We start from the raw sequence: 144,179 nt of genomic DNA, 5'->3' as shown, positions 1-144,179 counted from the left end.
AGGCGTCTCAGTTGTGACACGGTTGGAATTTTTTCTCTAATCCAATATGCAAATGTAAGCAGCCAATATGCTAATTAGGTTCTATACTGTCAGGTGGGAAAGAGGGGTCTGGAGGTGGACAGAAGAGTCTGGAAGGGGATTGAAGAGTCTGGAGGAGGACAGAGGAGACTGGAGGGAGACAGAGTGATATGGAGGAGGACAGAGCAGCCTGGAGGGGGACAGAGGGGTCTGGAGGAGGACAGAGGGGTCTGGAGAGGGACAGAGGGGTCTGGAGGAGGACAGAGGGGCCTGGAGGAGGACAGAGGGGTCTGGAGGGGGACAGAGGGGTCTGGAGGGGGACAGAGGGGTCTGGAGAGGGACAGAGGGGTCTGGAGGGGGACAGAGGGGTCTGGAGGAGGACAGAGGGGTCTGGAGGGGGACAGAGTGGCCTGGAGGAGGACAGAGGAGTCTGGAGGGGGACAGAGGGGTCTGGAAGGGGACTAATGAGTCTGAACGGGGACAGAAGAGTCTGGAGGGGAACGGGGGAGTATGGAGGGGAACAGAGGGCTCTGCAAGAAGACAGAGGGGCCTGGAGGAAGACAAAGGAGTATGGAGGGGGACAAAGGGGTCTGGAGGACAGGCTCCGCTGTCCCCCTCCAGACTCCTCAATCCTCCTCTAGACCCCTCTGTCCTCCTCCATATTCCTCTGTCCTTCTCCAGACCCCTCTGTCCTCCTCCATATTCCTCTGTCTCCCTCCAGACTCCTCTGTCCCCCTCCAGACCCCTCTGTCCTCCTCCAGACCCCTCTGTCCTCCTCCAGACTCCTCTGTCCTCCTCCAGACCCCTCTGTCCTAGAGGGAGACAATGAATCTGGAGAGGGACAGAGGGGTCTGGAGGAGGACAGAGGAGTCTGGAGGAGGACAGAGGAGTCTGGAGGAGGACAGAGGGGTCTGGAGGAGGACAGAGGAGTCTGGAGGAGGACAGAGGAGTCTGGAGGAGGACAGAGGGGTCTGGAGGAGGACAGAGGGGTCTGGAGAAGGACAGAGGAGTCTGGAGGAGGACAGAGGGGTCTGGAGGAGGACAGAAGTGTCTTTTAATCTTATGTAGATAAAGCCTTATCACTGTATCACAGAACATTCTGCTGGAAGAACTTTCTAATAAACTTTTCTAGTTGTTGATCATTTTCCAGATCCTCTTATAGGACTCGATACAATTGTAGCAAACCCTCGGCTGTGAGACCTGGGTCATATCTGCATCCAGTGAAAGCACATGGACCCCATAGACTATAATAGGGTCTGTGTGTTTTCCGCGCTGTGTCCGCACGAGTCACGCAGAGAGGAAAGTCGTTCTTGAGAGTGTTTTGTGTATCCTGGGATTCTGGCTCTGTTTCTATTCACTGTCAGCCAGCAGAGATCCTGAAGATAGGCAAGTCCTGAAGCCCAATATATAATAGAAGCATTATGTGTGGCCCATGTTGGATATATTTCGGCGTTGCCGCCCCGTACAGGGCGATGACTTATCACATTGTAGAGGATTGGAGCGTCGATCGATGAGCTCATTATATGAGAAGGGAAAAAAAACGCTCCGTCCATTTATTACATAGCGTCATCATTGGGTGTGAACAGCGGTATAAGGGAATATTAATTAGCGCTGAGATTCCAAGTTATGTCATTAAGAGAAAGAGAAATCCGGAAAATTACAGGCGTCAGCAAGAGGAGACCTGCGCAGTGTGAACAATGGAGATGAGCTCATGTGTTATATCCCCATTACTGCAGGTAACCGCGGTGTGATGGTCGGGGCCCCTGAACTAGAGCCACACTATGCAGAGGGTCATGTCATACAGTGACAGTGTGGTGCTGATGTATACCATGGCGCTGTACACAGATACACCCGCATGGCTCCTTTATAGGGCTATTCTGCTACTGAAGACAGAGCTTTAACCCTATGATGATCGGGACTGAGATGGTTTCCAAGTATCAAAGAGAAATGTATTATCTTGAGTTGGCCATATCCCATAGGTAGCCGGGCTATAGGCTCCAGACCCCTCTGTCTTCGAGAGATTCCTGTTTTCTACAGGTTCCTCTGTCTCCAAAAGACACCTCTGTCCCTACGTTTTCTACCTTCTTTCCTCCTCCCAACTCCCCTGTTGTCTCCAGACGCCTTTTGTCCTCCATTCTTACTTCTCTTCCTTACAATCCCCTCCAGACCCCTCGCCCCTTGTTTTCCCACTACAGACTCCTCTTTTCCCTCCAGGTTCCTGTTTTCTCCAAACTTCTCTTTTGCTTAAAGACTCCTTTTTCTTTCTCCAGACCCGTCATGCTCTAGACCTCACTATCCTCCTGACCTCTTTGTGCCCCGTAGCCTCCTTTATCCCCTTCCAGACTACTCTTATATCTAGACCTCTCTCTGTCCCTTCCAGACTCTTCTGCCCCCTCTTCCAAAACCTTCTCTCCCTTCCAGACTCCTCTATTTCCATAGACTACTCTATTTGCCCTCCTTCAAACACCCTCAATTCTTCTCCAAAATTTTCTCTCCCCTCCAGAGCTCTCTTTCTCCTCCAGAATCCACAGTCTCCTCCAGATCTCTGTCTCCTCCAGTGTCATCTGTCCCTTCCAGAGTCCTCTATCTCCTCCAGAGTGCTCTGTCCCCTCCAAAATTCTCTGTTCCCTCCAGACTCATGTTCCTTCCAGACCCGTCTGCCCTTCCAGACATTTCTGGCCCCTACAGAACCCTCTTTCCCTTCCAGATCTCTCTCTCCACTTCAGACCCCTCTGTCCCCACCAGACTCCTTTCTCCTCCTCCAGACTTCTCTGTACCCCCCAGACAATTCTGTCTCCTGCAAACTCTACTGTCTTCCCTCCAGACCCCTCCAAATCTCCTTCCCTCCAGACTCCTCTGTTCACTCTGGACTCCCTTTCCCTTCCAGACCCCTCTGTCATGCTCCAGATCTCTCCTCTCAAGACTCTTCTGTCCATCTTCAGACCCCTCTTTCCCATATAGACCCTTAATATCTCCCATGATAACAAAATGTCTGTCATGCTTAGAACATACACATGAGTTGGCTATTCTTTCCAAATTCGGCAGGTCGGGGCGACATTAGGGTAACGTGCGGTGCTGGTACAGGAGATGTATTGGAGATTCAGGGCAGGTTTTATGTAGATTTAGCCTGAATGATCTTCCAGTTGAGTCGGTGATCAATAGCTCTTGGACTGTTAGTACTGGATGTACTTTTGCCCAATGCCCACGGGATCCTGAATGCATCGTCTTCTATTTCTGACCGGTCAGATGTTTGGAAAAAGTACAATTAGTGTGTACAATGTCTAATCATCATCCTGCAGAGCACCGCAAATACGCTTACTGGCAAAAGAACCTGTCTGAGCCTGCAACATCCTCAGGGTAGTCACCCAGCCTGTCCACAGAGCCCAGAGTAGTCACCCAGCCTGTCCAGAGACCCCAGAGTAGTCACCCAGCCTGTCCACAGAGCCCAGAGTAGTCACCCAGCCTGTCCAAAGACCCCTGAGTAGTCACCCAGCCTGTCCACAGACCCCAGAGTAGTCACCCAGCCTGTCCACAGAGCCCAGAGTAGTCATCCAGCCTATACATAGACCCCTGAGTAGTCACTCAGTCTGTCCAGAGACTCCTGAGTAGTCACCCAGCCTGTCCACAGAGCCCAGAGTAGTCACCCAGCCTGTCCACAGAGCCCAGAGTAGTCACCCAGCCTGTACATAGACCCCTGAGTAGTCACTCAGCCTGTACAGAGACCCCATAGTAGTCACTCAGCCTGTCCACAGACCCCAGAGTAGTCACTCAGCCTGTACAGAGACCCCCATAGTAGTCACCCAGCCTGTACATAGATCCCAGAGTAGTCACTCAGCCTGTCCACAGAGCCCAGAGTAGTCACCCAGCCTGTCCACAGACCCCAGAGTAGTCACCCAGCCTGTACATAGATCCCAGAGTAGTCACTCAGCCTGTCCACAGACCCCATAGTAGTCACCCAGCCTGTACATAGATCCCAGAGTAGTCACTCAGCCTGTACACAGACCCCTGAGTAGTCACTCAGCCTGTACACAGACCCCAGAGTAGTCACTCAGCCTGTACACAGACCCCAGAGTAGTCATCCAGCCTGTCCACAGACCCCAGAGTAGTCACCCAGCCTGTCCAGAGACCCCAGAGTAGTCACCCAGCCTGTCCACAGACCCCAGAGTAGTCACTCAGCCTGTACATAGATCCCAGAGTAGTCACTCAGCCTGTCCACAGACCCCACAGTAGTCACCCAGCCTGTCCAGAGACTCCTGAGTAGTCACCCAGTCTGTACATAGACCCCTGACTAATCACTCAGCCTGTCCAGAGACCCCAGAGTAGTCACTCAGCCTGTACATAGATCCCAGAGTAGTCACCCAGCCTGTACATAGACCCCTGACTAATCACTCAGCCTGTCCAGAGACCCCAGAGTAGTCACTCAGCCTGTCCAGAGAGCCCAGAGTAGTCACTCAGCCTGTACACAGACCCCAGAGTAGTCAGCCAGCCTGTCCATAGACCCCAGAGTAGTCACCCAGCCTGTCCAGAGACCCCTGAGTAGTCACCCAGCCTGTCCACAGACCCCAGAGTAGTCACCCAGCCTGTCCAGAGAGCCCAGAGTAGTCACTCAGCCTGTACACAGACCCCAGAGTAGTCAGCCAGCCTGTCCAGAGAGCCCAGAGTAGTCACTCAGCCTGTACACAGACCCCAGAGTAGTCACCCAGCCTGTCCATAGACCCCAGAGTAGTCACCCAGCCTGTCCATAGACCCCAGAGTAGTCACCCAGCCTGTCCAGAGACCCCTGAGTAGTCACCCAGCCTGTCCACAGACCCCAGAGTAGTCACCCAGCCTGTCCAGAGAGCCCAGAGTAGTCACCCAGCCTGTACATAGACCCCAGAGTAGTCACCCAGCCTGTCCACAGACCCCAGAGTAGTCACCCAGCCTGTCCAGAGAGCCCAGAGTAGTCACCCAGCCTGTACACAGACCCCACAGTAGTCACCCAGCCTGTACATAGACCCCAGAGTAGTCACCCAGCCTGTCCAGAGACTCCTGAGTAGCCTTGTGCAATGGAGGACATGGTGCAACCAAAAGAGAGCCTTGTGCAATGGAGGACATGGTGCAACCAAAAGAGAGTCTCGTGCAATGGAGGACATGGTGCAACCAAAAGAGAGCCTTCTGCAATGGAAGACATTGTGCAACCAAAAGAGAGCCTCCTGCAATGGAGGACATGGTGCAACCAAAAGAGAGTCTCGTGCAATGGAGGACATGGTGCAACCAAAAGAGAGCCTTGTGCAATGGAGGACATGGAGCAACCAAAAGAGAGATTCCTGCAATGGAGGACATGGTGCAACCAAAAGAGAATCTTGTGCAATGGAGGACATGGTGCAACCAAAAGAGAGCCTCCTACAAGGGAGGACATAGTGCAACCAAAAGAGAGCCTCCTGCAATGGAGGACATGGTGCAACCAAAAGAGAGCCTTCTGCAATGGAAGACATGGTGCAACCAAAAGAGAGCTTTGTGAAATGGAGGACATAGTGCAACCAAAAGAGAGCCTTCTGCAATGGAGGACATGGTGCAACCAAAAGAGAGCCTTCTGCAATGGAAGACATGGTGCAACCAAAAGAGAGCTTTGTGAAATGGAGGACATAGTGCAACCAAAAGAGAGCCTCCTGGAATGGAGGACATGGTACAATCAAAAGAGTCTTGTGCAGTGGTGGAAATGGTGCAACCAAAAGGAATCTCCTGTAATGGAGGACATGACGCTACTTCTGAGGTCTTAGTGATCGCATGTTTTTCACCTATTAACCCACATATGGGGATCTGGTCTTCACTGCAGGGGACCACTAGCCCACTACCTTAGGCGTAGACCCAGTTTAGCAATGTCTGACCCAGAAGGTCAAGAAACAATGGTGCATGGCACTGAAGAGGCATACAAGTGTGTGGTCAATTGACAAGGCAAGGCTGACAGTCAAGAGTTCTTTAGTAATGGTATAACTGGCAGAAGTCAGTGTAGGTTGACAGGCAGAGGTCAGGACAGGTGGAATAGGATGAAACATGGGTAACAGGCAGAGGTCATGGCAGGTGGAATAGGATGAAACATGGGTAACAGGCAGAGGTCATGGCAGGTGGAATAGGATGAAACATGGGTAACAGGCAGAGGTCATGGCAGGTGGAATAGGATGAAACATGGGTAACAGGCAGAGGTCAGGGCAGGTGGAATAGGATGAAACATGGGTAACAGGCAGAGGTCATGGCAGGTGGAATAGGATGAAACATGGGTAACAGGCAGAGGTCAGGGCAGGTGGAATAGGATGAAACATGGGTAACAGGCAGAGGTCATGGCAGGTAGAATAGGATGAAACATGGGTAACAGGCAGAGGTCAGGGCAGGTGGAATAGGATGAAACATGGGTAACAGGCAGAGGTCAGGGCAGGTGGAATAGGATGAAACATGGGTAACAGGCAGAGGTCAGGACAGGTGGAATAGGATGAAACATGGGTAACAGGCAGAGGTCAGGGCAGGTGGAATAGGGTCAGGGTCAGACCCCAGAGTAGTCACCCAGCCTGTCCAGAGAGCCCAGAGTAGTCACCCAGCCTGTACATAGACCCCAGAGTAGTCACCCAGCCTGTCCAGAGAGCCCAGAGTAGTCACCCAGCCTGTACACAGACCCCAGAGTAGTCACCCAGCCTGTCCAGAGAGCCCAGAGTAGTCACCCAGCCTGTACACAGACCCCAGAGTAGTCACCCAGCCTGTCCAGAGACTCCTGAGTAGTCACCCAGCCTGTACACACTAAAAATCCAGACTACCAGGCTCATAGAGTGTCTGAATTACTGGACGTGTAGAGTGCAATATACAAGAGAATGTGAGCAGTGAGTATAATGTACAGGAGAATGTGAGCAGTGAGTATAATGTACAGGACAATGTGAGCAGTGAGTATAATGTACAGGACAATGTGAGCAGTGAGTATAACATATAGGACTGGGATGATTGGGAGGTCTCAGGGGCCACTCACCACCATACTGGTTCTATGTACCTTCCAAAGTCTGAGGACATGACACGATAAGAGATGATGGGAGCGGCTTCTGTGTGACCCAGTGACCTTATAGCGAATCCTAATTACTATCTAATAGATAGAAATGTCTTATTTCTGAGATTTCCCTCCGGCCCTGAATAATTTCAAAGTACTTAATATCAGGAGGTTCTGAGAGTGTCGGCCTGTACTAAAATAGCCTCCAAAATCAAAGCCCTACCTGCAAATAGGTCAGTGTGTGGGAGATTGGATGACGCAAAAAGCAGAGGAAGAATATGTATAAGAACAGCCTTTATGGAAGTAACACCTGGGGCTGACATAGTTAATACCAAGCTGTGACGGCGCCAACATTACAATGTACTACAATGCAATAGCACAAAGGTAGAAAGACGTAGATCTTATGCACTGCATTATGGGAACTGGTGAGACTGCTGGAATCAAAGGGCAAATGGGCATCATAGAGTGAATGAGGAGCAATCCAAAAGAGAGCCTCGTGCAATGGAGGACATGGTGCAACCAAAAGAGAGCCTCCTGCAATGGAGGACATGGTGCAACTAAAAGAGAGTCCCCTGCAATGGAGGACATGGTGCAACCAAAAGAGAGTCTCGTGCAATGCAGGACATGGTGCAATCAAAAAAGAGCCTTCTGCAATGGAAGACATGGTGCAACCAAAAGAGAGCCTTCTGCAATGGAAGACATGGTGCAACCAAAAGAGAGCCTCCTGCAATGGAGGACATGGTGCAACCAAAAGAGAGCCTTGTGCAATGGAGGACATGGTGCAACCAAAAGAGAGCCTTGTGCAATGGAGGACATGGTGCAACCAAAAGAGAGTCTCGTGCAATGGAGGACATGGTGCAACCAAAAAAGAGCCTTGTGCAATGGAGGACATGGAGCAACCAAAAGAGAGCCTTGTGCAATGGAGGACATGGTGCAACCAAAAGAGAGCCTCCTGCAATGGAGGACATAGTGCAACCAAAAGAGAGCCTCCTGCAATGGAGGACATGGTGCAACCAAAAGAGAGCCTTGTGCAATGGAGGACATGGTGCAACCAAAAGAGAGCCTTCTGCAATGGAAGACATGGTGCAACCAAAAGAGAGCCTCCTGCAATGGAGGACATGGTGCAACCAAAAGAGAGCCTTGTGCAATGGAGGACATGGTGCAACCAAAACAGAGCCTCCTGCAATGGAGGACATAGTGCAACCAAAAGAGAGTCTCGTGCAATGGAGGACATGGTGCAACCAAAAGAGAGCCTTGTGCAATGGAGGACATGGAGCAACCAAAAGAAAGATTCCTGCAATGGAGGACATGGTGCAACCAAAAGAGAATCTTGTGCAATGGAGGACATAGTGCAACCAAAAGAGAGCCTCCTGCAATGGAGGACATGGTGCAACCAAAAGAGAGCCTTCTGCAATGGAAGACATGGTGCAACCAAAAGAGAGCCTCCTGCAATGGAGGACATGGTGCAACCAAAAGAGAGCCTTGTGCAATGGAGGACATGGTGCAACCAAAACAGAGCCTCCTGCAATGGAGGACATAGTGCAACCAAAAGAGAGTCTCGTGCAATGGAGGACATGGTGCAACCAAAAGAGAGCCTTGTGCAATGGAGGACATGGAGCAACCAAAAGAGAGATTCCTGCAATGGAGGACATGGTGCAACCAAAAGAGAATCTTGTGCAATGGAGGACATGGTGCAACCAAAAGAGAGCCTCCTACAAGGGAGGACATAGTGCAACCAAAAGAGAGCCTCCTGCAATGGAAGACATGGTGCAACCAAAAGAGAGCCTTCTGCAATGGAAGACATGGTGCAACCAAAAGAGAGCCTTGTGCAATGGAGGACATGGTGCAACCAAAAGAGAGCCTCCTGCAATGGAGGACATGGTGCAACCAAAAGAGAGCCTTCTGCAATGGAAGACATGGTGCAACCAAAAGAGAGCCTTGTGCAATGGAGGACATGGTGAAACCAAAAGAGAGCTTTGTGAAATGGAGGACATAGTGCAACCAAAAGAGAGCCTTCTGCAATGGAGGACATGGTGCAACCAAAAGAGAGCCTCCTGCAATGGAGGACATGGTGCAGCCAAAAGAGAGCCTTCTGCAATGGAAGACATGGTGCAAATAAAAGAGAGCCTTGTGCAATGGAGGACATGGTGCAACCAAAAGAGAGCTTTGTGAAATGGAGGACATAGTGCAACCAAAAGAGAGCCTTCTGCAATGGAGGACATGGTGCAACCAAAAGAGAGCCTTCTGCAATGGAAGACATGGTGCAACCAAAAGAGAGCTTTGTGAAATGGAGGACATGGTGCAACCAAAATAGAGCCTCCTGGAATGGAGGACATGGTACAATCAAAAGAGTCTTGTGCAGTGGTGGAAATGGTGCAACCAAAAGGAATCTCCTGTAATGGAGGACATGACGCTACTTCTGAGGTCTTAGTGATCGCATGTTTTTCACCTATTAACCCACATATGGGGATCTGGTCTTCACTGCAGGGGACCACTAGCCCACTACCTTAGGCGTAGACCCAGTTTAGCAATGTCTGACCCAGAAGGTCAAGAAACAATGGTGCATGGCACTGAAGAGGCATACAAGTGTGTGGTCAATTGACAAGGCAAGGCTGACAGTCAAGAGTTCTTTAGTAATGGTATAACTGGCAGAAGTCAGTGTAGGTTGACAGGCAGAGGTCAGGACAGGTGGAATAGGATGAAACATGGGTAACAGGCAGAGGTCATGGCAGGTGGAATAGGATGAAACATGGGTAACAGGCAGAGGTCATGGCAGGTGGAATAGGATGAAACATGGGTAACAGGCAGAGGTCAGGGCAGGTGGAATAGGATGAAACATGGGTAACAGGCAGAGGTCATGGCAGGTGGAATAGGATGAAACATGGGTAACAGGCAGAGGTCAGGGCAGGTGGAATAGGATGAAACATGGGTAACAGGCAGAGGTCATGGCAGGTGGAATAGGATGAAACATGGGTAACAGGCAGAGGTCAGGGCAGGTGGAATAGGATGAAACATGGGTAACAGGCAGAGGTCATGGCAGGTAGAATAGGATGAAACATGGGTAACAGGCAGAGGTCAGGACAGGTGGAATAGGATGAAACATGGGTAACAGGCAGAGGTCAGGGCAGGTGGAATAGGATGAAACATGGGTAACAGGCAGAGGTCAGGACAGGTGGAATAGGATGAAACATGGGTAACAGGCAGAGGTCAGGGCAGGTGGAATAGGATGAAACATGGGTAACAGGCAGAGGTCAGGGCAGGTGGAATAGGATGAAACATGGGTAACAGGCAGAGGTCATGGCAGGTGGAATAGGATGAAACATGGGTAACAGGCAGAGGTCAGGACAGGTGGAATAGGATGAAACATGGGTAACAGGCAGAGGTCAGGACAGGTGGAATAGGATGAAACATGGGTAACAGGCAGAGGTCAGGGCAGGTGGAATAGGATGAAACATGGGTAACAGGCAGAGGTCAGGGCAGGTGGAATAGGATGAAACATGGGTAACAGGCAGAGGTCATGGCAGGTGGAATAGGATGAAACATGGGTAACAGGCAGAGGTCAGGACAGGTGGAATAGGATGAAACATGGGTAACAGGCAGAGGTCAGGACAGGTGGAATAGGATGAAACATGGGTAACAGGCAGAGGTCAGGGCAGGTGGAATAGGATGAAACATGGGTAACAGGCAGAGGTCAGGGCAGGTGGAATAGGATGAAACATGGGTAACAGGCAGAGGTCAGGGCAGGTGGAATAGGATGAAACATGGGTAACAGGCAGAGGTCAGGGCAGGTGGAATAGGATGAAACATGCGTAACAGGCAGAGGTCATGGCAGGTGGAATAGGATGAAACATGGGTAACAGGCAGAGGTCAGGGCAGGTGGAATAGGATGAAACATGGGTAACAGGCAGAGGTCATGGCAGGTAGAATAGGATGAAACATGGGTAACAGGCAGAGGTCAGGACAGGTGGAATAGGATGAAACATGGGTAACAGGCAAAGGTCAGGGCAGGTGGAATAGGATGAAACATAGGTAACAGGCAGAGGTCAGGGCAGGTGGAATAGGATGAAACATGGGTAACAGGCAGAGGTCATGGCAGGTGGAATAGGATGAAACATGGGTAACAGGCAGAGGTCAGGACAGGTGGAATAGGATGAAACATGGGTAACAGGCAGAGGTTAGGACAGGTGGAATAGGATGAAACATGGGTAACAGGCAGAGGTCAGGACAGGTGGAATAGGATGAAACATGGGTAACAGGCAGAGGTCAGGGCAGGTGGAATAGGATGAAACATGGGTAACAGGCAGAGGTCAGGGCAGGTAGAATAGGATGAAACATGGGTAACAGGCAGAGGTCATGGCAGGTGGAATAGGATGAAACATGGGTAACAGGCAGAGGTCATGGCAGGTGGAATAGGATGAAACATGGGTAACAGGCAGAGGTCAGGACAGGTGGAATAGGATGAAACATGGGTAACAGGCAGAGGTCATGGCAGGTGGAATAGGATGAAACATGGGTAACAGGCAGAGGTCAGGGCAGGTGGAATAGGATGAAACATGGGTAACAGGCAGAGGTCATGGCAGGTGGAATAGGATGAAACATGGGTAACAGGCAGAGGTCAGGGCAGGTGGAATAGGATGAAACATGGGTAACAGGCAGAGGTCATGGCAGGTAGAATAGGATGAAACATGGGTAACAGGCAGAGGTCAGGACAGGTGGAATAGGATGAAACATGGGTAACAGGCAGAGGTCAGGGCAGGTGGAATAGGATGAAACATGGGTAACAGGCAGAGGTCATGGCAGGTGGAATAGGATGAAACATGGGTAACAGGCAGAGGTCATGGCAGGTGGAATAGGATGAAACATGGGTAACAGGCAGAGGTCATGGCAGGTGGAATAGGATGAAACATGGGTAACAGGCAGAGGTCAGGACAGGTAGAATAGGATGAAACATGGGTAACAGGCAGAGGTCAGGACAGGTGGAATAGGATGAAACATGGGTAACAGGCAGAGGTCAGGACAGGTGGAATAGGATGAAACATGGGTAACAGGCAGAGGTCAGGGCAGGTGGAATAGGATGAAACATGGGTAACAGGCAGAGGTCAGGGCAGGTGGAATAGGATGAAACATGGGTAACAGGCAGAGGTCATGGCAGGTGGAATAGGATGAAACATGGGTAACAGGCAGAGGTCAGGACAGGTGGAATAGGATGAAACATGGGTAACAGGCAGAGGTCAGGACAGGTGGAATAGGATGAAACATGGGTAACAGGCAGAGGTCAGGGCAGGTGGAATAGGATGAAACATGGGTAACAGGCAGAGGTCAGGGCAGGTGGAATAGGATGAAACATGGGTAACAGGCAGAGGTCATGGCAGGTGGAATAGGATGAAACATGGGTAACAGGCAGAGGTCATGGCAGGTGGAATAGGATGAAACATGGGTAACAGGCAGAGGTCAGGACAGGTAGAATAGGATGAAACATGGGTAACAGGCAGAGGTCAGGGCAGGTGAAACATGTTTAGATGACCCAGGGGTGCAGGGAATGTTAAGAGAACAGGTTCAGAAACCGGTAACAGGCAGAGGTCAGAAAACGAGCAGGCAAATTATCTAGTCCAAAATATCATTACGAGAACACCAGGCATCTCCACTCTATGGGGGATGGTTCCTAAACACCTAATACACTAGAGCGCCCCCCGGACCTACCCAAGGACCAGGTTAGTGATTTTCTACAAGGCTCTGTGTGCAGTTCATGACCTGTGCGTCTTCTCTTCTCTCTTCAGCCTTTTCTCTGTCCTGCTATCACTGTAACACTGTCGGGACTGACTGTAATACAAATGAGAAGGTGTGTGATAAATCCTTCGATATCTGCATATCCACCATCACCGACATCAGCACACGTAAGTCTGGGCCTTTCCTTCTCTACATAGTAATGACAATAGTGGGGCTCGGAGTGAGGGGCCACTAAAAAGCAGCATCAGGCCACTATATAAGTCACTCCTTTGACTACCCCTATATGTCACTCCTCTGACTACCCCTATATACGTCACTCCTCTGACTACCCCTATATACGTCACTCCTCTGACTACCCCTATATACATCACTCCTCTGACTACCCCTATATACGTCACTCCTCTGACTACCCCTATATACGTCATTCCTCTGACTACCCCTATATACGTCACTCCTCTGACTACCCCTATATACGTCACTCCTCTGACTACCCCTATATACGTCACTCCTCTGACTACCCCTATATACGTCACTCCTCTGACTACCCCTATATACGTCACTCCTCTGACTACCCCTATATACGTCATTCCTCTGACTACCCCTATATACATCACTCCTCTGACTACCCCTATATACGTCATTCCTCTGACTACCCCTATATACGTCACTCCTCTGACTACCCCTATATACGTCATTCCTCTGACTACCCCTATATACGTCACTCCTCTGACTACCCCTATATACGTCACTCCTCTGACTACCCCTATATACGTCACTCCTCTGACTACCCCTATATACGTCACTCCTCTGACTACCCCTATATACGTCACTCCTCTGACTACCCCTATATACGTCACTCCTCTGACTACCCCTATATAAGTCACTCCTCTGACTACCCCTATATACGTCACTCCTCTGACTACCCCTATATACATCACTCCTCTGACTACCCCTATATACGTCACTCCTCTGACTACCCCTATATACGTCACTCCTCTGACTACCCCTATATACGTCACTCCTCTGACTACCCCTATATACGTCACTCCTCTGACTACCCCTATATACGTCACTCCTCTGACTACCCCTATATACGTCACTCCTCTGACTATCCCTGTATACGTCACTCCTCTGACTACCCCTATATACATCACTCCTCTGACTACCCCTATATACGTCACTCCTCTGACTATCCCTGTATACGTCACTCCTCTGACTACCCCTATATACGTCACTCCTCTGACTATCCCTGTATACGTCACTCCTCTGACTACCCCTATATACGTCACTCCTCTGACTATCCCTGTATACGTCACTCCTCTGACTACCCCTATATACGTCACTCCTCTGACTATCCCTGTATACGTCACTCCTCTGACTACCCCTATATACGTCACTCCTCTGACTACCCCTATATACGTCACTCCTCTGACTACCCCTATATACGTCACTCCTCTGACTACCCCTATATACATCACTCCTCTGACTACCCCTATATACGTCACTCCTCTGACTATCCCTGTATACGTCACTCCTCTGACTACCCCTATATACGTCACTCCTCTGACTATCCCTGTATACGTCACTCACAGGTTTGCCCATCGTCTTCTCGCGGTAATTTTTGCTTTTCTTTGACAGCGGGTAAAACTTCTACAAAATCAGTAGTGCGATCCTGCGGGAACAAGGAGCAGTGCAACACGACATACAGCATCTCCATGAACTCCACCAACCTGCACGCCGTGGTGAAGTGCTGCGACAAGGACCGGTGCCAAATAAGTAACCTGGAGGGTAGGTGTCAGCCAGACCTGCACGCAAAATACAGGGGAAGGTCCAAGGAGACCCAAACGGGGAACTCCGAGTGCCTGGGGCAAAATATGGCCACGATGGAAAAAACCTGCAGAAAATTCCCCCGTTACCTGCAGATCAGAGGTCACTGAGCACTGCAGACAGATTTCTCCCCATTGCTGAAAAGGCACCGCAGAAATAGTTCCAGATTTTTTTCTGCAGGGTGTGGACAGAGTCTTACACATCCCTGCCCTAGGTCAGAGACTGGTGTGGTCTGAGGAGGCCACAGGATGGGGATAAGGGGTCACCTACATCCTAAGTGTATGCCCAAGTGGGCCTATAGATAGAGTGGAGGTGAATGGGGGCCTATGGACATAGAAGAGGTAAATGGAGACCTACAGATACAGTGCAGGAGGATAGGAGCCTATAGATACAGTGCAGGGAGCCTATAGATACAGTGCAGGGGAATAGGAGCCTATAGATACAGTGCAGGGGAATAGGAGCCTATAGATACAGTGCAGGGGGATAGGACCCTATAGATACAGTGCAGGGGAATAGGAGCCTATAGATACAGTGCAGGGGAATAGGAGCCTATAGATACAGTGCAGGGGGATAGGACCCTATAGACACAGTGCAGGGGGATAGGACCCTATAGATACAGTACAGGGGAATAGGAGCCTATAGATACAGTGCAGGGGAATAGCAGCCTATAGATACAGTGCAGGGGAATAGGAGCCTATAGATACAGTGCAGGGGGATAGGACCCTATAGATACAGTGCAGGGGAATAGGAGCCTATAGATAAAGTGCAGGGGGATAGGAGCCTATAGATACAGTGCAGGGGAATAGCACCCTATAGATACAGTGCAGGGGAATAGCACCCTATAGATACAGTGCAGGGGAATAGGAGCCTATAGATACAGTGCAGGGGAATAGGAGCCTATAGATACAGTGCAGGGGAATAGGACCCTATAGACACAGTGCAGGGGGATAGGACCCTATAGATACAGTACAGGGGAATAGCAGCCTATAGATACAGTGCAGGGGAATAGGACCCTATAGATACAGTGCAGGGGAATAGGAGCCTATAGATACAGTGCAGGGGAATAGGAGCCTATAGATACAGTGCAGGTGAATAGGAGCCTATAGATACAGTGCAGGGGAATAGGAGCCTATAGATACAGTGCAGGGGAATAGGAGCCTATAGATACAGTGCAGGGGGATAGGACCCTATAGACACAGTGCAGGGGGATAGGACCCTATAGATACAGTACAGGGGAATAGGAGCCTATAGATACAGTGCAGGGGAATAGCAGCCTATAGATACAGTGCAGGGGGAATAGGAGCCTATAGATACAGTGCAGGGGGATAGGACCCTATAGATACAGTGCAGGGGAATAGGAGCCTATAGATAAAGTGCAGGGGGATAGGAGCCTATAGATACAGTGCAGGGGAATAGCACCCTATAGATACAGTGCAGGGGAATAGCACCCTATAGATACAGTGCAGGGGAATAGGAGCCTATAGATACAGTGCAGGGAAATAGGAGCCTATAGATACAGTGCAGGGGAATAGGACCCTATAGACACAGTGCAGGGGGATAGGACCCTATAGATACAGTACAGGGGAATAGGAGCCTATAGATATAGTGCAGGGGAATAGCAGCCTATAGATACAGTGCAGGGGGATAGGACCCTATAGATACAGTGCAGGGGAATAGGAGCCTATAGATACAGTGCAGGGGAATAGGAGCCTATAGATACAGTGCAGGGGAATAGGAGCCTATAGATACAGTGCAGGGGAATAGGAGCCTATAGATACAGTGCAGGGGGATAGGACCCTATAGATACAGTGCAGGGGAATAGGAGCCTATAGATACAGTGCAGGGGAATAGGAGCCTATAGATACAGTGCAGGGGGGATAGGACCCTATAGATACAGTGCAGGGGAATAGGAGCCTATAGATACAGTGCAGGGGAATAGGAGCCTATAGATACAGTGCAGGGGAATAGGAGCCTATAGATACAGTGCAGGGGGATAGGAGCCTATAGATACAGTGCAGGGGAATAGGAGCCTATAGATAAAGTGCAGGGGGATAGGAGCCTATAGATACAGTGCAGGGGAATAGGAGCCTATAGATACAGTGCAGGGGAATAGGAGCCTATAGATACAGTGCAGGGGAATAGGAGCCTATAGATACAGTGCAGGGGAATAGGAGCCTATAGATACAGTGCAGGGGAATAGGAGCCTATAGATACAGTGCAGGGGAATAGGAGCCTATAGATACAGTGCAGGGGAATAGGAGCCTATAGATACAGTGCAGGGGAATAGCACCCTATAGATACAGTGCAGGGGAATAGGAGCCTATAGATACAGTGCAGGGGGATAGGAGCCTATAGATAAAGTGCAGGGGAATAGGAGCCTATAGATACAGTGCAGGGGAATAGGAGCCTATAGATACAGTAGAGGTAAATGGGACCTATGGACATAGAAGAGGTAAATGGAGACCTATAGATACAGTGCAGGGGAATAGGAGCCTATAGATACAGTAGAAGTCAATGGGAGCCTATGGATACCTAAGAAATATGTGGCAAGTTTTTCCAGCACACATGGTGAACAGAAACTGCAAATAGAGTGTGAATGTCGCCTAATTGGGTGTCGGTCATATCAGAGATTCAGTATTGTGAGAGGCTGCACAATGGTAGTGTTAGTGCTCGAGCACTGGCTCCAGGTGTATGATGGGTTACAGGGGTTTTCTGGGTCCTGTATCTTGGTGACTTTTCCTTAGTCTATCTATATGGGATTGGTCTGATACTCGGGACCCCCACTGATCAGCTGGCTGGAGAGGCCACAGTGTTTGGCTCCGTCCTCCTCACTTCACACCAAGCACAGCGCCATACATTCTGTAGTGGCTGTGTTTGGCATTGCAGCTCACTTGAATGGGACTTAGCTGCTCCACAGCCCCTTCAGACTGCTGATCTCTAGGGGTCCCAGGTGTTGGACACCAGCGATTAGATATGGATGACCTATGGGTGGTATTTAATGCCGTCATCTCTCCCCCTGCCAGTGCAAAAATCCACCACCGAAAACAACGTTGAGTGCCTGACATGTAACGAAGCCAGTGACAAATGCAAAAGCCCCATCAAAATCAAGTGCATCGGCGACCAGAAGAAGTGCGTGAGCTACGGCGCCAAAGACGGTAAGTCCGCCATAACCTTGGACATCGTCTACACTACACCGCCATCCTCGGCTCCACATTATTAGTAGTTATTCTAGTAGACAACCAATATGGCCGCCACCACTGCTCCCATCGGGGTTCTCCCTTGACATTCCTATACTTTCTAGGCACAGATATGGGGGCGGGGTAGCCATTCCGGGCGAGCCTCGGATATCGGGGTACATTGGCCGTATGGAAGTGTTCAAAAAATTGGGATGTCAGACTCGTTCTCGGCCTTCACCATCTTCCTCTTTCCTACAGCAAAGTCTCAGGTCAAGTTCACGTCTCAAGTCTGCGCCACCGAGAACGTGTGCACCATGAAGAACGTCACCACCCTGCCCTTCGACCAGATCCTGGCCACGAAATTTGAATGCGCCAACCACGCGCCGTCCCTTATCCCCGGCCTGCTCTTCCCCGTCGCCGTCGTCATTGCGATGCTCAAGCTGCTGTCATAATATCCGTCCCCCCCCCCCCCAAAAAAAAAAAAAAATAGGCCATTCCTATGGAGACTCCTCGTGGACCCGTCCTGGGCAAGACCGCATTGCAAAGACGTAGCCGCAGTATCCGAGCAGGGCAATGCATGTTTATCCGCTGAGCCAGGTATTATCTATATAACAGCTCCGATCCATTTATACACGTATGTTACACGTATGTGCAGAACTATGTCGACCTATACTCCGAAGCAGACAAATCTCTATATGGGAACTCATATTACTATATGGTGCAACTGCATGGCTACACAAGCGACCCGGACATTCCTATCACGCAGCCCTGCCGCCATATTAATCCAGCCCCATCCCCCGCTCTAGAGACTACAAGTCCCAGCAGGCTCCGGTCTGGCTGAGCATGATGGGACTTGTAGTTCTCCAAGTGATCACACCCCTGAGTGGCGGCATGGTATACGTTATACACCCCCTATACCGCCATCCCCTGTCATTTCTGATTCGCCGCCGTCTTCGTATTCCGCTCGTCGTTTTCTCTTCCTTATTGGAACAATAAATTAAATAAATGACTAATTAAATACGTTTTTAAATAAAGGCGTCCGAGTCGTTGCTGTGTCTTATCGTAGAGGTGCGGAGAAGAAGCGGCGGCTAAGGCGGCATTCACACGCTGCAATAATACAGTGTGTGCTGCCACCTACAGCCCAGGGTCGGTGCTGCAAACAGCAGGCGTGTAATCGCTGATGTCGCCCCCTGCAGGTCAGACGTGACGGGATCGCTGATATTCACATTACATCATATGAACCAATTCATTTTCTGTCCAAATGACTGGACATGGAATTAAGCAGACAGCCTGCCCCCTAGTGGTGGTCACAGGAAGACCTACACCAGTAAGACCAAGCTATCTCCAGTGCCCCCATAGTAGGTATGCTCGGCCTGACAGGCCAGCAGGAAAGACCGCTCCCCATTCTCGGAATTAGTGGGGGCCCCAGAGGTCATGACTCCTACCCCACTGATAGGACATAACGACATATTTTGGTACACCCCACCTTTAACATGTTTGACCTGTAAAAATGTCAGCAAAGACTCCAGGAAGAATTCGTTGTCTAAATACAAGCTAAATTTGGCTGTGAGCCTTTAACCCCTTGGTGGTGGCCCCCTGTGTAGTGTTGGGTGGGGGGCAGTAATGCAGTGTAATAGACATAGTGGACAGGCCAGAGGTCACAGCAGGAAATCACAAAGGAACCAGGGCCGAGGTCAGGAACCATCGAAGTGCAAGGACCAGACAAGGACCTGAAGGGCTGAGCGGGGTGGGGGTCAGGAAAGTGCTGGAGATCTAGTCTGATCCGCGGAGGCCACAGCAGCAGCAGTGGACAGGATGACAGGATCTATTGCAGACATGTCCAGAGACTTGCAGAGATCTAGTGGGGTCCAGAGGAAGGATGGGGGGGGAGCTGACAGCAGCTACAACAGGGACTCCTCTAACCAACCAGCTGATCACCAGGGGCCCGGCAGCAGGACCTCAGCTATCACCAGGGGCCCGGCAGCAGGACCTCAGCTATCACCAGGGGCCCGGCAGCAGGACCTCAGCTATCACCAGGGGCCCGGCAGCAGGACCTCAGCTATCACCTAGGGGCCCGGCAGCAGGACCTCAGCTATCACCAGGGGCCCGGCAGCAGAACCTCAGCTATCACCAGGGGCCCGGCAGCAGGACCTCAGCTATCACCTAGGGGCCCGGCAGCAGGACCTCAGCTATCACCAGGGGCCCGGCAGCAGAACCTCAGCTATCACCAGGGGCCCGGCAGCAGGACCTCAGCTATCACCAGGGGCCCGGCAGCAGGACCTCAGCTATCACCAGGGGCCCGGCAGCAGGACCTCAGCTATCACCAGGGGCCCGGCAGCAGGACCTCAGCTATCACCTAGGGGCCCGGCAGCAGGACCTCAGCTATCACCAGGGGCCCGGCAGCAGGACCTCAGCTATCACCTAGGGGCCCGGCAGCAGGACCTCAGCTATCACCAGGGGCCCGGCAGCAGGACCTCAGCTATCACCAGGGGCCCAAGCAGCAGGACCTCAGCTATCACCAGGGGCCTGGGAGCAGGACCTCAGCTATCACCTAGGGGCCCGGCAGCAGGACCTCAGCTATCACCTAGGGGCCCGGCAGCAGGACCTCAGCTATCACCAGGGGCCCGGCAGCAGGACCTCAGCTATCACCAGGGGCCCAAGCAGCAGGACCTCAGCTATCACCAGGGGCCCAAGCAGCAGGACCTCAGCTATCACCAGGGACCCGACACTGGCACTGTTCTGGGGACATTATGGAGTTAATGTTATTGGGGCGCTGTTGTCTTCAGGTATAGGAAGAAATGATGGGGCAGATTTATTTCTGTGATTGATTGCTATGGGCAACCCCTCCATATATCACTAGTGTCCGTCACTGTATGCGCTCCCCTGTATTCTCAATAGTGTCCGTCACTGTATGCGCTCCCCTGTATTATCACTAGTGTCCGTCACTGTATGCGCTCCCCTGTATTCTCACTAGTGTCCGTCACTGTATGCGCTCCCCTGTATTATCACTAGTGTCCGTCACTGTATGCGCTCCCCTGTATTCTCACTAGTGTCCGTCACTGTATGCGCTCCCCTGTATTATCACTAGTGTCCGTCACTGTATGCGCTCCCCTGTATTCTCACTAGTGTCCGTCACTGTATGCGCTCCCCTGTATTCTCACTAGTGTCCGTCACTGTATGCGCTCCCCTGTATTCTCAATAGTGTCCGTCACTGTATGCGCTCCCCTGTATTATCACTAGTGTCCGTCACTGTATGCGCTCCCCTGTATTATCACTAGTGTCCGTCACTGTATGCGCTCCCCTGTATTATCACTAGTGTCCGTCACTGTATGCGCTCCCCTGTATTATCACTAGTGTCCGTCACTGTATGCGCTCCCCTGTATTCTCAATAGTGTCCGTCACTGTATGCGCTCCCCTGTATTATCACTAGTGTCCGTCACTGTATGCGCTCCCCTGTATTCTCACTAGTGTCCGTCACTGTATGCGCTCCCCTGTATTATCACTAGTGTCCGTCACTGTATGCGCTCCCCTGTATTCTCACTAGTGTCCGTCACTGTATGCGCTCCCCTGTATTATCACTAGTGTCCGTCACTGTATGCGCTCCCCTGTATTCTCAATAGTGTCCGTCACTGTATGCGCTCCCCTGTATTCTCACTAGTGTCCGTCACTGTATGCGCTCCCCTGTATTCTCACTAGTGTCCGTCACTGTATGCGCTCCCCTGTATTCTCACTAGTGTCCGTCACTGTATGCGCTCCCCTGTATTCTCAATAGTGTCCGTCACTGTATGCGCTCCCCTGTATTATCACTAGTGTCCGTCACTGTATGCGCTCCCCTGTATTATCACTAGTGTCCGTCACTGTATGCGCTCCCCTGTATTATCACTAGTGTCCGTCACTGTATGCGCTCCCCTGTATTATCACTAGTGTCCGTCACTGTATGCGCTCCCCTGTATTCTCAATAGTGTCCGTCACTGTATGCGCTCCCCTGTATTATCACTAGTGTCCGTCACTGTATGCGCTCCCCTGTATTATCACTAGTGTCCGTCACTGTATGCGCTCCCCTGTATTATCACTAGTGTCCGTCACTGTATGCGCTCCCCTGTATTATCACTAGTGTCCGTCACTGTATGCGCTCCCCTGTATTATCACTAGTGTCCGTCACTGTATGCGCTCCCCTGTATTCTCAATAGTGTCCGTCACTGTATGCGCTCCCCTGTATTATCACTAGTGTCCGTCACTGTATGCGCTCCCCTGTATTCTCACTAGTGTCCGTCACTGTATGCGCTCCCCTGTATTATCACTAGTGTCCGTCACTGTATGCGCTCCCCTGTATTATCACTAGTGTCCGTCACTGTATGCGCTCCCCTGTATTATCACTAGTGTCCGTCACTGTATGCGCTCCCCTGTATTATCACTAGTGTCCGTCACTGTATGCGCTCCCCTGTATTATCACTAGTGTCCGTCACTGTATGCGCTCCCCTGTATTATCACTAGTGTCCGTCACTGTATGCGCTCCCCTGTATTATCACTAGTGTCCGTCACTGTATGCGCTCCCCTGTATTATCACTAGTGTCCGTCACTGTATGCGCTCCCCTGTATTATCACTAGTGTCCGTCACTGTATGCGCTCCCCTGTATTCTCAATAGTGTCCGTCACTTCCGGTTCTTCCCCCCCCCCCTCCTGACTCTTCATTTCTACGTGTTCCTGGACAGTTAGGGTGTACAAAGATGGCCGATATCCCTGCTCAGTCACAGGACGCTTCCGGAGGCACAAAGATGGCTGCCGCTACACTTCCGGTTATGTGAAAATGGCCGCGGCCTACTTCCGGTGCGCGTTGTACAGCTGGAGAGGCATCACTTCCGGGGCGGGAGGTTTGGTCGAGGTCTCACAATCGCATGTATGCTATCCGTGTGTGTATTGTGTGTATTTATGTATGTGTCTGCGGTTTTCAGCGTTAGCGCACAATGTGCACGGTGGGCTGTTATTGCAGAGCTCAGCCAGTATACAGGGGACTAACACTATATAGGACGGATTACTGGGAAGTGGCGGTGTCAGAGGTAACGCTATTACCGTCACGTCCAGCCATTGGCGTTCACCTTACCGTGTCACATGACTGCCGGTGTATGACGCCCTTATTTACAGGCCGGGGGTGTCAGTGATATCTGAGGAGGGGGCCGGCTCGGCTTCTTGTCCGATGCGTTTATATTTACGGACACAAACGCCGTTCAGAGACGATATTGCGTAAACGTTCACGGCTCGCTTCAATAAGCTTTATTTATAAAACACTGAACGTATTGTCTTGTGCTCTCTGCAGCGGGCATGTCCAGGAGATCGCGTCACTGAGTCACTCCCTGGTCGCTGCGCATCCTCGGACCGCAGGGAAGATGCCGGAGATCAAACTGAAACACGTGGTGTCATGTAGCAGCGCCGACACGGTGAGTACCGTCATGTGTGCCCAGATGTAAGTGATGGGACCCCCTGCACTACACTGAGGTGCGTTACCAGACATAGCGCCTCCCTTGTGTACAGGCAGTGTCTGGTATTACATCTCCTGGCTGAGGCTGCACAGTGTGAGGTAATCCTGCACTCAGCCAAGTGTGCGTGTGGCGTCTGTGGGCGAGGGTCTTACTGATGGCTGGCATCTCTATGTTCCTTCTTCTAGACTCACACGGCGGAGAATCTCCTGAGGCCGGACACTTACCGCAAATGGAAAGCAAAGCAAGCTGGAGAGAAGCAGATCTCCGTCATATTACAGGTGTGAATACAGACGTGTAAGATAAGATAAGATAATCCTTTACTAGTCCCACAGGGGGGAAATTCTGTGTGTAACAGCAGCCTGGATAATACAATATACGAATACGTGTACACGTGTCTGCTGTATGTTCTCTATATGTCCTATATACAGGGCTGTGATGTGTACACGTGTCTGCTGTATGTTCTCTATATGTCCTATATACAGGGCTGTGATGTGTACACGTGTCTGCTGTATGTTCTCTGTATGTCCTATATACAGGGCTGTGGTGTGTACACGTGTCTGCTGTATGTTCTCTGTATGTCCTATATACAGGGCTGTGATGTGTACACGTGTCTGCTGTATGTTCTCTGTATGTCCTATATACAGGGCTGTGACGTGTACACGTGTCTGCTGTATGTTCTCTGTATGTCCTATATACAGGGCTGTGGTGTGTACACGTGTCTGCTGTATGTTCTCTATATGTCCTATATACAGGTCTGTGATGTGTACACGTGTCTGCTGTATGTTCTCTGTATGTCCTATATACAGGGCTGTGGTGTGTACACGTGTCTGCTGTATGTTCTCTATATGTCCTATATACAGGTCTGTGATGTGTACACGTGTCTGCTGTATGTCCTATATACAGGGCTGTGATGTGTACACGTGTCTGCTGTATGTTCTCTGTATGTCCTATATACAGGGCTGTGACGTGTACACGTGTCTGCTGTATGTTCTCTGTATGTCCTATATACAGGGCTGTGACGTGTACACGTGTCTGCTGTATGTTCTCTGTATGTCCTATATACAGGGCTGTGACGTGTACACGTGTCTGCTGTATGTTCTCTGTATGTCCTATATACAGGACTGTGATGTGTACACCTGTCTGCTGTATGTTCTCTGTATGTCCTATATACAGGGCTATGGTGTGTACACGTGTCTGCTGTATGTTCTCTGTATGTCCTATATACAGGGCTGTGGTGTGTACACGTGTCTGCTGTATGTCCTATATACAGGGCTGTGATGTGTACACGTGTCTGCTGTATGTTCTCTGTATGTCCTATATACAGGACTGTGATGTGTACACGTGTCTGCTGTATGTCCTATATACAGGGCTGTGGTGTGTACACCTGTCTGCTGTATGTTCTCTGTATGTCCTATATACAGGGCTGTGACGTGTACACGTGTCTGCTGTATGTTCTCTGTATGTCCTATATACAGGGCTGTGACGTGTACACGTGTCTGCTGTATGTTCTCTGTATGTCCTATATACAGGACTGTGATGTGTACACCTGTCTGCTGTATGTTCTCTGTATGTCCTATATACAGGGCTGTGGTGTGTACACGTGTCTGCTGTATGTCCTATATACAGGGCTGTGGCGTGTACACGTGTCTGCTGTATGTTCTCTGTATGTCCTATATACAGGGCTGTGGTGTGTACACGTGTCTGCTGTATGTTCTCTGTATGTCCTATATACAGGGCTGTGACGTGTACACGTGTCTGCTGTATGTTCTCTGTATGTCCTATATACAGGGCTGTGACGTGTACACGTGTCTGCTGTATGTTCTCTGTATGTCCTATATACAGGGCTGTGACGTGTACACGTGTCTGCTGTATGTTCTCTGTATGTCCTATATACAGGGCTGTGGCGTGTACACGTGTCTGCTGTATGTTCTCTGTATGTCCTATATACAGGGCTGTGGTGTGTACACGTGTCTGCTGTATGTCCTATATACAGGGCTGTGATGTGTACACGTGTCTGCTGTATGTTCTCTGTATGTCCTATATACAGGGCTGTGATGTGTACACGTGTCTGCTGTATGTCCTATATACAGGGCTGTGATGTGTACATGTGTCTGCTGTATGTTCTCTGTATGTCCTATATACAGGGCTGTGGTGTGTACACGTGTCTGCTGTATGTCCTATATACAGGGCTGTGATGTGTACACGTGTCTGCTGTATGTTCTCTATATGTCCTATATACAGGGCTGTGACGTGTACACGTGTCTGCTGTATGTTCTCTGTATGTCCTATATACAGGGCTGTGACGTGTACACGTGTCTGCTGTATGTTCTCTGTATGTCCTATATACAGGGCTGTGATGTGTACACGTGTCTGCTGTATGTTCTCTGTATGTCCTATATACAGGGCTGTGATGTGTACACGTGTCTGCTGTATGTTCTATATACAGGGCTGTGGCGTGTACACGTGTCTGCTGTATGTTCTCTATATGTCCTATATACAGGGCTGTGATGTGTACACGTGTCTGCTGTATGTCCTATATACAGGGCTGTGGCGAGTACACGTGTCTGCTGTATGTTCTCTATATGTCCTATGTACAGGGCTGTGATGTGTGCACATGTCTGCTGTATGTTCTCTATATGTCCTATATACAGGGCTGTGACGTGTACACGTGTCTGCTGTATGTTCTCTATATGTCCTATATACAGGGCTGTGATGTGTACACGTGTCTGCTGTATGTTCTCTATATGTCCTATATACAGGGCTGTGATGTGTGCACATGTCTGCTGTATGTTCTCTGTATGTCCTATATACAGGGCTGTGATGTGTACACGTGTCTGCTGTATGTTCTCTGTATGTCCTATATACAGGGCTGTGACGTGTACACGTGTCTGCTGTATGTTCTCTGTATGTCCTATATACAGGGCTGTGATGTGTACACGTGTCTGCTGTATGTTCTCTGTATGTCCTATATACAGGGCTGTGATGTGTACACGTGTCTGCTGTATGTTCTCTGTATGTCCTATATACAGGGCTATGGTGTGTACACGTGTCTGCTGTATGTTCTCTGTATGTCCTATATACAGGGCTGTGATGTGTACACGTGTCTGCTGTGTGTTCTCTGTATGTCCTATATACAGGGCTGTGGCGTGTACACGTGTCTGCTGTATGTTCTCTGTATGTCCTATATACAGGGCTGTGACGTGTACACGTGTCTGCTGTATGTTCTCTGTATGTCCTATATACAGGGCTGTGACGTGTACACGTATCTGCTGTATGTTCTCTGTATGTCCTATATACAGGGCTGTGACGTGTACACGTGTCTGCTGTATGTCCTATATACAGGGCTGTGGTGTGTACACGTGTCTGCTGTATGTTCTCTGTATGTCCTATATACAGGGCTGTGGTGTGTACACGTGTCTGCTGTATGTTCTCTATATGTCCTATATACAGGGCTGTGGTGTGTACACGTGTCTGCTGTATGTTCTCTATATGTCCTATATACAGGGCTGTGGTGTGTACACGTGTCTGCTGTATGTTCTCTGTATGTCCTATATACAGGGCTGTGGCGTGTACACGTGTCTGCTGTATGTTCTCTGTATGTCCTATATACAGGGCTGTGACGTGTACACGTGTCTGCTGTATGTTCTCTGTATGTCCTATATACAGGGCTATGGTGTGTACATGTGTCTGCTGTATGTTCTCTGTATGTCCTATATACAGGGCTGTGGTGTGTACACGTGTCTGCTGTATGTTCTCTGTATGTCCTATATACAGGGCTGTGGTGTGTACACGTGTCTGCTGTATGTTCTCTGTATGTCCTATATACAGGGCTGTGGTGTGTACACGTGTCTGCTGTATGTCCTATATACAGGGCTGTGGCGTGTACACGTGTCTGCTGTATGTTCTCTGTATGTCCTATATACAGGGCTGTGACGTGTACACGTGTCTGCTGTATGTTCTCTGTATGTCCTATATACAGGGCTGTGACGTGTACACGTGTCTGCTGTATGTTCTCTGTATGTCCTATATACAGGACTGTGATGTGTACACCTGTCTGCTGTATGTTCTCTGTATGTCCTATATACAGGGCTGTGACGTGTACACGTGTCTGCTGTATGTCCTATATACAGGGCTGTGGCGTGTACACGTGTCTGCTGTATGTTCTCTGTATGTCCTATATACAGGGCTGTGACGTGTACACGTGTCTGCTGTATGTTCTCTGTATGTCCTATATACAGGGCTATGGTGTGTACATGTGTCTGCTGTATGTTCTCTGTATGTCCTATATACAGGGCTGTGGTGTGTACACGTGTCTGCTGTATGTTCTCTGTATGTCCTATATACAGGGCTGTGGTGTGTACACGTGTCTGCTGTATGTTCTCTGTATGTCCTATATACAGGGCTGTGGTGTGTACACGTGTCTGCTGTATGTCCTATATACAGGGCTGTGATGTGTACACGTGTCTGCTGTATGTTCTCTGTATGTCCTATATACAGGGCTGTGGTGTGTACACGTGTCTGCTGTATGTTCTCTGTATGTCCTATATACAGGGCTGTGGCGAGTACACGTGTCTGCTGTATGTTCTCTGTATGTCCTATATACAGGGCTGTGGTGTGTACACGTGTCTGCTGTATGTCCTATATACAGGGCTGTGATGTGTACACGTGTCTGCTGTATGTTCTCTGTATGTCCTATATACAGGGCTGTGGTGTGTACACGTGTCTGCTGTATGTCCTATATACAGGGCTGTGATGTGTACACGTGTCTGCTGTATGTTCTCTGTATGTCCTATATACAGGGCTGTGACGTGTACACGTGTCTGCTGTATGTTCTCTGTATGTCCTATATACAGGGCTGTGACGTGTACACGTGTCTGCTGTATGTTCTCTGTATGTCCTATATACAGGGCTGTGACGTGTACACGTGTCTGCTGTATGTTCTCTGTATGTCCTATATACAGGACTGTGATGTGTACACGTGTCTGCTGTATGTTCTCTGTATGTCCTATATACAGGGCTATGGTGTGTACATGTGTCTGCTGTATGTTCTCTGTATGTCCTATATACAGGGCTGTGGTGTGTACACGTGTCTGCTGTATGTTCTCTGTATGTCCTATATACAGGGCTGTGATGTGTACACGTGTCTGCTGTATGTCCTATATACAGGGCTGTGACGTGTACACGTGTCTGCTGTATGTTCTCTGTATGTCCTATATACAGGACTGTGATGTGTACACCTGTCTGCTGTATGTTCTCTGTATGTCCTATATACAGGGCTGTGGTGTGTACACGTGTCTGCTGTATGTCCTATATACAGGGCTATGGTGTGTACATGTGTCTGCTGTATGTTCTCTGTATGTCCTATATACAGGACTGTGATGTGTACACATGTCTGCTGTGTGTTCTCTGTATGTCCTATATACAGGGCTGTGATGTGTACACGTGTCTGCTGTATGTTCTCTGTATGTCCTATATACAGGGCTGTGACGTGTACACGTGTCTGCTGTATGTTCTCTGTATGTCCTATATACAGGACTGTGATGTGTACACCTGTCTGCTGTATGTTCTCTGTATGTCCTATATACAGGGCTGTGGTGTGTACACGTGTCTGCTGTATGTCCTATATACAGGGCTGTGGTGTGTACACGTGTCTGCTGTATGTCCTATATACAGGGCTGTGATGTGTACACGTGTCTGCTGTATGTTCTCTGTATGTCCTATATACAGGGCTGTGATGTGTACACGTGTCTGCTGTATGTTCTCTTTATGTCCTATATACAGGGCTGTGATGTGTACACGTGTCTGCTGTATGTTCTCTGTATGTCCTATATACAGGGCTGTGACGTGTACACGTGTCTGCTGTATGTTCTCTGTATGTCCTATATACAGGGCTGTGGTGTGTACACGTGTCTGCTGTATGTTCTCTATATGTCCTATATACAGGGCTGTGGTGTGTACACGTGTCTGCTGTATGTTCTCTGTATGTCCTATATACAGGGCTGTGATGTGTACACGTGTCTGCTGTATGTTCTCTGTATGTCCTATATACAGGGCTGTGGTGTGTACACGTGTCTGCTGTATGTTCTCTGTATGTCCTATATACAGGGCTGTGGCGAGTACACGTGTCTGCTGTATGTTCTCTGTATGTCCTATATACAGGGCTGTGGTGTGTACACGTGTCTGCTGTATGTCCTATATACAGGGCTGTGATGTGTACACGTGTCTGCTGTATGTTCTCTGTATGTCCTATATACAGGGCTGTGACGTGTACACGTGTCTGCTGTATGTTCTCTGTATGTCCTATATACAGGGCTGTGACGTGTACACGTGTCTGCTGTATGTTCTCTGTATGTCCTATATACAGGGCTGTGACGTGTACACGTGTCTGCTGTATGTTCTCTGTATGTCCTATATACAGGACTGTGATGTGTACACCTGTCTGCTGTATGTTCTCTGTATGTCCTATATACAGGGCTATGGTGTGTACACGTGTCTGCTGTATGTTCTCTGTATGTCCTATATACAGGGCTGTGGTGTGTACACGTGTCTGCTGTATGTTCTCTGTATGTCCTATATACAGGGCTGTGATGTGTACACGTGTCTGCTGTATGTCCTATATACAGGGCTGTGACGTGTACACGTGTCTGCTGTATGTTCTCTGTATGTCCTATATACAGGACTGTGATGTGTACACCTGTCTGCTGTATGTTCTCTGTATGTCCTATATACAGGGCTGTGGTGTGTACACGTGTCTGCTGTATGTCCTATATACAGGGCTGTGGTGTGTACACGTGTCTGCTGTATGTCCTATATACAGGGCTGTGATGTGTACACGTGTCTGCTGTATGTTCTCTGTATGTCCTATATACAGGGCTGTGATGTGTACACGTGTCTGCTGTATGTTCTCTTTATGTCCTATATACAGGGCTGTGATGTGTACACGTGTCTGCTGTATGTTCTCTATATGTCCTATATACAGGGCTGTGATGTGTACACGTGTCTGCTGTATGTTCTCTGTATGTCCTATATACAGGGCTGTGATGTGTACACGTGTCTGCTGTATGTTCTCTTTATGTCCTATATACAGGGCTGTGATGTGTACACGTGTCTGCTGTATGTTCTCTGTATGTCCTATATACAGGGCTGTGATGTGTACACGTGTCTGCTGTATGTTCTCTGTATGTCCTATATACAGGGCTGTGATGTGTACACGTGTCTGCTGTATGTTCTCTATATGTCCTATATACAGGGCTGTGATGTGTACACGTGTCTGCTGTATGTTCTCTGTATGTCCTATATACAGGGCTGTGGCGTGTACACGTGTCTGCTGTATGTTCTCTGTATGTCCTATATACAGGGCTGTGACGTGTACACATGTCTGCTGTATGTTCTCTGTATGTCCTATATACAGGGCTGTGATGTGTACACGTGTCTGCTGTATGTTCTCTGTATGTCCTATATACAGGGCTGTGGTGTGTACACGTGTCTGCTGTATGTTCTCTGTATGTCCTATATACAGGGCTGTGGTGTGTACACGTGTCTGCTGTATGTCCTATATACAGGGCTGTGGCGTGTACACGTGTCTGCTGTATGTTCTCTGTATGTCCTATATACAGGGCTGTGGTGTGTACACGTGTCTGCTGTATGTCCTATATACAGGGCTGTGATGTGTACATGTGTCTTCTGTATGTTCTCTGTATGTCCTATATACAGGGCTGTGGTGTGTACACGTGTCTGCTGTATGTCCTATATACAGTGCTGTGATGTGTACACGTGTCTGCTGTATGTTCTCTGTATGTCCTATATACAGGGCTGTGATGTGTACACGTGTCTGCTGTATGTTCTCTGTATGTCCTATATACAGGGCTGTGGTGTGTACACGTGTCTGCTGTATGTCCTATATACAGGGCTGTGATGTGTACACGTGTCTGCTGTATGTTCTCTGTATGTCCTATATACAGGGCTGTGGTGTGTACACGTGTCTGCTGTATGTCCTATATACAGGGCTGTGATGTGTACACGTGTCTGCTGTATGTTCTCTGTATGTCCTATATACAGGGCTGTGATGTGTACACGTGTCTGCTGTATGTTCTCTATATGTCCTATATACAGGGCTGTGATGTGTACACGTGTCTGCTGTATGTTCTCTGTATGTCCTATATACAGGGCTGTGATGTGTACACGTGTCTGCTGTATGTTCTCTATATGTCCTATATACAGGGCTGTGATGTGTACACGTGTCTGCTGTATGTTCTCTGTATGTCCTATATACAGGGCTGTGGTGTGTACACGTGTCTGCTGTATGTCCTATATACAGGGCTGTGATGTGTACACGTGTCTGCTGTATGTTCTCTGTATGTCCTATATACAGGGCTGTGGTGTGTACACGTGTCTGCTGTATGTCCTATATACAGGGCTGTGGTGTGTACACGTGTCTGCTGTATGTTCTCTGTATGTCCTATATACAGGGCTGTGATGTGTACACGTGTCTGCTGTATGTTCTCTATATGTCCTATATACAGGGCTGTGACGTGTACACGTGTCTGCTGTATGTTCTCTGTATGTCCTATATACAGGGCTGTGATGTGTACACGTGTCTGCTGTATGTTCTTTGTATGCTCTGCTGTTTAACCCCCTGCAGTCCAGTGAATCTTCTCCTTGTGGTCTCCTCAGTTTGAGAAGGAGGAGCAGCTCCACAGCATCGACATCGGCAATGAAGGTTCGGCCTTTGTGGAGGTTCTGGTCGGCCATTCCACATCTGTCAGCGAGCAGGAGTATGAGGTGAGGACGGGTGTGGGGTGGTCAGGGGGACAGCGGGGACTTTATACTGCGTACACCCTGAAAGCTGTATCTAATGGAAGGTGTGAGAGATGTGATATTCTCCGCCCCCTGTTCTGATGTTGTTACAATGTATCAGTGCACCTAAAATGTATCAGTCTGGAGTCTAAGTGGTAAAACTCCCAGAGATTGTCTAGACTGGATACGATTGTAACAAACCTTCAGAAATCCTAGTGACAATGGATTTACCACAGGTGTGAACATGTCCTTAGGTCTGTGGGTGTCAGTAATAACGTTTCGGTGAGGCTCACAGTGTGTGACCAGGTATTGCTGGAGGGGATCTGGGTGGTGTCACCAGGACCCCCTGTGGTGTTATACAGAGGCCTCACATCAATCCCCAAGTCATTCTGTACATTGAAGCTTTTACTGTCCTGTATCAGGTTATCCTGGGAATGTCGTCATTTATGTCACCCAGCGAGAGCAAGAACGGCAGCAACCTGAACCGCACCCGCATGTTTGGGCCAGACAAGCTGGTGAAGGCGGCAGCTGAGAAGAAGTGGGACAGGGTGAAGATTGTGTGTACACAGCCGTATACCAAGGTAAGAGGCGTATACATTGTAACCCTGCGGTACAGTATATATAATGTGGCACTGTATACATAATATACCACCGCCATGTACAGTGTGACACTGCTGTATACATAATATATCACCGCCATGTACAGTGTGACACTGCTGTATACATAATATACCACCGCCATGTACAGTGTGACACTGCTGTATACATAATATACCACCGCCATGTACAGTGTGACACTGCTGTATACATAATATATCACCGCCATGTACAGTGTGACACTGCTGTATACATAATATACCACCGCCATGTACAGTGTGACACTGCTGTATACATAATATACCACCGCCATGTACAGTGTGACACTGCTGTATACATAATATACCCTGCCATGTACAGTGTGACACTGCTGTATACATAATATACCACCGCCATGTACAGTGTGACACTGCTGTATACATAATATACCCTGCCATGTACAGTGTGACACTGCTGTATACATAATATACCCTGCCATGTACAGTGTGACACTGCTGTATACATAATATACCACCGCCATGTAGTGTGACACTGCTGTATACATAATATACCACCGCCATGTACAGTGTGACACTGCTGTATACATAATATACCACCGCCATGTACAGTGTGACACTGCTGTATACATAATATATCACCGCCATGTACAGTGTGACACTGCTGTATACATAATATACCACCGCCATGTACAGTGTGACACTGCTGTATACATAATATACCACCGCCATGTACAGTGTGACACTGCTGTATACATAATATACCCTGCCATGTACAGTGTGACACTGCTGTATACATAATATACCACCGCCATGTACAGTGTGACACTGCTGTATACATAATATACCACCGCCATGTAGTGTGACACTGCTGTATACATAATATACCACCGCCATGTACAGTGTGACACTGCTGTATACATAATATACCACCGCCATGTACAGTGTGACACTGCTGTATACATAATATACCACCGCCGTGTACAGTGTGACACTGCTGTATACATAATATACCACCGCCGTGTACAGTGTGACACTGCTGTATACATAATATACCACCGCCGTGTACAGTGTGACACTGCTGTATACATAATATACCACCGCCGTGTACAGTGTGACACTGCTGTATACATAATATACCACCGCCATGTACAGTGTGACACTGCTGTATACATAATATACCCTGCCATGTACAGTGTGACACTGCTGTATACATAATATACCACCGCCATGTACAGTGTGACACTGCTGTATACATAATATACCCTGCCATGTACAGTGTGACACTGCTGTATACATAATATACCACCGCCATGTACAGTGTGACACTGCTGTATACATAATATACCACCGCCATGTAGTGTGACACTGCTGTATACATAATATACCACCGCCATGTACAGTGTGACACTGCTGTATACATAATATACCACCGCCATGTACAGTGTGACACTGCTGTATACATAATATACCACCGCCATGTACAGTGTGACACTGCTGTATACATAATATATCACCGCCATGTACAGTGTGACACTGCTGTATACATAATATACCCTGCCATGTACAGTGTGACACTGCTGTATACATAATATACCCTGCCATGTACAGTGTGACACTGCTGTATACATAATATACCACCGCCATGTACAGTGTGACACTGCTGTATACATAATATACCACCGCCATGTACAGTGTGACACTGCTGTATACATAATATACCCTGCCATGTACAGTGTGACACTGCTGTATACATAATATACCACCGCCATGTACAGTGTGACACTGCTGTATACATAATATATCACCGCCATGTACAGTGTGACACTGCTGTATACATAATATACCACCGCCATGTACAGTGTGACACTGCTGTATACATAATATATCACCGCCATGTACAGTGTGACACTGCTGTATACATAATATATCACCGCCATGTACAGTGTGACACTGCTGTATACATAATATATCACCGCCATGTACAGTGTGACACTGCTGTATACATAATATACCTCCGCCATGTACAGTGTGACACTGCTGTATACATAATATACCACCGCCATGTACAGTGTGACACTGCTGTATACATAATATACCACCGCCATGTACAGTGTGACACTGCTGTATACATAATATACCACCGCCGTGTACAGTGTGACACTGCTGTATACATAATATACCACCGCCGTGTACAGTGTGACACTGCTGTATACATAATATACCACCGCCATGTACAGTGTGACACTGCTGTATACATAATATACCCTGCCATGTACAGTGTGACACTGCTGTATACATAATATACCACCGCCATGTACAGTGTGACACTGCTGTATACATAATATACCACCGCCATGTACAGTGTGACACTGCTGTATACATAATATACCACCGCCGTGTACAGTGTGACACTGCTGTATACATAATATACCACCGCCATGTACAGTGTGACACTGCTGTATACATAATATACCTCCGCCATGTACAGTGTGACTGCTGTATACATAATATACCACCGCCATGTACAGTGTGACACTGCTGTATACATAATATACCACCGCCATGTACAGTGTGACACTGCTGTATACATAATTATACCACCGCCATGTACAGTGTGACACTGCTGTATACATAATATACCACCGCCATGTACAGTGTGACACTGCTGTATACATAATATACCACCGCCATGTACACAGTGTGACACTGCTGTCTGTGTGAGGTGACACTGTATACACCTGAGCTGTGACTTCTCTTCCTTCAGAATCTGGCCTATGGACTTTCCTTCATCCGTTTCCACTCTCCTCCAGACAAGGACGATCCGCCGCCATCTTCACCGGTAAGTCCCCGTCACAATCTGTCCCCCGGTCTGTCCGGCTTCTCTTCAGGACCGCACCCGGTGTCACAGACCGCCAGGACCCTGCACTGTAACCGCTACAGAGCGGTCTGTGAGCCCCATGTAGTAAATAGAGCTCATGCCAAGTCCCCCCCGCCATAGGGTGGAGCTGCCATCAGCTCTGCCACTGACTAATGTCACCACCGGGGGCGCCGCTGCCTCTTTGTCCGCCCTAGAACCTTCTATTTATTCTTGGCTTTTACATTTTTTGGGTCCAGAAGGTCACCAAGCTGGGTCAGTTCAAGGTGAAGGATGAGGAGAGCGCGTCGCCCTCCATGCGGCCGGGGAGTCTGTTCTTCAATCGCACAAGCAAATCTGAAATGACTCCCCCAAAAGGTAAGTGTCCGGGGTTTATGTCTGTGTCCGGGGTGGACGATGGGACTAGTAGCCGGCGAACCTCGCGGCGGGGAGGGTGCTGGTCGTAAATGTCTCTTGTATTGCAGTCCCACAGACCAGCTACGCAGCGGCGGCATTACAAGGGACCAGCTCCACAGACGCCAACCCTGAAAAACCGGTCACTAAGACGCCACCGAGCAGCACAGCGCCAAAGGTAACCGCCATAGTCATCTCTATAGGACCCGTCCATACGACGTGACCCACGCGTACCGCAGTGGCGGCGGATAATGCAGCAGGCGTCTCTCTCTTACTTCTCTCACTTTTAGGATCCATCTTCTGGCAAACGAAAGTTCGAGTTCAAAAAAGAGTCCTCAAGTCACCCACCCAGCAAGGTGTCCCCCTCCAAGGAGAGCAACTCGCAACCCCCAGCCAAAAAAATGAAAGGTAACGTCCGGGCACTCCAATGAGTATTACACGACCAGCCACAACAATGTCATCTCTGAGCAGCGCCACCACCGTCTGCAGGTTCACTGTGGTATTGCAGCTCAGTCCTGTTCACTCCAGCTAAGCTGTAATACCAGACACAACCAGATAGACAGGTGTGGCGCTGTAGCTAGAAGGAGGCGGCCATATTTTTTCTTATCTCGTGTCTGTCGTTTTAGCAGAGCCTCAGCCCGCACCTTCTGTAAAGAAAACCACGCCAGCAGAGAAACCCCCTCAAAAGAAGCCGCCCCCCAGCTCCCAGCCCGTAGAGATGAATCGCATCTTACAAGGGACCGTCTTTGTGCTGAGCGGTTTCCAGAATCCATTCCGATCTGACCTCAGGGATAAAGCTCTGGAGATGGGGGCCAAATACCGACCGGACTGGACCCCGGACAGCACCCACCTCATGTATGTAACCTGTGCTCTTCCTCCCCCATCACAGTCAATGGTTCATCCTTGAAGGGGGCGGCCCTAACGAGTAACAGGAAGTTGTCCTGAAGGGTGTAGCTTACCAGCTGTGGGGACTTCCTGTCCTCATGAGCCATCCAAGGGGGTGGGGCTTAAAGGAATGTAACCCATGTGATTTATTTATTTATTTTAGCTGTGCCTTTGCCAATACCCCTAAATACAGTCAGGTGAAAGCCGCGGGGGGGATTATCGTTCGGAAGGAGTGGATCCTGGACTGTCACCGGAAGAAGCAGCGGCTGCCGTACAAGAAGTAAGTCATGTGATCGCCCCTTTATCATTACGTCGCGTTACATTCTGGGCTGGTTTCCCAATAGGGTTGTATAGGGGTCAGGGATCTGTTTTCCTGACACACTGTTCCAAATCTCCTGCATTGACATAGAGGTAGAAGTTACCATTCTTCTTCCTGCCGCCGCCTCTAGGGGGAGCTCACTGGATACTGGTGTATTATGTAGTGTATGATAGACTGATATCTGGTCTATGCAAAGTCTTACACTGTCCAATCAGAGCTGACCGTACCAGACACGCCCCTTTGACAACCTGTCAGGAGCGGAGCAGAGACCTCTGTAGTCGTATAGTCAGAAGCGCCATGGTCTTCACCCCGTGATCTCCCGATGGTCTCACCGCCATGTTTGGGGCTTTCTCTCTTCACAGATATTTGATGGATGGAGGTGACAGCAGCAGTGAAGAGGACGACGACGACAGTGAGGAGGACTCGCCGCCCCGACACAAAGCTCCGACACACAGAGCGGTAAGTACACGGGTGTCGCAGTACATGGCTGCTGCGGGGAAGTAGTAGCAGATAAGAGGAGGAGGAGTTCTTCTTTCCTGCTGCTTAGGAGCACGTCACGTCTCTATTCCAGAATCCTGACTCCGGGCGGACGAACCACAAGAATCAGTCATCAAGTCCGGCGAAGGCCAAACCTGCGAGAACTGCTGTCAAAGAAGAGAGCGAGGAAGAGGAGGAGAAACCCAGAGTCATAAAGAAGGAGAATCCCTCAAAAGATGAGGACGAGTATGGAGGGTCTACGGATGAGGAGGAAGTGGGTGAGTGTCTGCGGAGGAGGAGGAAGTCTGTGAGTGTCTACGGATGAGGAGGAAGAGGGTGAGTGTCTGCGGAGGAGGAGGAAGAGGGTGAGTGTCTGCGGATGAGGAGGAAGAGGGTGAGTGTCTGCAGAAGAGGAGGAAGAGGGTGAGTGTCTGCGGAGGAGGAGGAAGAGGGTGAGTGTCTGCGGATGAGGAGGAAGAGGGTGAGTGTCTGCGGATGAGGAGGAAGAGGGTGAGTGTCTGCAGAAGAGGAGGAAGAGGGTGAGTGTCTGCGGAGGAGGAGGAAGAGGGTGAGTGTCTGCGGATGAGGAGGAAGAGGGTGAGTGTCTGCGGATGAGGAGGAAGAGGGTGAGTGTCTGCAGAAGAGGAGGAAGAGGGTGAGTGTCTGCGGAGGAGGAGGAAGAGGGTGAGTGTCTGCGGAGGAGGAGGAAGAGGGTGAGTGTCTGCGGATGAGGAGGAAGAGGGTGAGTGTCTGCGGATGAGGAGGAAGAGGGTGAGTGTCTGCGGATGAGCAGGAAGAGGGTGAGTGTCTGCGGATGAGGAGGAAGAGGGTGAGTGTCTGCGGAGGAGGAGGAAGAGGGTGAGTGTCTGCGGAGGAGGAGGAAGAGGGTGAGTGTCTGCAGATGAGGAAGAAGTCGGTGAGTGTCTGCGGATGAGGAGGAAGAGGGTGAGTGTCTGCGGATGAGGAGGAAGAGGGTGAGTGTCTGCAGATGAGGAGGAGGTGGGTGACTGTCTGCAGATGAGGAGGAAGAGGGTGAGTGTCTGCAGATGAGGAGGAAGAGGGTGAGTGTCTGCAGATGAGGAGGAAGAGGGTGAGTGTCTGCAGATGAGGAGGAGGTGGGTGAGTGTCTGCGGATGAGGAAGAAGTCGGTGAGTGTCTGCGGATGAGGAGGAAGAGGGTGAGTGTCTGCAGAAGAGGAGGAAGAGGGTGAGTGTCTGCGGATGAGGAAGAGGGTGAGTGCAGATGAGGAGGAAGAGGGTGAGTGTCTGAGGAGGAAGAGGGTGAGTGTCTGCGGATGAGGAAGAGGGTGAGTGTCTGCAGAGGAGGAGGAAGAGGGTGAGTGCGCATGAGGAGGAATTGTTGGGTGAGTGTCTGCGGATGTGGAAGAAGTCAGTGAGTGTCTGCAGAAAAGGAGGAAGTGGGTGAGTGCGGTGAAGGAGAAAGTGAGTGTGAGTGTCTGCAGATGAGGAAGAAGTCGGTGAGTGTCTGCAGATGAGGAGGAAGAAGGTGAATGTCTGCGGATGAGGAAGAAGAGGGTGAGTGTCTGCGGATGAGGAAGAAGAGGGTGAGTGTCTGCGGAGGAGGAGGAAGAGGGTGAGTGTCTGCGGAGGAGGAGGAAGAGGGTGAGTGTCTGCGGAGGAGGAGGAAGAGGGTGAGTGTCTGCGGAGGAGGAGGAAGAGGGTGAGTGTCTGCGGAGGAGGAGGAAGAGGGTGAGTGTCTGCGGAGGAGGAGGAAGAGGGTGAGTGTCTGCGGAGGAGGAGGAAGAGGGTGAGTGTCTGCGGAGGAGGAGGAAGAGGGTGAGTGTCTGCGGATGAGGAAGAAGAGGGTGAGTGTCTGCAGATGAATCGCTCTGTAATTCTGCATCGCTGTTCACAGGTGGAGGCCGGGGCCACGATGAGGACTCTGGAGGTGACACCGAGGACGAGCTGAGAAAGTGAGTATCAGTAGCTTCCAGATTAGTGCACTCACTCATTGCCAGTGGTGGGGGGTTGGGGGCTGCAGGGATCCCGAATATGCTGCGTTACCTGCTTTCCCCGGGTGCTTGTGTGTACGGTGCAGGTTGCATGGATCTTTCCATCTGAATTTGCGTTCCATGTACCTTGCCCCCTCCCCCTCTGACTGCACCTGACTGTATGGCTGTTTGTAGTCAGACGCTATCCTGTGCCCTGTCCTGTGTGTGGCGCTGTTACCTCCACTGTGCCCTTAGTTTCTGCTTTATCGTCTCATTACCCAGGATGGAGGAACAGAAGCAGGCGGCAAAGAAGGAGCAGCGCTCTCCGCCCGGGGATGATCCCTACGCCGGCTCTACAGATGAGAACACCGATGTGGAGGAGGAGCCCGAGGTCAGCCTGCCGATCCCTGAACTTCCAGGTGGGCGAGACGTGTGGATAAACCAGGGGGTGTATGAGAACCAAGGGCGAGCAGAGACTGAGTCATGTGAGCAGTGGCGGGGTGTAGCATCGCTGTATATAACACCCGTATACATTGTCTCCATACAGATTTATTTATCGGCAAACACTTCTTCCTGTACGGGGAGTTTCCTTCCACGGAGCGCCGCCTGCTGCAGAGATACATCACCGCCTTTAACGGGTAGGTGCTCATGGATGCGTCAGCCATTACTTATCTGCCTGTCTCTGTGACCTTCATTGACTCAATGCAAAAAAAGTTTGTAAGTTTGTCACCAGTACAATTCAGTGCTATGTGTCTCCATGGTTACAGACTACAAACAAGCCCTGCGTAGTCAGATCCTGCAGTCATACCGCCTTCTATCTGTCTGCACCACCCTATGGGAGTATGCACCATCCGACTACACAGGGTCGGTTTGTAGTCTGTTACCATGAAGACACAAGGTGGCGTCTTTGTCCGTGAAGGTGTTCGGAGCCTCGTTTTGTGTCCTGTGCTGTATACGTCTTGTGTATACATCTTTGTCCGTGAAGGTGTTCGGAGCCTCGTTGCACGTCCTGTGCTGTATACGCCTTGTGTATATGTCTTTGTCCGTGAAGGTGTTCGGAGCCTCGTTGCGTGTCCTGTGCTGTATACGCCTTGTGTATACATCTTTGTCCGTGAAGGTGTTCGGAGCCTCGTTTCGTGTCCTGTGCTGTATACGCCTTGTGTATATGTCTTTGTCCGTGAAGGTGTTCGGAGCCTCGTTGCGTGTCCTGTGCTGTATACGCCTTGTGTATACATCTTTGTCCGTGAAGGTGTTCGGAGCCTCGTTGCGTGTCCTGTGCTGTATACGCCTTGTGTATACATCTTTGTCCGTGAAGGTGTTCGGAGCCTCGTTGTGTGTCCTGTGCTGTATATGCCTTGTGTATATGTCTTTGTCCGTGAAGGTGTTCGGAGCCTCGTTGCGTGTCCTGTGCTGTATACGCCTTGTGTATACATCTTTGTCCGTGAAGGTGTTCGGAGCCTCGTTTCGTGTCCTGTGCTGTATACGCCTTGTGTATACGTCTTTGTCCGTGAATGTGTTCGGAGCCTCGTTGCGCGTCCTGTGCTGTATACGCCTTGTGTATACGTCTTTGTCCGTGAATGTGTTCGGAGCCTCGTTGCGCGTCCTGTGCTGTATACGCCTTGTGTATACGTCTTTGTCCATGAAGGTGTTCGGAGCTTCGTTGCGTGTCCTGTGCTGTATACGCCTTGTGTATACGTCTTTGTCCATGAAGGTGTTCGGAGCCTCGTTGCGTGTCCTGTGCTGTATACGCCTTGTGTATACGTCTTTGCCCGTGAAGTTGTTCGGAGCCTTGTTGCGCGTCCTATGCTGTATACACCTTGTGATACGTCTTTGTCCATGAAGGTGTTCGGAGCCTCGTTGCGTGTCCTGTGCTGTATTCGTCTTTGTCCATGAAGGTGTTCGGAGCCTTGTTGCGTGTCCTGTGCTGTATACGCCTTGTGTTCATGTCTCTGCAGGGAGCTGGAGGAGTATATGAACGAGAAGGTCCAGTACGTGATCACGGCCCAGGAGTGGGACGACAGCTTTGAGGAGGTGAGTCCTGGGATGGGGGGCACTGTGAGGAGTCCAGTGTAGGAGTCCAACCTCTGACGCCATCTTTCCCTCTCCTTCCCAGGCTCTCAATGATAACGCCCATCTGTCCTTTGTCCGTCCGCGTTGGATCTACAACTGCAACGAGAGACAGAAGTGTATCCCCCACCAGCCGTACGTCGTGGTGCCGCTAGCGTAGCCGAAAACGACCATGGTGTATAGGATTCCCACCACCATACAAATCTGTTTCTAGGAAAGCTGGGTGACAGCCCAATTGACCAATATCAACTCAAGGGAAGCGACTTCCCCAGCTTTTCCAGACACAGATGACAGAAGGGCAGCTTATTCCTCTTTCAGACCTGTTACGTCGGTGTCTTGTAGGTCAATTATACAGATTACACTATAGAGGGGGGCGCTATTGTGTGTATATATTTGGTTACTGTAGAGTGTGTGGCCTGACAGCATTATGAAGGGTCCTTGTGGGTTTGGGTGACCGTCACGTGTCAGCCCTGTGTGAATGGAGGCCTCTCCGGCCTGGTCAGCTGCGTGTCCACCCCGTGGCTGCCTGCTGTACACATTGTAGACGTGCGGTGGCCGTTTTGGGAGAACAGAACTATTCGGGGCTTTGTCCACCACATTTTTTATTGTTTGTTTGCATCTACGACATAAGATGAAGCAGTTCTGTGAATGAGCTTGCAAAAAAAAAAAAAAAGAAATCTTCCGTTTTGCATCTGCAGTTCCTAAAATAATTTGTAGCCAAGTTGGACGTTTCCTTTAAGTCGGCACGTTGTAAGATCGGGGTTTGTCTGTAACGTTATTTTTTGCCGTTTTCTTTGTATTGAGATTAAACTGTAGTAAATATCATATTTTTTAATCTAACGTTGTCGTCTACAGTGTTTTTCTCATCGGCGTGTGAGGTGCCGAGTGTGCACAACATACATCAGTACAAGGACCTGTATAGGAGACACTCTGGTTATGGTGGGTCCTCTGCCCTCTCCTGCTCAGGTCCAGGCGCCAATGGCAGGGTCAGCCGAGTGTGCACAACATACATCACTACAAGGACCTGTATAGGAGACACTCTGGTTATGGCGGGTCCTCTGCCCTCTCCTGCTCAGATCCAGGCCTAGGCGCCAATGGCAGGGTCAGCCGAGTGTGCACAACATACATCACTACAAGGACCTGTATAGGAGACACTCTGGTTATGGCGGGTCCTCTACCTTCTCCTGCTCAGGTCCAGGCCTAGGTGCCAATGGCAGGGTCAGCCGAGTGTGCACAACATACATCAGTACAAGGACCTGTATAGGAGACACTCTGGTTACGGGGATTCTCTGCCCTCTCCTGCTCAGGTCCAGGCCTAGGTGCCAATGGCAGGGTCAGCCGATGTGTGCACAACATACATCAGTACAAGGACCTGTATAGGAGGACACTCTGGTTATGGCGGGTCCTCTCCTGCTCAGGTCCAGGCGCCAATGGCAGGGTCAGCCGAGTGTGCACAACATACATCAGTACAAGGACCTGTATAGGAGACACTCTGGTTACGGTGGCTCCTTTGCCCTCTCCTGCTCAGGTCCAGGCCTAGGTGCCAATGGCAGGGTCAGCCGAGTGTGCACAACATACATCAGTACAAGGACCTGTATAGGAGACACTCTGGTTACAGCGGGTCCTCTGCCCTCTCCTGCTCAGGTCCAGGTGCCAATGGCAGGGTCAGCCGAGTGTGCACAACATACATCAGTACAAGGACCTGTATAGGAGACACTCTGGTTACGGTGGCTCCTTTGCCCTCTCCTGCTCAGGTCCAGGCCTAGGTGCCAATGGCAGGGTCAGCCGATGTGTGCACAACATACATCAGTACAAGGACCTGTATAGGAGGACACTCTGGTTATGGCGGGTCCTCTCCTGCTCAGGTCCAGGCGCCAATGGCAGGGTCAGCCGAGTGTGCACAACATACATCAGTACAAGGACCTGTATAGGAGACACTCTGGTTACAGCGGGTCCTCTGCCCTCTCCTGCTCAGGTCCAGGTGCCAATGGCAGGGTCAGCCGAGTGTGCACAACATACATCAGTACAAGGACCTGTATAGGAGACACTCTGGTTACGGTGGCTCCTTTGCCCTTTCCTGCTCAGGTCCAGGCCTAGGTGCCAATGGCAGGGTCAGCCAAGTGTGCACAACATACATCAGTACAAGGACCTGTATAGGAGACACTCTGGTTACGGCGGGTCCTCTCCTGCTCAGGTCCAGGCGCCAATGGCAGGGTCAGCCGAGTGTGCACAACATACATCAGTACAAGGACCTGTATAGGAGACACTCTGGTTATGGCAGGTCCTCTGCCCTCTCCTGCTCTGGTCCTGGCCTAGGTGCCAATGGCAGGGTCAGCCGAGTGTGCACAACATACATCAGTACAAGGATCTGTATAGGAGACACTCTGGTTAGGGCGGGTCCTCTGCCCTCTCCTGCTCAGGTCCAGGCCTAGGTGCCAATGGCAGGGTCAGCCGAGTGTGCACAACATACATCAGTACAAGGATCTGTATAGGAGACACTCTGGTTATGGCGGGTCCTCTGCCCTCTCCTGCTCAGGTCCAGGCCTAGGTGCCAATGGCAGGGTCAGCCGAGTGTGCACAACATACATCAGTACAAGGATCTGTATAGGAGACACTCTGGTTATGGCGGGTCCTCTGCCCTCTCCTGCTCAGGTCCAGGCCTAGGTGCCAATGGCAGGGTCAGCCGAGTGTGCACAACATACATCAGTACAAGGACCTGTATAGGAGACACTCTGGTTATGGCAGGTCCTCTGCCCTCTCCTGCTCTGGTCCTGGCCTAGGTGCCAATGGCAGGGTCAGCCGAGTGTGCACAACATACATCAGTACAAGGATCTGTATAGGAGACACTCTGGTTATGGCGGGTCCTCTGCCCTCTCCTGCTCAGGTCCAGGCCTAGGTGCCAATGGCAGGGTCAGCCGAGTGTGCACAACACGGCAGCTCAAGGTCCTTTCCCACTGACGTACTTGGAATCTGTGCGGTTACGGATTCATCTAGCCAAAATTCTCAACTACATGTAACGTGGTGACGTCGGACACTTGTACGTCGCTGCCGTATCTTCAGGCTCCTTCCACCTGTCCTGAAGCTTTACCTAGAACCATCAATGACTCTAACGTTCTTCTAGTTGTTGTGTATTGTAAAGGGATTCTCCAGGGAATCTATTTGGGGTGAGCCACAGGTTTCTGGGCGGGTTGATGTCTTGGGACTGGAATCGGAACCCAAGTCGTTCCGCCTCCTCTCTCGAGCTTGCTGGTATTACCTGTACTATGGGGATTGTCAGATCAGCCTTTATAGTAGAGACAGGTGATGGAGTTGGACAAGTGATGCTGGTTACTATCAGGTGACCCAGGATCTAAAACAGCCTGGAAACCCCACGGTTCAACCCAAACAGAACCCCAAGGGAAATAAGTGGTTAAATAGGCCGTGTATAACCCCCTTCAATATTAATGTCTTACCGTTAAGATGGGCCGTTACTATGAGATAAGGAGCGATCGGATTCCTGGCATCATCGACCTGTGTTCCAGGCTCATTACTATCCATGTCATAGTGGCTGCACTTGGTACTGCACCTCCATCCCATTCAAGCAAATGACACAACGCTACATGGAGTACCAAGCATGGCTACTAAAGAAGCAATGGCGCTGTGCCTGGAAATGTAGAGGCCACCCGAGCACCTCACCCCCCCCCCTCCAAACAGCTAATCGATGAGAAGCCTGAAGTCCGTCCCCTCTGATATTAATGGTCTAGTCACTTCTATATGGATGGAGCTAGTCTTCCTATAGACTCCTCCACAACTAGTCTGTGTGTGCCCTCGAGGGGTTACCTTTAACAAAAACACCGGTGACAACTCCCTACTTCGATACTGATGGGCTATTCGCGCTACACTCCAGAACAGTCACTTCTATATGATTACAGCCAGTCTTACCATGTACTCCTCCACAACTAGTCTATGTGTGCCCTCAAGGGGCAACTGGTGACAACTCCCTGCTACATCAATACTGATGGGCTATTCGCGCTACGCTGTATAAAAGTCACTGCAGCGAGTCTTACCATGTATTCCTCCACAACTAGTCTATGTGTGCCCTTGACGGTTTACCTTTAGCAAAAACACTGGTGACAACTCCCCGCTACTTCGATATTGATGATCTATTCACACTACACTGCATAAAAGTCTCTTCTATATGAATGCAGGTAGTCTTCCTATATACTCCTCCACAACTACTCTGTGTGTGCCCTCGAGGGGTTACCTTTACCAAAAACACTGGTGACAACTCCCTGCTACTTCGATACTATTCACTCTACACTGTATAAAAGTCACTGCAGCCAATCTTACCATGTACTCCTCCACAACTAGTCTGAGTGTGCCCTCGAGCAAAAATCTTACACAGCAAAGGGCTCGTTCACATCTGCGCCCGGGACTCCGTTCTGCAAGTTTCTGTTTTTTGCACAAAACAGGGGCAGGAGACGGAAACCTGCAGTCACATTTATTTGAATGGGTTTGTATAGTGTCCGGCTGTGAGCGCCGGTGAGCGTTTTATGCGCTCCGCGAAGAAACACAGAGTCGGACATGCAGTACTCTGTCCGGTTTTAAAAAAACTTTCGCTGCGGAGAGCATAAAGTGCTCACGGCCGGATTTGGCGTGACCGGTTTCCTAATGACAGAAACCTAATACGGAGTGCCAAACGCTGGTGTGAACCCAGAGTAACCGCAGCCATATCTTTACGTAGGCCGCACCAACCGGTGGAGTAACAAATCCTCGCAAGCGTCGGCTTATCCAAACGTTTTCTTTTTATTCTCTTTTGCTAATGCATTGTTAGTAATACCACATGGAGAATTAATCTAACAGGAGCGTACTACAGAAGGCTTCATTACAAAAGAGCCTGGTGAAGTGTTACAGCAGAGAGTACATCTGGAAGGTTGGTTGAGCAAGACAGAACTTTTACAAGGTGGATAGTCCATTCGTTGGCAAGTGTTGTCCTCAACCCCATAGGCAGCACGTTGCTCCACACGGTGTGGGGTCTCCCGTTTATTGTACGGTCACCCGTGAAGAAGTTTCCCTTTGGCTGGGTAAGTAACAGATGGTGCAGCTCTAGCGTTGAGAGTGGCGTCATCGCCCTCCATTGGTGGAGTCTTTACCCCGTTATAGTTACTTGCCGTAGAGGACTGTCAGTTTTCTCGTCGGGGACTCTCAAAAAGGTTCTTAAAGTTAACACACAAAACATGGTGGTCAGCTAAGAGTAATCCGCATGGGGATCCTTGAGCTAGAAGACGCTCCTAGAAGAACCAAGCTCCTAGTATCGGCAGCGTTATGCTCGGGTCAGTATAGTCTGCTCCTATGTTGTGACAACGAGAAGGTTCCTAATGTCCATCAGTCCACAATATGAGCGTTTTCCCATCACATTGGGCTTTCGGAGCTGAAATTCTTCTACTGATCCAACCGGGTCTAGGGCGGAAGGAAGGTTGGTCTTGCAAACAGATCAAGAAGCACGGGTTAGCGAGTGAGGTAACGTCGGGTCACGAGAAGACCACCACTTTTGTTTTTTGCCCCCACTCTACACAATCAAAATATAACTTTCCGTGGAAGACAAAGTAGGTTCTCGAAAGGAAAAGGACGATCACGAAATGGTTAAATATGCACAATTCAGAGAACATATACATTAGATCTCGGGTGGAAAAGGGTTTCTACAAGACGACAACCTCTGATTATTGCAAAATACATACAGACACTGCACTTTTCACCCTGAGGACAGAGGTTCGGAAACAATGGTGAGAGCGCCCCGTTGTGCCCGGGGCTGCTCAATAACTTTCCTAATATCATTGCGGTAACGTACGATGTGCAGTAGAGTAGTCCTAGGAGATGTCGGCAACCACTGGCCTCAAGTCAAAGCATGTCTCGTACCTCATGGTTGTCACCGGATTGGCTTACACTGGTTCAGGCAATACGATTGGGATCGGCGTCGAAGGGTGACTCCGATGGTGATACCTGTCGCGTTAAAGACGGAAACCGTACAAAGCTTTGTCTTAAAGGGAATGTCTCTGAAACAAAATGATCGTGGGTTATTTTTAGAAATATGGAATGGCGAAGGACCTTGAATATTACCATCAAAGGTCCTTTAGCAACTAGAAATCATCTACATACAGTATACAGATCTATCACCATTAAAGGTCTGCCCGGAGGTGCCACCGATATCACCATTAGAGTTACCCTTTTACAAAGTCCTTTCCGCTGGTCCCAGTGGTGACGTCTAGTAATACAGCTCCTTGGTTTAATATAAACATAGGCGAGACGTGTAACCGTATCGGGAACTAGATCTGGTCGAGGTTTGCATACAGTAGATTTGAACAGTAATTGATTTCAATACAGTATATGTGACATTCCCTGCCGTTGCCCTTCCGGTCTGTCTGACCTACGACAATGGTGGGGTGTGGGTGCTTGGCCCGAAGTCAAGTCGACTTGATCCCAATGGAGACCAAGAACCAGTTGTAGGCTCGCCGATGTTAGGCCTCCGGCCATCCTATAGACCGCTGGTCTCCAACGCAAACGCCTAACATCCCAACCACCTTAGTCTATCCTATGTCATATGTAACTATGGCAAGAATCCACTCTATAGTATGGGACAATACATTCAGTTGAGTATCGGGACGCCCGGGTGTTGTGACCACATACCCACCATCTGCAACTGACCCTTTATGGTATATTAAGTGGTATAAAGACTGCAATCTGAATTTATTAATAGCAAAAATATATCCTATAGCATTTCTCCAAGGCAATAACATCAGAGACACCAGATCTTTGTGCACCAGATTTCCAAAGTCACTCTCATCTTTGGTCCCAAAGTGTCTCCTCGGAGTAGTCCTAAAGGGTAGATGCTATAGAGAGTGGTTAACAGTAGGTTCTCCCCGGCCTGGGGTGCATACAGTAGGTGGCGCTGCCTCCGCTCCAGTGTCCCTGTGACTGTCAGTATTCAGCATCACCCCATGTGTCCCTGTGACCTCATCAGTGTTAATAGTAAGTATTGCCCACGTGCCCATGTGATCTCCAGTGACTGTTACTATTAGGCACCACCCCGTGTCCCTGTGACTGCATTAGGCACCACCCACTGTGCCCTGACTTCCTGTGACTGTTATTATTAGGCACTACCCCCTATGACCTGTGACTGTTAGTATTAAGCTTCACCCGTGTCCCTACGACCTGTGATTGTTAGTATTAAGCACCACCCCGTGTCTTGTGACTGTTAGTATTAAGCTCCACCCCATCCTTATGTCCTCCTGTGACTGTTAGTATTAAGCTCCACCCCCTGTCCTCATGACCTCTTGTGATTGTTAGTATTAAGCTCCACCCCCTGTTCCCCAGTGACCTTTAGCATTAAAATCCACCCTCTTTCCCCCCCTCCCCATGACTATTAGGATTAGGCACTACCCCGTGTCCATGTCAAACAAGATAGGATTGTATTTAGGAAAGTCATATTTAGTTCCTGTGATTCGGCCCACATGGTGACGACAAATGCCAAGTCAGAGAGTGAGTTAGCCGTGACGGGTTGGCGGGCAAAGCCAATTCATGGATCTAAGAGTCCTCCGCGTGGTTCCATCTTCTAGGAGTCCACCAGACCACACAGCTAAAATACACCTGGAGTCAATGCAACGCCACCTACTGGATCCAAGTCAAAGAGAAACTACTTCTAACTTCTGTATTCTAGCATCAACCAGTAATAAATGGAACCATTTGCAACCACCTCTGTACGGTCATGAGGCATCTCAAGGTAACGCTTCAATCTGCAGGAAAAATGAGATCTTCCTAGTGACTGTGAAAGCCGCTTATTTTACAACAGTGATGATAATTAGTTTCACAGCACACTGTAAAGCGAGACATTTTTCTATACCGACCTCTAGTGGTCAACCTGGAACCTGCAATCTGTGTTACAAAACAGACTTCACACCGATCGTGTCCTCTAGGGACTAAACACTGGCGCACACAACTAACTAGGTCACGGCTCGCCGAGGCGCAGATATTAACAGTTTCCCCTCCGTCTAAGCCTCATAGCCTCTTCATTCACAACTCCGTTGACCGTTGTTCATTCAGTTCCTAATACTAATTCCATGTGACTGTCAGTATTTTAATACGGCCTCGCGCTCCGAGACTGTGCACAAAAAATGGGTCATTCATCTCATTAGATTTGCAGCAGAGAACAGAAGTGAAGGTTGTGCGGTTCTATATCTGTGCCATGTACAGCGACACATCGGTGCTGAAGATACTTGTGTGAAAAGTGCTGTAAACTGGGGGGGAGGGGTAATTTATGCAAATTAGCGCACAGGGTGTTGTGCGTTAGCACCATGCAAATACATTTCCGTCCATTAGAAGAATCGTGGGTAATGAATGCTCAATGTATAAACCGGTGAGAGGACTATGATGATGTCATCACGATCCACCAATGTAATTTGGAATGGGGCGGCTGAACTTGAGTAGGTTGGATACCAGCCTGAGCTTGGGTAGGTTGGATACCAGGCTGAGCTTGGGTAGGTTGGATACCAGGCTGAGCTTGGGTGGGTTGGATACCAGGCTGAGCTTGGGTGGGTTGGATACCAGGCTGAGCTTGGGTGGGTTGGATACCAGCCTGAGCTTGGGTAGGTTGGATACTAGTTTGAACTTGGGTAGGTTGGATACCAGCCTGAGCTTAGGTAGGTTGAATACTAGCTTGAGCTTGGGTAGGTTGGATACTAGCTTGAGCTTGGGCAGGTTGGATACCAGGCTGAGCTTGGGTAGGTTGGATACCAGCCTGAGCTTGGGTAGGTTGGATACTAGCCCAAGTCTTTAAGTGTTCAATTCTATAGGGTTCAAGGCTATGTCTCAGGTCCAGATTGTATACTAGCCTGACATTTTGGTTGTTCAAGCCTTAAGGGTGCTAGGCTACTATGCTATGCCCCAGAGTCCAGATTAGATACTAGTCTGACTTTTTAGGCATCCAATCCTAAGGAGTGCTAGGCTACATACCAGGGTCCAGGTTGGATACTAGCCCAACTCTTTGGGTGTCTGATCCCAAGGGGCGATAGTAGCTATAGGCCAAGACATGAGGCTTATTTCATTCTCTCAAGGCCCATGGGCACAAATCCTCATGTGACACCATTTGACAGGTATAAAAAGTGCAAAGAGGCAAAATGGGGCAAGTGCAAAAGGAGCTTCTCGCCTTTGGCAACACAAAATGGATTCTTCCTTCCTAATACGTTAGATTGATGTGGCATATTTTTTTCAGGTTAGACAAGTAATATATACACTATGTATTAGTAAAATATATATATGAGCCTTGTACTTTATATAATTCACCGACATTCCCAATTTTTATTTCTTCTCTCTCGGCCTGTGTGTGGTTTATCTGTCATCTGTAAACCTGCAGAGCAGCCATTTTGTTTGCCCAGTGGTCCATAGACTGTGAAACCAATGGCCTTGAGGCACCGGGCTTTATATTACATGCCTGGCTACTGGATTGTAAGAAAATGGCCGCCTAACACGTCCTATACCAAAGGAGCAATAGTCATAATAATACTGCTGAAATGGGAAGCACTTATGTGGTTAGTGACGTAAAGAACCCGCACCGAGCTCACACACACAACGGGAGCTGGGCCTTTTTCTGTTTCGAGGGAGGAAGGACCTTAGTAACAGCAACAAATGCACCAAAATAGACAAAAACACTTCAAATCTAGATTCCTATAACAAGGCTTGAACATAATGCTTATAAATAACCGCAGAAACAATTCCAAAAACCTTTCAATCTCTAATGGTCGGTGGGGGATCCAAAATTCCCCTCGAGACTAGGACTATAGTTTATGGGGAATCCTGTTGTCACATTCCAGGTATTTCTAATAATAAGAGAACTGAGAAATGACTCGTGTAGCGTTGGCTGCGCTCACATTATGGCGGTGCACTGGATGCATCCTCAGACCCACGTGGCCACTTGGATCCACTTTGGTTCTATTGAGATTTCCATTATTTGATGGCAAGAAAGGCGCTTCGTACTATCGACTGCGTGACTAGACCTTCGTCAAGACCTAAAAGGAGTATTGTGCGTAGTACAAGTTATCTGTCTGACAGGTGGGGTCTGACTACTGGGGCCACCATTGACCCCAAGATCGGGCGATCCATGTGTTCTGATGTACATCGTAGATCCACTGATCTCTAAGGGGTTGCTGAGGACATGTGAGACTTGTACTCTACCATCTACATCAGTCCTATAGAAATAAGGGAGGCCAATCACAAGGGAACACCATTGTCCTGGGAGTCAGACCCTCACCGATCAGACCCGTGGCTAACCAATACCATTGTAGAAAAAGTAAACACTGTCTACCGGGTTCTTGGATTATAGACAATCACCAACGATGGCCACAACGATCGCTACTTAGTGATGGGATGCCTCTTCTCCCCAACCTCTCTAATATCTACTACACAGTCTGTGCTCGTACATTTGTCAGGATACTTCACAGACTGTAGCTTATCCCCTCTCCAAGATTCAATGTGATCAACTTCTTTGGCAATGGATGCACCGTTTTCAGAAAACGACCTTAAGATACACATCTTCTCCGTGGCCGCTGTAATATCTACTACACAGGCTGTGATCCTATTGCAAAAAAGTTTCTAGATGATTGCCAGCGATCCCCATAGCGGGGACTCAGTGTGATCTACTTGTCACACGTTGTCCAAATTTCAGAAACATAAATGACCTTATGATACGGGATCTTCTCCCCGACTCCTCTAGTATCTACTACACAGGCTGTGCTCATACATTTGCAAGGTTCCTTCCCAGACTGTAGCTTATCCCCACTACAAGATTCAATGTGATCAACTTCTTTGGCAATGGATGCACCATTTTCACAAACTGACCTTAAGATACACATCTTCTCCGTGGCCGCTGTAATATCTACTACACAGGCTGTGATCCTATTGCAAAAAAGTTGGCCACTGATTGTAGATGATTGCCGGCAATCCCCATAGCGGGGACTCCGTGTGATCAACTTGTAACACATTGTCCAAATTTCAGAAACATAAATGACCTTATGATACGGGATCTTCTCCCCGACTCCTCTAATATCTACTACACAGGCTGTGAACATCTCACAAGACATAGGCAGAAGATGGCTGGGGCGTTATGACTGACTGTGGTTAGGAGTCTGAGGTAAGACACAGAGGAAGTAAAGCAACATCTGGACCCGCTGCTATATTAATGGAGAAACGAAAAAAACATATATAATAAATGCATAAATAAAAAAAGCCTTCTATTTACACAATACATAACGTAGACAACTCGCTACATCTGATTCCATACAGTAAAGAACAAAAAAGCTACACAGCGAAGAGTATGGTCAATGCCATAGAAGGCAACATATTCCTACGTTACTAAAGGAACGCAGCCACCTCGTGATAACGAAACATAAAGGACAGCACTATAAAAATAAATACCACTTATCGGTAATTTCTCAAATATACTCAAAAAACCGGGCCTAATGGACCAATCCTCCATTAATCACATGGGTCAAACCAATATCCTATGAATTACTGCCTCTTACTGAAACAAATATGGTACAGTCCACAAAACGGTGGACCTGCTGGCATCCAAGTGCGTTACATATCCCACTCAGTGGTTACCTAGCCAAAGATAAATAAGTGCTTCCCATGTCATTTCATGGACTAAAAAAAAAAAAAAAAACATGGCTGCTTTCTTCCAAACACAGCACCACCCCTGCCCACAGGCTGCGTGAGGTACTGCAGCTCATCTTAATGGAACGACTCTGGAAGAGAGCGGCCATGTTTATCTTCTTCTTGATATCTAGTATTGGAAAGTTCGATCCTGTCGCAATATATTCATCTCTAAGTTTTGACTCTCTTCCGGAGAACTGGCATCACCAACGTTTTTACCAGGTCAGAACTTTTTTAGGAAATTTGGTTCCCCCCCTAAAGCATTCGTAATTGTACAAAACAGTCTACCATCGTGATAATATATCAGAAGTATAGCCCACCTTCTCGAATATCAGGTACTACCTGAAACGCACAGATATGAAGTTCCATACATAGTAAGGCCATCTTGAGACCTTCATCGTGACCACTATTCTACCTAATTCCTTTTTCGGGGATTATTTTTCATGCGGCGTGTATACGGCGTTCCTTTCTTCTTCTGGACCAGTATTTCTGGTGTCCATCAACTCTTGGTTGGGTCTCCAACAGAACTGTACGCCATGATGAGGTGGGGTTACCTTGGCATGCTGCTTCTTGTGAACCGCAAGATACCCCTGATGAAGGAAGCTTTCGCCACACTCTAAGCAACTGTATAGGGGTTGTAGGTCATGAGACTTCTGGTGCGCCACCAGATTAGACATGAGGTTGTAGCGTCTGGGGCACTCGGTGCACTTGTACGTACGCTTTCCTCGTGGGATTATTCTTTTCTCCTTGGAGTCATCGTTGGATTCTGACTTCCGAGGACGACCCCTGGCTCTGGGCGCCGCATACTCTGCGCTCTGGCTAGCATCTACCGTAATCCCCTGTCCTACGTGACTCTTTAAATGATACAAGAGGTTTGACTGTTGTCGGAAACGCTTGCCGCAGCATTGGCACGAGTATGGCATCTCTCCAGTATGAGTGCGCAAGTGGATCATCAGACTGGTGCGTTGACTGAACTGACGGTTGCACTCGTGGCAGTGGTATGTCCGCTCACCGGAGTGGATTCGTTGGTGCACTAACAGGTTGGATTGGTGAGTGAATATTTTGTCGCAGGCCGGACAGTGGAACTCTCCTTTCGCTCCATCGGGAGATGAAGCAGACGCGGTTTCGTTCTTAGAATTAGTCTCCAAATGGACCCAAGAATGGGCTTGAGTAGGAGAAGATTCTATGTCGGAGCTCATGCTAGGTTCAATCCCCGACTCTAACCTAGGAAGCAGAGGAGAGGTTGGCACGTTCTCGGCGGTACAGTTTAGCTGCCCTTGCACAGTGTTTGTCTTTATATGATAAAGTAAGTTGGACTGCTGCCGGAAACGTCTCCTACACTGCAAACAAGAGTACGGCATCTCCCCGGTGTGAGTCCTAAGGTGCACCATCAGACTGGTGCGCTGACTGAACTGCTTACCACACTCGAGGCAGCGATAGGTCTTATCTCCTGAGTGAATACGTTCATGGACCAAGAGGTTGGACTTGTGAGTAAATGTCTTAAAGCAGCTGCCGCACTTGTAGGTACTTTCGGGTGATGATGACGACTGGGTGCCATTAACTTCTAAATTATCAGCAACGCAATCGCTACTGGAGGCGATATCACCTAGATGGATAGTCTGAGGTCCCTGAAACAGCTGCCCGTTGTGATGCATCGGGTTCCCATCAAACGGCAGAAAACCTGACTGAACGTGGGGTGCGTTCGGGGACAGAGTCATTGCCATGGTGTGAATGTTTTTTCCGTTTTGCTGTTCTTTACTGGCATGCTTCCGCGGACGAGTGATGAGTTCATCTCCGAGAACGTCTTCGTGATTCTTAAGATGTTGGATCAGGTTGGACTGCTGTCTGAATCTCTTCTCACAAAGCCAGCACTGGAAAGGCTTTTCCCCCGTGTGTATACGTAAGTGGACAATTAAGTTGGACTTATTGTTGAAGTGCCTAGGACACTTCCAGCACTTGTGTACGGCTTTGCCTGCCATGGAGGACCCTGCTGGTCCTTGTCCCTGACCAATCCAAGTAATTTTTCTTGGTCTTCCCCTTCCTAAAACATGGAAAGGACCCTTCGGAGGTCCTCCCTCTCCCGAATGATTTCCAACTCTTTGATAGGTAATGCTATGTCCTGGCTGGGGAATAAGGTTGGCCTCGAGGCTATTTAGCATCCCAGACACGTTGTTGGCCTCTGATCGTGCAGGCATCTTAAAATGTTGAGGATAACCATCATGTTCCTGACGAGGAGACAGCATGTTCTCAGGATAGGCATGCGGAAGGCCTCTGTTAATGGGGTACGAGACCTGAATTTCTCTACAATGCATGATGGCATTGGACTGGTCGACATGAAGTTTTTGATGCAACAGAAGGCTATGAGAGCTAGGGAACCATTTCGAGCATTGGGTACATTGGTAAGCCCTGACCTGGCTTTCTTCAATTCGCCCCCCACCAATGTTTATCATCTGTGGGCTCTCTCGCTCAACATATTGACCAGACGGTCCAATGAGCTGCCCGGACATCTTTGAGGCCTGCTCATTTTCTGTGCTTACGTTAGCTTTTGGTTCAGTCGGCAAAGCGTGGCTTTTCATGTGATACAGAAGGTTGGACTGTTGACGGAAACTTTTCCCGCACTGAAGACAAGAGTACGGCATTTCTCCGGTGTGACCCCGTAAGTGTACCATCAGGCTGGTTCTTCTGGTGAAATGCTTGCCACATTCTTGGCAACGATACGATCGATCCCCAGTGTGGATTCGTTGATGGACCATGAGGTTGGACTGATGAGTGAACCGCTTAAAACAGTGACCGCAGACGTAGGGTCTTTTACACGATCCGGGATCTTCTCCCTTGTCACCTTTGACAAATGGAACCTTGCTGCCCCAAACTTCACTGCTGGATTCATCACCTTCCGATATCAGATACATGAAGGGAATTCCTGGGGCCGTGTTCTCTTCGCTCCAATCCACCCCGTCAAGTTCCTCGGCTCTTTGATGACTCTTCATATGGTGGGTCAGGTTAGACTGTTGTCGAAAACTTCGGTTACATTTGCTGCAAGGAAACGGTGCTTCCCCGGTATGAGTTCGTAGGTGGACCGTGAGACTGGTACGTTGGTTAAATTTTCTTTTGCATACGTGACAAGAGAATGGTTTCTCGCCGGTGTGTATACGCAGATGGGTCACCAGTGAAGACTGCTTGCAGAAAGTCTTATCGCACACTATACAGCGGTACCTTCTCCACTCCAACACTGGAGTGGCTGACTGCTGTGAAGTTTGCTGCTCGGGACGCGTGTGTTCGTTCCCTATACCTTGGAATTTTTCTTGGTTGTGGGATTCTTGATGCTGCAGAAGTTCTGAGAGATCTTGAAATACGAAATTACAGAAGGAGCATTGAAACAGACCCCAGAACCTCTGGTTTGGCTGCTCGGTAGCGCTAGATCCTTTTCTTCTACTAGTCTCTATAGTTTTAAACTGGTGGCCATTGTTTGACCATCCGTGTGGTCTACAGGTCACTAGGTTGTCCTTCTCAAGTTTGCTGAAGTTGGTTGGCAATGGAGTGACGCCGTGTAATGCTGGCTGGGCTGAGGTGTCCTCAGCAGGCCCGGTGATCTTGGGGCCACCAGATCCTTGGTCCACCACGATGTCGTCTTCTCCGTGTCTTCCTTTCTCCAAATGAGGCAAGGTTGATGGGGAGCTCTGGCCTGCTGGATAATTGTATTCAACTGTGGCACTTCCTGACTGGCAAACCGCTTCGGTCGGCATCATGGGATGGACATTTTTTTCCCTCCAACTGTTGTCGGTGCTTTCTATCTCACTGACGATGATAGTGCCTTGGGAGTTTTGTGAAGAGGACTGGTCTTCAGGCAGCTTTCCAACCAGAGGAGCGAAGGATCGGGGTTCCTCGGCTGTTCCGCTGTTCCAACATTCTGAAACTAAAAACAAAAAAATATCAAAAAATTAATAATAATAAAAATGAAATAATATTTACTAAGTCTACAATTCCCCTACAGTGCCACCATGGGAGAAATTAAAGGGATCATATCATTCAGATGACATATTTTCTAAGTACCACGTCGGAATAGCCTTAAGAAAGGCTATTCATCTCCTACCTATCGTTGTCTTATCCGTGCTGCCGGTCGCCTACAATCCCGGTTGTTGTAGGTATGTAAATGAGTTCTTTCGCAGCACTGGAGGCGGGCCCCAGCGCTCAAACAGCACTGGGGCCGTCCCCAATGCTGCCAGAGGTCTCTCCAGCGCCGCCTCTATCTTCCGCAGCGAGGTCTTCACCATGTCTTCTTCCAGTGGCGGCTTGTAACTTCTAGGCCTCGGGCAAACAGACTGCGCATACCCGCCCGCCATGAGAAAATGGCTGCTTCCAATACTATGTAAGCAGCCATTTTCCTTGTGGCCGCGAGCATGTGCAGTTGGTTTGCCCTAGGCCTAGAAGTTACAAGCTGCCACTGGAAGAAGACGTGGTGAAGATCTCTCTGCAGAAGAAGATAGAGGCGGCGCTGGAGAGTTCTCTGGCAGCATTGGGGACGCCCCCAGTGCTGTTTGAGCGCTGAGGTCCGGCCCCAGTGCTGCGAGAGAGCTCATTTACATACCGAGAAGAACTGGGATTTTAGGCGAACGGCGGCACCGAGAAGACGACGAAAGGTAGGAGACGAATAGATTTATACGTGGTCTGTGTAGTAAAGGAGTAGGGTTGAGCCGATCTTGAGATTTCAGGATCGATTTTAAAATCCGATTTCTGATCATTTTCCAGCCGTTCGTGAAATTTGCTCGATCGCCGATCAGGATCCGATCTTTTCTGATCCCGATCGCTCAACCCTATAAAGGAGAGAAAAAAAATCTCCAAACGAGAGACGCTTTTTATGACCATTCTGACTACGACGACACCCTCCTCCTCACAAATATTTACTAAAAGGAAACAAGTTTTCTAAACTGGATTCCCCCTTTAAGTCACACACAATACAAATACATAACACAATATATAGCTTTATGGTTTGGTCCTTACTTTCCACTCGACTGGCCCTGGCCTGATTGTTCTCCTGACCAAAGGGCTCTTCTGCATTTTCCATTATCGATAAAACATCCGGTTTGGACATCTGGAGACCTGAAAAATAATAAAAAACAATGTTCTCATCGACATCCCCTGGTATCCAGCTGCTACAGACCATAATCAGGCAGAACTCCTATAGACTTCATACAAAAACAATCCAAACAGTTGGGGACCGGCAGTCATTTTTTAGGCACATTGGGATTTGTCCAGCCTTACGTTAGTTATATCCACCATGACAGCCAGGAGAGTTACAGACGGGTCAACCCTACATGAGGCCTATTCCAAAGCCTACGGACACTCAGCCAAGTGTGCATGTGTATGGGAGCATCAGGAGGAACAGCCAATAAGAGCCAACGATGACATAGCTTTGTAGTGGCAAGGGTTAGAGCACCCCCCATGATATGAGGTCCCCCCCCCCAATACACATGATCAGAACGTAGAAGGGCAAGGTATCACTTTAGAAAGTTGCTGCCCAATTCCTACTTCTGCTCTAGATACACAACCCCAGGGACGGGCATTAAACAGCGGAAAAGGAGACTGGTGGCTTCTCCCGATCCTACGCACTCTCCGATGATGTCACCAGTAATCGCCATGTCTCCTTCAATACACTGAAAATTACATCTCTTGGATACAGAACAGACTGAAAAGGGAAACAAACAGATTTCAGAGGGAATTAAAGCCACATTGGGATGGCGGGATGAAAGCTGCGGAGCATGTGTTAGCAATTAACCCCCTCACTACACAAGATCCCTTTAACTGGAGTCTCCTACAGAACAAACCTCATACGAGTCCGACTTCTCAGGTTCCATCTATGAATTTCTCCACCTCAGATGGAACAAAACGGTGTAAGCTGTATATGTCCGATGTGAGAAGACTGACAATGCTGTACATACCTGCAGCATATCCATCACATGAAGCACCCCAACACGGACAGATCGTAGAGTCTAAGGTCACCCCAAGGTACTGACCAAAGTAAAGGAAGGTGAAACCCAAGAACTAGGTGCCAAAAAAACAGGTGAACTTGCTGGCCAAGGACCAAACCAGAAACCCAGACAACTAGTGTACTATAGAAGCCAGGGACAAAAACCAAAACAAAGCAGATCAGAAGTCAAAGCCAAGGTCAAGTCCAGGAGGTCACAGATAAAACCGAATCACAAAGAGGAGGAAAACCAGTAACCAGAGGGAAACAGGGTAAGGGACCAGGAGCGAGTTCTGACAACAGAGAGCCTAGAAAACGAATGTAATCACAGGCACCGAGTAAGGAAAGTGTCAGGTCACAGCACCCCGCCGAAGTACAGCCCTCACACCTCTGAGCCGACCCAGCCAGAGCTTATCAAAGACTGGTACACATGGCAACCTTAAAGCAACAGCCATGTGGTAAATAAAGATGCCAAACAGAATGTACATACATTCCATTACTTATCCAGTAATATACTCCAGAGCTGCGCTCACTATTCTGCTGGTGCAGTCACTGTGTACATACATTCCATTACTTATCCAGTAATATACTCCAGAGCTGCGCTCACTATTCTGCTGGTGCAGTCACTGTGTAGATACATTACATTACTTATCCAGTAATATACTCCAGAGCTGCGCTCACTATTCTGCTGGTACAGTCACTGTGTACATACATTACATTACTTATCCAGTAATATACTCCAGAGCTGCGCTCACTATTCTGCTGGTACAGTCACTGTGTACATACATTCCATTACTTATCCTGTATTATACTCCAGAGCTGCACTCACTATTCTGCTGGTGCAGTCACTGTGTACATACATTACATTACTTATCCTGTATTATACTCCAGAGCTGCGCTCACTATTCTGCTGGTACAGCCACTGTGTACATACATTACATTACTTATCCTGTATTATACTCCAGAGCTGTGCTCGATATTCTGCTGGTGCAGTCACTGTGTACATACATTACATTACTTATCCTGTATTATACTCCAGAGCTGCGCTCACTATTCTGTGGTGCAGTCACTGTGTACATACATTACATTACTTATCCTGTATTATACTCCAGAGCTGCGCTCACTATTCTGCTGGTACAGTCACTGTGTACATACATTACATTACTTATCCTGTATTATCCTCCAGAGCTGCGCTCACTATTCTGCTGGTGCAGTCACTGTGTACATACATTACATTACTTATCCTGTATTATACTCCAGAGCTGCACTCACTATTCTGCTGGTGCAGTCACTGTGTACATACAGTACATTACTTATCCTGTACAGATAAGCAGAATAGTGAGCGCAGCTCTGGAGTATAATACAGGATAAGTAATGTAATGTATGTACACAGTGACTGTACCAGCAGAATAGCGAGCGCAGCTCTGGAGTATAATACAGGATAAGTAATGTAATATATGTACACAGTGACTGCACCCGCAGAATAATGAGCGCAGCTCTGGAGTATAATACAGGATAAGTAATGTAATGTATGTACACAGTGACTGCACCAGCAGAATAGTGAGCGCAGCTCTGGAGTATAATACAGGATAAGTAATGTAATGTATGTACACAGTGACTGTACCAGCAGAATAGTGAGCGCAGCTCTGGAGTATAATACAGGATAAGTAATGTAATGTATGTACACAGTGACTGCACCAGCAGAATAGTGAGCGCAGCTCTGGAGTATAATACAGGATAAGTAATGTAATGTATGTACACAGTGACTGTACCAGCAGAATAGTGAGCGCAGCTCTGGAGTATAATACAGGATAAGTAATGTAATGTATGTACACAGTGACTGTATCAGCAGAATAGTGAGCGCAGCTCTGGAGTATAATACAGGATAAGTAATGTAATGTATGTACACAGTGACTGCACCAGCAGAATAGTGAGCGCAGCTCTGGAGTATAATACAGGATAAGTAATGTAATGTATGTACACAGTGACTGTACCAGCAGAATAGTGAGCGCAGCTCTGGAGTATAATACAGGATAAGTAATGTATGTACACAGTGACTGTACCAGCAGAATAGTGAGCGCAGCTCTGGAGTATAATACAGGATAAGTAATGTATGTACACAGTGACTGTACCAGCAGAATAGTGAGCGCAGCTCTGGAGTATAATACAGGATAAGTAATGTATGTACACAGTGACTGTACCAGCAGAATAGTGAGCGCAGCTCTGGGGTATAATACAGGATAAGTAATGTAATGTATGTACACAGTGACTGTACCAGCAGAATAGTGAGCGCAGCTCTGGAGTATAATACAGGATAAGTAATGTAATGTATGTACACAGTGACTGTACCAGCAGAATAGTGAGCGCAGCTCTGGAGTATAATACAGGATAAGTAATGTAATGTATGTACACAGTGACTGCACCAGCAGAATAGTGAGCGCAGCTCTGGAGTATAATACAGGATAAGTAATGTAATGTATGTACACAGTGACTGTACCAGCAGAATAGTGAGCGCAGCTCTGGAGTATAATACAGGATAAGTAATGTATGTACACAGTGACTGCACCAGCAGAATAGTGAGCGCAGCTCTGGAGTATAATACAGGATAAGTAATGTATGTACACAGTGACTGTACCAGCAGAATAGTGAGCGCAGCTCTGGGGTATAATACAGGATAAGTAATCTAATGTATGTACACAGTGACTGTACCAGCAGAATAGTGAGCGCAGCTCTGGAGTATAATACAGGATAAGTAATGTAATGTATGTACACAGTGACTGTACCAGCAGAATAGTGAGCGCAGCTCTGGAGTATAATACAGGATAAGTAATGTAATGTATGTACACAATGACAGCACCAGCAGAATAGTGAGCGAAGCTCTGGAGTATAATACAGGATAAGTAATGTAATGTATATACACAGTGACTGCACCAGCAGAATAGTGAGCGCAGCTCTGGAGTATAATACAGGATAAGTAATGTAATGTATGTACACAGTGACTGTACCAGCAGAATAGTGAGCGCAGCTCTGGAGTATAATACAGGATAAGTAATGTAATGTATGTACACAGTGACTGCACCAGCAGAATAGTGAGCGCAGCTCTGGAGTATAATACAGGATAAGTAATGTAATGTATGTACACAGTGACTGTACCAGCAGAATAGTGAGCGCAGCTCTGGAGTATAATACAGGATAAGTAATGTATGTACACAGTGACTGTACCAGCAGAATAGTGAGCGCAGCTCTGGAGTATAATACAGGATAAGTAATGTATGTACACAGTGACTGTACCAGCAGAATAGTGAGCGCAGCTCTGGAGTATAATACAGGATAAGTAATGTATGTACACAGTGACTGTACCAGCAGAATAGTGAGCGCAGCTCTGGGGTATAATACAGGATAAGTAATCTAATGTATGTACACAGTGACTGTACCAGCAGAATAGTGAGCGCAGCTCTGGAGTATAATACAGGATAAGTAATGTAATGTATGTACACAGTGACTGTACCAGCAGAATAGTGAGCGCAGCTCTGGAGTATAATACAGGATAAGTAATGTAATGTATGTACACAATGACAGCACCAGCAGAATAGTGAGCGAAGCTCTGGAGTATAATACAGGATAAGTAATGTAATGTATATACACAGTGACTGCACCAGCAGAATAGTGAGCGCAGCTCTGGAGTATAATACAGGATAAGTAATGTAATGTATGTACACAGTGACTGTACCAGCAGAATAGTGAGCGCAGCTCTGGAGTATAATACAGGATAAGTAATGTAATGTATGTACACAGTGACTGCACCAGCAGAATAGTGAGCGCAGCTCTGGAGTATAATACAGGATAAGTAATGTAATGTATGTACACAGTGACTGTACCAGCAGAATAGTGAGCGCAGCTCTGGAGTATAATACAGGATAAGTAATGTAATGTATGTACACAGTGACTGCACCAGCAGAATAGTGAGCGCAGCTCTGGAGTATAATACAGGATAAGTAATGTAATGTATGTACACAGTGACTGTACCAGCAGAATAGTGAGCGCAGCTCTGGAGTATAATACAGGATAAGTAATGTATGTACACAGTGACTGTACCAGCAGAATAGTGAGCGCAGCTCTGGAGTATAATACAGGATAAGTAATGTAATGTATGTACACAGTGACTGTACCAGCAGAATAGTGAGCGCAGCTCTGGAGTATAATACAGGATAAGTAATGTAATGTATGTACACAGTGACTGTACCAGCAGAATAGTGAGCGCAGCTCTGGAGTATAATACAGGATAAGTAATGTAATGTATGTACACAGTGACTGTACCAGCAGAATAGTGAGCGCAGCTCTGGAGTATAATACAGGATAATTAATGAATGTATGTACACAGTGACTGCACCAGCAGAATAGTGAGTGCAGCTCTGGAGTATAATACAGGATAAGTAATGTAATGTATGTACACAGTAACTGTACCAGCAGAATAGTGAGCACAGCTATGGAGTATAATACAGGATAAGTAATGTAATGTATGTACACAGTGACTGTACCAGCAGAATAGTGAGTGCAGCTCTGGAGTATAATACAGGATAAGTAATGTAATGTATGTACACTGACTGTACCAGCAGAATAGTGAGCGCAGCTCTGGAGTATAATACAGGATAATTAATGAATGTATTTACACAGTGACTGCACCAGCAGAATAGTGATTGCAGCTCTGGAGTATAATACAGGATAAGTAATGTAATGTATGTACACAGTAACTGTACCAGCAGAATAGTGAGCACAGCTATGGAGTATAATACAGGATAATTAATGTAATGTATGTACACAGTGAGTGTACCAGCAGTACAGTGAGCGCAGCTCTGGAGTATAATACAGGATAAGTAATGTAATGTATGTACACAGTGAGTGTACCAGCAGTACAGTGAGCGCAGCTCTGGAGTATAATACAGGATAAGTAATGTAATGTATGTACACAGTGACTGTACCAGCAGAATAGTGAGCGCAGCTCTGGAGTGTAATACAGGATAAGTAATGTAATGTATGTACACAGTGACTGCACCAGCAGAATAGTGAGCGCAGCTCTGGAGTATAATACAGGATAAGTAATGTAATGTATGTACACAGTGACTGCACCAGCAGAATAGTGAGCGCAGCTCTGGAGTATAATACAGGATAAGTAATGTAATGTATGTACACAGTGACTGCACCAGCAGAATAGTGAGCGCAGCTCTGGAGTATAATACAGGATAAGTAATGTAATGTATGTACACAGTGACTGCACCAGCAGAATAGTGAGCGCAGCTCTGGAGTATAATACAGGATAAGTAATGTAATGTATGTACACAGTGACTGTACCAGCAGAATAGTGAGCGCAGCTCTGGAGTATAATACAGGATAAGTAATGTAATGTATGTACACAGTGACTGCACCAGCAGAATAGTGAGCGCAGCTCTGGAGTATAATACAGGATAAGTAATGTATGTACACAGTGACTGTACCAGCAGAATAGTGAGCGCAGCTCTGGAGTATAATACAGGATAAGTAATGTAATGTATGTACACAGTGACTGTACCAGCAGAATAGTGAGCGCAGCTCTGGAGTATAATACAGGATAAGTAATGTAATGTATGTACACAGTGACTGTACCAGCAGAATAGTGAGCGCAGCTCTGGAGTATAATACAGGATAATTAATGAATGTATGTACACAGTGACTGCACCAGCAGAATAGTGAGTGCAGCTCTGGAGTATAATACAGGATAAGTAATGTAATGTATGTACACAGTGACTGTACCAGCAGAATAGTGAGCGCAGCTCTGGAGTATAATACAGGATAAGTAATGTAATGTATGTACACAGTAACTGTACCAGCAGAATAGTGAGCACAGCTATGGAGTATAATACAGGATAAGTAATGTAATGTATGTACACAGTGACTGTACCAGCAGAATAGTGAGCGCAGCTCTGGAGTATAATACAGGATAAGTAATGAATGTATGTACACAGTGACTGCACCAGCAGAATAGTGAGCGCAGCTCTGGAGTATAATACAGGATAAGTAATGTAATGTATGTACACAGTGACTGTACTAGCAGAATAGTGAGCGCAGCTCTGGAGTATAATACAGGATAAGTAATGTAATGTATGTACACAGTGACTGTACCAGCAGAATAGTGAGCGCAGCTCTGGAGTATAATACAGGATAAGTAATGTAATGTATGTACACTGACTGTACCAGCAGAATAGTGAGCGCAGCTCTGGAGTATAATACAGGATAATTAATGAATGTATTTACACAGTGACTGCACCAGCAGAATAGTGATTGCAGCTCTGGAGTATAATACAGGATAAGTAATGTAATGTATGTACACAGTAACTGTACCAGCAGAATAGTGAGCACAGCTATGGAGTATAATACAGGATAATTAATGTAATGTATGTACACAGTGAGTGTACCAGCAGTACAGTGAGCGCAGCTCTGGAGTATAATACAGGATAAGTAATGTAATGTATGTACACAGTGAGTGTACCAGCAGTACAGTGAGCGCAGCTCTGGAGTATAATACAGGATAAGTAATGTAATGTATGTACACAGTGACTGTACCAGCAGAATAGTGAGCGCAGCTCTGGAGTGTAATACAGGATAAGTAATGTAATGTATGTACACAGTGACTGCACCAGCAGAATAGTGAGCGCAGCTCTGGAGTATAATACAGGATAAGTAATGTAATGTATGTACACAGTGACTGCACCAGCAGAATAGTGAGCGCAGCTCTAGAGTATAATACAGGATAAGTAATGTAATGTATGTACACAGTGACTGCACCAGCAGAATAGTGAGCGCAGCTCTGGAGTATAATACAGGATAAGTAATGTAATGTATGTACACAGTGACTGCACCAGCAGAATAGTGAGCGCAGCTCTGGAGTATAATACAGGATAAGTAATGTAATGTATGTACACAGTGACTGTACCAGCAGAATAGTGAGCGCAGCTCTGGAGTATAATACAGGATAAGTAATGTAATGTATGTACACAGTGACTGCACCAGCAGAATAGTGAGCGCAGCTCTGGAGTATAATACAGGATAAGTAATGTATGTACACAGTGACTGTACCAGCAGAATAGTGAGCGCAGCTCTGGAGTATAATACAGGATAAGTAATGTAATGTATGTACACAGTGACTGTACCAGCAGAATAGTGAGCGCAGCTCTGGAGTATAATACAGGATAAGTAATGTAATGTATGTACACAGTGACTGTACCAGCAGAATAGTGAGCGCAGCTCTGGAGTATAATACAGGATAAGTAATGTAATGTATGTACACAGTGACTGTACCAGCAGAATAGTGAGCGCAGCTCTGGAGTATAATACAGGATAAGTAATGTAATGTATGTACACAGTGACTGCACCAGCAGAATAGTGAGCGCAGCTCTGGAGTATAATACAGGATAAGTAATGTAATGTATGTACACAGTGACTGCACCAGCAGAATAGTGAGCGCAGCTCTGGAGTATAATACAGGATAAGTAATGTAATGTATGTACACAGTGACTGTACCAGCAGAATAGTGAGCGCAGCTCTGGAGTATAATACAGGATAAGTAATGTAATGTATGTACACAGTGACTGCACCAGCAGAATAGTGAGCGCAGCTCTGGAGTATAATACAGGATAAGTAATGTATGTACACAGTGACTGTACCAGCAGAATAGTGAGTGCAGCTCTGGAGTATAATACAGGATAAGTAATGTAATGTATGTACACAGTGACTGTACCAGCAGAATAGTGAGCGCAGCTCTGGAGTATAATACAGGATAAGTAATGTAATGTATGTACACAGTAACTGTACCAGCAGAATAGTGAGCACAGCTATGGAGTATAATACAGGATAAGTAATGTAATGTATGTACACAGTGACTGTACCAGCAGAATAGTGAGCGCAGCTCTGGAGTATAATACAGGATAAGTAATGAATGTATGTACACAGTGACTGCACCAGCAGAATAGTGAGCGCAGCTCTGGAGTATAATACAGGATAAGTAATGTAATGTATGTACACAGTGACTGTACTAGCAGAATAGTGAGCGCAGCTCTGGAGTATAATACAGGATAAGTAATGTAATGTATGTACACAGTGACTGTACCAGCAGAATAGTGAGCGCAGCACTGGAGTATAATACAGGATAAGTAATGTAATGTATGTACACTGACTGTACCAGCAGAATAGTGAGCGCAGCTCTGGAGTATAATACAGGATAATTAATGAATGTATTTACACAGTGACTGCACCAGCAGAATAGTGATTGCAGCTCTGGAGTATAATACAGGATAAGTAATGTAATGTATGTACACAGTAACTGTACCAGCAGAATAGTGAGCACAGCTATGGAGTATAATACAGGATAATTAATGTAATGTATGTACACAGTGAGTGTACCAGCAGTACAGTGAGCGCAGCTCTGGAGTATAATACAGGATAAGTAATGTAATGTATGTACACAGTGAGTGTACCAGCAGTACAGTGAGCGCAGCTCTGGAGTATAATACAGGATAAGTAATGTAATGTATGTACACAGTGACTGTACCAGCAGAATAGTGAGCGCAGCTCTGGAGTGTAATACAGGATAAGTAATGTAATGTATGTACACAGTGACTGCACCAGCAGAATAGTGAGCGCAGCTCTGGAGTATAATACAGGATAAGTAATGTAATGTATGTACACAGTGACTGCACCAGCAGAATAGTGAGCGCAGCTCTGGAGTATAATACAGGATAAGTAATGTAATGTATGTACACAGTGACTGTACCAGCAGAATAGTGAGCGCAGCTCTGGAGTATAATACAGGATAAGTAATGTAATGTATGTACACAGTGACTGCACCAGCAGAATAGTGAGCGCAGCTCTGGAGTATAATACAGGATAAGTAATGTATGTACACAGTGACTGTACCAGCAGAATAGTGAGCGCAGCGCTGGAGTATAATACAGGATAAGTAATGTAATGTATGTACACAGTGACTGCACCAGCAGAATAGTGAGCGCAGCTCTGGAGTATAATACAGGATAAGTAATGTAATGTATGTACACAGAGACTGTACCAGCAGAATAGTGAGCGCAGCTCTGGAGTATAATACAGGATAAGTAATGTAATGTATGTACACAGTGACTGTACCAGCAGAATAGTGAGCGCAGCTCTGGAGTATAATACAGGATAAGTAATGTAATGTATGTACACAGTGACTGTACCAGCAGAATAGTGAGCGCAGCTCTGGAGTATAATACAGGATAATTAATGAATGTATGTACACAGTGACTGCACCAGCAGAATAGTGAGTGCAGCTCTGGAGTATAATACAGGATAAGTAATGTAATGTATGTACACAGTGACTGTACCAGCAGAATAGTGAGCGCAGCTCTGGAGTATAATACAGGATAAGTAATGTAATGTATGTACACAGTAACTGTACCAGCAGAATAGTGAGCACAGCTATGGAGTATAATACAGGATAAGTAATGTAATGTATGTACACAGTGACTGTACCAGCAGAATAGTGAGCGCAGCTCTGGAGTATAATACAGGATAAGTAATGAATGTATGTACACAGTGACTGCACCAGCAGAATAGTGAGCGCAGCTCTGGAGTATAATACAGGATAAGTAATGTAATGTATGTACACAGTGACTGTACTAGCAGAATAGTGAGCGCAGCTCTGGAGTATAATACAGGATAAGTAATGTAATGTATGTACACAGTGACTGTACCAGCAGAATAGTGAGCGCAGCTCTGGAGTATAATACAGGATAAGTAATGTAATGTATGTACACTGACTGTACCAGCAGAATAGTGAGCGCAGCTCTGGAGTATAATACAGGATAATTAATGAATGTATTTACACAGTGACTGCACCAGCAGAATAGTGATTGCAGCTCTGGAGTATAATACAGGATAAGTAATGTAATGTATGTACACAGTAACTGTACCAGCAGAATAGTGAGCACAGCTATGGAGTATAATACAGGATAATTAATGTAATGTATGTACACAGTGAGTGTACCAGCAGTACAGTGAGCGCAGCTCTGGAGTATAATACAGGATAAGTAATGTAATGTATGTACACAGTGAGTGTACCAGCAGTACAGTGAGCGCAGCTCTGGAGTATAATACAGGATAAGTAATGTAATGTATGTACACAGTGACTGTACCAGCAGAATAGTGAGCGCAGCTCTGGAGTGTAATACAGGATAAGTAATGTAATGTATGTACACAGTGACTGCACCAGCAGAATAGTGAGCGCAGCTCTGGAGTATAATACAGGATAAGTAATGTAATGTATGTACACAGTGACTGCACCAGCAGAATAGTGAGCGCAGCTCTGGAGTATAATACAGGATAAGTAATGTAATGTATGTACACAGTGACTGCACCAGCAGAATAGTGAGCGCAGCTCTGGAGTATAATACAGGATAAGTAATGTAATGTATGTACACAGTGACTGCACCAGCAGAATAGTGAGCGCAGCTCTGGAGTATAATACAGGATAAGTAATGTAATGTATGTACACAGTGACTGTACCAGCAGAATAGTGAGCGCAGCTCTGGAGTATAATACAGGATAAGTAATGTAATGTATGTACACAGTGACTGCACCAGCAGAATAGTGAGCGCAGCTCTGGAGTATAATACAGGATAAGTAATGTATATACACAGTGACTGTACCAGCAGAATAGTGAGCGCAGCTCTGGAGTATAATACAGGATAAGTAATGTATATACACAGTGACTGTACCAGCAGAATAGTGAGCGCAGCTCTGGAGTATAATACAGGATAAGTAATGTAATGTATGTACACAGTGACTGTACCAGCAGAATAGTGAGCGCAGCTCTGGAGTATAATACAGGATAAGTAATGTAATGTATGTACACAGTGACTGTACCAGCAGAATAGTGAGCGCAGCTCTGGAGTATAATACAGGATAATTAATGAATGTATGTACACAGTGACTGCACCAGCAGAATAGTGAGTGCAGCTCTGGAGTATAATACAGGATAAGTAATGTAATGTATGTACACAGTGAGTGTACCAGCAGTACAGTGAGCGCAGCTCTGGAGTATAATACAGGATAAGTAATGTAATGTATGTACACAGTGACTGTACCAGCAGAATAGTGAGCGCAGCTCTGGAGTGTAATACAGGATAAGTAATGTAATGTATGTACACAGTGACTGCACCAGCAGAATAGTGAGCGCAGCTCTGGAGTATAATACAGGATAAGTAATGTAATGTATGTACACAGTGACTGCACCAGCAGAATAGTGAGCGCAGCTCTGGAGTATAATACAGGATAAGTAATGTAATGTATGTACACAGTGACTGTACCAGCAGAATAGTGAGCGCAGCTCTGGAGTATAATACAGGATAAGTAATGTAATGTATGTACACAGTGACTGCACCAGCAGAATAGTGAGCGCAGCTCTGGAGTATAATACAGGATAAGTAATGTATGTACACAGTGACTGTACCAGCAGAATAGTGAGCGCAGCGCTGGAGTATAATACAGGATAAGTAATGTAATGTATGTACACAGTGACTGCACCAGCAGAATAGTGAGCGCAGCTCTGGAGTATAATACAGGATAAGTAATGTAATGTATGTACACAGAGACTGTACCAGCAGAATAGTGAGCGCAGCTCTGGAGTATAATACAGGATAAGTAATGTAATGTATGTACACAGTGACTGTACCAGCAGAATAGTGAGCGCAGCTCTGGAGTATAATACAGGATAAGTAATGTAATGTATGTACACAGTGACTGTACCAGCAGAATAGTGAGCGCAGCTCTGGAGTATAATACAGGATAATTAATGAATGTATGTACACAGTGACTGCACCAGCAGAATAGTGAGTGCAGCTCTGGAGTATAATACAGGATAAGTAATGTAATGTATGTACACAGTGACTGTACCAGCAGAATAGTGAGCGCAGCTCTGGAGTATAATACAGGATAAGTAATGTAATGTATGTACACAGTAACTGTACCAGCAGAATAGTGAGCACAGCTATGGAGTATAATACAGGATAAGTAATGTAATGTATGTACACAGTGACTGTACCAGCAGAATAGTGAGCGCAGCTCTGGAGTATAATACAGGATAAGTAATGAATGTATGTACACAGTGACTGCACCAGCAGAATAGTGAGCGCAGCTCTGGAGTATAATACAGGATAAGTAATGTAATGTATGTACACAGTGACTGTACTAGCAGAATAGTGAGCGCAGCTCTGGAGTATAATACAGGATAAGTAATGTAATGTATGTACACAGTGACTGTACCAGCAGAATAGTGAGCGCAGCTCTGGAGTATAATACAGGATAAGTAATGTAATGTATGTACACTGACTGTACCAGCAGAATAGTGAGCGCAGCTCTGGAGTATAATACAGGATAATTAATGAATGTATTTACACAGTGACTGCACCAGCAGAATAGTGATTGCAGCTCTGGAGTATAATACAGGATAAGTAATGTAATGTATGTACACAGTAACTGTACCAGCAGAATAGTGAGCACAGCTATGGAGTATAATACAGGATAATTAATGTAATGTATGTACACAGTGAGTGTACCAGCAGTACAGTGAGCGCAGCTCTGGAGTATAATACAGGATAAGTAATGTAATGTATGTACACAGTGAGTGTACCAGCAGTACAGTGAGCGCAGCTCTGGAGTATAATACAGGATAAGTAATGTAATGTATGTACACAGTGACTGTACCAGCAGAATAGTGAGCGCAGCTCTGGAGTGTAATACAGGATAAGTAATGTAATGTATGTACACAGTGACTGCACCAGCAGAATAGTGAGCGCAGCTCTGGAGTATAATACAGGATAAGTAATGTAATGTATGTACACAGTGACTGCACCAGCAGAATAGTGAGCGCAGCTCTGGAGTATAATACAGGATAAGTAATGTAATGTATGTACACAGTGACTGCACCAGCAGAATAGTGAGCGCAGCTCTGGAGTATAATACAGGATAAGTAATGTAATGTATGTACACAGTGACTGCACCAGCAGAATAGTGAGCGCAGCTCTGGAGTATAATACAGGATAAGTAATGTAATGTATGTACACAGTGACTGTACCAGCAGAATAGTGAGCGCAGCTCTGGAGTATAATACAGGATAAGTAATGTAATGTATGTACACAGTGACTGCACCAGCAGAATAGTGAGCGCAGCTCTGGAGTATAATACAGGATAAGTAATGTATATACACAGTGACTGTACCAGCAGAATAGTGAGCGCAGCTCTGGAGTATAATACAGGATAAGTAATGTAATGTATGTACACAGTGACTGTACCAGCAGAATAGTGAGCGCAGCTCTGGAGTATAATACAGGATAAGTAATGTAATGTATGTACACAGTGACTGTACCAGCAGAATAGTGAGCGCAGCTCTGGAGTATAATACAGGATAATTAATGAATGTATGTACACAGTGACTGCACCAGCAGAATAGTGAGTGCAGCTCTGGAGTATAATACAGGATAAGTAATGTAATGTATGTACACAGTGACTGTACCAGCAGAATAGTGAGCGCAGCTCTGGAGTATAATACAGGATAAGTAATGTAATGTATGTACACAGTAACTGTACCAGCAGAATAGTGAGCACAGCTATGGAGTATAATACAGGATAAGTAATGTAATGTATGTACACAGTGACTGTACCAGCAGAATAGTGAGCGCAGCTCTGGAGTATAATACAGGATAAGTAATGAATGTATGTACACAGTGACTGCACCAGCAGAATAGTGAGCGCAGCTCTGGAGTATAATACAGGATAAGTAATGTAATGTATGTACACAGTGACTGTACTAGCAGAATAGTGAGCGCAGCTCTGGAGTATAATACAGGATAAGTAATGTAATGTATGTACACAGTGACTGTACCAGCAGAATAGTGAGCGCAGCTCTGGAGTATAATACAGGATAAGTAATGTAATGTATGTACACTGACTGTACCAGCAGAATAGTGAGCGCAGCTCTGGAGTATAATACAGGATAATTAATGAATGTATTTACACAGTGACTGCACCAGCAGAATAGTGATTGCAGCTCTGGAGTATAATACAGGATAAGTAATGTAATGTATGTACACAGTAACTGTACCAGCAGAATAGTGAGCACAGCTATGGAGTATAATACAGGATAATTAATGTAATGTATGTACACAGTGAGTGTACCAGCAGTACAGTGAGCGCAGCTCTGGAGTATAATACAGGATAAGTAATGTAATGTATGTACACAGTGAGTGTACCAGCAGTACAGTGAGCGCAGCTCTGGAGTATAATACAGGATAAGTAATGTAATGTATGTACACAGTGACTGTACCAGCAGAATAGTGAGCGCAGCTCTGGAGTGTAATACAGGATAAGTAATGTAATGTATGTACACAGTGACTGCACCAGCAGAATAGTGAGCGCAGCTCTGGAGTATAATACAGGATAAGTAATGTAATGTATGTACACAGTGACTGCACCAGCAGAATAGTGAGCGCAGCTCTAGAGTATAATACAGGATAAGTAATGTAATGTATGTACACAGTGACTGCACCAGCAGAATAGTGAGCGCAGCTCTGGAGTATAATACAGGATAAGTAATGTAATGTATGTACACAGTGACTGCACCAGCAGAATAGTGAGCGCAGCTCTGGAGTATAATACAGGATAAGTAATGTAATGTATGTACACAGTGACTGTACCAGCAGAATAGTGAGCGCAGCTCTGGAGTATAATACAGGATAAGTAATGTAATGTATGTACACAGTGACTGCACCAGCAGAATAGTGAGCGCAGCTCTGGAGTATAATACAGGATAAGTAATGTATGTACACAGTGACTGTACCAGCAGAATAGTGAGCGCAGCTCTGGAGTATAATACAGGATAAGTAATGTAATGTATGTACACAGTGACTGTACCAGCAGAATAGTGAGCGCAGCTCTGGAGTATAATACAGGATAAGTAATGTAATGTATGTACACAGTGACTGTACCAGCAGAATAGTGAGCGCAGCTCTGGAGTATAATACAGGATAAGTAATGTAATGTATGTACACAGTGACTGTACCAGCAGAATAGTGAGCGCAGCTCTGGAGTATAATACAGGATAAGTAATGTAATGTATGTTCACAGTGACTGCACCAGCAGAATAGTGAGCGCAGCTCTGGAGTATAATACAGGATAAGTAATGTAATGTATGTACACAGTGACTGCACCAGCAGAATAGTGAGCGCAGCTCTGGAGTATAATACAGGATAAGTAATGTATGTACACAGTGACTGTACCAGCAGAATAGTGAGCGCAGCTCTGGAGTATAATACAGGATAAGTAATGTAATGTATGTACACAGTGACTGCACCAGCAGAATAGTGAGCGCAGCTCTGGAGTATAATACAGGATAAGTAATGTATGTACACAGTGACTGTACCAGCAGAATAGTGAGCGCAGCTCTGGAGTATAATACAGGATAAGTAATGTAATGTATGTACACAGTGACTGTACCAGCAGAATAGTGAGCGCAGCTCTGGAGTATAATACAGGATAAGTAATGTAATGTATGTACACAGTGACTGTACCAGCAGAATAGTGAGCGCAGCTCTGGAGTATAATACAGGATAATTAATGAATGTATGTACACAGTGACTGCACCAGCAGAATAGTGAGCGCAGCTCTGGAGTATAATACAGGATAAGTAATGTAATGTATGTACACAGTGACTGTACCAGCAGAATAGTGAGCGCAGCTCTGGAGTATAATACAGGATAAGTAATGTAATGTATGTACACAGTAACTGTACCAGCAGAATAGTGAGCACAGCTATGGAGTATAATACAGGATAAGTAATGTAATGTATGTACACAGTGACTGTACCAGCAGAATAGTGAGCGCAGCTCTGGAGTATAATACAGGATAAGTAATGAATGTATGTACACAGTGACTGCACCAGCAGAATAGTGAGCGCAGCTCTGGAGTATAATACAGGATAAGTAATGTAATGTATGTACACAGTGACTGTACTAGCAGAATAGTGAGCGCAGCTCTGGAGTATAATACAGGATAAGTAATGTAATGTATGTACACAGTGACTGTACCAGCAGAATAGTGAGCGCAGCTCTGGAGTATAATACAGGATAAGTAATGTAATGTATGTACACTGACTGTACCAGCAGAATAGTGAGCGCAGCTCTGGAGTATAATACAGGATAATTAATGAATGTATTTACACAGTGACTGCACCAGCAGAATAGTGATTGCAGCTCTGGAGTATAATACAGGATAAGTAATGTAATGTATGTACACAGTAACTGTACCAGCAGAATAGTGAGCACAGCTATGGAGTATAATACAGGATAATTAATGTAATGTATGTACACAGTGAGTGTACCAGCAGTACAGTGAGCGCAGCTCTGGAGTATAATACAGGATAAGTAATGTAATGTATGTACACAGTGAGTGTACCAGCAGTACAGTGAGCGCAGCTCTGGAGTATAATACAGGATAAGTAATGTAATGTATGTACACAGTGACTGTACCAGCAGAATAGTGAGCGCAGCTCTGGAGTGTAATACAGGATAAGTAATGTAATGTATGTACACAGTGACTGCACCAGCAGAATAGTGAGCGCAGCTCTGGAGTATAATACAGGATAAGTAATGTAATGTATGTACACAGTGACTGCACCAGCAGAATAGTGAGCGCAGCTCTGGAGTATAATACAGGATAAGTAATGTAATGTATGTACACAGTGACTGCACCAGCAGAATAGTGAGCGCAGCTCTGGAGTATAATACAGGATAAGTAATGTAATGTATGTACACAGTGACTGCACCAGCAGAATAGTGAGCGCAGCTCTGGAGTATAATACAGGATAAGTAATGTAATGTATGTACACAGTGACTGTACCAGCAGAATAGTGAGCGCAGCTCTGGAGTATAATACAGGATAAGTAATGTAATGTATGTACACAGTGACTGCACCAGCAGAATAGTGAGCGCAGCTCTGGAGTATAATACAGGATAAGTAATGTATGTACACAGTGACTGTACCAGCAGAATAGTGAGCGCAGCTCTGGAGTATAATACAGGATAAGTAATGTAATGTATGTACACAGTGACTGTACCAGCAGAATAGTGAGCGCAGCTCTGGAGTATAATACAGGATAAGTAATGTAATGTATGTACACAGTGACTGTACCAGCAGAATAGTGAGCGCAGCTCTGGAGTATAATACAGGATAAGTAATGTAATGTATGTACACAGTGACTGTACCAGCAGAATAGTGAGCGCAGCTCTGGAGTATAATACAGGATAATTAATGAATGTATGTACACAGTGACTGCACCAGCAGAATAGTGAGTGCAGCTCTGGAGTATAATACAGGATAAGTAATGTAATGTATGTACACAGTAACTGTACCAGCAGAATAGTGAGCACAGCTATGGAGTATAATACAGGATAAGTAATGTAATGTATGTACACAGTGACTGTACCAGCAGAATAGTGAGCGCAGCTCTGGAGTATAATACAGGATAAGTAATGAATGTATGTACACAGTGACTGCACCAGCAGAATAGTGAGCGCAGCTCTGGAGTATAATACAGGATAAGTAATGTAATGTATGTACACAGTGACTGTACTAGCAGAATAGTGAGCGCAGCTCTGGAGTATAATACAGGATAAGTAATGTAATGTATGTACACAGTGACTGTACCAGCAGAATAGTGAGCGCAGCTCTGGAGTATAATACAGGATAAGTAATGTAATGTATGTACACTGACTGTACCAGCAGAATAGTGAGCGCAGCTCTGGGGTATAATACAGGATGTAACTATGTATATAGATGATATATATACATTTGTGCGTCAGTGCCATATAATGGTTATTAGCTGTCTCTGACTCTCTAGGTTTGGTAAAAGTTTGGCTGTTGCTTAGTAAGAAGGGAAGCAGCATGTCTAAACAACACTTTCCCCCCTATTATAAAAGCTGTCGGGGAGAATCCATACTTGTCCGTGTTACTTCTGGTCCCTGTATACAGTATATACTTCTCTGCACTAGTGGTCTCCAGCTCGCCCCCTCTCCAGCTGTTGTGATACTACAATTGCCAGCATGCAGTGTTCTGGTGTCACAACAGCTGTAAAGCGACACGCTGAATATCCTGCTGCTCACAGTAACCAATCAGAGCTCAGCTTTCATGTCACAGAGACACTACTCTGACTGGTTGCTAAGGGCGACGTCTCTACGCTGGTTACATTCAGAACTGATAAAACTTTATTGCACTACAGACATCTCTTCCTTCACCGCCTTATTTCCCGCGCACAACATATCGCCATTTTGTTTTCCACGGAGTATATAAGGCAGTAGAATCGTCGCGCTCCGTCGCCATTGTTTACATAAATTTTCTGCGTTCTCCGGGCCCGGCAGGCGCCGTTGTTTTATAGGGCAGCATAAAAAAAAAAAAAAACATCTTAAGAAAAAAAATAAAAAATAAAAAAAAGAGAAGAAAAGAAATGACCAAAATAAATGTTATTAGCGGCATAAAAATAACCAGGCGAGCGGCGGCGGCGGCGCGTCCTGCGGAGCCGAGAGGAATATTTACAGCCGCAATATAAAAATAACGCCGCCACACAATACCACATAGAACGCCCCACGGCCCTTAACCCCTCCGCTGCCGGGGCCTGGCAATGCTGCAGCCTTAACCCCTTCAGCACCCGGCACTGCAAGATTTCCCCTTTTCAAAATGGAGGCCACTGTGAGGAGGAGGCGAAACGAAAATATTACAAAGGTCCCAGGGGTCAAAATCGGATTCCCTGTGAGAACTCAGTCCCGGGCTGAGGGGGTCATGTGACCATAAGAAAACAATGGCTTTAATGCTAGGAAAACAAATAAAGTGCGAGCAGGAAGTTCGCAAAGTGTCCGGCGGCGGCAGATGGGGAGGACGCGGCTGCACATTGTCGCCTCGGACGCTGTTCACATTCATCGATTTTCCAACGTGTGTTTATAAAAATCCCAAAAACAATCCTTATTTTTCCGTTCGCCCGTGTTTACACCGCGCCTGCGGGTTGTTGTTTTTTTTTTTTCGCCCCTCCACATTTTATTATTTTTGTGCTCGGAGCGGCGTCGGCGTCCAGATGGTGGGTCTGAGCGAATGGAAAATCTCATCTTCCCCTCACCCGCCGCTTTTATTGTTTTTTTTTAGCATTATTTAGCTTTTTTTTTTCTACGCTCGGACGTTTTTCTGCCAATTTCTGCCCACGTTGACGTCACGTAAGAACGACGGCGGCGAAAGTATTTCCTATAGAAACAGCGACAGCCGAGCGCAAACAAATAAAAAAAGATTAAAAAATTTCTGCCCTCGGGCTATGTTCACACACAGTGTGTTCACGCTCTGGCTTTTTCCGCATTGGAATCAATCACAGCGTCAGCGACGGCGAATCCGACACAAAGGCCACGAGCGGCGGCGTTCATCTTTTATAAAAACCTGAAGTCTAGGTGTTACGTGTAATACGCGCCGGAACAAAATGCGCCGTATATTGGGCTGTTCACACGCAACAGCGTGACCCAAACACCCCCTGACAACTACAACTGTCCGAATCGGCGGCGTCAGTCACACCCTCGCCAAACCAAGTCATGTGACTGTCGCAACACGAAAACAGAAACGCATTGGTCTAGAACCCTCAATGCCGACCGGTTGCGAAGGGCAACTGCACCCCCTTTGCACCAGATTTGAGAAATTTTACCCAACTAGGTTAGGAACGAATTTATCGAAATTGGCGACTCGTGTCACATGACTCGCACCGCACTTAGGACCGCCCTCTATCATGGCGACTCATGTACGACCATAGTCGCCATGTTGACCTGCAATTCCCTCACTCATAAGCGGATGGCGCCTCCTTGTGTCCCCCGAGGGCGCCGCAACCAGACAAAAATCATAAAAAAGTTGCGACCTACCTAACGCAGCCTAACGTAGGTCGCAACGCGGCAGAATTCACTTTACATGAGCGACGTAGTGACAGGGTGACATGAGCCAAGTCCTAACCTAACAGAGGGTGGTCCCGAATGGCGCGGGGTGGGGGGTCACCTGTATGACATCGGACTATCCCTTTAAACGCTCACGTTGCGACAGCCACAAACAATCGCACGATTATACCAGGTGATTGGGGCAGGGTAATGGCCGCAACGTAAAGCGGGACATTATAGGTGGCGCTCCGACCCCTCCAAATTATTACATCCGCCATCGGGTCAGGATTTGCCGCCATAATACTTGCAAATATTTCGCCTCCTTTTATCTCGCGCTCCGTTTTACCCCCCACCCGCCGCCGTTTGACAAGTCACATGACACAAGTCTATCCGATCCTCCGCACCGCCAGCAAACTTTTTGACCTTCGGTATCTTCGCCATGATGGGCGACTTCACGCCCCCGTCCGTGTCTACCCGGAAACATAGTCGTGACAGAAAAAAATAACGCAGCAGAAAAACGGTGACGAAAAACGTACGAACTGCGCCCGATGTTACACATTGGAGGCCGCACCTCCCACCGTCCGTAAAGTGACGCCGCATCGGGTGACATGTCGATGTCGCTTTTCGCCAAGCCCCAAGTCCGTCACCTACCTGTAGGAAACTTGCAAATGAAGCAGGCAGTGAATGAGTTAATGTCAGGACTGCGACCACCTACCTGGGACCGGCACCGGAGGCGGAGGAGAACCGGGGGGGTCCCCGGACAGTCAGTGGTACCGACCCCCCGGGGGGCCACAGGCTCCTGCACTGCGCCCTCCCCGGCAGCCAAGGGGTTAAACGGAGCGAGTGTGGCCCAGGAGCGGCGGGAGGGGGAGGGAGCGGGCCCGGCTCATACTCACCTGGGTGCTGGGAGAGGGGTGTGCGGGGTCAGCTGGGCGGCAGGAGGGCTCTGGACATTGGGGGGAGTAGACACAGGATGCTTTGTGCAGGGGGGAGGAGGAGGAGGAGAGACACTGATGGACGGGGGGGGGGCGGCCGGGGGGGAAGGAGACGGAACTGCCGTACAGAGTCTACGGCGGCCCGGGCGGACCAAGACACCAGCGAAGGCGAAACCTGCCTGCCATTCCTGTCAGGAGTGAACTCTAACTGGAAAATATGGCGCCAGGGCCTGGGAAAGCCCTTGTACCCTTACATGGGCCTCATCTATTATAGGGACCGTAGATAGTGAGCGCCGGGTTGTTTTCTGGCCATACTGCGACAAATGTTTACGACACGACCCAAACTGCGGGGAAAAAAATAATAATGAACGGGTATTATTTTCGTACGATAAATATATTATAGATAGGATTTACGCAAAAAGAACGAAAAAAAAGTGACTAAATCGGTCGCCATCCGAGGGACCGATCATTTTATAGATATGTTGGTGCTTACTCTTTAGTCAATGAATGGTTAACACCCAAAAAAGTTCTAGACACGTGAAGGCGATTCCAGAGCCAACCCTGGCGACTTTGGTCCACACGTGACCAATGATCACCCGGTACGCTTTCAATAACGTAGTTGAGTAGATTCACATGGCGACCCCGAGGATGTCGCGACTGCAAAAATATCCATCAGGACGGGTTCACACCCGCGCCCGGTCTCCGCTTTCGGGTTTCCGTCTTCTGCCGAGAGAAACCGGACAGGAGGCGGAAACTCGGCGGTCAGTTTTTAAACATTCACTTGAATGGGTTTGCAAAGTGAGCTCCCGTGTGCGTCTTGTGCCTCTCCGCGGAGAAACCGGATACAAAGTCGGACATGGAGGACTCTGTGACCGGGTAAAAAACGGTTTCGCTGCAAAGAAGCACAAGACGCACACGGGCGCTCACTTTGCAAACCCATTCAAGTGAATGTTGGACAACTGACCGCCGGGTTTTCGTCTCCTGTCCAGTTTCTCTCGGCAGAAGGCGGAAACCCGAAAGCGGAGACCGGGCGCAGGCGTGACCCGCCCTCAGTGATTTATCTTTCTATGACTAGAAGTCGCACCATCCGCAGGGTACAAGTCCGACTCCATTCAATTACATTAGTGAAGGAGTCCTGTCAACATGGCGATCTTTGGTCACGTGATGATGGGGTCCCGGGCAAAGTCGCCACGTAGCCTCAGCGAGCGGAATTGTCAGGGCTCCCTGATACAACTGTAACGAACAGTCAGCTGTGAGAAGTAATAGCAGAACCTTTCAGGCCTGGAAGTTTTTTCCCTTCACGTAAATGATGTTGTTTTGGATTTCAGATAAATGGGAGAGTTGGAGAAATTTCTGCAACAAATCTGCCGTGTGTGAGCTCAGCCTTAGACCACGTTCAGATATTCATCGCACCATTGCTTTTGTGCTCGTGTTATGGACACAACACCCCGACCTTGTGTGTCTCATCAGACCCAGACATTGCTGAACTTGTTGTTTTGTAAGGTGGCTCCTCCATAGCTGGGCATCTCATCATGGCAGCCAACCCAGTCGTGGATACCAGGGCAGCCGGTGTCCCACTTACCCTAAATGTATCATTCGGGATCTCTGGCCACTATACGTACACAACTAAATAATTCACAGCAAATGCTGTTGACGGCTCTCAATGGTGGCATCAGAATCGCCAAGTTGGTAGAGGGGATGTCTGCCAAGCTCATGAAGACTCTGCTATTCACACCTATGACCATGTCTCGCATCTTTAGCTTTAGAGACAAGTTCTGGGCGCCAACTTCTGCCTGGAACGACTTTTCCCATTTTCCCGTTTCCCAATCCAGCATGGCCAAATTTCATCCTGATCAAGATGGTAGGGTTCCACTTGATCATGCCATGGATTCCATGGCTGCTTTAGCCTTGGCATGAGTCAATCCACCAATCCGAAGCGAGTAAAAGCCGCAGCAGAAAGACAGAGGGCTGGAAAGTGGAGAGGAATCTGTGGTGGAAGTCTAATTCTAAATCCTCTTCATATACGCCGTGTGAATATATCCCAAGGCTGACCCTGAGCCTATAGTGTGGTTTGTTCCTCAATCACACCAAAGCGGCCGAACGGATTTGTCTGAAATTTAACACATACGTACTTTGGCACCCGGATTGAAACATAGGCTACTTACTATCCCCGTACATGATCGGAGTTCACAACCGCTAATGACGAAATGCAGTTCGGGCTACACTGAAGTACCCGAGATGATGTCATCCCAGGTCCTTGAGACGTTCCCCGATTGGCTGGCGCTACTGTGTAGGCAGAACTATCGGCCAGACTGCAAGCGGAAGAAAATGGTGTCGCACATGCTTAGGAGAGGACCGCACATGCAGCCTTAGTTTACGGGCGCACGAGCAGTGTATTGGCTGTAACTTTTCGGTGAGTACAGCGGGGCCATGTGGTGTTTGGCTTCTACCGTGGCTGGTGGTGGGGAGGGAACTGACAGTATGCCCCCCATATGCAGAGACGTCCATACACCGGCATAGACTGCGATGTAGCAGTGCAAGGGGGGGAGGGGGCGCAGAGGGGGGGCAGTGGTAAGTTGGGAGACCGCGGGGGCAAGCGCACGCGGGTGGGGGGGATGGTTGCGAAATTGGCTAAATATAAGCGGCTCAGCGCAATCCGCAGTTGAAGTCGCGGGCAGATGCTAGTAGAGTATATAGGTAAGTTTATACTCCACAGCAAGGTGCCTGGGTCCTACACCTGCAAAATTTTCTTCACATGGCGATGTAGGGATGTGAGATCTATGATCAATCCCCAGGAACCGCCGACCTTTGGAACCAGAAAAATTCTTGAATAAATTCCAGAATATTGTTTCTCTTCTGGGACTTTTTCTATGGCATTTTTTTTTATCAAAAATTCTTGTATCAGAGGAAAAATGTGGAATTTCTTGCTCATTCAGAAGGAAATGATCGTTTGGTTTGTGGAGAATTTCTATCGCATAACCTTTTTCTATAAGATTCAGACCCCACGTGTTAACAACCTCCAACTTGACATGTCCTGATGACAAAAGTCCTGCTTGCCAACCCCAGCTCCTTCATGTTTATCTTCAAGTTCTCTGAGGTAGAGGTTCTGAATTTTTGATAGCGTCTACCCCGATCATTTTGTGTATTATTTCTTCTTTTCAGGAACAATTCATATCTTTTCTGGTAATGTGGGCGGGGCTTAAAGCTCCTATTGGTCTGCAAAACGTCCAGGGCTCCTACCTTCTTATTAGCCTCCACAAGCTGATTCTTTCCCTAAAAAGTCTTCCAGGGTGTAGAACACAGATTATATTTTGATGTGGCTTCCCCTGTCCATGGTTTTAACCATATGGCTCTTCTTGTCGCATTGGTGACTGATATTTTTACGGTATCTAAGGGAAAGTCAGAAGAAAAATCTGCAGAAAGTGTAAGTGAATAAAGTTGCTCGATTCGTTCTACCTTTGGAACTTCATCTTGAATATCTCTATCCAACTGGCTTAACTATAACCTCCGAGCCCTTCAAAATTCTAGGCCTCGGGCCTAGGGCAAAGCCAACTACGCATGCCTGCCGGCTGCAAGAGAATGGCCGCTTTGTAATGCGCAGTCGGCTTTGCCCTAGGCCCGAGGCCTAGAAGTTTGAAGCTAACCCCCGGAAGAAGACGCAAAGAAGACCCCGTTCCTGAAGAAGATGGAGGCGGCGCTGGAGAGTTCTCTCACAGCATTGGGGACGCTCCCAGTGCTGCTTGAGTGCTGGGGCCGCCCCCAGTGCTGCGAGAGAACTCATTTGCATACTGGCAAAAACCGGGATTTCTATGGAACAGCGCCGCGGAGAAGACATCTAAATATAGGAGACAAATAGCCTTTCTTAAGGCTATTCCTACGTGATGAGAAAAAAATCAGTTTAAATTATAGGATCCCTTTAAAAAGATAGGAATCATCTGTTGTAAAAATAACTTTCTAGAGAGGTTTGCAACTGCTGGATAAAATCTGTATGGCTTTTCCCAAGCCTCACATTCCCCGGGATCTAATCTGTACACGATTTTAAACCTAGGACCAAGCTCGCATCTTCTAGCTGGAAATTTCCACTCCATCTAAACAATGGATTTCAAGCCTGGATGCCAAAACAAGAAATGTAGCTTTCTTTTGGGGAAATAAAACAGAATCTCCTTGTCCATAGAGGATGGGACAGCCTGCACAGAGATGACGGGACAGCCTGCACAGAGAGGACGGAACAACCTGCACAGTGAGGACGGGACAACCTGCACAGAGAGGACAGGACAGTCTGCACAGAGAGGATGGGACAGCCCGCACAGAAAGGACGGGACAGCCCGCACAGAAAGGACGGGACAGCCCGCACAGAGAGGACGGGACAGCCTGCACAGAGCAGAAGGGACAACCTGAACAGAGAGGAGGGGACAGCCTGCACAGAGAGGACAGGACAGCCTGCACAGAGAGGAAGGGACAACCTGCACAGAGAGGACGGGACAGCCTGCACATTGAGGACGGGAAATCCTGCACAGAGAGGACAGGACAGCCTGCACAGAGAGGACGGAACCGCCTGCACAGAGAGGACGGAACCGTCTGCACAGAGAGGACGGGACAGCCTGCACAGAGAGGACGGGACACCCTGCACAGAGAGGACGGAACCGCCTGCACAGAGAGGACAGGACAGTCTGCACAGAGAGGACAGGACAGCCTGCACAGAGAGGACGGGACATCCTGTACACAGAGGACGGGACAACCTGCACAGAGATGACGGGACAGCCTGCACAGAGAGGACGGGACAACCTGCACAGTGAGGACGGGACAACCTGCACAGAGAGGACAGGACAGTCTGCACAGAGAGGATGGGACAGCCCACACAGAAAGGACGGGACAGCCCGCACAGAAAGGACGGGACAGCCCGCACAGAGAGGACGGGACAGCCTGCACAGAGCAGAAGGGACAACCTGAACAGAGAGGAGGGGACAGCCTGCACAGAGAGGACAGGACAGCCTGCACAGAGAGGAAGGGACAACCTGCACAGAGAGGACGGGACAGCCTGCACATTGAGGACGGGAAATCCTGCACAGAGAGGACAGGACAGCCTGCACAGAGAGGACAGGACAGCCTGCACAGAGAGGACGGAACCGCCTGCACAGAGAGGACAGAACCGTCTGCACAGAGAGGACGGGACAGCCTGCACAGAGAGGACGGGACATCCTGCACAGAGAGGACGGAACCGCCTGCACAGAGAGGACAGGACAGTCTGCACAGAGAGGACAGGACAGCCTGCACACAGAGGACGGGACATCCTGTACACAGAGGACGGGACAACCTGCACAGAGAGGACGGGACAGCCTGCACAGAGAGGACGGGACAACCTGCACAGTGAGGACGGGACAGCCTGCACAGAGAGGATGGGACAGCCTGCACAGAGAGGACGGGACAGCCTGCACAGAGAGGACGGGACAGCCTGCACACAGAGGACGGGACAGCCTGCACACAGAGGACGGGACAGCCTGCACAGAGAGGACAGGACAGTCTGCACAGAGAGGACGGGACAGCCTGCACACAGAGGACGGGACAACCTGCACACAGAGGACGGGACAGCCTGCACACAGAGGATGGGACAACCTGCACACAGAGGACGGGACAGCCTGCACACAGAGGACGGGACAGCCTGCACACAGAGGACGGGACAACCTGCACACAGAGGACGGGACAGCCTGCACAGAGAGGACGGGACAACCTGCACACAGAGGACGGGACAGCCTGCACAGAGAGGACGGGACAGCCTGCACAGAGAGGACGGGACAGCCTACACAGAGAGGACAGGACAGCCTGCACAGAGAGGAAGGGACAACCTGCACAGAGAGGACGGGACAGCCTGCACAGAGAGGACGGGACAGCCTGCACAGAGAGGACGGGACAGCCTGCACAGAGAGGACGGGACAGCCTGCACAGAGAGGACGGGACAACCTACACAGAGAGGACGGGACAGCCTACACAGAGAGGACAGGACAGCCTGCACAGAGAGGAAGGGACAACCTGCACAGAGAGGACGGGACAGCCTGCACAGAGAGGACAGCCTGTCCTTTTCCATAATTTTTTTTAAACATTTTGAATTAACGTAACAGAATTTTCTTTTATAAACAAATAATTATCTTCAGGAATCGCCAGGTGTGAATCTGATTCTACTCTTTGAAGATCTCTCTCAGAGGAGTTAGAAGAAATTTCTAGAAGAAATTTTTTAGATTTTTTTTTTCTAAACATACATGACTTTAAGAATGAAAAGAATTTTTTGGCCTCCTTATCAGTCATCTGTTCATCCTTAGAAACATGCGTGCAAACACTGCGTATATTAGATGGATAATCCTCAGGAAGATGTTGGTGAAAACTAATGCGATGTTCAGATTTAGTCTTCTGAATAGTATTAGAAGATACATGAGGACTGGTAGGAGAAGCCGACTCTGGGTACAAACCAGTGGTGTAACTACCACCATAGCAGCAGAGGCAGCTGCCACAGGGCCCAGGGCATTAGGGGCCCGATGACAGCCGCTACCGCTGCTATCATTGTACTCGGGGGTCTTTTCGGAGTATAATGATCGGAGGCCCGGGAGAGGCAAGAAACATAAAAAACACTGTTACTTACCTCTCCATGATCTGGGCAGGCTTTGGCCTAGTCGTCTGACGTCTCATGACCCCGGCCTGCGTCCTGGGACATGTGACGTCTGATGTAATTGAAGATGGACTACTTCGGAGGCTGATATAAAATTTGTCAGTTTTCAGAACTTGTAAGAAGTGACTTTCCATTAAAAAAAGCTGCCAAAAATGATCCCTTTATGGGAGTAGAATGCGGCACCAACATGGAGCTGGCGCTGTTAGAAACAATGGTGGAGTGGTTCGTTTTATTTTGTTGTTATTTGACCCACAGTAGTGGCAGCTGCAGAACATCAGGAACAATTTGTGGCAGCCTGTCAGCACACCTGGATTGCCTGCAAATAGAACAAGGGAAGAATTGGCTTTTTAAAACAAATTGCCAAAAATGATCCCTATATGGGAGTAGATACCACAGCAACAAAGCATGGGAAATGGAGGAGTGACAATTGCAGGATTTTAATAAACATTGTGGCACATTGTCAGTGTCATGGCCGACCAGTTGGAGAAGCGGATGTATCTTCAGAAACGGAAAGGATTCTCTGATCATGAGAGCAGCACGTGGGAGCCAGAAGAGAAGCTGACGGTTATCCCTTTAGGGGAGCAAATGCCACAACACAAAGAGGGAGAAATGACTGGAACAGAATGTCAAGAATAACAAATAAGGGTCAGCCTCCTTCCTGTCTATGACATCATGTAACCTTTCCACCTATCAGTCATGAGAAGAGGCCAGGTGATGACAAAAGCCTGCCTGGGTCACTGAGACCATGAGATCTTCTTCCTGAGATCATTTTAGTTTGTCTAAGACCCATCTCTGACATTTTGCTAAAAAACAAAGCTTTTGGGAAATTCAGGTTGAAACTGGTTAGTTGCAGACCCGTTTAGCATAGTAAGACCTAGAGAGTCTTCGCTTTTTTCAATATCTTTGCACATTGGATGGGCATAAGTGGGTACATTTTGCTCATCATAGGGCTCAATTTGTTTGTAAATGGCCTTATAACGCTTCCTAGATGGCTAGGTAGCAACACTTGTCTCTCTAAGATCATTGCTGATGTCGCTCCTCCTTGAATTGCCTGAATGCTCCAGGCCAGCAAACTGCTAAAACATCTGCTTTCATAGACGTATTCATACTTGCTCATGATCAATTCCTAAGCACTTGGCGCTACTTACCCTCCTAATTCCTATAGAAGAAGTAAGGATGTTCTTCATTTTTCACACATTGCTTCTGCATTATGGCCCAGTTTTCTGTTACAGTGTCAGACTACTGCCGAACCCATTATACTCTTCATTACCAGTTGTCAGGGCCGTCTGCGGGGCGGGGGGGTTGTGGATACAGCAGACACCTCCCTGCGCCCTGGAGGTGAATGCTGAGGGATAAGCCATAACAAAGGTGAGCACGAGGCGTCAATCCAGTCTATATAAATAAGTCAATGTTATTTGAGACGCGGTGACAGATCAGCCGCCCCTTTGTTACAGGAGAGCGCCGCGTCCGCGGCAGACGCTGGATTTATAGCTGCTTATGGATTCACAGCATTGTGTCTTGTCAGACCGTGAACAAAAGACAAACCTGAAGTGCAGCATTTTACAGAATACCTGCAGGATCTGAACCGCCCGGGACATGGATATGTTATAACATGAGGACTGCCAGGACCCCCTGATCATAGCACAGGCTGTGCCCCCTACTATAGCCAGGCAGAGTCTGAATAGTTATGCAAGTTAAAGGGTTAATCCAGTATAAATGATCAGTGGGACCCCCACCCATCCTAAGAAAGAAGTTTCCCGACTTATCTGTGCCCCCAACCACTCGGCCGTGAAGGTAACTACATTACAACCACATTCACTTCAATACAGCCAATCGTGATCATGAAATTTGCTCGATCGCCGTTTGGCATCCAATCTTTTCCGATCCCGATCGCTCAACCCTATCCGAATATATTCTGGTGTCCGCAGCATTTCTGATTGGGGAAGCGGGGTCCAACTGTTGCCCACAACCCTGAGAGATGCTAGGGTTGAGTCCATTCATTCTTATGGTCATGCATGCGCTCGCCACCTTGGTAAAGTAATGGCAGATCATAACAATATGTCCCCAGTTTCTGACTGGTGGGGGGTCTGACTGTCCCCCACAGCCCTGCAGGTCCCTGCTCGGATACAGCTTCTCTAGGCCAGCTGAGACTCCTCCATTCTTAAGACCTCCGGAGGTCCCACCAGTCTCCACCGTCGTCATACTGTCATGGTAAATCGTTGCGATAATGTCATCGATTTAGGAAATGGGAAAATTTGCTTAAACAAACTACAAGAAGAAAGGGCCGCGCTGAATACTGGGGAAACCCAACCGTCCGGAAGTGGAGAGGATGTGGGAGCAAGAAAACACCACAAAGTATGGCGGGGGAGATAAGAGGAGCGGGACAGGACGGAGACTACAGAGCGCGGGGTGTCACTGGCAACTGAAGGGTTAACAGCGAACATGTCTGACCTCAAGGGGTCGGTAAGAGTCCTAAGGATCTATTGGGCAAGGAGGGGTCCCTGGTTACTTCTGAGAATGAATACCCCCACTTATAGAAGCCCTGACATAACCCTGGCCCCTGATGGTGTCCTGCTGTCAGTACTCTCTAGGTTGCCCTGTTTTCCTGTAGTACCATGGTACCCCGTGACCACCCCCGGCCCTCAGGACTGCTGCAGTTTCGGGGTGCACTTGTCACTTGTACCCCTGGCACTTTCCGTCAGGTCTCTTCTCCATCCGCACTTGGCTGGTATCAGCGTGTCACACAGACAGCTGTATATCATGGCCCGGCCAGTAACTCTACACCCATACAGGACACCCGATACAACCCCGGGCTCGTCTTCTCAGGATGTGGCCAGTGTGCACAGGGAAGATCTCAGCGCTTTGTGTGCGGCTGTCACTCACAATAACCAAGGCGATATTCTATAGGTGACCATTATTCCCCATCACCTCTATCTACAATACGTCTAGTATGTGAGCCATGTGTCTGCCAGGAGCTGGGGACATCACCAGCACTGTGGCCCTATAGTCCAGAGGAGCCCGGCACCGAGACACAGCAAGTGACAGTGGAATGGCCGCTCATGATGACCAAGGTAAGAAAGGCTACAGGCGGACATGTGTGCACCATCAGTATGTACAGTATAGACTACACGGGAGACATATCTGCAGGCTCAGTATGTACAGTATAGACTACACGGGAGACATATCTGTAGTGTCAGTATGTACAGTATAGACCACATGGGTGACATATCTGCAGGGTCAGTATATACAGTATAGACTACACGGGTGACATATCTGTAGTGTCAGTATATACAGTATAGACTACACGGGAGACATATCTGTAGTGTCAGTATGTACAGTATAGACCACATGGGTGACATATCTGCAGGGTCAGTATATACAGTATAGACTACACGGGTGACATATCTGTAGTGTCAGTATATACAGTATAGACTACACGGGTGTCATATCTGTAGTGTCAGTATATACAGTATAGACTACACGGGTGTCATATCTATAGTGTCAGTATATACAGTATAGACTACACGGGTGTCATATCTGTAGTGTCAGTATATACAGTATAGACTACACGGGTGTCATATCTGTAGTGTCAGTATATACAGTATAGACTACACGGGTGTCATATCTGTAGTGTCAGTATATACAGTATAGACTACACGGGTGTCATATCTGTAGTGTCAGTATATACAGTATAGACTACACGGGTGTCATATCTGTAGTGTCAGTATATACAGTATAGACTACACGGGTGACATATCTGTAGTGTCAGTATATACAGTATAGACTACACGGGTGACATATCTGTAGTGTCAGTATATACAGTATAGAAAACACGGGTGTCATATCTGCACCATCAGTATGTACAGTATAGACTACACAGGTGACATATCAGGGGTTTACAGCGTGAAAGTATGCCGTATACCTCCGGTGGAACCCCAAACCTTCTGTAAACAGAGGCCTACCTGCACTAATACATCACAGCATCTGCCAAGAGAGAAACTTATATCATTGTATAGACTGGATACAAATGTAACAAAATTATACAATGTGAGAATGTAATAATAATAATAATCTAATAATCTAATCTGCCGGATTATCCACATTCTAGTAATTATATCTGTAATGTTCTAGATATCAAAAAGAATCTCCATATTTGATATTTTCCCTGAAGACAACAGAACACAAGTAAGTGCACGGAGTATACATGAGCGCAGCTCTGGAGTATAATACAGGATAAGTAATGTAATGTATGTACACAGTGACTGCACCAGCAGAATAGTGAGTGCAGCTCTGGAGTATAATACAGGATAAGTAATGTAATGTATGCACACAGTGACTGTACCAGCAGAATAGTGAGTGCAGCTCTGGAGTATAATACAGGATAAGTAATGTAATGTATGTACACAGTGGCTGTACCAGCAGAATAGTGAGCGCAGCTCTGGAGTATAATACAGGATAAGTAATGTAATGTATGTACACAGTGACTGCACCAGCAGAATAGTGAGCGCAGCTCTGGGGTATAATACAGGATAAGTAATGTAATGTATGTACACAGTGACTGTACCAGCAGAATAGTGAGCGCAGCTCTGGAGTATAATACAGGATAAGTAATGTAATGTATGTACACAGTGGCTGTACCAGCAGAATAGTGAGCGCAGCTCTGGAGTATAATACAGGATAAGTAATGTAATGTATGTACACAGTGACTGCACCAGCAGAATAGTGAGCGCAGCTCTGGGGTATAATACAGGATAAGTAATGTAATGTATGTACACAGTGACTGTACCAGCAGAATAGTGAGCGCAGCTCTGGGGTATAATACAGGATAAGTAATGTAATGTATGTACACAGTGACTGTACCAGCAGAATAGTGAGCGCAGCTCTGGGGTATAATACAGGATAAGTAATGTAATGTATGTACACAGTGACTGTACCAGCAGAATAGTGAGCGCAGCTCTGGGGTATAATACAGGATAAGTAATGTAATGTATGTACACAGTGACTGTACCAGCAGAATAGTGAGCGCAGCTCTGGGGTATAATACAGGATAAGTAATGTAATGTATGTACACAGTGACTGCACCAGCAGAATAGTGAGCGCAGCTCTGGGGTATAATACAGGATAAGTAATGTAATGTATGTACACAGTGACTGCACCAGCAGAATAGTGAGCGCAGCTCTGGGGTATAATACAGGATAAGTAATGTAATGTATGTACACAGTGACTGCACCAGCAGAATAGTGAGCGCAGCTCTGGAGTATAATACAGGATAAGTAATGTAATGTATGTACACAGTGACTGCACCAGCAGAATAGTGAGCGCAGCTCTGGGGTATAATACAGGATAAGTAATGTAATGTATGTACACAGTGACTGTACCAGCAGAATAGTGAGTGCAGCTCTGGAGTATAATACAGGATAAGTAATGTAATGTATGTACACAGTGACTGTACCAGCAGAATAGTGAGCGCAGCTCTGGGGTATAATACAGGATAAGTAATGTAATGTATGTACACAGTGACTGCACCAGCAGAATAGTGAGCGCAGCTCTGGAGTATAATACAGGATAAGTAATGTAATGTATGTACACAGTGACTGTACCAGCAGAATAGTGAGCGCAGCTCTGGGGTATAATACAGGATAAGTAATGTAATGTATGTACACAGTGACTGTACCAGCAGAATAGTGAGCGCAGCTCTGGGGTATAATACAGGATAAGTAATGTAATGTATGTACACAGTGACTGTACCAGCAGAATAGTGAGCGCAGCTCTGGGGTATAATACAGGATAAGTAATGTAATGTATGTACACAGTGACTGCACCAGCAGAATAGTGAGCGCAGCTCTGGGGTATAATACAGGATAAGTAATGTAATGTATGTACACAGTGACTGCACCAGCAGAATAGTGAGCGCAGCTCTGGGGTATAATACAGGATAAGTAATGTAAAGTATGTACACAGTGACTGTACCAGCAGAATAGTGAGCTCAGCTCTGGAGTACAATACAGGATAAGTAATGTAATGTATGTACACAGTGACTGTACCAGCAGAATAGTGAGCGCAGCTCTGGAGTATAATACAGGATAAGTAATGTAATGTATGTACACAGTGACTGTACCAGCAGAATAGTGAGCGCAGCTCTGGAGTATAATACAGGATAAGTAATGTAATGTATGTACACAGTGACTGCACCAGCAGAATAGTGAGCGCAGCTCTGGAGTATAATACAGGATAAGTAATGTAATGTATGTACACAGTGACTGCAACAGCAGAATAGTGAGCGCAGCTCTGGAGTATAATACAGGATAAGTAATGTAATGTATGTACACAGTGACTGCACCAGCAGAATAGTGAGCGCAGCTCTGGAGTATAATACAGGATAAGTAATGTAATGTATGTACACAGTGACTGCAACAGCAGAATAGTGAGCGCAGCTCTGGAGTATAATACAGGATAAGTAATGTAATGTATGTACACAGTGACTGCACCAGCAGAATAGTGAGCGCAGCTCTGGAGTATAATACAGGATAAGTAATGTAATGTATGTACACAGTGACTGTATCAGCAGAATAGTGAGCGCAGCTCTGGAGTATAATACAGGATAAGTAATGTAATGTATGTATACAGTGACTGTACCAGCAGAATAGTGAGCGCAGCTCTGGAGTATAATACAGGATAAGTAATGTAATGTATGTACACAGTGACTGTACCAGCAGAATAGTGAGCGCCGCTCTGGAGTATAATACAGGATAAGTAATGTAATGTATGTACACAGTGACTGCACCAGCAGAATAGTGAGCGCAGCTCTGGAGTATAATACAGGATAAGTAATGTAATGTATGTACACAGTGACTGTACCAGCAGAATAGTGAGCGCAGCTCTGGAGTATAATACAGGATAAGTAATGTAATGTATGTACACAGTGACTGTACCAGCAGAATAGTGAGCGCAGCTCTGGGGTATAATACAGGATAAGTAATGTAATGTATGTACACAGTGACTGCACCAGCAGAATAGTGAGCGCAGCTCTGGAGTATAATACAGGATAAGTAATGTAATGTATGTACACAGTGACTGTACCAGCAGAATAGTGAGCGCAGCTCTGCAGTATAATACACTATAAGTAATGTAATGTATGTACACAGTGACTGCACCAGCAGAATACTGAGCGCAGCTCTGGAGTATAATACAGGAGGAGTAATGTAATGTATGTACAGAGTGACTGTACCAGCAGAATAGTGAGCGCAGCTCTGGAGTATAATACAGGATAAGTAATGTAATGTATGTACACTGACTGTACCAGCAGAATAGTGAGCGCAGCTCTGGAGTATAATACAGGAGGAGTAATGTAATGTATGTACAGAGTGACTGTACCAGCAGAATAGTGAGCGCAGCTCTGGAGTATAATACAGGATAAGTAATGTAATGTATGTACACAGTGACTGTACCAGCAGAATACTGAGCGCAGCTCTGGAGTATAATACAGGAGGAGTAATGTAATGTATGTACAGAGTGACTGTACCAGCAGAATAGTGAGCGCAGCTCTGGAGTATAATACAGGATAAGTAATGTAATGTATGTACACTGACTGTACCAGCAGAATATTGAGCGCAGCTCTGGAGTGTAATACAGGATAAGTAATGTAATGTATGTACACAGTGACTGTACCAGCAGAATAGTGAGCGCAGCTCTGGAGTATAATACACTATAAGTAATGTAATGTATGTACACAGTGACTGTACCAGCAGAATAGTGAGCGCAGCTCTGGAGTATAATACAGGATAAGTAATGTAATGTATGTACACAGTGACTGCACCAGCAGAATAGTGAGCGCAGCTCTGGGGTTATATAGATGACCTTAAGTTGGTAATTTCTGCATGTCTCATATCTGGATTTGTTGGTTTTAGTTCTAGACTTTCTAGCTTTAGTTTTTTTGCTGCTTTTATGTTATTTGATTTATTGATGGGCAAACACAAAGTTTTTGGTAACTCCCTTTCACTTGTGACTTTTCTCTGCGGATCCTGAGGTCGGGGCTGGGTTTCCCCTCAGAGCAGACATTCGGTGTTTTCCATCTCTCTGTCTTGACTCCATGGTTTGTATCTTTTTCGCTTTCTCAGGATGTGACCCCCTCGAGTACCGGCGAGGACACTTCGGGGGAGACCTGCGCGGTGCAGTCAGTGGATGAGTCGGCCATCATCATCTCTACAGTGACTGACCTGCAGGGCCAGAGTGAGGAGTCAGGGGCATGAGCAGGGGTCTTGGGGGATTTGGGTGGGTCATTGCCAGAAAGTTGGGGCCCTCTTTGTTTTGCCGTTAGAGCCCCTTCCTCCTAGGCTCTTCTGCATAGTCCTAGTCTAAATCCCAGAGCTTTCTGGTAGTGGCGCCTCCCTAGTGGCAGTAAATGGAATAACACCTGTTATTGTCCCCTGAGTAGATGTCTCTGGATCCGAGAGTGCGTGTACTTCAGAGGAGAAATCGCCCCTGTGCTCCCTGCATCGTATGTCCAGAATCCTCGTCCACGTCTCCGTCATCCTGTCCGTTGTCGCCGCGTCGCTGTCCGTCCTTCTCATCTGTAAGTAACAAAATCTCATATTTATTGTAACAATCCTAAAAATTCCCCCGATTTGTTCTTCATTAGAGTTCCAACATTTCCTTACCTAGTATATCGCCACCTGGTGTTCAGTGTGTATAGTTGTGTGCGCGTCCACCTGCTGAGGAGGACGCACATGCTCAGTCGCTCTTTTCTGTGAATGAAGTTCTATCCTCCATTCACATCCAAAGCTGCGTTTTTAGTTGTGTTGCAATGCCTTCTTGTGTCACCTCCTTCTGTCTGTGACCCCTTGTGCCGCCATTTCTCGCAGTGCAGTATTTCTATCACCCCTCGGTGCAGCGAGCCTGTCCTGACTATTTGGAGGCCTGCGCCCCCTCCATAAACTGTTCTCATGCAGATGGTGCCAACCTCTGCCCACCCAGCAGACAGCCAAGCAATCGGACCCTGGCCAGCGGTGAGAGGGGGTGAGGGTTGCTGTGATGGTGCTAGCCGTACGGGCTCAGTCTGCGCTCTTCTCTAGTCACCTCTAAAGCTGCATTCGGCTGGATTAGTGACATGCTCTGGTCACGTGCAGCGTTACGTCTCCCACTATGCATCACAGCTGAGCAGGCTTGGTACAAACGTGTAGTGGATGCAGATTTGGCTGTGACTAGAGTAGGAGAGCAGTCAGAACAACAAAGTGCATGCAAACATTCTCGGTGTGGTGCTTGACTCCATGTTTGGGCCGGGCAGGATTATTACATGTCATGTGGTTGTATCATCAGAATACAAGAACCCAGTGCTGCTGCTGACCGGCCGCTCCCTGCTCCAGGTGTACAGTGTGAACAGGGGCAGATACTATACTGTGTGTCACCAGGGCTGGATGAGCTCGCATGGCTGGACGGTGTGCAGGGAGCTCGGCTTCAATAGGTAATAATGGGGCGCTCTCTGCCCTCGTCTAATGACCGCCTCCTGCTTTGTATATCATCCTATGCTATGTGCACCCTTCTGATAAGCGGCGTCTGGCAGCTGCTTATCTCTCTATATAGTGGATCTGCACATGTCAGGTGGGGCTATGCCAGGTCGCCATATACAGTATGTCCGTGAATGTGTAAGGCCTTGTATTATATAGGGCTGTGGCCCCAGGAGTCACTCTAACCTCTACACCCCTATACTTAAAGGGGCATTCAAGTAATTACAAGTTATATCCTGTCCACAGAATAGGTGATACCTGTCTGATTGTGGTCCTAGTGGTCAGACCCCCACTAATGGGGGTCTCATGTACATAGATGAGGCAGCAGGTCCTATATGTGTTACTTAGTTCTCACTTATAGCCACTAGGGGGAGCATCGTCTATATCAATGCACACAACAGGCCCCCCATACGGTAAGAGCCGGCCCTAGTTGCTTAAGGACCTTTGATGATGTCATCAGAGATCCTTAAGGTGGGATACACAGGACCCCTGCCCTTGTGATCCCAGTGGTCGGACCCTCACTCATCAGACTATACACAGATAATAACTAATAATTCCTGGGGTACCCTGTTAGGGGGTATTCACACACTGCAGGTTTTGGTGCATTTATTCTCAGTCTTACACTTTTGCTGACCAGCTCACCCTCCGTACCCAGCGGCGGGGGAGATCAGCGGGTCACAGTCACATAAAAGCCTCTGTTCCTCCGCAGCCACACAGTATTGTCCTCCCCGCTGCCCCTCAGTGCCACAGAGCCCGACTGCCTGGAGTCCTTCGCTGTCATGAATAAAACCAGCGGATCCCTCAGTAACCTGGAAGGATTCCTCAGCCCAGTGTAAGTGGCACAATCCAGAGCCTGACACCGGGGGGCGCTGAGTATACATGTATTATATAACCTGACACCGGGGGGCGCTGAGTATACATGTATTATATAACCTAACACCGGGGGGCGCTGAGTATACTTGTATTATATAACCTGACACTGGGGGGCGCTGAGTATACATGTATTATATAACCTGACACTGGGGGGCGCTGAGTATAAACGTATTATATAACCTGACACCGGGGGGCGCTGAGTATACATGTATTATATAACCTGACACTGGGGGGCGTTGAGTATAAACGTATTATATAACCTGACACCGGGGGGCGCTGAGTATACATGTATTATATAACCTGACACTGGGGGGCGCTGAGTATACATGTATTATATAACCTGACACTGGGGGGCGCTGAGTATAAACGTATTATATAACCTGACACTGGGGGGCGCTGAGTATACATGTATTATATAACCTGACACTGGGGGGCGCTGAGTATAAACGTATTATATAACCTGACACCGGGGGGCGCTGAGTATACATGTATTATATAACCTGACACTGGGGGGCGTTGAGTATAAACGTATTATATAACCTGACACCGGGGGGCGCTGAGTATAAACGTATTATATAACCTGACACCGGGGGGCGCTGAGTATAAACGTATTATATAACCTGACACTGGGGGCGCTGAGTATAAACGTATTATATAACCTGACACTGGGGGCGCTGAGTATAAACGTATTATATAACCTGACACTGGGGGGCGCTGAGTATACATGTATTATATAACCTGACACCGGGGGGCGCTGAGTATAAACGTATTATATAACCTGACACCGGGGGGCGCTGAGTATAAACGTATTATATAACCTGACACCGGGGGGCGCTGAGTATAAACGTATTATATAACCTGACACCGGGGGGCGCTGAGTATACATGTATTATATAACCTGACACTGGGGGGCACTGAGTATACACGTATTATATAACCTGACACTGGGGGGCGCTGAGTATACATGTATTATATAACCTGACACTGGGGGGCGCTGAGTATAAACGTATTATATAACCTGACACCGGGGGGCGCTGAGTATACATGTATTATATAACCTAACACCGGGGGGCGCTGAGTCTGCATGTATAATATATCCTGACACTGGGGGGCGCTGAGTATAAACGTATTATATAACCTGACACTGGGGGGCGCTGAGTATACATGTATTATATAACCTGACACCGGGGGGTGCTGAGTATAAACGTATTATATAACCTGACACTGGGGGGCGCTGAGTATAAACGTATTATATAACCTGACACCGGGGGGCGCTGAGTCTGCATGTATAATATATCCTGACACCGGGGGGCGCTGAGTATAAACGGATTATATAACCTAACACCGGGGGGCGCTGAGTATACATGTATTATATATCCTGACACCGGGGGGCGCTGAGTATACATGTATTATATAACCTAACACCGGGGGGCGCCGAGTATACTTGTATTATATAACCTGACACTGGGGGGCGCTGAGTATACATGTATTATATAACCTGACACTGGGGGGCGCTGAGTATAAACGTATTATATAACCTGACACCGGGGGGCGCTGAGTATACATGTATTATATAACCTGACACCGGGGGGCGCTGAGTATAAACGTATTATATAACCTGACACCGGGGGGCGCTGAGTATAAACGTATTATATAACCTGACACCGGGGGGCGCTGAGTATAAACGTATTATATAACCTGACACCGGGGGGCGCTGAGTATACATGTATTATATAACCTGACACTGGGGGGCACTGAGTATACACGTATTATATAACCTGACACTGGGGGGCGCTGAGTATACATGTATTATATAACCTGACACTGGGGGGCGCTGAGTATAAACGTATTATATAACCTGACACCGGGGGGCGCTGAGTATACATGTATTATATAACCTAACACCGGGGGGCGCTGAGTCTGCATGTATAATATATCCTGACACTGGGGGGCGCTGAGTATAAACGTATTATATAACCTGACACTGGGGGGCACTGAGTATACATGTATTATATAACCTGACACTGGGGGGCGCTGAGTATAAACGTATTATATAACCTGACACTGGGGGGCGCTGAGTATACATGTATTATATATCCTGACACCGGGGGGCGCTGAGTATACACGTATTATATAACCTAACACCGGGGGGCGCTGAGTATACATGTATTATATATCCTGACACCGGGGGGCGCTGAGTATACATGTATTATATAACCTAACACCGGGGGGCGCTGAGTCTGCATGTATAATATATCCTGACACCGGGGGGCGCTGAGTATACACATATTATATAACCTAACACCGGGGGGGTGCTGAGTCTGCATGTATAATATATCCTGACACTGGGGGGCGCTGAGTATAAACGTATTATATAACCTAACACCGGGGGGCGCTGAGTATACTTGTATTATATAACCTGACACTGGGGGGCGCTGAGTATACATGTATTATATAACCTGACACTGGGGGGACGCTGAGTATACATGTATTATATAACCTGACACCGGGGGGCGCTGAGTATACATGTATTATATAACCTGACACTGGGGGGCGCTGAGTATACATGTATTATATAACCTGACACTGGGGGGCGCTGAGTATAAACGTATTATATAACCTGACACCGGGGGGCGCTGAGTATACATGTATTATATAACCTGACACTGGGGGGCGTTGAGTATAAACGTATTATATAACCTGACACTGGGGGGCGCTGAGTATAAACGTATTATATAACCTGACACCGGGGGGCGCTGAGTATACATGTATTATATAACCTGACACTGGGGGGCGCTGAGTATACATGTATTATATAACCTGACACTGGGGGGCGCTGAGTATACATGTATTATATATCCTGACACCGGGGGGCGCTGAGTATAAACGTATTATATAACCTGACACTGGGGGGCGCTGAGTATACATGTATTATATAACCTGACACCGGGGGGCGCTGAGTATAAACGTATTATATAACCTGACACCGGGGGGCGCTGAGTATACATGTATTATATATCCTGACACCGGGGGGCGCTGAGTATAAACGTATTATATAACCTGACACTGGGGGGCGCTGAGTATACATGTATTATATAACCTGACACCGGGGGGCGCTGAGTATAAACGTATTATATAACCTGACACCGGGGGGCGCTGAGTATAAACGTATTATATAACCTGACACCGGGGGGCGCTGAGTATACATGTATTATATAACCTGACACCGGGGGGCGCTGAGTATACATGTATTATATAACCTGACACCGGGGGGCGCTGAGTATACATGTATTATATAACCTGACACTGGGGGGCGCTGAGTATACATGTATTATATAACCTGACACCGGGGGGCGCTGAGTATACATGTATTATATAACCTGACACCGGGGGGCGCTGAGTATAAACGTATTATATAACCTGACACTGGGGGCGCTGAATATACATGTATTATATAACCTGACACTGGGGGGCGCTGAATATACACGTATTATATAACCTTTTTTTTTTTTTTTTTTTTTTTTTTAAATGTAGATTGTGAGCCCCTCCCCCCACATAGAGCTCACAATGTACATCTTTCCCTATCAGTATGTCTTTTTTTTGGAATATGGGATGGAAATCCATGCAAACACGGGGAGAACATACAAACTCCTTGCAGATGGTTTTTTGCCCATGGCGGGATTAGAACACCAGGACTCCAGTGCTGCAAGGCTGCAGTGCTAACCACTGAGCCACCGTGTGGCCCCCGTATTATATAACCTGACACCGGGGGGGTGCTGAGTATACATGTATTATATAACCTGACACCGGGGGGCGCTGAGTATAAACGTATTATATAACCTAACACCGGGGGGCGCTGAGTATAAACGTATTATATAACCTGACACCGGGGGGCGCTGAGTATACACGTATTATATAACCTGACACTGGGGGGCGCTGAGTATAAACGTATTATATAACCTGACACTGGGGGCGCTGAGTATAAACGTATTATATAACCTGACACCGGGGGGCGCTGAGTCTGCATGTATAATATATCCTGACACCGGGGGGCGCTGAGTATAAACGGATTATATAACCTAACACCGGGGGGCGCTGAGTATACATGTATTATATATCCTGACACTGGGGGGCGCTGAGTATAAACGTATTATATAACCTGACACCGGGGGGCGCTGAGTATACATGTATTATATAACCTGACACCGGGGGGCGCTGAGTATACATGTATTATATAACCTGACACCGGGGGGCGCTGAGTATAAACGTATTATATAACCTGACACCGGGGGGCGCTGAGTATACATGTATTATATAACCTGACACCGGGGGGGTGCTGAGTATAAACGTATTATATAACCTGACACCGGGGGGCGCTGAGTATACATGTATTATATAACCTGACACTGGGGGGCGCTGAGTATAAACGTATTATATAACCTGACACTGGGGGGCGCTGAGTCTGCATGTATAATATATCCTGACACCGGGGGGCGCTGAGTATAAACGGATTATATAACCTAACACCGGGGGGCGCTGAGTATACATGTATTATATATCCTGACACCGGGGGGCGCTGAGTATAAACGTATTATATAACCTGACACCGGGGGGCGCTGAGTATACATGTATTATATAACCTGACACTGGGGGGCGCTGAGTATACATGTATTACATAACCTGACACCGGGGGGGTGCTGAGTATAAACGTATTATATAACCTGACACTGGGGGGGTGCTGAGTATACATGTATTATATAACCTGACACTGGGGGGCGCTGAGTATACATGTATTATATATCCTGACACTGGGGGGCGCTGAGTATACATGTATTATATAACCTGACACCGGGGGGCGCTGAGTATACATGTATTATATAACCTGACACCGGGGGGCGCTGAGTATAAACGTATTATATAACCTGACACTGGGGGGCGCTGAGTATAAACGTATTATATAACCTGACACTGGGGGGCGCTGAGTATAAACCTATTATATAACCTGACACTGGGGGCGCTGAGTATAAACGTATTATATATCCTGACACCGGGGGGCGCTGAGTATAAACGTATTATATAACCTGACACTGGGGGCGCTGAGTATAAATGTATTATATAACCTGACACTGGGGGGCGCTGAGTATAAACGTATTATATAACCTGACACTGGGGGCGCTGAGTATAAACGTATTATATATCCTGACACCGGGGGGCGCTGAGTATAAACGTATTATATATCCTGACACTGGGGGGCACTGAGTGTAAACGTATTATATAACCTGACACTGGGGGGCGTTGAGTATAAACGTATTATATAACCTGACACAAGGGGGTGCTGAGTATAAATACATAATATATAACCTGACACTGGGGGGCGCTGAGTATAAACGTATTATATAACCTGACACTGGGGGGCGCTGAGTATACATACATACTACATATATTAGTATTTATATCATTTTTTTTCCTGTTTCTTCCAGAGAGAACTGTCCTAATGAGGAGGGCGTATCACTGCAGTGCACAGGTGAGGAGACACCTACAGGGGGCGCACAAGACCCTCCCCCTTGACACTTCTGCAGATCTCTAGACATGCTCATATAGTTGTGGGCGCTGTTTGTGCACCAAATACAATATATCAGAGTATCACAATATATACCGTACATAATATACACACTACATATACAATGTATCAGAGTAACATAATATATACATAATATACACACTATATACACAATGTATCAGAGTAACATAATATATACACACTACATATACAATGTATCAGAGTAACATAATATATACATAATATACACACTATATACACAATGTATCAGAGTAACATAATATATACACACTACATATACAATGTATCTGCTCACATAAGATATTTCTTGTTGTGTTAGTTTTTTGTGTTGCAGATTGTGACGTTTTCTGATGTTATTTTGTGTTTTTATGATTTTTATTTTACAGAATTTACCAAACAGAATAAGAATATAGATATATACATTACGGTGCGGTCATATATATATATATATATTGTTTAGATAGATACAGTATATAGGTATATAGGACATCGCTATGAGGTTTCTGTGCTCACAGTCACTTCTATGATGAGTTTATTTAGTGACCTGTTGTTGTTACTCAGCGGCGCCCCCTCCCTATGAGTCTGTATTGTGGGGGCCGGGTCACATGTGCAGTTTATATTGGTCTTTTGCACTAAGGTTTGTGGTCATTACCACTCTTGACCACTAGATGGCAGTGTATTACAGTATGGGCACAGTCTATGAGTAATGTGGGGTAACCGGAGGGGGTCACAGCACAACCCACCAAACAGTCACGACATGGACCAGCTACATCCGATTCCGATATTCGCTCCACCCCTCTACCAATACAAAGTTATTGCTCCCACGTTTTATTTAAATTTTTCACATTTCAGGGAATTTAATGATATAATTATTAATACTTTCTGTGTTGGCCACTAGAGGGAGCTTCATCTATATACTGGGTCACTGCAGGGAGCCATAGGGGAGATATACTGGGAGCCGGCCCGTCTCCTGCCTTCACGTCCTCATCCATGTGCAGTATTATATACCGCTAGGAGGCCGAGCCTGTAGTGCCCAAGTGTCAGAAGGGCGGGGCTTACTGCTCAGTGTCAAATCTATGGAAGAATACAGTAAGGGGGGCGGTCCTTACAGCCCAATGATGATACTAGATATAAGCCCCGCCCTTCTGACAGTGGAGAGAGGTCGGTGCCGAAACTAACAGCAGCGATATCTCCAGCACCGGGGCACATACAAGGAAAGTCAGAACTGTTCTGAATCCAGTGCGCTGTCGGCTTTCTAGCGATATATAACACCGCACATCGATGAGGACACAAAAGGTCGTCTTTAAGGTCATCAGGGATCCTTTATACAGCTCTGCTACATTGTATCAGTGGACAGCCGCATTCTACATCACTGGGATTCCTTAAGGACCTCTGAGGGTGTCATTGTAGGTCCTGTAGCAGTACAGACTGCATCCAATAGGTGGCGCTACAGCTACAATTCATCTCCTGTGTCAAGCTCCGCCTCCTCTGACCCTCCATGGGGCGCAGTGTGTGAGTTATTGCTGGAGTTTCCCTTTAAGGTCTCACAATTTTGGTTGGTCAATAAGACAGGGGCCCATTTAACCCACGAAGCCCAGGTATGGGTGATGGTCTCACGGGCCCGCTCTTCTCTCTCTAGACTGCGGCCGTTCTTCTGTTGAGAGTCAGCGTATAGTTGGAGGATCTCCATCGGCCTGGGGACGGTGGCCTTGGCAGGTCAGTCTGCGCTGGGACGGGCGGCACGTCTGTGGAGGGTCCATTATTTCGTCCCAGTGGGTGATGAGTGCGGCCCACTGCTTCGTCCTGTGAGTAGTCAGACCACCTCCGTCCACGCGGAGCATCCACCAGAATGGAGTAAGAGTCTGTGTCTTATCCCACAGGTCCAACTTCCTGACCGTGGCGAGGTGGAAGGTCCACGCCGGTTCTGCCGCCCTCAACCCATCGACCTCACACTCAGTCCGGAGCATCTACTACAATGGGCTGTACAACCCCGAAACCAATGACTACGATGTGGCCCTACTGAAAACTAGCCAGCCCATGGGCTTCTCTGGTGAGGTGGAGACATTGTGGTCCAACATTCAACTAGTGGGACAGGGCAATTGCCCAAATCCTGGGCCATCCCAATATGCATGAGACTATGGACTGAGGGTACTTCCATATAATATGATTCTGGGGGCCACCCCCTGGACAACCCCTAGGAAATAGGCCATTATGTCCTTCAGATCTAGGTGTCTTCTACTGGACCGTTATTGTAGAGCCTGGACCCATCGGAGGATCCTCGGGCACTCTGCTGGGCCAGTCCAATGGTTGAGTTCACATTACCCAGATTGGGTTGGAGGGGGATCCATTGGGGTCCTCACGTACCTGCACCGGTAACACTTGGATATACAGTATGTTGGTGGGTGAAGTATATGGAGTCCTCATGACTCCGACAACCAATGTTACGCAGCCCATAAATATGAGATGTGCGTTGTCAGAACCAACCAGATTGGCCAACCATCTAATGGGTATGGGGTCCTCCTGACTCCCTGATTTTGGAGTCAGTTTTTGGGGCCATGTTTGATCTGATTAGGGTTTTGTATTCCTAGTGCAGGGCGCGGGGCAGGGCCGCTGCTCGGGGGAGACTCCTTACAGTCAGACCGAGCAGGAGATTGACAAAGAGCAGGGAAATAACCGGTCCTAACTTTCCTTCTTCTACCGGACTGATCCCAGTGAGGTTATTTCGGGGGGATTTCTGGGACTTTTTGTGCATTTCTTACCTTTCTCTCTCGTGCAGAGACCCTGCGGCCCGTCTGTCTGCCCAGGACACACCAGCAATTCCAAACAAGGGGCAACTGCTGGATCAGCGGCTGGGGACACGTGAGTGAGGGAGGTGAGGTGCCCGGGCCGCAGGGGATGTCACTACTGCAATGTCCCCGCACAGAAGAGTCACCGTCTGTGTGTCTGTCCTCAGGACAATTGTCTCCGGTGCTCCGAGAAGCCAAAGTGCACCTGATCAGCAGCCACGTCTGCAACCAGTCCGCCTACTACCCGGGGATGGTCAGCGGCCGAATGTTGTGTGCGGGCTACCTGGACGGGAAGGTGGACTCCTGTCAGGTAGATGGAGAATCCTACAAAGAGGGGATTATATCTAGTCACCGCAGCTGCTGCAGAACCTCATAATAGTCACCGCAGCTGCTGTAGAACCTCATAATAGTCACCGCAGCTGCTGTAGAACCTCATAATAGTCACCGCAGCTGCTGTAGAACCTCATAATAGTCACCGCAGCTGCTGCAGAACCTCATAATACAGATCTCAGCTGCTGTAGAACCTCATAATACAGATCTCAGCTGCTGCAGAACATCATAATACACACCTCAGCTGCTGCAGAACCTCATAATAGTCACCGCAGCTGCTGCAGAAACTCATAATACACCTCAGCTGCTGCAGAACATCATAATACACCTCAGCTGCTGCAGAACATCATAATACACCTCAGCTGCTGCAGAACCTCATAATACACACCACAGCTGCTGCAGAACCTCATAGTACACACCTCAGCTGCTGCAGAACCTCATAATACACACCTCAGCTGCTGCAGAACCTCATAGTACACACCTCAGCTGCTGCAGAACCTCATAGTACACACCTCAGCTGCTGCAGAACCTCATAATACACACCTCAGCTGCTGCAGAACCTCATAGTACACACCTCAGCTGCTGCAGAACCTCATAATACACACCTCAGCTGCTGCAGAACCTCATAATACATACAGCTACAGCTGAGGTGTGTACTATGAGGTTCTGCAGCAGCTGAGGTGTGTATGATGATGTTCTGCAGCAGCTGTGGTGTGTATTATGAGGTTCTGCAGCAGCTGAGGTGTGTACTATGAGGTTCTGCAGCAGCTGAGGTGTGTATGATGATGTTCTGCAGCAGCTGGTGTGTATTATGAGGTTCTGCAGCAGCTTAGTTATACTGACAGTACTCTGGTGTATACACTCAGGACAGTTGATTGACCCTGCTGGTTATTATTTGCCCCTCCTCTGTACAGTGGGGGCAGTTTTGGGGGTGGGGTCTCCTGTAGATATCACTTATTAGTGGAATGATGTGAATGTGATGTGACACTGATGGGACTTTCATCCCTTAATCACATTATTATATCATCTATTACATATCGCTCTGCTTATCGCCGTGTCCTGTCACTGACATATCGACTCCTGTCCCGGCTCTGACTTCTATAAACCTTCACTCCTCAGACCCAACTCACACAATGCAATGGATGTAGCGATGCTGCAGATAGTGAGGGGCGGTATTATACTACTGACACAAGGGGGGAAGGGTCTGACCACTGGGACCCCAGAAATTATCAGGACAGGGGTCACTGAGCATGTGCTGCAATCCACACCTCAGCTGCTGCAGAACATCATAATACACCTCAGCTGCTGCAGAACCTCATAATAGACCTCAGCTGCTGCAGAACATCATAATACACCTCAGCTGCTGCAGAACATCATAATACACCTCAGCTGCTGCAGAACATCATAATACACCTCAGCTGCTGCAGAACCTCATAATAGACCTCAGCTGCTGCAGAACATCATAATACACCTCAGCTGCTGCAGAACATCATAATACACCTCAGCTGCTGCAGAACCTCATAATACACACCTCAGCTGCTGCAGAACCTCATAATACACACCTCAGCTGCTGCAGAACCTCATAATACACCTCAGCTGCTGCAGAACATCATAATACACCTCAGCTGCTGCAGAACATCATAATACACCTCAGCTGCTGCAGAACATCATAATACACCTCAGCTGCTGCAGAACCTCATAATACACACCCCAGCTGCTGCAGAACCTCATAATACACACCGCAGCTGCTGCAGAACCTCATAATACACACCTCAGCTGCTTCAGAACCTCATCATACAAATCAGCTGCTGCAGAACCTCATAATACACACCTCAGCTGCTTCAGAACCTCATCATACAAATCAGCTGCTGCACTGGGTATACTCAGGGACCTCTATACTTGTGATCAGGGTGGGGTCTCATTGGTCGGACCCCCAGAACAGAATTATCTGGGCCCCTCCAGGTCCTCTATGACCCAGGGGGCCACATCCCCCACACTCGCCTTGTTACTGACCCTTGTGCTATATACACTATCAGGCCTGTATACCTGTAGGTGACGTCTATCATCCCGGCACTGACGTGGCCATAAACACTTATCTAACTTGTAAAGCCATTAGGACTAATAGAATTGATTGATATTATAGGGCCAGAGATATCGGGGGGGGGGGGGCAGGTCAGGGGTGATGGATCTACCTGTCTATGGGGCCATTCACACTGCGAAAGGAAATAATCCTGTATGTATTGTTCTATGTGCGAGGGTTTATGTAATGTTGTTGTGTAGTCCAGAGCGCCCCCTATATCAGCAGTCTGGCTGTGTACTTAGAGCGCCCCCTATATCAGTAGTCTGGCTGTGTACTTAGAGCGCCCCCTATATCAGCAGTCTGGCTGTGTACTTAGAGCGCCCCCTATATCAGTAGTCTGGCTGTGTACTTAGAGCGCCCCCTATATCAGTAGTCTAGCTGTGTACTTAGAGCGCCCCCTATATCAGTAGTCTGGCTGTGTACTTAGAGCGCCCCCTATATCAGTAGTCTAGCTGTGTACTTAGAGCGCCCCCTATATCAGCAGTCTGGCTGTGTACTTAGAGCGCCCCCTATATCAGCAGTCTGGCTGTGTACTTAGAGCGCCCCCTATATCAGCAGTCTGGCTGTGTACTTAGAGCGCCCCCTATATCAGCAGTCTGGCTGTGTACTTAGAGCGCCCCCTATATCAGTAGTCTGGCTGTGTACTTAGAGCGCCCCCTATATCAGCAGTCTGGCTGTGTACTTAGAGCGCCCCCTATATCAGCAGTCTGGCTGTGTACTTAGAGCGCCCCCTATATCAGCAGTCTGGCTGTGTACTTAGAGCGCCCCCTATATCAGCAGTCTGGCTGTGTACTTAGAGCGCCCCCTATATCAGCAGTCTGGCTGTGTACTTAGAGCGCCCCCTATATCAGCAATCTGGCTGTGTACTTAGAGCGCCCCCTATATCAGCAGTCTGGCTGTGTACTTAGAGCGCCCCCTATATCAGCAGTCTGGATGTGTATTTAGAGCGCCCCCTATATCAGCAGTCTGGCTGTGTATTTAGAGCGCCCCCTATATCAGCAGTCTGGCTGTGTATTTAGAGCGCCCCCTATATCAGCAGTCTGGCTGTGTACTTAGAGCGCCCCCTATATCAGTAGTCTGGCTGTGTACTTAGAGCGCCCCCTATATCAGCAGTCTGGATGTGTATTTAGAGCGCCCCCTATATCAGCAGTCTGGCTGTGTATTTAGAGCGCCCCCTATATCAGCAGTCTGGCTGTGTACTTAGAGCGACCCCTATATCAGCAGTCTGGCTGTGTACTTAGAGCGCCCCCTATATCAGCAGTCTGGCTGTGTACTTAGAGCGACCCCTATATCAGTAGTCTGGCTGTGTACTTAGAGCGCCCCCTATATCAGCAGTCTGGCTGTGTACTTAGAGCGCCCCCTATATCAGCAGTCTGGCTGTGTACATAGAGCGCCCCCTATATCAGCAGTCTGGCTGTGTACTTAGAGCGCCCCCTATATCAGCAGTCTGGCTGTGTACTTAGAGCGCCCCCTATATCAGCAGTCTGGCTGTGTACTTAGAGCGCCCCCTATATCAGCAGTCTGGCTGTGTACTTAGAGCGCCCCCTATATCAGCAGTCTGGCTGTGTACTTAGAGCGCCCCCTATATCAGCAGTCTGGCTGTGTACTTAGAGCGCCCCCTATATCAGCAGTCTGGCTGTGTACTTAGAGCGCCCCCTATATCAGCAGTCTAGCTGTGTACTTAGAGCGCCCCCTATATCAGCAGTCTGGCTGTGTACTTAGAGCGCCCCCTATATCAGTAGTCTAGCTGTGTACTTAGAGCGCCCCCTATATCAGCAGTCTGGCTGTGTACTTAGAGCGCCCCCTATATCAGCAGTCTAGCTGTGTACTTAGAGCGCCCCCTATATCAGTAGTCTGGCTGTGTACTTAGAGCGCCCCCTATATCAGCAGTCTGGCTGTGTACTTAGAGCGCCCCCTATATCAGCAGTCTGGCTGTGTACTTAGAGCGCCCCCTATATCAGCAGTCTGGCTGTGTACTTAGAGCGTCCCCTATATCAGCAGTCTGGCTGTGTACTTAGAGCGCCCCCTATATCAGCAGTCTGGCTGTGTACTTAGAGCGCCCCCTATATCAGCAGTCTGGCTGTGTACTTAGAGCGCCCCCTATATCAGCAGTCTGGCTGTGTACTTAGAGCGCCCCCTATGTCAGTAGTCTGGCTGTGTACTTAGAGCGCCCCCTATATCAGCAGTCTAGCTGTGTACTTAGAGCGCCCCCTATATCAGCAGTCTGGCTGTGTACTTAGAGCGCCCCCTATGTCAGTAGTACAGTTACATGTTGCTTAGTTGTTACACTTATCGCCGCCTTTAATGATGACACAACATCCCTCTCTGCAGGGGGACAGCGGGGGTCCTCTCGTCTGCCAGGAGGGCGGCTTTTGGTGGCAGGTTGGCATTGTCAGCTGGGGAGAAGGCTGCGGGAGACCCAATCGTCCAGGAGTCTACACCAACCTCACCACACTACTGGACTGGGTGTATCACCGCCTGCAGGTGGGTCATCGTGTCATGGGGGGGGTCTATGTACCAACACCCAACAGCCCTAATATTAGCGCCCCCTCTCTCATTGCTCATGTTTCCTGCTAACAACACATGGCCGATCATTGCCTCCTAATATCTCCCACCTCTGAGAGGCGCCATAGTCAGCGGGTCTTATTGTTACGGCTGATGGGTTGTATATATACACAATGTGTGATCAGGACCTGTATCACATGACTTATAGGTCCTTTATATCATCTGTCTCTTCCAGACTGACAGTGAGATCCCGTGACCAGAAGACGATCCATGAACCGCAATAACCAGGAATTATTATACAATAAATCTCAGATTTCAGCCGCTTGTCTTATTTTGTGCCCGGCCATGACGGAACGTATCTCAGTCATTGGGACCTGTATCCGCCCCCCTGTGTGTGGGGGAGGGGTGTAGATATCTCCGGGGCTCTGTATCTCACCTCTGTACACACATTGTCCTGGCCTATAAAACTTTATATAGGTGATAGCTCAATGTCCGGAGGCTGCAGCATAAGGGACCCAGAAAACCATAAACTAACAGGATCAGTCGGGGGGGCCCTAACTCAACCCCAAAGCTCCAGCAGAGGACAACCCCATCTGAAGGTGACCTTAAGGCCCTCAGGTCTTATCTGTGTCCCATCTACAGTCCGGGTCTCGTAAGCTCAGCCATTGCACTCCAGACTTCAGTTACTGGGACAGGTAGTAGCTGTCCGGTGGCCGCCATCATCAGTCACGGGGCCGGCTCCTCGGTCACCCGGTTATGATGATCTGACCATCTGACAAGTTGCACATATTCTTGCAGTCGACCCTCAGAGGGGTTCCTGGAGATTAGGATCTGGACTTCAGGGGTCTTCTGATCCCAGTCACAGTCTGATCTGGATTCTCCTGAACTCCATTGTTACCAAATAAAGGGGAGAGGAGTCTGGTCATGTAAAGGGGCACAGGCGGGCACAGCAGTAGGGGCCTAGTTTTGTCTTTGGGCCCCCTCTTCTATGTACAGCGCTGCCTCAATTTTTTTTTTGCCTTGACAGTTGTAACTCCAGGAACATTGGTGATCTCAATGAGTGGGGAGGGGTAGATTCTCCTCCTCTCACTATGTGGGGGCTACTGAGGAGACATCAAACTGTGTGGGGATCCTGGAGGGGCATTATACTGTGTGGGGCCTCGACTATAGGGACATTGTAAGGTCGGTAGGTTGTGGGATTTTTAAGGGTTAGTTCACACAGTAGAGGAGAGTTTACCTTGAGCGGACATTTGGTGCAGATTCTACCCATTTATGGGGTGAAAAAATCTGCAACTTCTTTCCCTCAGACCTGCTGGATTATCAGATGGCGGATTATAGGGCTGTAACCCCTTCCTACCAGGGTTCGTCTGCTCAGTGCTGTATACTCCCCCAGGGGTGACAGTGTATACAGCAGGGAGTCACGTCCTCACCGGGGAATCTGCTCAGTCATGTTACCTCGACAGAATGAAGGAATGTCAGAGCCTCGGCTGAGAGGGAAACACGGAGCGAAGCTCTGAAGCACCAGCTGGAGCTTCTCACCATGACAATAGTCTGCAGCCACACAATGGACCTTACGTGACCAAGTCCTGAACTGCGGCCACCGCAGCTGCCTGTAAGGAAGTGAAACACGGACTCATTCCAGGAGACCCCATTACTGGCCGCGGATTTACCGGAAATAATCGGAATTTCACTAATTTACAGGCGAACGAGACGGTGGCCGAAGGACTGGATGTAGCCGAATAAGGTTGGAGACGTGGCCGAATAAGGTGCGAGACATGGCCGAATTAGGTACAAGGTGTGGCCAAATAAGGTGCAAGATGTGGCAGAATAAAGTAAAAAGATGTGGCCGAATAAGGTACAAGATGTGGCCGAATAAGGTGGGAGACGTGGCCAAATAAGGTGTGAGATGTGGCCGAATAAGGTGCGAGACATGGCCGAATAAGATGCGAGACATGGCCGAATAAGATGCGAGATGTGATCAAATAAGATGCAAGATGTGATCAAATAAGATGCGAGATGCTAATAAGGTTAGGGTGTGAGACATGGCCGAATAAGGTGCGAGACATGGCCGAATATGGTGCGAGATGTGGCCGAATAAGGTGCGAGACATGGCCGAATAAGGTGCGAGACATGGCCGAATAAGGTGCGAGACATGGCCGAATAAGGTGCGAGACGTGGCAGAATAAGGTGCGAGATGTGGCCGAATAGGTTGTGAGATGTGGCCGAATAAGGTGCAAGATGTGACAAAATAAGGTGCGAGATGTGGCCGAATAAGGTGCAAGATGTGGCCGAATAAGGTGCGAGACACTGCCGAAAAAGGTGCGAGATGTGGCCAAATAAGGTGCAAGATGCTAATAAGGTTAAGGTGCAAGACATGGCCGAATATGGTGCGAGATGTGGCCGAATATGGTGCGAGATGTGGCCGAATAAGGTGCGAGATGTGGCCAAATAAGGTGCAAGATGCTAATAAGGTTAAGGTGTAAGACATGGCAGAATAGGGTGCGAGATGTGGCCGAATAAGGTGCAAGATGTGGCCAAATAAGGTGCAAGATGTGGCCGAATAAGGTGTGAGATGTGGCCGAATAAGGTGTGAGATGTGGCTGAATAAGGAGCAAGACGTGACCGAATAGGGTGCGAGATGTGGCCGAATAAGGTACAAGGTGTGGCCAAATAAGGTGCGAGACATGGCCGAATAAGGTGTGAGATGTGGCCGAATAAGGTACAAGGTGTGGCCAAATAAGGTGCGAGACATGGCCGAATAAGGTGTGAGATGTGGCTGAATAAGGAGCAAGACGTGACCGAATAGGGTGCGAGATGTGGCCGAATAAGGTACAAGGTGTGGCCAAATAAGGTGCGAGACATGGCCGAATAAGGTGTGAGATGTGGCCGAATAAGGTACAAGGTGTGGCCAAATAAGGTGCGAGACATGGCCGAATAAGGTGTGAGATGTGGCCGAATAAGGTGTGAGATGTGGCCGAATAAGGTACAAGGTGTGGCCAAATAAGGTGCTAGACATGGCCGAATAAGGTGTGAGATGTGGCCGAATAAGGTGCAAGACATGGCCGAATAGGGTGCGAGATGTTGCCGAATAAGGTGCAAGATGTGGCAGAATAGGGTGCGAGATGTGGCAGAATAAGGTGCAAGACATGGCCGAATAAGGTGTGAGTTGTGGCCGAATAAGGTGCGAGACATGGCCGAATAAGGTGTGAGATGTGGCTGAATAAGGAGCAAGACGTGGCCGAATAAGGAGCAAGACGTGGCCGAATAAGGTGTGAGATGTGGCTGAATAAGGAGCAAGACGTGGCCGAATAAGGTGCAAGACGTGGCCGAATAAGGTGTGAGATGTGGTGAATAAGGTGCAAGACATGGCCGAATAAGGTGTGAGATGTGGCAGATGTGGGCAGAGATGGAGGGGACATGAATCTGAGGGCAGAGATGGGGGACATGAATCTGGGGGCAGAGATGGAGGGGGGACATGAATCTGGGGGCAGAGATGGAGGGGGGACATGAAACTGGGGGCAGAGATGGAGGGGGGACATGAATCTGGGGGCAGAGATGGAGGGGGGACATGAAACTGGGGGCAGAGATGGAGGGGGGACATGAAACTGGGGGCAGAGATGGAGGGACATGAATCTGGGGGCAGAGATGGGGGACATGAATCTGGGGGCAGAGATGGAGGGGGGACATGAAACTGGGGGCAGAGATGGAGGGGGGACATGAAACTGGGGGCAGAGATGGAGGGACATGAATCTGGGGGCAGAGATGGAGGGGGGACATGAAACTGGGGGAGATATAGAGGGGGGACATATAATTTACTGGTGACTGTAGGAGGATTATACTGTGTGCGGGCATATGAAAAAGGAATTAGAATGGGCGGAGTCAACACAAAAGTGGGCGGGGCTAAATTTTGTCCCTCTTTCGGTTCTTCAAAAGTTGGGAGGTATGTGTATAGACTGCAGGGAGTCACGTCCTCACCAGAGGAGGGAACTGCTCAGTCATGCTACATAGACAGAATAGAGGAAGGTCCGTGCACAAGGCTCCAGTGTGATCTGCAAGCGGATAAACCAGGCGCAGAATCGTGCGAGGAAAGTCACTATATAGTGACAGAGAGACATAAGATATATTCACACTGTGCACACGTATAACTGCGGACAGCTGCTATAGCATGGCCTGTTATATGAAGACATGCACACTTGGCCGAGCTGGGACAGACAGCTGTTACACTGACTGTAGGGAACACAAAGAGTTAACGCCATAGAGCACTGTGCACACTAGACCATGCGTCTCACGCGTGCGCACCGTCTACGTGTCTGACCACACAAATTACAACACGTCCTTACATTGTTACCTCCTATAAAGGGAAATCCAGAGAGGCCAAGGCGGAAAATCTAGAACAATTATTCTTAAGGGAACAGTAACCTAAACATGTGCATGAGTGTAATAAGTCACAAGAAACATCAACCCATCTATCTCCTATCTATCTATCTATCTATCTATCTATCTATCTATCTATCTATCTATCTATCTTCTATCTCCTATCTATCTATCTCCTATCTATCTATCTATCTATCTATCTATCTATCTATCTATCTATCTATCTATCTATCTTCTATCTCCTATCTATCTATCTATCTATCTATCTATCTATCTATCTATCTATCTATCTCCTATCTATCTATCTATCTCCTATCTATCTATCTATCTTCTATCTATCTATCTATCTATCTATCTATCTATCTTCTATCTATCTATCTATCTATCTATCTATCTATCTCCTATCTATCTATCTATCTATCTATCTATCTATCTATCTATCTCCTATCTATCTATCTATCTATCTATCTATCTATCTATCTATCTCCTATCTATCTATCTATCTATCTATCTATCTATCTATCTCCTATCTATCTATCTATCTATCTATCTATCTCCTATCTATCTATCTATCTATCTATCTCCTATCTATCTATCTATCTATCTATCTATCTATCTATCTCCTATCTATCTATCTATCTATCTATCTCCTATCTATCTATCTATCTATCTATCTATCTACTATCTATCTATCTATCTATCTATCTATCTCCTATCTATCTATCTATCTATCTATCTATCTATCTATCTCCTATCTATCTATCTATCTATCTATCTATCTATCTATCTATCTCCTATCTATCTATCTATCTATCTCCTATCTATCTATCTATCTATCTATCTATCTATCTATCTATCTATCTATCTCCTATCTATCTATCTATCTATCTATCTACTATCTATCTATCTATCTATCTATCTATCTCCTATCTATCTATCTATCTATCTATCTATCTATCTCCTATCTATCTATCTATCTATCTATCTATCTATCTATCTTCTATCTCCTATTTATCTATCTATCTATCTATCTATCTATCTCCTATCTATCTATCTATCTATCTATCTATCTATCTATCTATCTATCTCCTATCTATCTATCTATCTATCTATCTATCTCCTATCTATCTATCTATCTATCTATCTATCTCCTATCTATCTATCTATCTATCTATCTATCTATCTATCTATCTCCTATCTATCTATCTATCTATCTATCTATCTATCTATCTATCTATCTCCTAGCTATCATCTATCTATCATCTATCTATCTATCTATCTATCTATCTATCTATCTATCTCCTATCTATCTATCTATCTATCTATCTATCTCCTATCTATCTATCTATCTATCTATCTATCTATCTATCTCCTATCTATCTATCTATCTATCTATCTATCTATCTATCTCCTATCTATCTATCTATCTATCTATCTATCTATCTATCTATCTCCTATCTATCTATCTATCTATCTATCTATCTCCTATCTATCTATCTATCTATCTCCTATCTATCTATCTATCTATCTATCTATCTATCTATCTCCTATCTATCTATCTATCTATCTATCTATCTATCTATCTATCTCCTATCTATCTATCTATCTATCTATCTATCTATCTATCTTCTATCTATCTATCTATCTATCTATCTCCTATCTATCATCTATCTATCTATCTATCTATCTATCTATCTATCTATCTATCTATCTATCTCCTATCTATCTATCTATCTATCTATCTATCTATCTATCTTCTATCTATCTATCTATCTATCTATCTATCTATCTCCTATCTATCTATCTATCTATCTATCTATCTATCTATCTATCTATCTATCTCTAAACCTTCAGTATTGCAGACTGTACTCGGTGGCGCCTCCTGTAGTATATGGAGTATAGCGGTATTATATGGATATTATATGGCGCTCCGGTTGCGGTGTGTTGTTATTTCTGCACAGTATGACACTATTCACCTTGTACTGCCCAGTATATCGTGTTTGCAGTGTATACAGCTTTATATATGTGACCATTATACTGTATGGTGCTTATATTTAGGCTTTATATGACACCAGAGGAATATGGGGGGAGGGCGCAGACAGGGGGCGCCAGCAGGAAGTGCCCATGTCTGCTGACCCCTGACCTGCCCCTCCTACATAAAGGGATTTTCTGGCACTTTCTCATCTGTTTTGTGTTTCGATTCTTCACCATTTTCTACACAAGAACTACAAGTCCCAGCGCAACCCCGGGCACTGAGGCGACATGACCACTCCAGACAGCTGCAGGCAGGAAGGAGTTAAGAGCAGTTAGCCAGGTCCACGCCTGCCGCCTGCTGATTGGTGGAGCCCCGGGTGGGCGTGGCCCCTGCAGGCAGAAAATAATTGATACATTTGCTGGTGACACTTTGTATCTCCTGAGACCAGGAAATGTTGTCATCTGTATCCAAGACACTGATCGGAGGGATCCGGGGGTTCGGGGTCATGGCCGCGGCCAGAGGACTCGTCTTCAGACAGGTAACTCCCGCTCTATAACCTTATCATCCTTTTAAGAAACACCCACATTAACCCCTGCTCTGCTGTATCACTTGTGTCACACAGACCGGCGCGCACATCAGGATATATATATATACCATGTAGAGTTGTCACACTCTGTTATATGAATTCCTGTATCGAGGAAAGCTGGGTAGCAGAATGGCTGCCACTACACTTCCTACCTGGATCTGCACTCAGCTTTCCCACCCTCCAGAATGTCACATCCATCCAATAAGGCAGTGACATCTCCGACTCCTGTATGTATGCAGAACTAGAACTTCAGGGAGCTGGGAAAGCTGGGTGACCCTTCTATGTGAGCAATGGGAGTTACAGGGTGTTTACTGGAGTTTTATCTCCCTTCCTGCACCCGATCTGCAGACTGTAAGGAAGTGAGGAGACACCTGCCATAGTGTAGTGCGCGTGCGGAGGAACTACAACTCCCAGCATGTACAGAGCCGCTATAGTGAGAGTTGTAGTGTCTGAAGAGCTGGAGAGACCCAGACCCCCTATCAAGATACTTAGGTATATACAGACCCCAGACCACACCCCTAAACTAATACAGACCCCAGACCAGACCCCTAAACTAATACAGACCCCAGACCAGACCCCTAAACTAATACAGACCCCAGACCAGACCCCTAAACTAATACAGACCCCAGACCGGACCCCTAAACTAATACAGACCCCAGACCGGACCCCTAAACTAATACAGACCCCAGACCAGACCCCTAAACTAATACAGACCCCAGACCAGACCCCTAAACTAATACAGACCCCAGACCAGACCCCTAAACTAATACAGACCCCAGACCAGACCCCTAAACTAATACAGACCCCAGACCAGACCCCTAAACTAATACAGACCCCAGACCGGACCCCTAAACTAATACAGACCCCAGACCAGACCCCTAAACTAATACAGACCCCAGACCAGACCCCGAAACTAATACAGACCCCAGACCAGACCCCTAAACTAATACAGACCCCAGACCGGACCCCTAAACTAATACAGACCCCAGACCGGACCCCTAAACTAATACAGACCCCAGACCAGACCCCTAAACTAATACAGACCCCAGACCAGACCCCGAAACTAATACAGACCCCAGACCAGAGCCCTAAACTAATACAGACCCCAGACCGGACCTCTAAACTAATACAGACCCCAGACCAGACCCCTAAACTAATACAGACCCCAGACCAGACCCCTAAACTAATACAGACCCCAGACCGGACCTCTAAACTAATACAGACCCCAGACCAGACCTCTAAACTAATACAGACCCCAGACCAGAGCCCTAAACTAATACAGACCCCAGACCAGACCCCTAAACTAATACAGACCCCAGACCAGACCCCTAAACTAATGCAGACCCCAGACCAGACCCCTAAACCAATACAGACCCCAGACCAGACCTCTAAACTAATACAGACCCCAGACCAGACCCCTAAAACAATACAGACCCCAGACCAGACCCCTAAACTAATACAGACCCCTGACCTTACTCTCCTGCTTCTGCCCCTCGCCCGCTGTGACTCCAGGGTTTCCAGTATTTGCTGCTGCTTCTGGATGATTATTCTGGCAGGATAGTCGGGTATAGTTATTGGTGGACGATACCCAGAGCAGCACTTGCCCGGGGTCACCATACTGCCCTGAGGGTCCTGTAATATCAGGCTGTGTGCTCAGGGGGGCGCTGGAGGGGTTGCAGGTTATGTTATGTATTTATTAGCTGATATTGGTCCCTGGAGCAGGACTAGAGCGCCGCAGGGCAGAATCCCTGGAGACTGTGCAGACCCCGGGGCTGCTGCGGCAGGTTGTAACACCACCAACACTTGTGTCTTTCCTGCAGCTGTTTGAGCCGGTCAGCTGTACGTACACCTACCTGCTCGCTGACCCTGACAGTAAAGAAGCCGTCCTGATCGACCCCGTCCTGGAGACCGCGAACCGCGATGCAAAGCTGGTCAAAGATCTGGGCCTCAAGATGGTCTATGCAGGTATACGGGGGGCACAAAGCAAAGACCCTGATAGAAAACCTCTGTATTCTGCTTGTATATAAACAATGATCACCGAGCTGTGAGTGTCTGCTCTGAAGTGGCTGATACCAGGGGGCAATAGCGGCCTATAAAAGATATAAAACATGGACTTTAGTTTATGAGTAATTTCCCCTTTGTCACATAAGGAGGTGGAGACACAATACTCGTGTGCTGAACTATAAGGCGATGAGCAATGAAACTCAATGTCAACACCCGACAAACCCAACTCTGCAGCGCCATTATACATGAATGACTACGTGCCGCATAATGTCCCCTCACCTGTCATAAACTAAAAATACAGTGCTGTAAAACCAAGTGTACACATAGGATGCTTGTCATGTTAAACTTTGTGTGACATTGACACCTCTAACTACAATATAACTACTATAATACTGCCCCCTATGTACAAGAATATAACTACTATAATACTGCTCCTATGTACAAGAATATAACTACTATAATACTACTCCTATGTACAAGAATATAACTACTATAATACTACTCCTATGTACAAGAATATAACTACTATAATACTACTCCTATATACAAGAATATAACTACTATAATACTACTCCTATGTACAAGAATATAACTACTATAATACTACTCCTATGTACAAGAATATAACTACTATAATACTACTCCTATATACAAGAATATAACTACTATAATACTACTCCTATGTACAAGAATATAACTACTATAATACTACTCCTATGTACAAGAATATAACTACTATAATACTGCTCCTATGTACAAGAATATAACTACTATAATACTACTGCTATGTACAAGAATATAACTACTATAATACTACCTCCTATGTACAAGAATATAACTACTATAATACTACTCCTATGTACAAGAATATAACTACTATAATACTACTCCTATATACAAGAATATAACTACTATAATACTACTCCTATGTACAAGAATATAACTACTATAATACTACTCCTATGTACAAGAATATAACTACTATAATACTACTCCTATATACAAGAATATAACTACTATAATACTACTCCTATGTACAAGAATATAACTACTATAATACTACTCCTATGTACAAGAATATAACTACTATAATACTGCTCCTATGTACAAGAATATAACTACTATAATACTACTGCTATGTACAAGAATATAACTACTATAATACTACCTCCTATGTACAAGAATATAACTACTATAATACTACTACTCCTATGTACAAGAATATAACTACTATAATACTACCTTCTATGTACAAGAATATAACTACTATAATACTACCTCCTATGTACAAGAATATAACTACTATAATACTACTCCTATGTACAAGAATATAACTACTATAATACTACCTCCTATGTACAAGAATATAACTACTATAATACTACCTCCTATGTACAAGAATATAACTACTATAATACTACCTCCTATGTACAAGAATATAACTACTATAATACTACTCCTATGTACAAGAATAAATCTACTATAATACTACTCCTATGTACAAGAATATAACTACTATAATACTACTCCTATGTACAAGAATATAACTACTATAATACTACTCCTATGTACAAGAATAAATCTACTATAATACTGCTCCTATGTACAAGAATATAACTACTATAATACTACTCCTATGTACAAGAATATAACTACTATAATACTACTCCTATGTACAAGAATATAACTACTATAATACTACTCCTATGTACAAGAATAAATCTACTATAATACTACTCCTATGTACAAGAATATAACTACTATAATACTACTCCTATGTACAAGAATAAATCTACTATAATACTACTCCTATGTACAAGAATATAACTACTATAATACTACTCCTATGTACAAGAATATAACTACTATAATACTACTCCTATGTACAAGAATATAACTACTATAATACTACTCCTATGTACAAGAATAAATCTACTATAATACTGCTCCTATGTACAAGAATATAACTACTATAATACTGCTCCTATGTACAAGAATATAACTACTATAATACTACTGCTATGTACAAGAATATAACTACTATAATACTACCTCCTATATACAAGAATATAACTACTATAATACTACCTCCTATGTACAAGAATATAACTACTATAATACTGCTCCTATGTACAAGAATATAACTACTATAATACTGCTCCTATGTACAAGAATATAACTACTATAATACTGCTCCTATGTACAAGAATATAACTACTATAATACTACTGCTATGTACAAGAATATAACTACTATAATACTACCTCCTATATACAAGAATATAACTACTATAATACTACCTCCTATGTACAAGAATATAACTACTATAATACTGCTCCTATGTACAAGAATATAACTACTATAATACTACTCCTATGTACAAGAATATAACTACTATAATACTACCTCCTATATACAAGAATATAACTACTATAATACTACTCCTATGTACAAGAATATAACTACTATAATACTACTCCTATATACAAGAATATAACTACTATAATACTACTCCTATGTACAAGAATATAACTACTATAATACTACTCCTATGTACAAGAATATAACTACTATAATACTACTCCTATGTACAAGAATATAACTACTATAATACTGCTCCTATGTACAAGAATATAACTACTATAATACTACTGCTATGTACAAGAATATAACTACTATAATACTACCTCCTATATACAAGAATATAACTACTATAATACTACCTCCTATGTACAAGAATATAACTACTATAATACTACTCCTATGTACAAGAATATAACTACTATAATACTACCTTCTATGTACAAGAATATAACTACTATAATACTACCTCCTATGTACAAGAATATAACTACTATAATACTACTCCTATGTACAAGAATAAATCTACTATAATACTGCTCCTATGTACAAGAATATAAATACTATAATACTGCTCCTATGTACAAGAATATAACTACTATAATACTACTCCTATGTACAAGAATATAACTACTATAATACTACTCCTATGTACAAGAATATAACTACTATAATACTACTCCTATGTACAAGAATAAATCTACTATAATACTACTCCTATGTACAAGAATATAACTACTATAATACTACTCCTATGTACAAGAATAAATCTACTATAATACTACTCCTATGTACAAGAATATAACTACTATAATACTACTCCTATGTACAAGAATAAATCTACTATAATACTGCTCCTATGTACAAGAATATAACTACTATAATACTACCTCCTATGTACAAGAATATAACTACTATAATACTACTCCTATGTACAAGAATAAATCTACTATAATACTGCTCCTATGTACAAGAATATAACTACTATAATACTACTCCTATGTACAAGAATATAACTACTATAATACTGCTCCTATGTACAAGAATATAACTACTATAATACTACTCCTATGTACAAGAATATAACTACTATAATACTGCCCCCTATGTACAAGAATATAACTACTATAATACTGCTCCTATGTACAAGAATATAACTACTATAATACTACCTCCTATGTACAAGAATATAACTACTATAATACTCCTCCTATGTACAAGAATATAACTACTATAATACTACTCCTATGTACAAGAATATAACTACTATAATACTACTCCTATGTACAAGAATATAACTACTATAATACTACTCCTATATACAAGAATATAACTACTATAATACTACTCCTATGTACAAGAATATAACTACTATAATACTACTCCTATGTACAAGAATATAACTACTATAATACTACCTCCTATGTACAAGAATATAACTACTATAATACTACTCCTATGTACAAGAATATAACTACTATAATACTACTCCTATGTACAAGAATATAACTACTATAATACTACTCCTATATACAAGAATATATCTACTATAATACTGCTCCTATGTACAAGAATATAACTACTATAATACTGCTCCTATGTAGAAGAATATAACTACTATAATACTGCTCCTATGTAGAAGAATATAACTACTATAATACTACCTCCTATGTACAAGAATATAACTACTATAATACTACTCCTATGTACAAGTATATAACTACTATAATACTACTCCTATGTAGAAGAATATAACTACTATAATACTGCTCCTATGTAGAAGAATATAACTACTATAATACTGCTCCTATGTAGAAGAATATAACTACTATAATACTGCTCCTATGTACAAGAATATAACTACTATAATACTGCTCCTATGTACAAGTATATAACTACTATAATACTACTCCTATGTACAAGAATATATCTACTATAATACTACCTCCTATGTACAAGAATATAACTACTATAATACTACTCCTATGTACAAGAATATAACTACTATAATACTACTCCTATGTACAAGAATATAACTACTATAATACTACTCCTATATACAAGAATATATCTACTATAATACTGCTCCTATGTACAAGAATATAACTACTATAATACTGCTCCTATGTAGAAGAATATAACTACTATAATACTGCTCCTATGTAGAAGAATATAACTACTATAATACTACCTCCTATGTACAAGAATATAACTACTATAATACTACTCCTATGTACAAGTATATAACTACTATAATACTACTCCTATGTACAAGAATATAACTACTATAATACTGCTCCTATGTAGAAGAATATAACTACTATAATACTGCTCCTATGTAGAAGAATATAACTACTATAATACTGCTCCTATGTACAAGAATATAACTACTATAATACTGCTCCTATGTACAAGTATATAACTACTATAATACTACTCCTATGTACAAGAATATAACTACTATAATACTACTCCTATGTACAAGAATATAACTACTATAATACTACTCCTATGTACAAGAATATAACTACTATAATATCGCCCCCCTATGTATGAGAACACTTATTACATGACTCCATTAAATCTTGTGTTTCCTCCTTGCAGCTAACACTCACTGCCATGCGGATCACATTACTGGTACTGGGGTGCTGAAGAAGCTTCTTCCGGGGTGTCGCAGCGTCATCTCTAAGGACAGCGGGGCCTTAGCTGACATTCACATTCAGGAAGGAGATGTCATCAAATTTGGCAAATATGTAAGTCCCTGAATGGTGTTGGGGTTTGGGTGTGTCCAGGTTTTGGTTTTTGGTTGTTTTGTTACATAGTTGTGTCACAGTCAGTTCCATATATAATCCTCCTTGTATATCACAGTCTGGTCAGGGTCTCTCTGGTGGTCTCGCTGAGCTCGTCTCCTGCTGTTCTGCTATCAGATTATGTTGTGTCGTAGTTGGCCTTGTACACACTGTGCTACTCTCTGCTCTTCACACAATGGTTGCATTGAGCTTTACCACCTTTTGAAGTAATAGTCACATCATGTTTTGTGGCGCTTCTCTTGCTCTCCTCTGGTTCTCTTCTGGTTCTCTTCTGGTTCTCTTCTGGTTCTCTTCTGGCTCTCCTCTGGCTTTCTTTTGGTTCTCCTCTTGCGCTCTTCTGGCTTTCTTTTGGTTCTCCTCTTGCGCTCTTCTGGCTCTCTTCTGGCTCTCTTCTGGCTCTCCTCTAATTCTCCTCTGGCTCTCTTCTGGCTCTCCTCTAATTCTCCTCTGGCTCTCCTCTGGCTCTCCTCTGGCTTTCTTTTGGTTCTCCTCTGGCTCTCTTCTGGCTCTCTTCTGGCTCTCCTCTGGCTTTCTTTTGGTTCTCCTCTTGCTCTCTTCCGGCTCTCTTCCGGCTCTCTTCCGGCTCTCTTCCGGCTCTCTTCCGGCTCTCTTCCGGCTCTCTTCCGGCTCTCTTCCGGCTCTCTTCCGGCTCTCTTCTGGCTCTCCTCTGGCTCTCTTTTGGCTCTCCTCTGGTTCTCCTGACTTTCTTCTGGCTCTCTTCTGTCTCTCTTCTCGTTCTCTTCTGGCTCTCTTCTGGCTCTCTTCTGGCTCTCTTCTGGCTCTCTTCTGGCTCTCTTCTGGCTCTCTTCTGGCTCTCTTCTGGCTCTCCTCTAATTCTCCTCTGGCTCTCTTCTGGCTCTCTTCTGGCTCTCTTCTCGTTCTCTTCTGGCTCTCTTCTGGTGCTGTACCCTACTGACACTAGAGTTCGCCCCAAGGGCCTGAATGGGTGGGATTGATAAATCTTCCAGCTTCACCTCTGCAGATCTCGTAGATTTACACCTTGTCTTCCCTCCGCAGTCCCTGGAGGCGCGCTCCACTCCTGGCCATACTGATGGCTGTCTCACCTATGTGCTGAGTGATCAGAGCATGGCCTTCACCGGTGACGCCCTACTTATCAGAGGCTGCGGGCGCACAGACTTCCAGCAAGGTACGCCCTGACACCATCAACCACCTCCCTTTGTTCTTCCTTATTTTTGGTTCATAACTAAAACCTGATCTACTTCCAGGCTGCCCCAGCACCTTGTACAACTCTGTCCACAGCAAGATCTTCACCCTGCCTGACAACTGCTACCTGTATCCAGCCCATGACTACACCGGTGAGTCCTCCAACCTCAGGGATCTGTCACACCAAACCTCCCTACCCCCTCTGATGTTGTTTGTTTTGGTGCTATCCTCGTTGTATCTGACCCATGTGGTGTCAGCAGTCTGCCCTCTGTCTGGGGACTATCCTCCTCTGGTATCTCTTCTATGTCTGATTTCTTTCTTGGTCTCTGCAGGTCAGACTGTGACAACCGTTGATGAGGAGAAACGTCTGAACCCTCGACTGACCAAGAGTGAAGCTGAGTTTGTGAAGATCATGAATAATCTTAACCTGCCGAGGCCTAAACAGATAGGTGAGGACGTCTATCCTCTGCATAGGCTGTCACGGGGTCAGGGGCGTCTAAATCTGACCCCCTATTTTCATGCTCACCTTTGGTGACATGTGCTAAAACAAATACAATAGCACAGTGACCACCAGATGTCACTATGACACTCATCTCTATTGTCTGCAGTACACAGGCTGACCACTAGATACCACTATGTCACACACCACTACTCCCTGCAGTACACATCCTGACCACTAGATGTCACTATATCACACACCAATAGTCCCTGCAGTACACATCCTGACCACTAGATGTCACTATGTCACACACCACTATTCCCTGCAGTACACATCCTGACCATTCGATGTCACTATGTCACACACCACTACTCCCTGCAGTACACATCCTGACCACTAGATGTCACTATGACACATACCAATAGTCCCTGCAGTACACATCCTGACCACTAGATGCCACTATGTCACACACCACTACTCCCTGCAGTACACATCCTGACCACTAGATGTCACTATGTCACACCCCACTACTCCCTGCAGTACACATCCTGACCACTAGATGCCACTATGTCACCCACCACTACTCCCTGCAGTACACAGGCTGACCACTAGATGTCACTATGTCACACACCACTACTCCCTGCAGTACACATCCTGACCACTAGATGCCACTATGTCACACACCACTACTCCCTGCAGTACACATCCTGACCACTAGATGTCACTATGTCACACACCGCTACTCCCTGCAGTACACATCCTGACCACTAGATGTCACTATGTCACACCCCACTACTCCCTGCAGTACACATCCTGACCACTAGATGTCACTATGTCACACACCACTACTCCCTGCAGTACACATCCTGACCACTAGATGTCACTATGTCACACACCACTACTCCCTGCAGTACACATCCTGACCACTAGATGTCACTATGTCACACACCACTACTCCCTGCAGTACACATCCTGACCACTAGATGCCACTATGTCACACACCACTACTCCCTGCAGTACACATCCTGACCACTAGATGCCACTATGTCACACACCACTACTCCCTGCAGTACACATCCTGACCACTAGATGTCACTATGTCACACACCACTACTCCCTGCAGTACACATCCTGACCACTAGATGTCACTATGTCACACACCACTACTCCCTGCAGTACACATCCTGACCACTAGATGTCACTATGTCACCCACCACTACTCCCTGCAGTACACATCCTGACCACTAGATGCCACTATGTCACACACCACTACTCCCTGCAGTACACATCCTGACCACTAGATGTCACTATGACACACACCAATAGTCCCTGCAGTACACAGGCTGACCACTAGATGTCACTATGACACACACCACTACTCCCTGCAGTACACATCCTGACCACTAGATGTCACTATGTCACACCCCACTACTCCCTGCAGTACACATCCTGACCACTAGATGCCACTATGTCACACACCACTACTCCCTGCAGTACACATCCTGACCACTAGATGCCACTATGTCACACACCACTACTCCCTGCAGTACACATCCTGACCACTAGATGCCACTATATCACACACCGCTACTCCCTGCAGTACACATCCTGACCACTAGATGCCACTATGTCACACACCGCTACTCCCTGCAGTACACATCCTGACCACTAGATGTCACTATATCACACACCGCTACTCCCTGCAGTACACATCCTGACCACTAGATGTCACTATGTCACACACCACTACTCCCTGCAGTACACATCCTGACCACTAGATGTCACATTCAGCAGCTGCATTCCGCCATACACTGGATATATAGGACAAGTCCTGCAGTGACGTACAATCTCTTGTTTCTCTTCCCTCCACAGACATCGCGGTCCCAGCCAACCTGGTGTGCGGCGTCCAGGAGAAGTGATGACATCATTGCTCTGTTGAATCCAATTCGCCACTTTCCTGACCGGTCTTGAAGATTTTAGTCGCTGCCGATATTTTTTTTATGCCGATATTGATGATTGTTATAATGAAGCCGTCCTAGTGCTGAGGGATCGGGGCGGTGGGGGATGGGATCTTTTCTATACCTCATGGCTACATGTTCCGGATACTTCCATGTATATATGTAAAGGATTATTTTCCAGTAACATGCTGATTGTCCGATGAGATCTGTCGCATCTGATTCATGGCGCCTGCATCTACAAACCTCTCCTGAAATACTCTGTGCTGCTGGAGGTCCTGAGTCTCAGTCTTGTCTTTCTCCTTCTACTATGGCTGCTCTTGTCTTTTATTGTGATCTACAGACAGATCTACAGAATTAGAACTCTCCTTAAATGTTCTGTGCTGCTGTGGATCCCACACTTTCTACCATCTTCCTCTGTGTCCTACCTACCTTACACCCCTCACACTGTCCCGAGTGGAGGTTATGTACAATACAGAAGTCTCCCCCCCCCCCCATCCCATCCATCATTACTGCTATTGATTCTACATGTAATTCTGCCAGGAGTAACTGTACAATAGCAAATAGCTGAGAAACACCCAACAACCAAAATATAAGAGATCCAGGGACAATGGACTGCAAATACAGGACTCAGTGCAGCTAAAAATATCCCTGGTACAGAAAAAGAGAAACCTGAGCACAAAGAAGAAATCTGCTGCAGTCTGTGACGAATAACCTATCAGCAATAACACAAGCGGCTAGTCAGGAGTAGATCCATCAGCTTTACACTCTCTTTACATTGCAGAAACCAGAATTCTCTGTAAGCACGGACAAAACTGTCTACAGAAAAATGACCCCTCCCCTCTGCAGTCAGTGTGTGAAGAGAGAACAGTCCCTACTCCTAGGACTATATATATATCTTTAATACGTAGTGTATGACACTGTCAGGACTCCTAGGACTATATATATCTATAATACATAGTGTATGACACTGTCAGGGCTCCTAGGAATATATATATATCTATAATACATAGTGTATGACACTGTCAGGACTCCTAGGACTATATATATATATATATATATATATATATATATATATATATATTACATAGTGTATGGCACTGTCAGGGCTCCTAGGACTATATATATCTATAATACATAGTGTATGACACTGTCAGGGCTCCTAGGACTATATATCTATAATACATAGTGTATGACACTGTCAGGACTCCTAGGACTATATATCTATAATACATAGTGTATGACACTGTCAGGACTCCTAGGACTATATATCTATAATACATAGTGTATGACACTGTCAGGGCTCCTAGGACTATATATATCTATAATACATAGTGTATGACACTGTCAGGACTCCCAGGACTATATATATCTATAATACATAGTGTATGACACTGTCAGGGCTCCTAGGACTATATATATCTATAATCCATAGTGTATGACACAGTCAGGGCTCCTAGGACTATATATATCTATAATACATAGTGTATGACACTGTCAGGGCTCCTAGGACTATATATATATCTATAATACATAGTGTATGACACTGTCAGGACTCCTAGGACTATATATATCTATAATACATAGTGTATGACACTGTCAGGGCTCCTAGGACTATATATCTATAATACATAGTGTATGACACTGTCAGGGCTCCTAGGACTATATATATTTATCTATACTACATAGTGTATGACACTGTCAGGGCTCCTAGGACTATATATATATCTATAATACATAGTGTATGACACAGTCAGGGCTCCTAGGACTATATATATATATCTATAATACATAGTGTATGACACTGTCAGGGCTCCTAGGACTATATATATATATCTATAATACATAGTGTATGACACAGTCAGGGCTCCTAGGACTATATATATATATATCTATAATACATAGTGTATGACACAGTCAGGGCTCCTAGGACTATATATATATATATCTATAATACATAGTGTATGACACTGTCAGGGCTCCTAGGACTATATATATCTATAATACATAGTGTATGACACTGTCAGGGCTCCTAGGACTATATATATCTATAATACATAGTGTATGACACTGTCAGGGCTCCTAGGACTATATATATATCTATAATACATAGTGTATGACACTGTCAGGACTCCTAGGACTATATATATCTATAATACATAGTGTATGACACTGTCAGGGCTCCTAGGACTATATATCTATAATACATAGTGTATGACACTGTCAGGACTCCTAGGACTATATATATATATATATATATATATATATATATATATATATAATACATAGTGTATGGCACTGTCAGGGCTCCTAGGACTATATATATCTATAATACATAGTGTATGACACTGTCAGGGCTCCTAGGACTATATATATCTATAATACATAGTGTATGACACTGTCAGGGCTCCTAGGACTATATATCTATAATACATAGTGTATGACACTGTCAGGACTCCTAGGACTATATATCTATAATACATAGTGTATGACACTGTCAGGGCTCCTAGGACTATATATATCTATAATACATAGTGTATGACACTGTCAGGACTCCTAGGACTATATATCTATAATACATAGTGTATGACACTGTCAGGGCTCCTAGGACTATATATATCTATAATACATAGTGTATGACACTGTCAGGACTCCCAGGACTATATATATCTATAATACATAGTGTATGACACTGTCAGGGCTCCTAGGACTATATATATCTATAATCCATAGTGTATGACACAGTCAGGGCTCCTAGGACTATATATATATATATATATATATATATATATATATATATATATATATATATATATATCTATAATACATAGTGTATGACACTGTCAGGGCTCCTAGGACTATATATATATCTATAATACATAGTGTATGACACTGTCAGGACTCCTAGGACTATATATATCTATAATACATAGTGTATGACACTGTCAGGGCTCCTAGGACTATATATCTATAATACATAGTGTATGACACTGTCAGGGCTCCTAGGACTATATATCTATAATACATAGTGTATGACACTGTCAGGGCTCCTAGGACTATATATATCTATAATACATAGTGTATGACACTGTCAGGGCTCCTAGGACTATATATCTATAATACATAGTGTATGACACTGTCAGGGCTCCTAGGACTATATATATCTATAATACATAGTGTATGACACTGTCAGGGCTCCTAGGACTATATATATTTATCTATACTACATAGTGTATGACACTGTCAGGGCTCCTAGGACTATATATATATCTATAATACATAGTGTATGACACAGTCAGGGCTCCTAGGACTATATATATATATCTATAATACATAGTGTATGACACTGTCAGGGCTCCTAGGACTATATATATATATATATCTATAATACATAGTGTATGACACAGTCAGGGCTCCTAGGACTATATATATATATCTATAATACATAGTGTATGACACAGTCAGGGCTCCTAGGACTATATATATATATCTATAATACATAGTGTATGACACTGTCAGGGCTCCTAGGACTATATATATCTATAATTCATAGTGTATGACACTGTCAGGGCTCCTAGGACTATATCCTATTAATATTATAAATGTGAAAGTTTGTGTGTTCGGATGTTTGTTAGTCAATCACGCAAAACCCGCTCGACCGATTTGGCTGAAATTTTCCACTAACATAGTTAATACACCCAATTGCGCAATAGGCTACTTTTCGTCACAATAGCGCACATACGTTTGTGCCAGGACCCCCACAAAACCCAAACTCACACCACCATCTCTGCAATCTCACACACTTTGGACCATAGCAAGCCACAAAATTCATATTGCCCTCTACAGCCTCGCCCCTAACCCCACACAATCACATATACATATACTTTACCACTTTGCCCCTCACCTTACCGATACTCCAGGAGCCTCTCTTTAACGCTCCGGAGCAGCCATGTTTGCCCCCACTGCTCTGACAATCCGCGACACTGCCCACCCATGTCAATACCCCTAGGCCGTCTAATAAATGCAAAAAAAAGTTTAAAAAAAGTAAAAAAAATATTAAAAACAAAAAAAAAAAGGATTAAAAATTCAAATCACCCCCCTTTCCCTAGAACACATATAAAAGTAGTTAAAAACTGTGAAACACATACATGTTAGGTCTCCCCGCGTCCAAAATCGCCCGCTCTACAAAGCTACGCAAATATTTTTCCTGTTCGGTAAACGCCGTAGCGGGAAAAATGGTCAAAAGTGCCAAACCGCCGTTTTTCACTGTTTTGATTCTGATAAAAATTTGAATAAAAAGTGATCAAAGCAATAACATTTCCCGAAAATGGTAAAACTACAAAGTACACCCGGTCCCGCAAAAAAAGACGCCCTATACATCCCCGTACACGGACGTATAAAAAAGTTATGGCTCTCAGAATATGGCGACTTTTCAAAAAAAATTTTTTTAACAGTTTTGGATTTGTTTTTAAGGGGTCAAAATGTAAATAAAACCATATAAATTTGGTCTCCCCGGAATCGTAATGAAACACAGAATACAAGGGACATGTCAATTTGGTTGCACAGTGAACGCCGTAAAACCAAAGCCCCTAAGAAAGTCGCAGAAATGCATTTTTTCTTGAAATCCACCCCATTTTGAATTTTTTCCCTGCTTCCCAGTACATTATATAGAATAAATAATGGTGGCATCATGAAGAAAAATTTGTCCCGCAAAAATTAAGACATCACATGGCTCTGGGAGCGGAGAAATAAAAAAGTTATGGAGTTTAGAAGGAGGGGAGTCAAAAACGAAAATCAAAAAATGCCATCGGCGGGAAAGGGTTAACTTCAAATCCCTCTGTCCCAAAGTCACTATGTAAAGTTTCTCACAACACCGTATATATAGCAGCTCAAATACAAAGTAACTGCAACACAAAAGTCTCACGTATTCTCTGAATTACAGCAAAACAAGATACAAAGTTACATTTCATATCCCAGACCTTATACACAGTACGAAAACCCTACCCGCGCCTGTATATACCCACTGCTACAATCACCGCAGACAAAGTCGCGGGTACCAGCTAGTATATCTATAATTCTGATAATCACTATACACAGTGTGTTGGAGGCCGCTGAGCTGTTTGCTATAGGTGGATATATAGGTTACACTTCCTTCTGCTGCCTCTAGAAGGCGCTCACAACCTAGAGATATATTATGGGTTTCAATGACAACTGTGTAAATCTTTCCGCCCTCTGGTGGTGATTATTGAGAATTGCATCACATCATACACTGTATCAGAAGGAGCTGGACCTATAAGGAGACCTGCAGCTATAAATATGTTATATTGTCCTGGTTTCTATTACATTTACTATAATATAATAAGTCCCATATAAATCTGTGCAGCTCAATCATTTCCAGCTGTGGCAGCGGCGGTGCAGGACCTCACTGATCACAGAGGACAGGTCCAAAAATACTCCTAATAGTAAGGTGGAGGAGCCAGGAGTCGTCTGGCCCATCTGCTGCATATTAGTGGTGACCGCTCCGGGAGAGACACATCAAAGGTGTATCTAAGCTGAGACATATCAAATACATCCATGATGGGAGCGAAGGGGCCGCACCTTACAGGACAGGTCACCCAAAATACAGGCCGACCCCTGTAACACTGCAGACACTGTGGAGATTTATCAACTGAAGAAAGAGAATTTACTGTCAAAATTTATTGCACAAGTCAAATATGACATATCTATGTATACAATGCACCAAAAAGAGAACTGTAAGACTGGCTGTATACTAAATATATATACTGTGCATGCCATCAGATACTATAGAAGTCCTCTGGTGATACTATGTATATAAATTTGCAGTATACGCCCCCCATTACTGGCCCCAAACACAGTGTCAAGTCTGCTTGTTACCTCAAAACATTAAAATGTACCCTGCAGACCCCTGCCCTGCCTGTACTGATCCTGTAATATACTCCAGAGCTGCGCTCACTATTCTGCTGGTGCAGTCACTGTGTACATACATTACTTATCCTGTATTATACCCCAGAGCTGCGCTCACTATTCTGCTTGTACAGTCACTGTGTACATACATTACATTACTTATCCTGTATTATACTCCAGAGCTGCGCTCACTATTCTGCTGGTGCAGTCACTGTGTACATACATTACATTACTTATCCTGTATTATACTCCAGCGCTGCGCTCACTATTCTGCTGGTACAGTCACTGTGTACATACATTACATTACTTATCCTGTATTATACTCCAGAGCTGCGCTCACTATTCTGCTGGTGCAGTCACTGTGTACATACATTACATTACTTATCCTGTATTATACTCCAGAGCTGCGCTCACTATTCTGCTGGTGCAGTCACTGTGTACATACATTACATTACTTATCCTGTATTATACTCCAGAGCTGCGCTCACTATTCTGCTGGTGCAGTCACTGTGTACATACATTACATTACTTCTCCTGTATTATACTCCAGAGCTGCGCTCACTATTCTGCTGGTGCAGTCACTGTGTACATACATTACATTACTTATCCTGTATTATACTCCAGAGCTGCGCTCACTATTCTGCTGATACAGTCACTGTGTATATACATTACATTACTTATCCTGTATTATACTCCAGAGCTGCGCTCACTATTCTGCTGATACAGTCACTGTGTATATACGTTACATTACTTATCCTGTATTATACTCCAGAGCTGCGGTCGCTATTCTGCTGGTGCAGTCACTGTGTACATACATTACATTACTTATCCTTTATTATACTCCAGAGCTGCGCTCGCTATTCTGCTGGTACAGTCACTGTGTACATACATTACATTACTTATCCTGTATTATACTGCAGAGCTGCGCTCACTATTCTGCTGGTACAGTCACTGTGTACATACAATACATTACTTATCCTGTATTATACTCCAGAGCTGCGCTCACTATTCTGCCGGTACAGTCACTGTGTACATACATTACATTACTTATCCTGTATTATACTCCAGAGCTGCGCTCACTATTCTGCCGGTACAGTCACTGTGTACATACATTACATTACTTATCCTGTATTATACTCCAGAGCTGCGCTCACTATTCTGCTGGTGCAGTCACTGTGTACATACATTACATTACTTATCCTGTATTATAGCCCAGAGCTGCGCTCACTATTCTGCTGGTACAGTCACTGTGTACATACATTACATTACTTATCCTGTATTATACTCCAGAGCTGCGCTCACTATTCTGCTGGTACAGTCACTGTGTACATACATTACATTACTTATCCTGTATTATACTCCAGAGCTGCGCTCACTATTCTGCTGGTGTAGTCACTGTGTACATACATTACATTACTTATCCTGTATTATACTCCAGAGCTGCGCTCACTATTCTGCTGGTACAGTCACTGTGTACATACATTACATTACTTATCCTGTATTATACTCCAGAGCTGCACTCACTATTCTGCTGGTGCAGTCACTGTGTACATACATTACATTACTTATCCTGTATTATACTGTAGAGCTGCGCTCACTATTCTGCTGGCACAGTCACTGTGTACATACATTACATTACTTATCCTGTATTATACCCCAGAGCTGCGCTCACTATTCTGCTGGTGCAGTCACTGTGTACATACATTACATTACTTATCCTGTATTATACTCCAGCGCTGCGCTCACTATTCTGCTGCTGTGGTCACTGTGTACATACATTACATTACTTATCCTGTATTATACTCCAGAGCTGCGCTCACTATTCTGCTGGTACAGTCACTGTGTACATACATTACATTACTTATCCTGTATTATACTCCAGAGCTGTGCTCACTATTCTGCTGGTGCAGTCACTGTGTACATACATTACATTACTTATCCTGTATTATACTCCAGAGCTGCGCTCACTATTCTGCTGGTGCAGTCACTGTGTACATACATTACATTACTTATCCTGTATTATACTCCAGAGCTGCGCTCACTATTCTGCTGGTACAGTCACTGTGTACATACATTACATTATTTATCCTGTATTATACTCCAGAGCTGCGCTCACTATTCTGCTGGTGCAGTCACTGTGTACATACATTACATTACTTATCCTGTATTATACTCCAGAGCTGCGCTCACTATTCTGCTGGTGCAGTCACTGTGTACATACATTACATTACTTATCCTGTATTATACTCCAGAGCTGCGCTCACTATTCTGCTGGTGCAGTCACTGTGTACATACATTACATTACTTATCCTGTATTATACTCCAGAGCTGCGCTCACTATTCTGCTGGTGCAGTCACTGTGTACATACATTACATTATTTATCCTGTATTATACTCCAGAGCTGCGCTCACTATTCTGCTGGTGCAGTCACTGTGTACATACATTACATTACTTATCCTGTATTATACTCCAGAGCTGCGCTCACTATTCTGCTGGTACAGTCACTGTGTACATACATTACATTACTTATCCTGTATTATACTCCAGAGCTGCGCTCACTATTCTGCTGGTGCAGTCACTGTGTACATACATTACATTACTTATCCTTTATTATACTCCAGAGCTGCGCTCACTATTCTGCTGGTGCAGTCACTGTGTACATACATTACATTACTTATCCTGTATTATACTCCAGAGCTGCGCTCACTATTCTGCTGGTGCAGTCACTGTGTACATACATTACATTACTTATCCTGTATTATACTCCAGAGCTGCGCTCACTATTCTGCTGGTGTAGTCACTGTGTACATATATTACATCCAATCACCAGATACCTGTGAAGTATATACTACATTCTGCAGATATCAGACGTTTCGCCGGGGCCTCCTCCTTACTCTATATGTAATTCTGCACCTTCTCCCTGGTCGGCGGCAGCAGGAAGTTCTGGTGTTTATACCTAACTGGTAATAAGTGGGAACGCTCCAGATGGGACCCATTAGTCGCTGCCGCCACATCTGCTTCCAGTTAGCTGCCGTGTCCGGGAGCTGCTGCTCTGGTTCAGAGACACTTCTTCAGGCTTTCATGTTGTGGTCTCCGCTCTCCCCACCAGATGTGCGGACGTCTCCTATAACCGTGGCGGCATCTGGTGTGTATTGACCTGAATGCAGCCTGTGTGTGTAGGTGAGGTGCCAGGGATCATTGGGGGGCGCCGCATACCTGTAGCACCAGAGGTCAACAGTGGAGGGACAAAAGTGAGGCTGAGGCTCAGCTACTTCCTCTGTAGGGTAGATATAGATCTTTTTTTTTTTGTGAGCAAGTTTGTCCCGAGTCCCATCAGATCAGAGCAGAAAAGACTGGAAACATGAATGTTTAGATTATTATTCAAAAAAACAGCTCCAAGTAAGAGAGAGAGAACGTGACCGTTACCTCCCAATAACAATCAGCCCCCTAGACAGAAAGAGAGATCGTGACCATCACCACCCAATAACAATCAGCCTCCAAGACAGAGAGACCGTGACCGTCACCTCCCAATAACAATCAGCCCCAAGACAGAAAGAGAGACCGTGACCGTCACCTCCCAATAACAATCAGTCCCCTAGACAGAAAGAGAGACCGTGACCGTTACCTCTCAATAACAATCAGTCCCAAGACAGTAAGAGAGACCGTGACCGTCACCTCTCAATAACAATCAGCCCCAAGACAGAAAGAGAGACCGTGACCGTTACCTCCCAATAACAATCAGCCCCCAAGACAGAAAGAGAGACCGTGACCATTACCTCCCAATAACTATCAGAAAGAGAGATCGTGACCGTCACTTCCCAATAACAATCAGCCCCCAAGACAGAAAGAGAGACCGTGACCTTTTCCTCTCAATAACAATCAGCCCCAAGACAGAAAGAGAGACCGTGACCATTACCTCCCAATAACAATCAGCCCCCTAGACAGAAATAGAGATCGTGACTGTCACCTCCCAATAACAATCAGCCCCCAACACAGAAAGAGAGACCGTGACCGTCACCGTCACCTCCCAATAACAATCAGCCCCAAGACAGAACGAGAGACCGTGACCGTCACCTCTCAATAACAATCAGCCCCCAAGTTAGAAATAGAGACCAGGACTGTCACCTCTCAATAACAATCAGCCCCCAAGACAGAAAGAGAGACTGTGACCGATATCTCCCAGTAGTCCAGAACATCTAATGGTTTGTATATGGGGAGGGGCCGGGGGCATTTTGAAGAGAATTTGGGGTATTCCAGAACAGCAGATGTAAAACTGTCACTGATTTTTGTTGCAGATATTCCGAGGCTTGCTCTCGTCTTCCTCCAGTCCATCCTAGATTTGGTGCCCCTTTTGCCATCTGAAGTTCTCCTCCCATAACATACCTCCCAACTTGTGAAGAACCGAAAGAGGGAGAAAATGTGCGGCGCGCGTAGCGCACCGTGGCAAATGTAGCCCCGCCCACTTTTGTGTTGACTCCGCCCACTCATTAATTTTTCATATGCCCGCACACAGTATAATCCTCCTATAGTCACCCGTAAATTATATGTCCCCCCTCTATCTCTCCCCCAGTTTCATGTCACCCTTCCATCTCTGCCCCCAGATTCATGTCCCCCCATCTCTGCCCCCAGATTCATGTCCCCCCTCCATCTCTGCCCCCAGATTCATGTCCACTCCATCTCTGCCCCCAGATTCATGTCCCCCCATCTCTGCCCCCAGATTCATGTCCCCCCTCCATCTCTGCCCCCAGATTCATGTCTCCACATCTCTGCCCCCAGATTCATGTCCCTCCATCTCTGCCCCCAGATTCATGTCCCCCCTCCATCTCTGCCCCCAGATTCATGTCCTCTCCATCTCTGCCCCCAGATTCATGTCCCCACATCTCTGCCCCCAGATTCATGTCCTCTCCATCTCTGCCCCCAGTGTCATGCCGTCCCCTCCTTCATCTGCCCCCAGTGTTATGCCGTCCTCTCCTTCATCTGCCCCCAGTTTCACATTCCACCTCCACATTAAACGTACCTTCTCCTATGCTCCCTCGCAGCTCTCTGCGCGCCTCTCTCGCTGACACATGTGCGGCTGAAGCAAGGAGCTGGACGCAGATCTGAGTTGAAATCGGGACATACCTCCCTCCAACCGGGACCGCGGGACAAGTCACCCAAATCGTGAATGTCCCACGGAAATCGGGACGGTTGGGAGGTATGCCATAATACCGCCCTATAGTGCACAAAACAATGTGTCAATAATACAACCTTAAAGGGCCGACACAATCCTGCAAGGCAGAACCTGTAATTACAAGGTCACATGACGGTGATGTCACCCCAATTACAGAACCTGGGCGGTTCAGTCCATAAATCAGAGCTTTAGTGTAGACCGCAACGCCCGCAATGTGCCCCATCCCATCACGGCCGTGTACTCCAATCACAGCACAAGCTGCACCCATAACATTGAAAGGCAATCTCTATTTTTGACCAACCTCATCCATTATCTCTGTACAGGGTAACCCCCCCCCCCTCCCGCCCAGACCCAAAACACCCTGAGGGCTCATGACTGGAACAATGTGGACGCCATAGAAGTGTCATTTATCACAGTCCTGTAAGGAGAGGACTAATCACCCCCAGGCCTGGTCCTCGCATATTCAGGAGGATCCTCAGGGATTTAAGACCCTCCTGAGAATCTGGATGATGATGAGCAGATCAGAGGAGGGGACAGGAGGCCCGGCCGGTGCTGCAGACCTCGGGGGTGTCCTATAGTCACTGCAAATGACTAGAGCAAATGTCTCATCCACCATGGCCGGGCAGCATTGGTGGTGACCCATGAATTTGCAGATGATTGGGGACAATTCTTGGACATTTCTGGAGCCTTCTCCACCATCTAATGAAGTTCATCTACAATACCATCTACGGTTGTACTGGATCCAGTGAAGTCTTCTGTGACACAAGGTGTTGTCTGGAGGTGTCCGAGCAGCAGGAAGAGTTTTGGTAATTGGGTGTTGAGTATCTCAGGGTGACACTAACCTTCCTGTCCTATGATCACAGAGCAGAAGGTGACACAGGAGGCCAAGACAAATTGTCCAAGGTCTCAGAGACAAAGCTCAGCAAATTACTAGTGTGAATAATGCAGCCTAAGGAGGCGACATCAACAGAAAACAAGGCGAGGACAAGATGGCCGGAGCTGCCGGGCAGGGGGACAACCTACCAGTAACATGATTGGTTAACTCCAAAAATCCTTCAAAAACATTCAGCTGCCCAGACTGATGTGTTAGGGTGTCTGTCTGTTTATGTTAGGGTGTCTGGTTTATGAACAATGGCTGCCGTGGTGTATGAGGAGGTCTAGCTGGTGTTGGTAGTTGTATGTCTCCATATGGCCATATCTATACAGCTCCTGCTGTAGATGCAGGTATATATGGCAGCTGTAGACAATACACTATAGACTGGGTCAGGATCAGGGACACTGGTGCATGTGTACTCTGGTATGAAGGGCACAGATTGACTCTGTAATTCGGTAATGTTGCTGGATGACTCTGTAATATGACGATGCTGTAGGCTGACCCTGTAACTGGACAATATTTCAGGTAGACTCTGTAATATAACAATGGTAGTGGCTAATTTTGTAATAGGACAAAGCTGCAAGCTGACACTGCAATGTAACGATACTGGAGGCTGACTCTGTAATATGACAAAGCTGGAGGCTGACTCTGTAATCTGACAAACCTGCAGGATGACTATAATGTGACGATACTGGAGGCTGACTCTGTAATATGATGATGCTGGAGGTTGATTCTGTAATATGACGATGCTGGAGGCTGACTCTGTAATATGATGATGCTGGGGGCTGACTCTGTAATATGATGATGCTGGGAGCTGACTCTGTAATATGATGATGCTGGGGGCTGACTGTAATATGATGATGCTGGGAGCTGACTCTGTAATATGATGATGCTGGAGGTTGATTCTGTAATATGACGATGCTGGAGGCTGACTCTGTAATATGATGAGGCTGGGAGCTGACTGTAATATGATGATGCTGGAGGCTGACTCTGTAATATGACGATACTGGAGGTTGATTCTGTAATATGACGATGCTGGAGACTAACTCTGTAATATGACAATGCTGGAGGCTGACTCTGTAATATGACAATGCTGGGGGCTGACTCTGTAATATTACGATGCTGGGGGCTGACTCTGTAATATGACGATGCTGTAGGCTGACCCTGTAACTGGACAATATTTCAGGTAGACTCTGTAATATAACAATGGTAGTGGCTAATTCTGTAATAGGACAAAGCTGCAAGCTGACACTGCAATGTAACGATGCTGGGGGCTGACTCTGTAATATGACAAAGCTGGAGGCTGACTCTATAATGTGATGATACTGGAGGCTGACTCTGTATATGACGATGCTGGAGGCTGACTCTGTAATATGATGATGCTGGAGGCTGACTCTGTAATATGACGATGCTGGAGGCTGACTCTGTAATATGACGATACTGGAGGTTGATTCTGTAATATGACGATGCTGGAGGCTGACTCTGTAATATGACAATGCTGGGGGCTGACTCTGTAATATGACGATGCTGGGGGCTGACTCTGTAATATGACGATGCTGTAGGCTGACCCTGTAACTGGACAATATTTCAGGTAGACTCTGTAATATAACAATGGTAGTGGCTAATTCTGTAATAGGACAAAGCTGCAAGCTGACACTGCAATGTAACGATGCTGGGGGCTGACTCTGTAATATGACAAAGCTGGAGGCTGACTCTATAATGTGATGATACTGGAGGCTGACTCTGTATATGACGATGCGGGAGGCTGACTCTGTAATATGATGATGCTGGAGGCTGACTCTGTAATATGACGATGCTGGAGGCTGACTATGTAATATGACGATGCTGGAGGCTGACTCTGTAATATGACAATGCTGGAGGCTGCCTCTGTAATATGACAATGCTGGAGGCTGACTCTGTAATATGACGATGCTGGAGGCTGACCCTGTAATGTGACGATGCTGGAAGCTGACTCTGTAATATGACAATGCTGGGGGCTGACTGTATATGACCATGCTGGAGGCTGACTCTGTAATATGACGATGCTGGAGGCTGACTCTATAATATGACAATGCTGGGGGCTGACTCTGTAATATGATGATGCTGGGAGCTGACTCTGTAATATGATGATGCTGGAGGTTGATTCTGTAATATGACGATGCTGGAGGCTGACTCTGTTGTATGATGATGGTGGGAGCTGACTCTGTAATATGATGATGCTGGGGGCTGACTCTGTAATATGACGATGCTGGAGGTTGATTCTGTAATATGACGATGCTGTAGGCTGACCCTGTAACTGGACAATATTTCAGGTAGACTCTGTAATATAACAATGGTAGTGGCTAATTCTGTAATAGGACAAAGCTGCAAGCTGACACTGCAATGTAACGATGCTGGGGGCTGACTCTGTAATATGACAAAGCTGGAGGCTGACTCTATAATGTGATGATACTGGAGGCTGACTCTGTATATGACCATGCTGGAGGCTGACTCTGTAATATGACGATGCTGGAGGCTGACTCTGTAATATGACGATGCTGGAGGCTGACTCTGTAATATGACGATGCTGGAGGCTGACTCTGTAATATGACAATGCTGGAGGCTGCCTCTGTAATATGACAATGCTGGAGGCTGACTCTGTAATATGACGATGCTGGAGGCTGACCCTGTAATATGACGATGCTGGAAGCTGACTCTGTAATATGACAATGCTGGGGGCTGACTCTGATTATGACCATGCTGGAGGCTGACTCTGTAATATGACGATGCTAGAGGCTGACTCTATAATATGACAATGCTGGGGGCTGACTCTGTAATATGATGATGCTGGGAGCTGACTCTGTAATATGATGATGCTGGAGGTTGATTCTGTAATATGATGATGCTGGAGGCTGACTCTGTTGTATGATGATGGTGGGAGCTGACTCTGTAATATGATGATGCTGGGGGCTGACTCTGTAATATGACGATGCTGGAGGTTGATTCTGTAATATGACGATGCTGGAGGCTCACTCTGTAATATGATGATGCTGGGAGCTGACTCTGTAATATGATGATGCTGGAGGCTGACTCTGTAATATGATGATGCTGGAGGTTGATTCTGTAATATGACGATGCTGGAGGCTGACTCTGTAATATGATGATGCTGGAGGTTGATTCTGTAATATGACGATGCTGGAGGCTGACTCTGTAATATGAGGATGCTGGGGGCTGACTCTGAAATATGACGATGCTGGAGGCTGACTCTGTAATATGACAATGCTGGAGGCTGACTCTGTATTATGACAATGCTGGAGGCTGTGTCCGTTCCATGTTGTTTGGGTTAGGGGGCGCCATTGCTTCCTCTGTTATAGGGGCAATTCAACATGCAGACTTTATGCTGCAGCAGACTGGCCCTGATATGCGGCTGTTACCCGGACACAATTCGCCACACCTGTTCTATACAATTTCTTGTCTATATATAATGCTGCCACCCGATAATCCCTCCTTAGGATGACAACCGCTGGATGCAAGTCTGGAAACTCTCCGCTATGTATTAAATTTACAGCATTTACCACCAAGATAAGATAAGATAAGATAATCCTTTAATAGTCTCACCATAGAGAAATTACGAATTACAGCAGCCTGATATACAGTAATATATTACAAGAGAGAAGAGAACAAGTCACTGACAGTAAGCAGAGGTAGTGACAGCAGTGACGGATAACTTATAGTAACACCAGAAGCACCAGCTCCAATATCTGCAGCAGAAAGCTCTACAAAGGGTTAACCAGACCTCATGTATATTAATGAGATAATTATGTATCATTTCCATAATCAATCTGGTCACATGGTTTGTGGAATGTCGTCAGACACATCGGGGAGGTCACCAAATAGACTGGGTGAGAACTGAACCTGCCCATCCGTATAATATATTGTATAACATGTGCCAGGACACGACCGGTTACATAATGTCAGAGGGTGAGAGGAACCGGAACTGACCAAGTATACACTAGTATCATCAGTAGTATATGTATACACTATCAGGACTCTGTATACTGTGTATTGTAG

At 46.4% G+C, this 144,179-nt stretch overlaps 5 protein-coding genes across 6 annotated transcripts in view; 4 read left to right on the top strand and 1 right to left on the bottom strand.

Moving 5' to 3' along the window:
* LOC142209051 (phospholipase A2 inhibitor NAI-like) overlaps positions 1-18,499 on the top strand; it is a 21,691-nt gene extending 3,192 nt beyond the window's left edge. The window contains exons 2-5 of the mRNA XM_075277993.1: positions 12,802-12,918; positions 14,390-14,539; positions 17,602-17,733; positions 18,013-18,499. Coding sequence (XP_075134094.1) covers positions 12,802-12,918; positions 14,390-14,539; positions 17,602-17,733; positions 18,013-18,206 — 593 coding nt within the window. The 3' untranslated portion in view covers positions 18,207-18,499. The remainder of the gene's footprint in view (positions 1-12,801; positions 12,919-14,389; positions 14,540-17,601; positions 17,734-18,012) is intronic.
* A 4,112-nt stretch (positions 18,500-22,611) lies between these two features.
* On the top strand, positions 22,612-42,358 carry XRCC1 (X-ray repair cross complementing 1). 2 transcript variants are annotated; one of them, XM_075277981.1, is made up of 18 exons: positions 22,612-22,651; positions 23,069-23,189; positions 23,417-23,509; positions 31,905-32,012; positions 32,450-32,608; positions 35,388-35,462; positions 35,738-35,855; positions 35,963-36,069; positions 36,182-36,299; positions 36,521-36,746; positions 36,940-37,056; positions 37,458-37,554; positions 37,667-37,850; positions 39,448-39,505; positions 39,806-39,942; positions 40,071-40,161; positions 41,479-41,554; positions 41,637-42,358. In XM_075277981.1, exons 2-18 carry the CDS (start codon positions 23,139-23,141, stop codon positions 41,748-41,750), a joined length of 1,929 nt encoding a protein of 642 aa, XP_075134082.1. In that variant the 5' UTR covers positions 22,612-22,651; positions 23,069-23,138; the 3' UTR covers positions 41,751-42,358. The 2 variants fall into 2 exon arrangements, with proteins under 2 accessions (XP_075134082.1, XP_075134081.1); XM_075277980.1 differs by having other exon boundaries at positions 36,518-36,746.
* A 4,002-nt stretch (positions 42,359-46,360) lies between these two features.
* Positions 46,361-80,264, bottom strand: LOC142209046 (uncharacterized). The gene is made up of 4 exons (XM_075277985.1): positions 80,137-80,264; positions 58,268-58,366; positions 48,776-57,182; positions 46,361-48,743 (listed from the first exon to the last, which is right to left on the bottom strand). The coding sequence occupies exons 2-3, from the start codon at positions 58,356-58,358 to the stop codon at positions 53,704-53,706; spliced, it is 3,570 nt and encodes a 1,189-aa protein (XP_075134086.1). The 5' UTR covers positions 58,359-58,366; positions 80,137-80,264; the 3' UTR covers positions 46,361-48,743; positions 48,776-53,703.
* Positions 80,265-89,347: 9,083 nt separating this feature from the next.
* On the top strand, positions 89,348-110,809 carry LOC142209911 (transmembrane protease serine 3-like). The gene is made up of 14 exons (XM_075278950.1): positions 89,348-89,904; positions 90,965-91,018; positions 94,951-95,062; positions 95,268-95,405; positions 95,695-95,838; positions 96,149-96,293; positions 97,046-97,168; positions 102,690-102,733; positions 104,430-104,595; positions 104,671-104,840; positions 105,567-105,662; positions 105,744-105,886; positions 110,318-110,470; positions 110,727-110,809. The coding sequence occupies exons 1-14, from the start codon at positions 89,893-89,895 to the stop codon at positions 110,745-110,747; spliced, it is 1,521 nt and encodes a 506-aa protein (XP_075135051.1). The 5' UTR covers positions 89,348-89,892; the 3' UTR covers positions 110,748-110,809.
* A 6,421-nt stretch (positions 110,810-117,230) lies between these two features.
* ETHE1 (ETHE1 persulfide dioxygenase) lies at positions 117,231-128,367 on the top strand. The gene is made up of 7 exons (XM_075278949.1): positions 117,231-117,378; positions 119,247-119,391; positions 124,396-124,544; positions 125,619-125,748; positions 125,828-125,917; positions 126,098-126,214; positions 128,077-128,367. The coding sequence occupies exons 1-7, from the start codon at positions 117,292-117,294 to the stop codon at positions 128,121-128,123; spliced, it is 765 nt and encodes a 254-aa protein (XP_075135050.1). The 5' UTR covers positions 117,231-117,291; the 3' UTR covers positions 128,124-128,367.
* The last annotated feature ends 15,812 nt before the right edge of the window (positions 128,368-144,179 follow it).

This window comes from Leptodactylus fuscus, chromosome 6 (assembly GCF_031893055.1).
Source record: "Leptodactylus fuscus isolate aLepFus1 chromosome 6, aLepFus1.hap2, whole genome shotgun sequence".
NCBI lineage: Eukaryota > Metazoa > Chordata > Amphibia > Anura > Leptodactylidae > Leptodactylus > Leptodactylus fuscus.
Note: the sequence above shows the minus strand (reverse complement) of the source record. Positions and strands in the feature narration are given on the sequence as shown.

Bases quoted from the DNA above. Each gene is read 5' to 3' on its own strand.
- LOC142209911 (XM_075278950.1), top strand. The intron at 97,169-102,689 runs GTAAGTGGCACA...TGTTTCTTCCAG, and splicing joins GAAGGATTCCTCAGCCCAGT to AGAGAACTGTCCTAATGAGG. The intron at 102,734-104,429 runs GTGAGGAGACAC...TTCTCTCTCTAG, and splicing joins CGTATCACTGCAGTGCACAG to ACTGCGGCCGTTCTTCTGTT.
- XRCC1 (XM_075277980.1), top strand. From the start codon at position 23,139: ATGCCGGAGATCAAACTGAAACACGTGGTGTCATGTAGCAGCGCCGAC. The intron at 32,013-32,449 runs GTGAGGACGGGT...GTCCTGTATCAG, and splicing joins TCAGCGAGCAGGAGTATGAG to GTTATCCTGGGAATGTCGTC. The intron at 37,851-39,447 runs GTGAGTGTCTGC...CGCTGTTCACAG, and splicing joins TACGGATGAGGAGGAAGTGG to GTGGAGGCCGGGGCCACGAT.
- LOC142209046 (XM_075277985.1), bottom strand. From the start codon at position 58,358: ATGTCCAAACCGGATGTTTTATCGATAATGGAAAATGCAGAAGAGCCC. The intron at 57,183-58,267 runs GTAAGGACCAAA...TTTTGTTTTTAG, and splicing joins CAGGGCCAGTCGAGTGGAAA to TTTCAGAATGTTGGAACAGC.
- ETHE1 (XM_075278949.1), top strand. From the start codon at position 117,292: ATGTTGTCATCTGTATCCAAGACACTGATCGGAGGGATCCGGGGGTTC. The intron at 117,379-119,246 runs GTAACTCCCGCT...TCTTTCCTGCAG, and splicing joins GAGGACTCGTCTTCAGACAG to CTGTTTGAGCCGGTCAGCTG. The intron at 125,918-126,097 runs GTGAGTCCTCCA...TGGTCTCTGCAG, and splicing joins TCCAGCCCATGACTACACCG to GTCAGACTGTGACAACCGTT.